The sequence below is a fragment of the Diadema antillarum genome, unplaced genomic scaffold, assembly GCF_040938485.1.
Source record: "Diadema antillarum isolate AM-2024a unplaced genomic scaffold, OU_Dant_1.0 seq00002006_RagTag, whole genome shotgun sequence".
Classification (NCBI taxonomy): domain Eukaryota; kingdom Metazoa; phylum Echinodermata; class Echinoidea; order Diadematoida; family Diadematidae; genus Diadema; species Diadema antillarum.
In genome coordinates, this window is record NW_027272662.1 from 158,152 (window position 1) to 283,114 (window position 124,963).

General features: G+C 39.0%; 1 protein-coding gene across 2 annotated transcripts; it reads right to left on the reverse strand.

Annotated features, from left to right (window-relative positions):
* Positions 1-10,071: 10,071 nt before the first annotated feature.
* Positions 10,072-82,402, reverse strand: LOC139713575 (cAMP-dependent protein kinase catalytic subunit beta-like). Of its 2 annotated transcripts, XM_071625289.1 has the most exons (11): positions 82,237-82,402; positions 75,419-75,436; positions 63,520-63,581; positions 62,812-62,940; positions 54,729-54,827; positions 49,026-49,108; positions 32,036-32,162; positions 30,633-30,728; positions 28,152-28,274; positions 13,082-13,246; positions 10,072-10,980 (listed from the first exon to the last, which is right to left on the reverse strand). In XM_071625289.1, exons 1-11 carry the CDS (start codon positions 82,283-82,285, stop codon positions 10,855-10,857), a joined length of 1,077 nt encoding a protein of 358 aa, XP_071481390.1. In that variant the 5' UTR covers positions 82,286-82,402; the 3' UTR covers positions 10,072-10,854. The 2 variants fall into 2 exon arrangements, with proteins under 2 accessions (XP_071481390.1, XP_071481391.1); XM_071625290.1 differs by lacking the exon at positions 75,419-75,436 and having other exon boundaries at positions 10,073-10,980.
* Positions 82,403-124,963: the final 42,561 nt, after the last annotated feature.

A 124,963-nucleotide genomic window follows, 5' to 3' on the forward strand; every position in this document is an offset into this window, starting at 1 on the left:
GGCATCCCCGATGCAACGTTGCCATGGCAACGGTAGCCGCGGACGACATGAAGCGTGGAGGGACAGAGGACAGGAGAAATGAAACTTGGCAAAGTGGCTTCTCACTCTACCGCCAATTTTGTCATCCGCGATACAAATATTTCATGCTACAGTATTCTGATGAAGCGTACCATCGTATGATATTTTGTTGCCAATTACTATGTTCATTTAGCATTGAGCCGTTTAATATTTGAACATGCCTTACTATAGAGAGAGCCTTGTGGCTTGACACATGCATGTGGTGTTTTGTTTTGTTTTGTTTTTTTCTGCCTTGGCCGTAAGTTGTGCTCGACAAGGATAAAGTGATCGATGTCTGATTACCCGTCGGTTAGATTGACATTACGAGATTATTCCTTACACACAGCAGCACTGCACTTGCCAGCCGTGGCAATGGCATCAGAATTAGAGTCAGCATGTGATGAATTTGCTGGTAAGTCCAGCGGTATGGGTGCCCTGGTTTAGCCAAAAAAAGGCCGGGGAATTGAAATGACATTTGGAAGTTTTATCATGATACTAGTTTACGATTGCTAAATACGCTAAAACAGATGTACAAACCAAAAAGCAGACTCTTCATGCTTTTAATTAGTGTTTAACAGGCTCAAAGAAGATCTTTGGCTTAATCTGCATAACAATATTGATTAAAATTAGCAATTGATAATTTCGAAAATCATAAGACAAAATCTTGTAGATTACAACGTAGGGGTCGCGTGTGCTATCGCGATCGCGCCTCTGATGGCCGAAAGGCGGGGGGGGGGGGGGGGGGGGAGTACGCCCTCCTCCGGATTTAGCATAGCCAAAAAAGCACGGCCTGATTAGGATTAAACGTTTGCGTAGATAATAACCACGACCGCTCTCACTCTGACATGGCAGACGTTCAGTTTGCTGTATGGAATTGAATTGTCAAAGTATTACTGCTGTTTGCGAAACTTCCCTTACATATTCTAATTCGCACAATGTGCCTGTGTTGTCAAAAGAAACCTGTAATCCATGCCTTATAAACTACAAGCCCTGGATTTGAATACTGAGGAAAGACAAGGTCTAGAACAAAGGATGACTTTAGTTAAGAAGTGTTTTCTCTTTCTATGAATAGATTCATCGATGTGTCATTGAAATAAGACAAGATATGGATTATTCAAATTCATGACGTCAATGTAGGGCAATTTGTCAATCAGTTGCAACGAAGATATGGATTATTGTAAACAGACGTGGAAAGGTGAAAAAGTTTTAATTTCTCTGTCGAAACTCCCGATCGTATTCATTGTGTACCTATGCAACAACATTTTTAAAGTTCGAGATGTGCCTTAAAGCGGTGTGAAGATTTTAAGGTTAAGCGGCTTTAGATAATTAATTCATGTGCAAGACAACCTATAAGCAGAAAATATGTCAGTTATCTAGCTATAGCAAACTAGAATTCATAGAAGAATTAGGGTTGCTTAGTTGATAAGAACAGTTACCATGGTTACGGTATAGATGATATCGACATATTATCAACGAATGATTTTGCATATAGAGTTGCTATATGTCTTCCTGTATTCGTGAAACCACTGTAGTCGTGTTCTCCTATATGTTTTGCTGTGTTGTGTTAAATCGCTTCTTGTTATTCATCCCTCTCTGAAAAAAAGGGAAGTTTGAAATTATTTCAACTCGCTCTTTATGATCCTTATGAAAGAAGTTTACTCTTTGTTTTCAAACATTATTGCAGAAGACTAGTGTGTCATATTCTATCGGCTCTCATTTGGGCGAGTGTGGACCCATGTGAAGTGTTATCAAGCTCAGCACTTCAAAACTTTTCTTCTTCTTTTCTTCTGGTTAAGCCCACATCCTTCATTTCTGAAGGTTATAGAAGATAAACTTGCCGTATCTTTTATAATCTTGTTGTTCTTGTTGCCAATTATTATATGAAAGAACAGACACACTGCACTAAATGTGTTACAATATTTACAATAAATGCGTGTTACGAGTATTCTTGTTTCACATTGCTTGTGGTTTTAGGCCAGATTCGTTTCTATATCGTTCATTCCATACTGTTTAGGCCTTTGTTGTTGATGTTGTTCTTAATGTCCTTCAATTGATTAATGATTCCCTCCATATATACAACACCAAATTGTTTTATTTTGGAGTCAAACCAATTTCACTAAAGCGAATAAAAGTGATAGGAAGCAGATCAATTTATGCCACGCTCATATGAGACAGTAGGCGCGATCAGACTGGCAAAAGATGGAGAAGTTTGAGATCGCGAAGTCTTCGCGATCTTTTGTTGTCTGGTCACACTGGTAAAACTTTGAGATCTTTAAAGATCGCGATCTTTAACTTCTCGATCTTTTGCCAGTCTGACCGCGCATTTTGAGATCTTTAAAGATCGCGATCTTTAACTTCTCGATCTTTTGCCAGTCTGACCGCGCCTATAGAGTGACGAGTACCCAGGCCCTTTCACGAATTAAAACTTACAAAAAAATGTTGTCAGTTGGCCGTACAAAACGGGCATTGACTTCCTTTGCACTAATACATAAATGACAACGCAAGCTTCCCGTACCTTTTGTGTTACACGAGTAAGATTTTGTGTGATTATGAATACGATGATTATAAACTGTTTGCTCTTAACTCAGTCAATTCTTTTGTTCTCCGTGTGAATTATCTTGTGTAAAATACTACAGCTATTGTTATTAAATTATGACCAGCAAGAATTACTTTTAGTTTTTATTGTACTTCCTTAAGTATTTTGCTGCATAATGGGAATAAAGGGATAGAGAAAGAGAGAGAGAGAGAGAGAGAGAGGGAGAGAGAGAGAGAGAGGGAGAGAGAGGGAGGGAGAAGATAGTATAATCTTATGCACGGCCTACTCGGTATCTTGTTCACGGCCTACTCAGTATTTCTTGAATTCCAAATCACACTTCTGTTAATTTTCATCAAATTCTTACATCAAACTGCTATTTCAATCTCTCAATTTATGCGGTACACAAACGAGTCTCAGAATTACATTTTTCTTTTCTGTATTCTATGGCTTCACATACATATTTTTCAGCTGCTCTATACGATTGAATTCTCTTATATACAACTTTAACTGTAAAAGTATGAAAGAAATATCATCCACAAAGCAGTTGTTGCTAAGTTTCATGCAGCATTGAATACTTGTTGGAATGTGGTCACTTTTTTTATACGAGACACCTATTGTGCGTTCCACACGAGGGTTACCACCTATTATACAAATATCGACTGACCTAGCATGCACTATACTGGATTATGTGCATGACAAATGCATAATTAGCCCAAGCTCAGTCTCTATCACACCCAGACAAAAGGCCGAGTTGAACACGAGGGTTCATTATGCATTTAAAGTTTATACATTTAAAGTCCGGAATAAGCTACTTCATGTATTTAGCTCATGTGCACATTTGTAAAAATGACCCTTCCTTTTTCTCAGTTGGTTTGCTAGGCACTTCGCTCGTTTTTGAAAGCGGCATAATGTATTAAAGCTTCCACGATGTAACAGCTCATGGAATTCATGTCCAAACAAAGAATGAACTTGCTTACAGACCAGGGGGCATCTTATCAAGCTTTTTGTCAGATTTTTTTTTCTGACAAACTGTCACTAAAGTCCTTGCATCTGATTGGCTAAGAGCAAATCTAACATTTAAAAAAAATCAGACAAAAAGCTTGATGAAATGACCCTCCATGTGACCAGAATGGTCCATCAATTGACACTTTGGCAGGCATCCGTTTCATTATTTTGTACTGAATGCATTGACAACCTATTCTAGAGAATATTAATATTGACAAATACCAGGCTTGCTGTCAGGTGGATGTGCTGAGCAAGCACCATTTATAAGGATTACCTGAATAATCTTTACATCACCGATGCTACCTCAGTGAATTTAAAAACCCAACATGCCTACAATTTGTACAAGTGACCCTTTTCTGTTCATGGGCAACTGTGAACTGGATTATAGGATATGAAGTAGGACAATACCAATGAATTCCCATACAAAGAATTATGGGTAAAATAAGGCTGTCAACATTCGCACATTGAAACCAGTGAGGTGCCAAGGGGTAATTGGGAAGATATTAAATAATGATTTACGATTAAATTATAATAATGATAATTGTTATAAAATAATTACATTAATATTTATGTGCACTTCCATGGACAAAAGCAATTCCCTAAGCAGGGAGGCTCTTACATATACTGTAAAATGAGGACTGTTCGCATGCATTTTAATACAGCAAATTTTGTTAGAGCCAAGATTCGCAAAATCAAAATGCACATGAAATTTCTTGTCTAGTGGCAATTTGCGAAAATTTCATGCCGCGTAAAAGGTCATTGGCTCCAATTCGCGAAAACTTTATGTCGCGAATATATCATGTTTTATAGTATATTTATATATATATATTATCATTTTTTTAAATAATACTAATAAATCTATGAAGAGAGATATTTAAGCATAAAGTGAGCCCCCTAAGGAATCAGGCGTACTTGGCAGCTCTGGTATACTAGTAGTGTACAATAGTTTGATATGACAAACCATATTAGAGTTCACCAGTTCAGTCTGACTCACATCCAATATGTATCACTCTCTACATTTATTCTCCCATCATGCACACTCACAAAACAACGACAACGACAAAGAAAAAGATAATGGTTCTCTTTGAGCGTTTTGTTACAGGAATCCAGTCGGAACTGCCCTGTTTATTTGATGTCATTTTTCGTGTGTCCATGACGGACTACAGGCGGAGAAATGCCTCTGTTCAGATTAAAAATCTTCTGGTGCTACATGCCAACAATTGAACAAAGACCGTAATATAAATTATAACCATCCGTGCTGGCAAGGTATAACAAGTACCTACAAACCACATGCATTTTTTTTCTCTCAATAATACAAACACTTGGGACATACTCTAGTGAACACCAAATTTACAATTTCATTAACATCACAAATAATTTTCTTTTTTTTTCTTAAAACTCTTTTCTGATCAATGCTAAATAAATTTCCAACAACCATTCCCTGTTTCATTACATATACATCACTGTTGTATCAATACAATGAAGAAAACAGAAAAAAAAAAGTCATAATAAACATCAAAGTATTTTTCCTCATAATATTCACACTTTACAATAATTGTGGCTATAGTGCAACAAAGTGTTTGCTAGAAATATAATACAGTGTTGATTAAAAACTTCTTCAAAAAGACCACTTGCTTTTTTTTTAATCTCCCTTCCCGTCACTCTACACCAAAGTCTGTTGAATGTCGTAACATCCAATGATGAACGCTGGTCACGCCGAATTTCGGCTAGAAAGAGAGCACACAATTCATGGACAACGCCATCATAAAGTTTATTTTTTTCGTTTATTTCTTCCTCGTCTAAATGCATGAGAATACAAGGTCAAAGCATCGTCTATCTACATACCACGTGATTCAACAATGAGAGAAATAAACCAATGTAGGTGACGACAAAGAAGCGATGAGGCAACGCGCACAAACATACCACCACAAGTGTGAGATATATATATACGTTCATGGCATGACAGCCATAGATGGATGTGTATCAAGGGTTTGAGGTTTAACATACGAACATGACAGACCTGTTTGGGTAGCCATAATTCTAGCACCTATCAACAGCTCATATCTGTCGACGGTAAATTTCCACATGAATATTTGCCCACTTCAGACACAGAATCGTGGGTTAGCACACAATTTCAGGGTACTAGTAATTGTCATTTTTGTTTTTTCAGAAGCTGAACAGATGGAGGATGAAGATTCATAAAGCTGCTAGAGAAGGGCAAACATCTTGAATTGCTGGCTACAGTACAATCGTTTTGTGATGAGGGTGCTAGTTATATGATACACTGAACACTGAGTCATGCTAAACAACTTGATGACCAACACGAATACCATCGAGTCATCACATGTGAACGGAAGAGCAGAAAAGTTGAAACAAACGGGGAAAAAAAAAAGAAACATAGGAGAGTAAAACGAGTGCAGGTTACGTCTTGCCAGCAAGATGATAGGGGAAGATGGGTTTCATTGGCCACCCTTTGCTTGCGCACATGAAAGTTTGTACAATCCATTGCTTTCCAGTGCTTCATGTAACTTGTCTGCCCTTTGGACATACATCACAATCTACCGTCGGTGGTCAAACTGCCCACAATCTTCACCCATCTGAATACACCATCATCAACACATGTGACTGCAGAATAATACTACCCTCCCACTGCGACTTATCGACAGCTGTAGCAGTTTGTGAGCTGTGTGTTGACTGCGCACTGTGAGGTCCTACGAAGGCAAGCAATAATCAATTTTCTAAGCAGCTAAGTCAAATTGAGGAAAGGAGAGATGTTCACGCCCCGTCTTCCAACTTGTCAGATTCCACACCTAGTGGAGGAGTCCCTTGGACAAAATCTGCTTACGGCTAATACTTCGAGGGATGTGACAAGATGAGGTTCCGTACCTGCACCTGCTCTCTACACTGAAAGAGGGGACGCCGCCCAATCCTGCACCCCTGTGTGCTGGGAGGGAGGGGGGAAATCACCCCTCAAGAGATCAAACCAAAACCAAATACTGTCAGTCACCAACTAGAGTGCTTAACCCTATCAGCAAAGTGGCCTCCAGCCAAAAGATCTACCTGGGCAAAACCACATTACAGCTACCCAATAATCAGCGACAAACTGCCACTATACACACAGTACCTAGAGTACACAATGAAAGAATAAATGTGCAGCCTGGCTATGTAACAGCACCACATCTTAAACCTCTCCCATAGCCAAATGTATCCTTTTTGCGCAAACCATAGCGCCATCTCCAGCAGTCTCAAAAGCAGCTTACGTGACAATCAAATTTCCATGTGTCACTCTACTTTCTTTTTTTCGTTTTTTTGGTTTTGTTTACTACGAAATAGTGTCAGATGGAGTGACCTTTTTTTTTTTCTCATTGGAAGAATTTCATATATACAAAAGATAACATTTCCACAGCGAGAGAGATAAAAACAACAAAAATACAAACGCCAGCAAAATATATAGCATACATTCCCTGCTATTTTACAACATTGTGAAAATTGATACGTCTTGGGACAATTCAAGAGAAATGGTTACGATGAACGTGACCACACTAGTCCCCATTCTGCATCGGGATTCTCATGCTTTTGGACCCCTCTTCGACAGAACTACAGCGATGCTAATTTGGCAAAGGTCAGATTGCAAAGGTGTACGTACTCGGGCGAGAAAAACAAAACCAAATACCTCGCAGTTAATCTGGAGCTGCAGTCCTGCACAAGATATCAAACAGATCAAAATTTCTTGACATCATCCTTCCCCTCCCCCCCCCCCCCATCTCCTGCAAAATTTTGTGAAACAGTTCCATTCTTTCTATGAGCCAAGTGTTTTGTAATGCCACTGTGTGTTGTGAAACTTGTTTGTAAAGATATCCAGCAAGAGAAACAGCAGGGACCAATAGAAAGAATATTTCTGGATTTCAACTGGATATGAACGTGGGACAAGATTGCACCATTTAAAAGTCTTTGCCAGTTTTGTCTTACACTCGCCTAAATCTGATGACTGGAGGTAATAAAAAGTACAGCATGTTAGGAAGGCTTCTGTCTGGCTGATTGCACAAAACATTACCTGTTTTAGGGATGCTGGATGGGAAGGGGTGGGGAGGAGGGGGTATACGTTGTCATCATTAGTAAGTTTGGACTGCCTGTTGCATGCCACAAGCAAAGTTGAACTCTTTCATCCACACTGGATACATGTTTCCAAGAAATATGTTTGCTGCTGCTCTGTGCAGTTATGACAGGAAGTGAACTTAGATTAGGTGGAATGATCGGAGCTGTTTTGCGATCTGAAGTGACAGTGAAAAAATCTGTTACGGAGATAAATTTGCAGAGGACACCCGCTATCCATTTTGGCCACTATCTTTCCAATGAGAGAGAGCACCTCTCTACTTTCACAGGGGTTTCAACTCTTGTAAATTGAACCAATAATGGCACTCATAAAAGGTGTCTTGTGCTGTCCAAGATTCATCCTATCATATATGTGAACACATTTTATCCGCTGTTACAAAATCACACATCAAGGATTGACAAGACAGGTCAAATGGCTTTGTTTTAGTCTCTCTTTCATCTACATCTGAGGTCCATCTATACAGTATTTTGTCTTCACATGTTTATCACTTAAATCCCCTCTGAATCCTATAATACAGAGTTAGATTCTATTCATAATGTCTAGTTTTGTGAAGATGATAAACATCAATTTACTTTAAATTTACAGTGGCACCAGTATCTATCAGTCTACTTTATTTTCAACCTTTGTCTTTTAAACTGTGATCCATCATTTGGTTCAAAGATTTTGAAGCATTGGACGCACTTCTCTTTACATTTTTGTTACGTCTGCATTCGCAAAGATGTGTGACATTTCAAATTCAATCCGGCATGTGCAACTAAATAACTTCCGGCGAAGAGTAAGCGGGTAGAAAATGAAAAGCAAACTGAATGTGATTGGGGAATGAAAAAACCACTAGACTACATGTATTCTTGGACCATGACACAAAATGGACATACAGCATATAGCACAATCCTACCTCAGTCTTCACCATTCTACAATGAAACACAAATCATTCTTTAAGGTCTGTCAATATCTAACGAGTGTCTAAAAACATTCTTCGTGCTTCACTTTTGCGTAACCTACTACTAGAAACTGCTAGCAAATCTCTTCCAGCTTGCTGTAATGCCACTGTGACCTGCTCAGTGGGCGCATAAAATACCCAACCCACACGCTCATGCAAACACGGCAATAATAACACGCACATGGCTGGGAAGGTACATACACGACCCCATTTTCAGAACAACCTGGCCCTATTTCTTTCTTTTTTTCTTCCTCTCTGTGCACCGCAAAAGACCAAATCCAGTGGGGAAGGTCATTTTTTACTATTTGAACTGATATTCTGCGCACTCTGGACAGGCAAAAAAATGTCCCCAAAAGAGTTGGCGGCAGACTACTGACTGACTGAAGGCGACCAGTATGGTAGGCTCACAGAGCCAGAAGCTACTGAAAATTGTGTGATGCTCTTTTAACATTAATGCAGACGAGTACAAACTAGGCACCCTGTAAAGCAATGCGAGGGGGAAAATAGCTACCTTCTCAGAAGTATTGATCGTGGCTTACTACTCAAAGATTGCACATGTTCCTCCCTCATTTTATGCGAGATGACTGAACAATGTTATGCAAATGCACCAGCTGGGTAGGTTCATAATATCACTCACACTGTGCCTACTAGAGGAAGCAGACACAGGGCCCTTACTTCATTACTCACACAACTTTAAACTCGGGTAAATACTGAATGATGCAGTCCCCAGCCACTTGACACACCAATAGATAAATCTATGACGCACCTTTCACCATCAGCCACTATCAGTGGCATATACAAAATCATACTTACACGGGGAATTATATCATGCTCAAATTACAGCCCAATGCCGCCCAAATATAATGCCGTTCCCAAACAAGATTACATTCTTAAGTACACTGTTACCGTACATGATATTTGGAGAAAAAAAAAAGAACAAAACAAAAACATGACAAATCGAAACAAAAATATGATAAAACAAAATGACTGCTCCCAAGCATTCCGAAACACGTAGTGGAGTAATATTGAATATTCTCAGCTCTTGTTACCTGCAAGTCTGAGACACCCCTTTTGAACAGCAGTAATGTCAGACCATGGGAGTGTCAAAAGGGCACATATGCAGGAGAGAGGAAAGTGAGTCTTTAATACTGTACACACACAAGAATGGTGCAATGCATAAAAGTAATGTACAGTCACACAAGCGAGGTATATACAGAAAGAGAATTGAACAGAGCACACATACCCATTATGGCTTCAGAAAGAGGGTTGATTTGAATTTTGTGGAGAGTATAAAGGGCACTTGAATGTGGATCTCTGCTCTGCAGCATAACCAAGATCACAGCCCCGTCTGTGCTTAACCGCCCCCCTTCCCCCGCCGAAAAAAATATGCAATGCCGCTGAGGAGGTGGACCGTAAACCACGAAGGCTCACATCATGTGAGACTACACATATGCAGAATGAAACCAGTCCACAAGACAGGCGTCTTTTTTTTTTCCATCAATCTCTGACTTTCTTGCTTTGTTTTCGTTTTCAAAACGTGCCTCTGCGTGCCTGCATTTGGCTCGCTCTCTCCTTTCCATGGTCTGACGCGAGGTGAAAGTGGATGTGAGCGTACTTCACAACATATTTCAATTTGAGACAAGAAAAAGCGAAACGCGCGATGCAGACATAGTACCCAGAAGAAAGAGGTCAGATATGTCATTTCCCACAGACGTGGGTATTTCTACAAGTAATCTTTATTATTTTCTCTAAGTTCTGGCTGTTATATGCATACACATAAGTCTTTCCTACATCGATGCACAGGCCAGTGATATGCACCAATCTAACACTGGCAGCTTGAACTCCACATTTAACTATTCTCACAACTTATTATTTTTTTCACCCCTTTTTTTTTTGGTTGTTTCCATAAAATCTCTTCTTTTTTTTCAGTCATTTTGTTTTTAATCTCTCATATAGAGTAACATCTCTGTACATGGCAATCTGTGCATCATTTCAACTTTGATTGTTTTTCCTTTTTTTTTCTTCTCGTCTTTTAGAAGTTTGTTTTGTACATACAATAGTAATCACCAAGAAAATAGAGAGAATCCAACGATGGAAACAAAGAATCATCCCTGCCCCCTGCACAAGACTGGTTAAGGGGGAAGATGGATAGATAGAGAGAGGAAACGGCACCCCCATACTCCTGGAGGCGGGGTCAGAGACTCAAAAGTCGGCAAACTCCTTCACACACTTTTCCGTGAGTGAGATCTTCAGCACCTCCTCCTCGTACTCGTCGAACTGCGAGGCGTCGCCGGGACCCTTGATGCGCGGCACGAATGGAGCGTCCACCTGAAGCGAGAATAAGCAAATCAAAAACACGAAATCGTAGGAGTAAAAGTTTAACCGACAAATCAAACAAACAAACAAACAGACGTATGTGTTTCATAACAGGAATGTAGAGTTCTGTGCATCAATGTAAGCTTTGTTGTAGGAGATTGTGGCATCAGTATTAAACTTTAATGACATGTTTTGCATTCTGAAGGTGGTATATCAATGCCCTACTAATATTAAGCAAGAAAGTTGCTAAATACACAAAGAATACACAAAGACCACATAGGCAAGCAAAAGGCAATAAAATTCTTCAAATGGAATATTCTGACAGGCTGGGCCTTGAAGGCATTTTTGACGTTAGCCACACAAGATCATGCTAAAATCTTGCCCAAGTAAAGAAAGAGAGTCGGCCATCTCAATGTCAACAAAACCAATATTGTCCACATTGAGGGTTCCCTGTCAAGACTAGATAACAGTTCAAGAGTTGCTCATTATCAGTGCATGCTTGAAGCAAACTCTGCTGCAAAGAAAGAATTATGCATTATACCTCACACACAAGGGGCAGATTGAACAAATGGGATAAACACAGTAATGACCATAAATCTCACATTGCAATGTCCTGTGGTCACAGAGAAAAATGCTGTGTTGGTTGTGATGTCACTCATCACTTTGTTTTTATTTGCACTCTTAAAGATTGAAATAAGTCATGTCTCTAGAGTAGACTTAATGTGGGCTTTATGTTCTTACACAGCCTATGTGACAACAGCATTCAATTCCTTCTCAAAAAGGTCAATGAAAGTCCCTTTAATTTTGTTATTTTTTTCTGTATACACAGGAGGTATCATCATGCAAGTGATGTAACAGTCACATAATCAATGCAGTAACTGTATACTCCATATGTGACCCTGCACCACAAAACCAACAAAAAGTCGCCAGACATGAATTTTTAGTTAAGGACAGATTTTGAAAGAGCAGATTCTAAGCTTTAAAATGATGTACAACTCAATTCAAATGGACTATCCTAACCTATCTGAATATTAGAAAGAAAGTACACACTCTAGAAAGGTGTAAACTGAGAAAAGAGGCTCTGAAGTAAAGGGTCTATTCAAGCGCGTAATTTTCCAAACCATGCTGTCTGTGTGACGAATGGGACAAAAAACAGGATATAAACCACTGTAGCAACAACAATGATGGGATTATCAGATTAAGCTGAAATTAAGCATGCTCATGTTACACATTCTGTCCATAATAAATGCCAACTTTCAAGGCGGTAGCACTATCTATTCAAACGTTATAAGAGTTGAAAGTGAAGGATGTGCAAAGACTTTTAAAGAAAAGAAATGGGACCTCTAAAGACATACCTAATTGCACTACTCTACAAAAAAGGGGTTGTAGGAAAACTGCTGAAAACACACTTTCCAATTCATTTTAGGAACCCAAACTTACAAATAATGTAGACGAAGAATAGCTCTTTCAGAAAGTATGAAAAACTCGAGATTGACTTTGTTGACCTGTTTCACTTTTTTGAGGTCCTCACGCAAAATCAAGGGCTGCGACTTTTTGTTCATTTTGTGATGCACGGTCACATATATCCAACAAGTTTACTGTTTCGTGAAGTGGGATCATGGGGTACCAGTACATGTAGGCCCTATGCATGCATGTCACATTCATGTTGGGATCAAAGTTAATATTTTCGCATGTTATCAAATTCTTGAGAATAACACCCTACTCGCAAAGCTCATGAAAAAAAAAAAACCTTTGAAATACATGGTGCATACAGTAATCGGTAAACCATGTTCTAAGAATATTTGTCATTCAAATAGTTGTGATTTTACTTCTATAAGAATTTAGAAAAAATTGCCATCTGAAAAGGTGCTGGCTCTGCTTCTTGAAAAAGGAGAACACATATTTCTCATGTCCTTACTGTCGCTCTTGACAATAACATCACACAAAATCTTCTTACAAGTTGCAACTCCCAAACATTCTGCCAAAATGTGTGGCACATACAGTGAATATATATCCCTCATCTTTTATGTTGAGTCGTTGTTAAGTACGATAACGTGAAACAGGATTTTGAATTTCTGCAGAGAGTCTCATTCGGCTCTTGCGACGACCTCACCTTCTGCTGGTAGATGGCAATCCAGTCCGTGGAGCTGAACCACTTGTGGGCCTTGATGTCCGTGATCCCGTTCTTGAGGTTGCCGTAGCGCTTCGTCAGGTCCACCTGGAGCAGGTTGCGAAGCACGTCCTTCAGGTCAGCACTGAAGTGGGATGGAAAGCGTACCTGAGGGGAGAAGAGGGGAAGGTGAGGTGGGGTGGGGTAGAGATGAGTGAAGTTATTTCCACTGCAATTCATTTCATCATTTTATACTTCTTTACCGGAAATGAAAAATACAAGGTTTGTAGATAAATAGGGGTGCTGTAGCATAGTGGATGAGACTCCCACCCCAAATCAGAAGACCCGAGTTCGATTCCCGCCCAGTGCTTACATCCTTGGACACGATGTTTTTACCCACCATGTCCCTCTCGACCCAGGTGTATAAATGGGTACCTGGTAACGATAGGGTAATAAATAACAGCAGGGTCCTCTGGTAAAGCAATGGCAACACTGAAGAGGCTACCCTGGATAAATAAGATATTATCAAATTATTATCATTCCCCTCTCCAACTGTTGTCAGTTTTAATGATGTCAGTCAAAGTTTAATATGCAAAATTCTTATGAAACAGAAAATTGGATTTCGTGCAGTTCTTCAAATCTTTCGGAAAGAAAAATCATCACACTCTGTGAAGCTTCAAGAGGGGACAATCTGAAAAGTAGTGATAGCAAAAGAAGGATCCCTTAAAGAAAATCTGTGGAACCATCGAAAATGCACTGATAGACAAGATGGAAATAGTGAATATTCTTTAATGTAGACAGATCTGTGTTGCACGGACTGAAATCGCAGATTCAGAAGATACCTTTTTTCCCTCTTTCACAGTAAGAGTTTTAGGTGGCTGCACAACTGAAATAGCCAATGATTAAAAGTCAGGCTGACCTTGGCAAAGAGCACTTCCTTTATTTACGTTCTTCATGACACACGACCTATTTACACGCAAGAATATCACACAGCTGCAGGGTGGTCCACAACTTGAAATTTTAGCATGTTGCAGGGGGGAAAAGTGATCTTGCGCGTGAAAGTATGTGCGCGAAGCGCACATCACGAGCGCGAAGCGCGAAGTCCCTTGCGGCCGGGGTCCAGGGCCCGCTTAAGGGCCCTGGAAGCTCTGGGGTTCTAGATGCTCTCTGGTGCTATCTTCGCCTTATTTTGAACACTTTGATCACCATGATCACTCTGCAATGCCAGGATAAAAATCATTAATATCTGAAAAATTATTATGTTAATTGTTTGATTATGACATAAGATTTTAAATTTTTCTTGAAATGTTAATATATCATCCTTACTCATAAGACGTTAGACCTTTTGAATATATTTTTAAATAGATATACTCCTCAATGGGGATGCTATGATAAATGACAAGGACATCTTGAACTTGTACTCCAGCAGTACAGCACACTGACTGTTTTTATTTACTTTCAGTTAACCGAGTTTCACATTGAAATGCCAAGATAACTGTGTACTGACTCACAAAGTAAATGAGATAAGTGTAGAAAAGTGAGAACTGCACTTTTGCAGCCTACTGGTAAACAGACATTAGTTAACTTGAATGACATTTAACAAAACTCATATCTGGGTAATTCTATCCACAATAAGCCTTTCATCAATATTTCACTTAATTTTCTTTCTTGAAAGGTGTACATTGTGTTAGAGAGAAATTAAATTTCCTAAGTAGCAGTATTAGTAAATTTCATTTCTCTCTGACACAATTTTAATCTTTGATAGTGTTGAAAAGGTAAACCTTAGGCTTATACTATTTTCACAAACGTATTGTATTGTACATTGTGCTAACAACTCTACAAGACTACGAAATGTTGATGCTTACTTCCAATGTTTCGGCCATGAATGGACTGATTACAGGACAGAAAATTGCACAAAGAATGGAGAATTCAAGATGAGATTCTGATGAAGGTGGTCACACAGATATTTCATGATCATACTATTACCAGAGTGCTGAGTGGATCATGACAAACATATCCTGAAAGGAGACAATACAACATTTTTTAAATGATAAACAGAAGTCTTGGTAATACTAATGGTATGTGTATTTTGAGTAAGTACATGTACAGTAGCAGCTCCATGCATAAAATGTAGGATCATCATCTGTTCAAACTTCAATATGAAGAGATCCATCTGCATGCCGCTAATTTGTACCAGTCCAGCTGCTCATAAGTCAATTCTCCTGTTCCTAATGCTGGCCCAGTCTTCCGCAGCCTTGTCGAAGGGGAAGTCATTGGCAGGAAGTGGGGAGCCCTCCACACTGACAATCATGAGGGAGTTGAGGGTGTCCTGGATCAGCCGGGAACGGTTGTCTGTTTTGATCCTTTTCATTGCGGAGAAGCCTCTCTCACAATCTGAAAAAAAAATGGTAATTTAGATAAGCAAGTTAGTCTTACATTCAATTGAAACAAAGAATTGAGTAAACTAAAAACTTAAAACTAATAATAACAAAGAAAGTATCAACTGAATCTTGAATATATTACTACTTATTGCCAATCAGATTTGATTATCATTGACGCGACAGGGTTATCTCACCTGCCGTGCTCATTGGGATAACTAGAGCCAACTGGGCAAGGGATGATAGTACAGGCATTGCATCAGCATGCACCGTACACATGTCCCGAAGGACATCACTGAAGCTCTGCCTTTGGCCACTGTCCCTCAGCAGAGCTTTTAGTGCAGAGTGCTCCCGCCTTGCAGCATCTGCACTTACTATGGGGACATCCTTGTAGTGGTCTGTCAAGAGCTGAACAAAAATATATATGTATAATATGTTGGATGATATTATATACTCAGGAGTATTTTTCTTTATCTTCTTTTAATAAGATGGTTTTATGTTGTTTGATATTTTCCCAACTTGGCTGTAGCTATTACAAACACCTTGAGTCAGCGGTATTGCAATTTAATATATACACATGTATGGAATGTAGTGACTTCAGAGACTCTAAGTATGCGGTATCTATACAACTTACTACAGATTATATGATTACTGGTATGAACATAAAAAGAAACTAAAACATATTAAATTCAAAAAGAAGAAAACTCACATCAAGTTCTTCCTCCCCATAGTATAGGGCGTTCTGATCATCTAATCCACGATAGTTGCTTGGGTCAAAGATGACAGAGAAGGCATTCAAGAGGTCTGTGTGTGGGAATCTCACCTGCAGCTGGTTGATCAAGGCTTGTATGTAAGGTGTGTGGACCTGGTTATGGTTACAGGGAAGATATATATATATATATATATATATATATTTTTTTTTTTTATAGAGTAAGACAACATTGACAATGTGTATTAAATTAGCAATACATAAAACGAATAACTTATTTTTCGAAAATGAACAACTCTGATATCTTATTACTATTAGATTTTGCTTTATAATTACGGTTCTCTGGAAGTCCTGCAGATCTTGCTCACTGGCCTTCATCTTGAAGCCGGCATCAGTGAGGTCTTGTAGCCGCATCCTCAGTTCTGATGTGTACTTGCCTGGGACAACGAGTAGACCTTCCAGAGCTGTTATGGCTGCTTGGATATATGACTTGATGCCACACATATCAAGTGACTGAGTCTGGATCATGAAAGGAACGTAAACAAGATTTAGTATGTCAAATTAGTGTCATATGATGTTCATTGTTACTTAAGCATGTCAAGTCTACAAACATGTGAACACAGCAACTTGTAAAATATATGAATTTGTGTTCCTATATAATAAGGAAGAATGATCTTTGAAGGCTAAAACAACTGTTGACAACATAAACCTATTTTAGAACAATCATAGAATTTTAGTAAAGTAAAAATTAGAAAGTGATTTTAAAATGTTACTCATGTATACAATTGTGTAGCTAATTAAATGTAAGTCTGTATCAGTATACCCGCCATACCTGAAACCTTTTGGACAGGACAGACAGCAGAGGGAGAACGTCAGACATCATGTGTAGCATTGCAGTGAAATCCCATTTGTTCACCTTCCTCAGGAGACCTACAGCCTTGTCCTCGTCATTGACTTCAGCTTCATGTTCGAGTGCCATGATTACGCAAGGTAGGATCTGCCGCATTGTGTCTACTGCAGCATCATGTGACAACCATCGAACTGCTTTCGGCTGTTTGGGCTTTAGACGAGGCTGATCCATGGTCAGCTTTAAAGATATAAATTGAACATTATGCTAATACGAATAACTAACAATGAAGTGAGACCACATTACTTTTTGTAGTACAGCGACTAGACAATATTGAAAGATACTGATTTGAGTGATTAGATGCAAAAATGTACTGTAGTGTACATCATGATAAATGAGTGTAGATTCTGCATTACCATTATTCATAAAAGTATAAGAAAAACTGATTTATCCTTTTTATATATATATGTATATATAAACAAGTACCTGGATGTTTCGGAGAACTGCTGTCCTGTTCGGAGACTTTTCAAAAAACCAGAAAATGGACTCCAGGGTATCATGGAAACGCTTCACCCGTGGCAAGGCCTCGCATGCAGACTTGGCAGCCAGTGCTTCTCGATGGGCAACACAGTGGTTTCCAACGACGAAACTACACTCCTAGTATATACATTGAACATGAGATAAATGACAAAGGAATAAAGATACAATAAATTTCTGTTTCAAGATTTCTAAAGTCTTATTTTCAAACTGTGATGTGTGTTAGTGTGGTGTGGTGATGTAGTACTAGTGGTTGACTTTTGGCTTGTAATCAGCAGGTCTTGGGTTTCAAACAAAAATAGAAATTCATTGTGACTACATGTGTATATATCAAACTTTGATTTAAATTTTAATTTGAATTAAACTTTCTGGAAATTTTCTTTCAGGATGATAAGTAATTTGGAATATTGGATTTTAGTATATGTGACTTACTGCTTTCAGAAGGACAGCAACCCCTCCCCTGCGACCAACCATGACACTGGAACCATCCGACCCGAATCCTCCAAGACGACCAGCAAGCTGAATGTCGTGTTTCTCGGCAAATGATTTGACTGCCTGTAATATTGTCTGTGCTTTGCCATCATCCAACTGAAGAAAAAAAAATCAGTTGCAATTTAATGTTCCTGAACCGTGAACTGTCTACAAATAAATACAGAATATGATTTGAATTGGGTCAGACAATAACAATTGAGCTAACCTTATAATATGTGTGAATGTCAAAGTGAAATTGAATTAATACAAGTTAAAAGGTAAGATGGCAAACCTTTTCCATTCCTAGGAAGTACACATGCGTCTTTCCGTCTTCTACTGTCTTGGCATATAAGATCAGCTGCTTCTCCACACTAACATCAGTGGTCTCGTCAATGAGAAGAGCTATGAACTTGCTGGACCTCACATGCTCCAGGACCTGTTGGCGCACTACATCACCTGTATGTAAAATTGGTTATTGTAAATATGTTATCAAAAGGGAATAAAGACTGATAAAAAGAGCAAGACTTTACGCCCATGTTATGCATGCGTCTTACAATGTGACATCATACTTAACAAACAGTTGGTACAATACCATGCCACATCTCTCCCTTTCATTTTGTGACTACACTTCCACTTTCCTTTCATTTTTGTTTTGTGACTAAGAGTAAGACTAAGTGTACTTATATTTTCCTTTGTTTCAATCTGCAATTTTAATCACAGACATTATTTTCATTTCATGTGATGTCTTAATTTTGAAATTTATTTATATTTATATTATTAGACAGGACAATTAACTTGCCTAAAACAGTCACCATCTCTTGCATGGTGCGTTTCGAGGTGTATCCTTTTGAACCCTGAACATGAAGAGAGTTCAAATACGAGCAGCCGTTGATGATACTGAGTTCAATCAGGTCTGCAAAGTGTGAGGTATAGGGTTGCTCCTTCTTCATTAGAAAGTACATTATTCGGAGAGCTGCAATGAATGCTTGCCGCTCGACTGACACGACGGTTTCCAGCGCTTCCTTGATTCCACCTCTCTTGGCAGCATCGTCTGCCTGGGTCTTCATCTGCAAAGCAACTTGATGGGCTGTAGAATTTTGATGCTGTTTCAGTGAGGCTTCGCGATAGCTTGTGCACGGCACAGATACCCACACGTGCACTCCCCTTACTTTGGCGATGTCATATTTTGTACACCATGTGCAGTACATCCCTTTAGAGTCAGAGATAATGAGGAAAAATAAAAGAGAATATGAACAAAAATTGCACCAAGACTTGATGCTGCACAATATAGAGCTACCTGGAGCTAAATTGAATATAAAATCATTTTATCCAAACTACTTTTCTTTATTACTTTTATTTTTATACAACTACCAATTAATTTATTACATTCATCATGAATGTAATTGATAGTTGTATGAATAAAATACCGGTAGATTAATGCTAAAATTTAAGATAAAGATTACAAAAATCTGGGATAATTGATATTACTTCGGTACTATAAGCTGGCAATCACCTGCAGAATGTGTTTTACCTATAATTGCAACTTGCCTAAAAACTTGAAATTGGGTTTCATTCCAAAAGTATGTTGACCCCTGTCTATGACTTTTCACCTGGTTGTGACCTTCACCTCCGAAAGGGCTATCTATACCACCCAGCTTAGTCATGAACCATAACCGAATGTGCTACATACATCACCAGCTAAATCACTTTGGGAAAGGCACCCAAAACAAGGACTGAAGTGTATACAATCGTTCTGACAACTTCAAATGGGGAAAATCCATTTGGAACATTTCAGATTTTCATACCTTTAATACTTATCACCACTGAAATTGATACCCTTTGGACAACCTGCCTTCTGAAGATAATGCCATCGATCAAAAGCTGCCAAGCACAACGCGATGGCTGCTAGTCTCTTGCCGACAGATGAAGTTTATTGGCCCCGAGAGACCTCGCCGACCTCGTCTCGGCGGTCAGCCCAAACACGCTAATCCATGTAACATTAATCATTAGTTGTCTTGTCCAGGGAATAAATTGTTCTAACTTTCCCCATTTCCAATGTATTCTACGCTAAAAACCTGTTATGTAGACTTCCCCCAATCTTGATAGTCAGATACCATGAACCCCATAGCGCCTAACCCCTGTAGTGCTGTAAAAGCGGCTTTCTACAAGTTTTTTTTTTTGTACGTGGGTAATGTACAGGTCTTACATAAATACCCCCACACCCTAACGGCTACCTACCGGGCCCATCAGCTAAATCTGATTTTTGTTTTCTACTCTTGTCTTCATAGCTTGAATTATACGTATAGTCAGGTATCCTATTACCGAACGGTATCCTATTACCGAACGCGTACTTTGTCAATGGAGCGCGTACAACAGCTCGAATAAGCATTTATTGCACTACGCGCTGTTATCTCACAGGGGAAGCCAGTGCCGAAAATTGCTAAGCTGCAGCAAAACACAAAACAAAACGTAATTTACCTCAAATTTACGTAATAATTGCTAAAATTTCGATGTTCATTGTCCTGCGTTAATAAACATTGACCGAAAATACAACGTACGAATTTCCCCATACAGAGGGCGCACGTTCGGTAAATACAATACGATTTGCGTCGGTAAAAAGAGACAACTTTTGTGGAAGGGTTATTTGAAATACGGATTTTTTCTAGAAGTTGGCTTATTTTTCAAGTATTTTCGTTACAGCTAAAGTCATCAGCATTTCAATTATCTATAGAACTAAGGATATTTTTGGCTGAATTATTGCATAATGTTGTCCGTTTGGAGCAATAAAACAAAAATCGTTCGGTAATAGGATACACCTCCATACCGGTACTACATGTATCTGCATCACGTTTTATTTATTTTTTAGAACAACTTTCGTATTATTTCCATTATACAGTAAACTTGAAAACTCCGATTAAATTTGCAAGTAATTATGTAAATTAACCAACTAATACAAGCTTACCTTTGTCTTCCTCATAGTCTAGCCACGGGTACGTCTTGAGCCATGGGTGATAGAATTCGTTTCTTTGACCTGGTCTTTTACTTGTGTTCTTCAGCCTTTTAGAAGGGACAGGACAATGCGCAGGATCATCACCGCCTGTGGCCGTGGTCTCTTGCACCTCAACAGCGGTATCGTCATTAGATGTAGAACTACTACTAGTACTGGGCCTGCTACTAGTAGAAGAGGCACTGCCAGAGGCAGCAGTGAAAAACCTGCTTATTTTTGACTGCTGCATCATGAAATCAAAGTTATTGAGTACTCGTCGAATTCAGTTGAACATTGTATGTCTCACTTCCCAGTGCTGGCGACTGCTTGCTCCCCAAAATTCTGATATTAGCCTAGCGCCTACTAGCTAGGTACTCGACTCGTCAGGACAAACTTTCGCCCTCATATCACGCAGAAAATTCGACACGCTGGCGAAAGTGAGTGCGTGTTGGGCGCGTGGCTAGTCGACACGTTAATGGGGGTGGCCTGCAGCACTGTGCGTAGAGAGACATCATGTTCACATAATTTCACTATGACAGCATACAATTGTGACTGGGTAGTTTAGCTTTACTGCTTATTTGCGTCAGGACTGCTAAACCAATGAACAAGATTCTTACTTCACAAAAATGTGCAGAATCTCTACTTTCTGAAACCGTCCGCCCCAAGTTCGTGTGACCTTCCGTTCACGAGATATCCCATGTGGAAGAATTGCAAGACAAAAGAATATGCTCAAATTCGTCAAATTTGGACTGGACATTATAAGTCATAGACAAATCTGCTCATAAGGTACTTTTCTGATCAAATTTGCGTCACTGCTCCAAATGTTACAATAATGATATATACACATAACTAATCCCTAAAGTGTCCACTTTCAGAATCCGGGCGCCCCAAGTTTGCTTCTTAAATAGTTTGAAAGTTATGGCAGATTTTGTGGAAATTGATGCGTCGATTTTTGACCCGTTTTACGTCTTGTAGCGTTCGCGCGGAAGCGCGTTTCGTAGATGACCGAAAGTTTTCTATTACTGTGTTACTAAGTACAATTTTTTTTTTGTATTCTTTCATCCCCTCAATCACCCTCAAGAACACGAGACACATTTGTTTAGCACTCTTTTTTTTTGTCTTCTTCTTCATTTTTATTTTCTTTTTATTTCATTTTTTACCACACCACACAGCATGCATTCGATCACCCCATCACATACTCGCTGAACAACACAACCAGGAGGTCACTCTCAATCATAGATTTCTTCGGACACCCCCGTTATTCCAGGACTATGATTAAAACAAACAAACAAACAAACAAAACCCACACTTAATAGGGCGGGTGGCCTTGGATGTTAAAATATGGCACATTCTTGAGTTCCTGCTGCGATCGATTTCATTCGTTAGAAATTCAACTTCGGCGCTCGAGTAAAATCCAACTTACTAAGGTTCAAATGGAACGCATGGCTTTTTAGATAAAAAATAACCAGCTGAATCTACAAAAAAAAAAGATTAAACAATTTGCATTTGCTTACTCCATCGTTCGTTTTTGTTTTTGATTTTTTTTTTTAAACGAAAGATGGAGGTAATTTTCTCTCTGCGGCAATGCTTCGAACGCATCTAATTTTGCGTAACTGCTATGCCGATGGCAAGCTTCCTAAAGAATTGACACGAATCCTTTCAAATATACGAAACAAAGTCTGAGAAAAAATCCTGGATATCCTGACGGTGAATTCCAGTGGTATCAATATCCTTCTCACTACCAAAATTTAATCATCTGTTCCTTGCGCCATTTTACCAACCAGCTGTTCCTGAAAATTTCATCCTAATCTATTCCCAACTTTTGAATATTTTGCGAATAGAGAGACAGACAGGCAGACAAACGAACAAGTACGAACAAACCAAAGCAGCAAATATATATTACTGTATATACAAGCTTTGGCGGAGGGGGTGTGCATTTCATATCGTTTATTTTTGCGTAACCCGACAACAAGCGTGACAACAATACAAGCGAGCACGTGTCAGCCTTCCTCGGCCTCCGACCCTCTCTTTCCGTCCTCTCTCTCCCTCTCACATACAGTATACAGTATTACATACAGACGGCTGTCTCAACGTGCCGCTGCACGGGCTAGGTGTAACTTCACACAAATTGCTGTGTGTGTGGATCCCGAATCAGAGCGCAATCCCATGGCATGTACATGTGAGCAGCAGGGAGATGAGACGTGAGTGAGCAAGTGTGTGATGTGGTGTTGTGCGAGTACTGCAGCTTGTTTGAGCCGCGTTGTGTCGTGATCGGTGCGGTGACTGTGGATAAACTTTTGGCTCTTGTAAACTGCTGCTCCTTTCAACAAGGAACACCCTATAAGTCATTTCCTTGTAAGTTAAGAGTTAGTTACTTTAGCATGTCGCAGTTTTTTTACCATGGCGCTTAGAATGTCGCACGTTTTAAAGGATGTCGCGCAAAAATTTTAGCATGTCGCAGCGACATGCTAAAACCCCTCGTGGACCTCCCTGCAGCTGTATAGACACAAAATAACATTCATGCATATTCTCCAACACCAGTACAGGATCTCACACACACACCGCATGAATATATATACATACACACATATCGTTGCTGGGGTGACAAGACCTCGCATCTGAAATTTTGGTGAAAATGATTTTTCTTTTTTTGATAAATGGTCAGATAATCAGTTAAGTGATGTCCTGTCCAAATCTTAGCTGTCTTACCCCAAAAATGAAGCCACCATGGCATGTCAAAGGAAGGGCTCTCCCATTTGATATAGTGCTTTGGCAGCCACGTTTTTTTTGCTCTCCTGGACATTTGACATTTTGTAGATACGAGGTGTATCACCCCAGCGACGATATGCTGTATTTACACAGATTCACAATAATCTACACTCTGTGGTGATCATAAAACATAAGGACTTCTAACAGAACCTCAGTTCTTGCTTCGTTTGTTTCTGTTTTCTTTTTTTTTTTCCTTTTTTTTAAAGCATCTGTCTTTCAGGGATCTTCTATTGCATGCCGAGATCTAATTATAGTGATGGGAGTTAACGAGGTAAGCAATTGCCCTTCAAGAACGCCTTCCTTGCCCTTTCACAACGGCTCTCCTCTGGTCCATAGAGACTTGATAAAGCACCGAACCAGTCCCTAGCTCCCTATCAGTATCATCATATGCTCATGTTGTAGCCTCACTGTAAGTGCGCCCATTATTTGCTCATCTGTTTGACACATGACCGCTCGCTAGCATGCAACATTTGCCCGGCTGTGCACATGTGTCTGCGGGGCGTGGCATTTTGGAGTGTAGCTGCGGGGTTGGAGGATTCACCTTTGCGGCAGTCAGTCAATCATACTTCATGATGCAGTGCTCACTAATTTGTTGATTTGTTGAGAAAGCACAAATGCTACTGCACTTGCATGCGACCCAGCCTACATTTCATCTAAAAAAGAAAAGTTGCTATGATAGCAATTCTTGCTAGCAAGCGTCATGGTATTGACAAGAATTCTGCTTCCTAATTGGCTGTTGCTACGAAAAGTTACCATTCTAGCAAGAATTGCTATCATCACACCTTTTGTATAGAAAGACCCAGTAATACGTTATAAAAAAGAAAGAAAAAGTTTTGAGAATGGTAGTGGCATATCAATTTTTGGTTCAAATGGCATGGACTGAAGTCAAGTCTACGTTCGGCAACCTCTGCACGTCCTTAAATAATTCTTTATTGTTGACATCTTTGTGTTTAAGAAATTCCCTATAGGACATGGTAATAATGACTGCACAATCCATGGCCAAGATTTCAAGAAAATTAGCGCATGCATATATCATAGAAACAATGAAAGCTTGCCCTTACAAATTCACATGCATTCATAATCAAATGGTGAAGTCATATCATAACTTATGCTTCAAGTAATGATATGGATTAAGCTATGTGGGCAAAGCATAACAGGTACTATGCAACTGAGGGTTAACAGCTTTTCTCCTTTTTTAAAATTTTTTATTGATAATCACAAATTGAAACTTTCAATATTTCTGTTGAGTCAAGGTTTGGCTACACATGTCATATCTTCTTTGACTATGACAAAGTGGAGTTTAATGAAATTAAACCATGGATAGGCACATCACTCTACATGCCCCAAAATTGAGATTGTGTTCCATTTCAAACTTCTGCTGAAATCAGCCGTTCCTTGGCTATCAAAGGCACCGTTTACTATTGGGAGCAGCGATTTAAAAATGTTTGAGTTATCATATTTGACGCATATTTGTAGGTCAGTTGTATCACAAAACATCCTACTAAATAAACAATTTTGCAATAAAGGCTAAAATATATAAAGGAGATATCACTAATTTTCTTAAGAAACCATAACTGCAGATGGTTTATTCTAGAATTAATTTCATTATAACTGTTGTTCACTTAATAACGCTTAACATTGATTATACTGATTAACATTTTTACATTGGTTGTTTCTATCCCTAACTCACATTTTAGAACTATTTTGAAGCACTAAAGTTGTTTTTTTTATTGTTTTATCTGCAACTGGTAAATAATGCCGTTAAGGATAAAATAAATTAGAGGGGTACTTCACTTTTATCATTTAGATTCAGAATTTAATGTAGCATCCTCCACGTTTCTTTAATGAAAACTGCACTACATAGTGCTATGAATTCTTAACAAAGAACGTAATCAGCCAAAGTACTATTCTAGGTAATCTTTACTGTGGGTGAACTTAACAACCTTTGATTTCACGGCATATGAGATTTCTTCATAAGTGCCTTTTTGAGCATATCAAGGCACAGTGCCATTTGCAATAAATGTATATATGCATGACAGCTTCAGATATAAATACCAGTGTTATCCAGGCAGCAAATGCTCAGAGGGATGCAATAAGTAGAGTGTTTGACACACTTGGCTACACACTAAAACACACACACACATAAACACACACTAAAACACACACATGGACACACACACACACACACACACACCCCTCGTTACATAATATTCTCAGCAAATCAAATATGCATAGTCTGCATCAAACATACTAATCTCTCCCTCTCTCTCTCACAATCTGAATGGGCACACTCGAGTAATACTCCCGATACTGTCCCTGCATCCCATCAGGATGTCTAAGCCAGACATGCTGTCTAGAAAGGGGGCGCCGCTGATTGATGATTAGCATAAAGGACAAAACTTCAAAGGTAATACTCCTCATTTGCAGAGCATCGGGGGCATGTCCAAACGAAATAGGCTAATTGTGCCTTCAAATAGCCTAATTTGTCCCGAATACGTTGTGACATCCTGGTAAAATACAACTTTATATTCCCTAATATCATGAATTGGCAGATACGTTTGGCAGAGAAAAAAAAACATAAGAGAAAAATAATAAACATTACAGTTCCATGCATGACAGGTCCTCATTAGCAAGAGAAGCAGCATTTTGATTGTATACGTATCATTCTTAAATTCCCATCCAAATTACAATTTGCACTGACAAATTCTGGGTTAAATGAGGAAGACTGGCATGAAAGGGTGACAACTCTTCAGGAGGGGAAAAGGGTATACACCATGACACCCCAGTCTATCTCAATTGAGAAATTAAAGACAAAATTAATGAAAACATGTCCATAAACCCACATACATCTAAAATGTATCATCCATTTATCTGTCTTTATATCCTGACTACTTGAGGAGGAAGGGTCAAGAAACTATTTGTGTGTGTGGGGGGGGGGGGTGTGGGGAAGACTCAAGAGAGTCCTTAATCATTGTCACTAGGCAAATTTTTGTCCTGGCTGTGTCCTTTTTCTTTCTTTCTTTTTTCCACCTACCCAGTGACTGAAAGTAAAATGGTCCAACTTGCTATTTGAACTCTAAACCTCATTATTCATTACCTAAAATATTATTGACAAATCATCTGTTACTGTTATACCCTTGTTGCTTATCTCATCAATTTCTTCACATGAGTTGCCAGCAATTCTACAGGATGGATGAATCCCATTTAACTTGACCTTTGACCTGGGAAAACTACCCCAAGCTTAAGATAACCCTATATAAATATCTCAGTTGATCTGTATTCTTATTTGGCTCTGTTAACATATTATCTTTAAAAACAAAATCATACATTCCACAGTATGACCTCTATCCATTACCTCTACAGATCCCAAATTTATATCAGCAAAATGCATTGTCACAGTTATCATAAATTGCATACAGTTTGATCTAGATGAATCATCAGTCATTTCTTGGCTGACCCTAAAAACATGCTAGGACTTCACAGCCTTGCAGCCCCAGGCATTTAATAGGAAAGATAACGTAGTACAGCAACAAACACTGTATGTCTCTGTACATATGCTATCACAAAGTGGTTGGACCATTGAAGTATCAAAGGCTTCACCCACACTAATGAGCCTCAATTCAAAAGATGTTGGTATTCTACATGGTCATAAACCCTGTGGCAAACTATTTAATCGACTAAGTACAGAATATCACTGGGGTAACTCCAGAACATCTCCTGGGTCACAAGGACAATGTGCCAGGCAGTATTCAGTACTGCGCATGACTCATCTGCAGTTCAACGTGCTCACCACAGCAACACAAACACATTAGGGCACAGATAACTAAACCCTCCTCGAAACTCCTGGAGTACAAACATGGCAAATGAGCTCTACAGGATGCTGTGAAACCGGATCCTTTTTATGATTATTTAATGAAAGACAATTTTTAATTCAATTTTGTTTTCAAGGAACTGTCATTAACTTCTTGTAATAATGATGGATAATGCAGCCACTGTAAACAAACGGTACAGGATTTCGTAGAAGAGCCTTGAAGTAAACAGAACCATGGAAGACTGTTGAACTCAAACACTGTACTCTTGACAGCTACTCATAGAGAGAAAAATATGTAGGGCAATGCAATGCTTGTGCGATAGTAAAGGTTTAAAGATGAATACCTAAGTTGATTAATTCCCAGCATTTTGGCAGTAAAGCAGGTTTTGTCGGTACCTACTCTGCACACCTGCATGTCAGCTTTCTTTCATTCATTCCTCTCACGCGCAAGCCTCGTCAGGCTTTTCTAGCAACCAAGGGGAGCCCGATCATGGACACGGCTGGAAAGCTTCCGGTCAAATCACGCGAGGGATGGGAACAACTACGGCATGGAGTGCATACGTACCTTTCCTGAGACGATCTTCTCGTAGATCTGGATGGGCTGGTCAGCGAAGAAGGGCGGGTAGCCTGCCGCCATCTCGTAGATGAGTACGCCCAAGGCCCACCAGTCAACTGCCTTGTTGTAGCCCTGGAAATGGTGTAAATGCGAGCAGACAAAATAGAAGAAGAAAACAGTTAAGAAATTCAATATTGTACACTAGGAACAACACAGCAAAAACAGGAACAAAAGAAAGAAAAAATAACTAGAAATGTCGCTATGGCGACTGGTATGCCTCCGCCATAATGCATGGTTCTCCTAATAGGTCTATAGTACATGTGGACAATGTGTGATTACATTTTCACAAAATTGGCAAAATATTAAAATGACATGTTTGTCACAAATGTATTGAATGTTTACCTTCCTTGACCTATGTTTAATTGGATGAATAAGAGAGCATGTATTTGGGGATTTAAGAACTTTAACTTGACTTTGACCATTTCATAAGTTTATGCACTGAGTAATTTTCAAGGTATGGAGAAAAAGTGCAATTTCTGTATTGAACAGTAAATTGTTATCATTTTCATCTGGCCTTTGATTCATAAGAGAATCACTGTCAGGCAGAACATACATAAATTCAGCATGTACTAAGTTTCAAGATAACTTGAGCCATTTCCGAGATATGGAGAAAGAAGTAAGTTCAGCACTTTCACTTGATCTTTGACCTTTTGACCTTTGACCTTCTTGGCAAAAAAAAAAAATCCCAGAGAATCTCTATTGGGTTATACATGCATACATCAAGTTTTAAAACAAAAAATCCTGCTGGCATTGCATAAATATAAGGAAAATAATAAAATTTTGAAGTATTACCCTTGACCTTTGACCCCTGACCTTTGACCCCATGAACCCTAATTTCCCTAGATAACCACTGCCAGTCAGTAGATGCATATATACTATGTTCCATGAAGATACCTTGAACAATTTCCAAGATACAGAGAAAAAAGTGAAATTTTAACATTTTACTTGACCTTTTGACCTTTGACTTTTTGACCTCATGACCCCAAACTTTCACCAGAGAATCTTAATTGGGTAGTACATGTATACACTAAGTTTCAAGAAAATATCTTCAGGCATTGCATAGATATGGGGGAAATAGTAAAATTTTAAGCATTTGACCTTGACCTTTTGACCTTTGACCTTGAGCATGTGCACCCAAAAGTTGATAGGCACAACTTCACCCCCTAATACACATACATGCCAAGTTTCATTAGGATACCTCAAAAGGATTTGGTAGTTACCCTGTCCACAAAATTCATTACGGACGGACGGACGGACGGAAGGACGGACGGACGGATGGACGGACGGACGGACAACCCGAAAACATAATGCCTCCGGCACCACTTCGTGGCGGAGGCATAAAAAGGAACAAAACAGACCATTAGCCACAAAGGCTGCAAGCTCTGTTTATCACATTTTGCATACTTCCATGACTGTTACTCTTGTAACATGTCCTGAAACCTGGCCATTAATCTTCTACAAAATCAAGATTATGGTTTACAAGGCAATTGGTTATTAAAGTAAACTGTCCTGATTATGCAAGACCTCAGTGTTAAATTTAGTTTGAGTTTATATATTTTTGGCATGGTCGCTAACTTCAGCTGAAGGCTGTTCTTCAGTGAGTCTGTAAAAACTTAAGTTTTGAAGTCTTGTATTTGTTTTTTAATGTATGCTCTTCCATCCCGTCATTTTATCTGATTGATAATACATGATTTCATGATATGTCCACTTTTGAATGATTTATTTATTTTTTTCTATACAACACATGGCTATTTAACTCTTTTTTCTATTTCGATCAAAAGACAAATAGCAAAAGCAGTACATCAAATGGTCAGTTTTACACTTTGGTGGACCCAATACAAAACTTGTTATGAATCAGATCATATGTGATGCGTTCTTTGCAATAATCACCACAGAATAACATCTAAAAAGAAATGTACCTGAAAAATATTCTATTCTTTCCTTCTATCACTGTGTTGATGTGTTGCTGTTTGCACTCATTTTCATTTTGTGAAATGCTCGACATGATGAAATGGTACAAAACTGTTGGAACTTTGCTGGAACGGTACATCCATGAATCAGTGGAGTCACACCTTTTATTAAAAGTCTTTCAGTCTTCACAGTCATTATACTAGCCAATTAAGTCACTGAAATACAGCCTATGTTCTCACCAAATTGTCTTATTTGGGTTGTTGGTGCAACGCCCACATAAGGTTTTGCATATCAGACTACTTCTTCATGGTGTGAAAGATGTACTGACAATGATAGAGTTGGGTTAATTACGATTTCTCCCATGGCAACTGGGGAATTTCCCAATACGCAACACAAGCAAATACATACACATACAAACACACACACACACACACACACACACACACACACACACACACACACACTCACACACACTCACACACACACACACACACACACACACACACACAAAGTTCTTACCTTGCTGAGGATGATCTCGGGGGCTAGGTACTCAGGTGTGCCACACAGGGTCCATGTTCTGCCCTTCACTCTCTTGGCAAATCCGAAGTCCGTTACCTGCAGCATGATCAGAAATTTATGGGCCAATGAGGGAGGTGCCGGGACTTGGGTCAAGGGGGTATATGTAGCACTCTTTGAAGGGGGACAACATTTGGCCAATTAGAGTTGACTCAATGAGCACGTAAATGCCAATTTTTCTACATGTCAGTAATCCAAGACAAAGAAACTTAATCACCTTAACATTGTAAAATACATCAATCTTTCCTTCCATCACTATGTGGATGTGTTGCTGTTTGCATTCATTTTCATTTTGTGACATCTATGCTTGACAGGAAGAAATGGTACAAAACTGTTGGAACTTTACTGGAACTGTGCATTCATGAATCAGTGGAGTTACACCTTTTATAGTCTTTTTTACAATCTTTATAGCCATGATACTAGCCAATTATAGTAAAAAAAGTACAGCTTTTATATTTCACCAAATTGTCTTATTTAGGTTTTAATAATAACTTGAACTCAACAAACATGTTAATAGCAGATTAGACTTGATGGCTAACTGATGATATAAGTATAGTTTTAAGAATCACATACAAAAGATTGAATATCACATATTAAAAACAAACAAACAAACAAAACCTTCCTTATTCTGCAGAATCACTAGAAAATTCTATGTAGTATGTGAACTCTAGCATGACTATAGCTCAAAATTTGTTTCAGGTGCAGATCTTTTAATTATCATGTTTTAACTGTACTCCTCCCATGGTATTAAGATGATATCAACTGCTTACCTCAACTGAATAATTAGAGCCTCCACTTGAAATCGTTGCAACATTGATTTCCCATTAATAGACACTGAACATTGCTGGGCATTTTAGCCGCTTCTGCATTATCACGTCAACACAGTAGACCGGAGAGGCCCTGGCTGTTTTCAGTGGGGGGGCATTTGGGTGATTGTCTTATGTACTCTATTCCACACTTGTCTGGGTTGGCATGCCTAATTCATCATGATTCTCAACACCCTTGCACCCGAACATATAACACTTGGGCCACATGCTCTGTTTATTTTAGGGTGGCAGACAGTATGTTGGCCTTTACAGACAGCAAATTCACTGCTGACATTCATGCCTGCTATCAAATTGCTGGGAATACACTAAAAATTGGGATCTCACTGGGTATACAAATTGCACCCTAGCTACGGGGAGAAAAAAAAAAGGGGGGGGGGGGAGGCAAGAAAAATCCAGGGTGGATAAAATTTTGTGGGACGTCACTTGATGACGACTTTCCTCAGAATGACCCTCCCAAGATACCACCGTATAGTCGTCATGGAATGAGGAAGACAACAAGGAATGCGAGGTGTAACTCACTGCAATGTAACCGTTATCTTGGATTAGGATGTTCTCTGGTTTCAAATCTCTGTATATAAGGTCCAAATGGTGGAGGTACTCGAAGGCAAGGACTATCTGTGCTGCATAGAATCTGGAGTGCGGTTCACTGCAGGAGGAGAGAGAATGAAGAATGACAGAGGAAGACAGAGAGGAGAAAAAAACACACACACTTTAATACCTGGGACATAGACATTAAAAATACACCAGAGAATGAAATTCCACTTGTCAAAGTCCTCTATGCATGGTGAGAGGAGGGGCATTGAGTGGCATATGATTTTTTTTTTTAAATGTCCTGTACAAATGCTGGTAGCCTTTGATTGCTACATTAAACAACGATGGGCACTGAATCACACACAAAATGAAATCATCTTAAGACAGTGAAGCATCATGGTTTTCACAAATATTTAGAAATATCAACTTGCTTTAGGAATTTTAAAAAAATAAAGTTTTTGTTCACATTTTCCTATGAGAAGAGGGAGGCAGCAATGGGGGAACAGTATTCAATTTGGATTCTATCATGATCATGTTTAAATACACCAGTTTGTAATTCCACTTTGCGCATGAGGAGACAAAGGTCATTTGTACCAACAGGCATTTTGGTTTGTAAATTCACTGAGATAAGCATCTGTGATGCGATGAATATTCATGCGATCCTTTAAATATCTAAATGGTGCTTGCCAACACATTCACCTGACAGCAAGAATGGTATTTAGCAATATAAAACAAAATAGGCTGTTATTGCATTCAGTACAAAACAATGAAATGGATGCCTGCTAAATTGTCAACTGATGGAGTATTCTGATCACCTGCTTTAAACGCGAGCTCATTCTTTGTTTGAACATGAATTCCATACATTGTTACGTCGGGCAAGCTTAATGCATTATGCCGCTTTGAAACAAGTGAAGTGCCTAACCAACTGAGAAGAAAGAAAGGTCATTTGTACCAATGTGTACATGAGCTAATTACGAACTGGCTTATTCCACAAGGTATGTGATCCTCTTTTACTTGAAGGTAAAACAAACAAACAAACAAAAAACAAACAAACAAACAAAAAACAACAAACAACAAATAAAAACTTGGTTCATACTGTAAATAATACAGGAATGCACCTCTCTGCTGCAGACTGCAATTCCCAATGAATTGGCTAAAAGGCAATTTAAGGATATTTTACTCATTACCCCATGACGCATCACTACATTAGTACAATATCAGGTACAGTGTGAGAAAATCCTTCCATTTAAAGGGTCTTTCTATCAAAATCATGGCAAGCTTGGCCAAAACATGTATTATTTATTCTCATTTCCTACGCAACTTGATGACAGTGCATATGTGCGCTCATCTCTATTTCTCTTTCTCTGTCTCTCTTTGTTGGTGCATGTGTAGGTGGGCATACAAACCTACCACAGCAACAACCAAAAAAATAGAATGCTTTACGGTTTACAATGAAAACAAAAGGAAGTGGGTAAACAATCATGTAGTATGCAGTAATGGGCTTTTACAATCAATGGTATTAAAGTCATTTGTTTCATGATTATCACTTGACATGATTGCTACCAATTTTCAATAATCATCTTCATTCCACATTTAGAAATGCATCATTTCTTTCTCTTCTTAATGTCAGTATTTTGTCTTTAAATAGTCTAATCACACCCATAAAAGTCCAGACATGAAAATGATTAAAATCATGCCAAGTGTGAGGGGATTTTCCCCCCTTCAGAAAATTGAGACCATTGTATGCTCCGCTGCCACAAGATGCAGCGGGGGTGTCCGTTCACGGGCAATTTCATCACGGTTGCGGCTAATGAGATGAACTAGCTGCGCTTCGGCAGGAGACTGTGGGTGGGAATTGAGCGGACTGGATTGCACTGTGTTGGAACACCCTTCAGCCATGGCGCGATGCCCCACTTTCTGGGGCATCAAATCATGCTGCATCCAGTCTGCATTCATTTCTCAACTCTGCTCTCATCTTAAAGCTCCGCCGTAGCTTTGTTAACAAACACACGCTTTTCATGTGACCGCGTCAAAAAGTGTATTCTGAACAATTCTCTGCGTTGGAGGCGCAGTACATCCTGATTACAGTGTCAAGATCTCTTGGATGAGCCTTTTTAACAGAGCTAAATGTGATGCAGGAAAAAAAAAATTGAGATCACATGCCACACATCTGGCAAACAGAGGTATAGATATGCAATATGATTAAGTAGGACCATGCATTGGCACTCTCTCAGTTTTGTGCATTTATGAAACAAATCATACCAATTCAGATCTAGACTTACGTTTTTCTGGCAACATCTATCAAAATCTCATTCTGAAAAGCACGTTACAGCCCTCCCATGCATGACTGTCACACAATAATATGCATAATTTGTGTGTGTCTGTGTCTGTGTCCTGTTAGGTATCAGCCAATGAGAACTGAGTATTCTGAGACTTATGTTTGATTTTCTGACTTACATTTGACCTCAACTTTCATGCAAACAGGGTCCTGGTAAAACCATTTTCAGAATTTAAGTAGCTACTCTGTCTCGCTTGAGGCCCCCTTCAGCATTTATGTTGTAAAGACTGATAATAGGTTTCTAATGTGCATGCTCATTTTATCCACCATAGACCTCTCTAACTGATGCATTACTAATCAATATCCAACCTCAAATTTTTTTGAGATTCCAGGCAGCAGTTTATATTTCAGCCACAAAGTTTTACCTTGCCCCTTTTGTCTGAAGACTGCACTTAAAGGATATAACTAAAAATATTAGCATAATATTGATTGTCATGGCAACCAGCAAAGATCCTGAGAGCTGATGGACAGTTGTGACTTTAATAACTTTAGTTTCCTCCTGCCGTTATCATATGTTATGTGGTTTGAAGGTGGGATCCTGCACAGACAAATGTTATGATTATGCATAATTCATGGAGCACTGTGTGTGGTGGCTGCCATGTAGACAGACAAGTTCCTTTATGTCTGTTGTGTGTTCTCCATAGAAAAGGGATGTTGCTCTCAATTCTTCCGCATAATTGCGTCAGAAAATTAACATCACAGCAGTTCAGTCTTTTTAATATGGACCAGACCTCTGAGACTACATGTAGGGTTCCTTACATTAATCAAGAGACCACACAAGCCTTTGTCATAGCAATGCAAAGAAAACGATTACAAAAAAAAAAAAAAAAAAAAATCTGTGCAGGTGTAATTTAAACTCATTCTATATAATTATGTCTGTAATTTCCACATGTAGAAGTGTTTCAACCTCCACGTAGCCAACAATTCATCTTCTCACAATCTTTACTGCTGTATGGTTCACTTTATGTGTAAAAGATGATCATTTTCTGAGACATCCAACCTTTAAAGTTAAAAGCAAGAAACATGCTCCTATGCTACCACGAAATAGTATGCCCCAAAGCACACATCAAAACTGCTGTTTAAATTTCCCTTAGACTTTTTTTTTCTTTACCATAATTTTAGACATGCCACAACAAAGATTTTCTATGCACATCACGCAAAACATAAAGCGCCTTTAATGTTCGTCTTACAGAGATGTCTAGTGATGGATTATATACTGAGCAGAAAGAGGGAGAGATGGAGAGGAGGAGGAGGAAGGGGGGAGACGAGAGGGAGGGGAGGGGATGGGAGGGGAGGGGATGGGAGGGGAGGGAGAAAGAGAGAAACACAAACATAACTGCAGGAGAGAGACATGGCACAACTCATTTTGTAATGATTTTCACTTTTGAAATTTCGAATGATGAGAAAGCTTAGGTAGGATTTCTAGAACTGGGGCACACTAGCGAGTGCATGATAACTTCAGGTTCTGTTTTTTCCCAGGTGAGAAATCTGCCGACCAATCCCAGTTCGTTTGTTTGAATAGATCACCTTGTACGCTGCTGCCAGGCACAAGCGCAGGCTGTTATCATGGCTGCCATGGGCAACGGGAGCTCGGCTAACCGGTCAATCGCAACACCCAAGTCAGATGCATTTATGAATGGCATGTGTGCACCGTTCCAGCCCTGCTATCACTCACAACAACCAGCAACTTTGAGTTCATCATATCCACACTGTATGCCCCTTTACCAGAGTAAGGCATCAACTATCGCTATGTGTGATATCTGATTCTAACACGAGGAATACTAATCAATCTTGTGATACATGTACCAGCATTAAAAAGCGAAGTATACTCATGGCCTCTCTAAAGTAAAGATTTTATATGCCCTCAAATTTCAAATCCTGTTGGCAGAGAGAGGTAAAACGGGCAATGAAGTGCACTGAAGGAATTATTCATGCCATCATCACAGTAACATCTACAGTGTTTGTATTTTGATTGTGGTTGGTGTTTTTTTTCCCTGCTGCATATGCCATAGGAGAGCTTTATGCGATGAAAAAGATTTTCATGTGTAGCTGACTAACATTTTTGGATGAATGACTGTGCATACAGCATACAAATCTCTGCACTGCACAGGACTTGGTGAGCCAGAATTAAGTAAACTTGAACTTTATAGGCCTACTGTCTGGAGACATTGTAATCTAAACATGAATAGAATGGAGTTAAACTGCTCACAAGTGGAACATAATATACATGTCCCCCCCCCCCCCCCCTTCATGGTCTCCTACAATGTAGATCCTCAGCACCCTTTGTTATCAATGGATGTCTACAAGAATGGAATGATACAAGCTGCTATTTTCACGTACAGATATTTTTGTGAATGAGGAGCTCACAGAAATTTTGTTTTCGCGATTTGACATCTAGAGGCTATTCTAAGTGCATTAATGCCTATCCATTTGCAATATTTTTGAGTGTTGCTAAATTTGCGGCCCAATAGTGCTTTGTGAAATTCATGGAAAATAACAGCTTTTACAGTAGTTGTCACATAGAACATCCCCTCCCCTGAAAGGAAAGGGTTCTTCAATGAATGTGCTATAAACACGTATTAAAGCAATCACATCATCTCATATTTGAGTCAAATCAGAATGAAGATATCAAACTAAATGGCAAGCTAGAGAACAAGTAAATGATCTGAACTGATTCTTGGGGATAACAGTAGAGTACAAAATCTGGGTCACAAGAAAATGAATGGATTATCTTGGGATCAACTCAACATTTGCTTTGTGCAAGAAAGCAAGAAAAAACCTAAAATCTTCATAAAGGCTTTTGCCTTGAGAAGTTTTGGCTAGTGTGTAAATGACAATGCTTTTGGCACATTGCATTGTATGCTTTGTCAGAATTACAAGAGTATTAAAATATTTCATTGAAGGTACATAAAACGATTGACACCTACATTGTATTCTAGAGCATACAATGTGTCCAGCTCAAGATAAAACACTCATACATGTAATCTATACGTCTGAGACAGCTTTTTTCAGCCACAAAAGTCGCCACTGCAGATGACTCATTTCTATCAAATGGATATGAGATATTATTCAATTTTCGTAGTTCTCTGTGGCTTCTAAAATCTCTTTGAATTTATCATTTTCCTTCCTATGGTATATCCTCCTCATTACAGATGAGAATAAATTCAGATGCCTGCGAACTACTGGGATTATTCTACTAATTCTGAAAAGCTGTTCAAACAAACATACTGTAAAAGTGGACATTTTCGCGGTGTTGAAATTTTTGCGCAACCAGAAACTAGCGCGAAAATAAAAGCACGCGAATATTTTTGCTTGCCATACGTTCCTGTGCATGATGTCTTGATTCCGCGGAATTAAAAACACGCGAAACTCTTCTGACCCGGCCAACCGTGAAAAATTAGTCGCGCGAAAATATCCACTTTTACAGTAACTACTAAAGTCTCAGCTTTGCTAATTCCAAAACGCGATTTGCAGAGACTCCAACCCCAAGCACCTTCTGATCTGGAGATTCTCCCGCCCGAAACCCCTAGCAAAAGGAAGACTCCAAGTTGATGTGTGCAAAGCGCGAAGTTCCTAGGGTTCTAGATGTTCTCTGGTGCTATCTACGGCTTATTTTTTTCAACATACGATAACAATAAGTAAGAAATCCTTTCCACCGGGAGACACAGAGCCAGGGCGGGAGAAATCAAATCTCAAGCGGGAGAACGGGAGATTTTGCAAAAATGGGTTTTCGGCGGGAGATCTCCCGTCGAAAACGGGAGAGTTGGAGTCTCTGAATTTGGTATTCTATCTTGAAAGGTTTCTTCATCAGTAACAATGAAAACAACTAGGGCAGTACTGTATATCATGATCTGATTGGCATAGACATGTAAAACTGAAATGGAAGAAAAAGGAGAGAAAAGTACAAGAAAAAGAAAATCTGGCATGCTAGTGAAACCTGCCTGAAATAATCATGACAAATTTGATTTTAACAGCACCAATGTGGGCAGATGGACGTCAAATATATTTAAGTTAAAGGCTATGCTACTTGTTATCGAACCCTTCCACAGTTTAGCTTTGCCAGCAAACTCGCCCATGGCCATTACGACCATATCGATTTTGTATGAATAACAAAATGCTCTGAATACAAAAATACCGAACATGGAGTGTTATACACATTTATTTGTTTTATGGCCAGTCTGCTTTAAAGCAGGAGTTGATTTCTGGCCGAGCAAATTCTGTATGAATTTTAATCATGCATTCCTACTTTAAATTTTACTGTGTAGTCGACATATTGACAGGAAAATTAATACAGTGACCACTTTTGAATAGAGAAAAGGTAAAAAAACAAACAAACAAACAATGGAGAGGAAAGTCTCATAGATATTTACAGTGATTATTAAAGTCTGTGTGTTCCTTTTGCAACCCTGAAAACTAGATTCCTTTATAGGCTGGTATATGGTATGGGTAGGTATAAATTCAGACCTTTTCCCAGAAAAATAAAACTGAAACCTTCTTTATGATGGAGGGGAATAAATACTACAGATTTCCAATGAATTTATTCTAACCCCGAAAATACATTTGTATTCCAACAGCTATTCTCAGTAGAAAAGAGGAGCGTATTTTCAAGTGACATGGGGGTTAGTTTTTCATTTCTTCTTAAAAACACTGAGATGTATTACTGTATAAGATTAAATACGTAATGTTGGGAGGTAATATTCTTCAACTACTGGTTTGCTAAATTTTGTGACATTTCCAAAAGGGGTACACAAACTATCAAAAAAGGCAATGAACCTGCGAAGCATTTCAACAGAGATGTTACAGTTGGGACAACTTTTTTGATGGCTTGTAAATCTAAGTCCAAGGAAATGATCCAAGTAATATGCACCGCAGTCAGAGCCTCTTCATCATTATGATGAATTCTGTTCAGATTTTCATTTAATATCTGCTCATCTAATATTTGCTCACCTTTAATGACAGCTTTTGTTAAAAAAATAAAACTTTCTCTACTGGGACAAAATCTAACATTATGGGAATAACCCTGGTTAGTGCACCCTCTCCATCTAGTTATGTACAGAATTTTAGCTCATATCAACCAACAAGTGTAGCACAGGGGACATTCCTTAAATCTCCTTTTTTTTTTTTTACTTTGCTGAATGCCACAACCCTCTTCTATTTGACGTCATCATCAAATTCCATGGCAATGGGTGTTATGTATTAAAGACCATGAACAGAATGAGAAGAGCCATTACCTGTATTTCTAATGTAATTTTACAATACAATACCTGTGTACCCCTAACCGACCAATACATTTCTTTTAATCATCAGCTGCACACAGTCTATGCAGTGAGTACCAATCTTTGTCCATCCCATTCTCTGGCGGATCAGGCATTCTCTCCGAAGTTTTGATTTCAGAGGTATGAAAAGGGAGAGGGTAAAAGATATGAAAATCAATTGCTCTATAGGGACTTTCCTAATACATGCTGGGCTAATATCCTGAGCGTACTTCCTTTTCATCCAATACAAGAGGCAAAATATGCACCGAGTTCATTGCGACTATGATGTCCCAGACATTGCATTACAGGCATTGTATTGTCCTGCATAAATGCCTACGTGTACATTATAAAAGACGAATTAATAAAACTATGTATTGCATTATCTAACTAAACAAACACAATAAAAATATCTGAATGGACGCTCAGGGATACTTTATATCTACTCCATCTATTTTTAAATAACTTTTACATATCCAATTTGTTTATATCTATTGAATGGGAGGGTGGCCATTGCTTGAAGCATCCTCTGCTTCTTGCACTGTCACATAAACATTTCAATGCCTTAAAATTCTAACCTTATAGATTTTTTAACTGGTGCCTATTAAAGGGGAATGGTATCCTATTTCAAATATTTTAAAATATACTCATATGTAATACAAACGAGAATTTCTTACAGCCGTGATAATCAGGGCTTCTGGTATTTCATGAAAAGCATGCACATATCAATATGACCCACTCGTATATCAAGAGGTACACTTGATTTCAATGTTCTGCCCTTCGAGTCGTCATTCACGACAAACCCCCACTACAAGCCCCTTCCCAAAATATGCCTGATCGTAATAACGAATGACAGCGCGTACTGGATGTATCATCCTAATGCACTGACCATCTGTTGATCACATTTGCATGCATGCACAGTTACCCTTGACTGCACACTAAATGCCTACATTTTCAGCCGCACGCAGCACTGGCATTGAGTTTGCATAAACCTGCACTCGCATCCCATACATTCAAAGGACACAAGGCTGTGGCAAGACCTGTGAATGGTGCAAGAGGTGTGTGAAGAAGTACATTATTCAACCTGCTTGTCTTTGTAAAACAAAATTGTCACTCTGAACTGGAATTTTTAATCCAAACAAAGTGCTTCTCTTTTTCTGCTCATTTTGAGTTCACATTCTTATGAGTGACCGGGGATTAGTTACCTCTTGGAGACAAAAGTATGACTTGCACGATGAGTCTGTCATATTTTTGTATTACAATTTGTATGCTTGTACAACTTATAAAACAGAATATTGAGCAGAGAGGCCATCTAATCAACTGGAAAATAAAATTTCAAAATAATAAGCCATTAGAAAAAAAAAATTATAGCACACAGCTGGTATGTATGCAAACACACATACACACATGTATACACAAACACACAATACATAACTACACACACACATTCACCATAATTAACATACTATGTACAGTTTTCATTGCTGTATTGCTTTGCGCTTACTAAAGATTTTGCAAGGCCATCAGCTACCACAACAAATGCTGCACAATCAGCCCACTGGGATTAATCTCTAGGTATTGACTATAACAAATGATTGGTCCTATCGTCAGATCACCAATGACGTGCTATGCGCACATGTCTTTCTCAACTTCAACTGACATGCTACATATGCCTCCTCATCAATGTCTTTTTTTCCCCCTGTAGCAATGATGTAAGCATATGGTTGAACACCTTTTCCAGAGTCAGTGCCCAAGTGTTTGGAGGGGGTTGCAAATTCCAGGCTTACGGCACATAACCACAACCGCTTCACGTAGGAGGGAAAGGCAAGGGGGAGAGAAATAGCGCACGTCCTGACGAGGAATGTTTTCCCTTTTTCTACACAAAGGATGCACTGCTCGGAAGAGCACTATGAAATAGTAATATCACAACCATTGTATTGGTTTCATTGTCAAAATGACCTTATTCATGATGATGCACCCATTCAGCTCCCATTCCCTTATTACTATATTTAGCCAGGCACTGAAAGACTCGGCTGTTATGTCCCATGTCCTGTCAACTCATTCAATATCTGATGTACCTTAAAGGGTGTGTACAGTTCTGGTTGAGGTGAGGATTTAGCTTTTAACTTTTTGCAAGATATTCAGAAACCACTCTATGAGATGTCAAAGAGCATGCAATTCTAAGGGGTATCGAAAGTTTATTTGTGAAAATCCGTTTGGAAATGGCTGAGATATTCTAAAACAAGGTGAAACAAAGAGATCCTAATAAAAGGTGTGGCTTGTCGCCTTTTATTATTAGCACTTTTTTTGGATATCTCAGTCATTTGAATACCAATTTTTGTCAAATAAACATTGAATCCTTCTTAAAATTACATGCTCTTTCATATTTCATAAGAGGTTTCTCATTATCTCACTTTAATAAATGTTCAAAACATGAATACCCACCTCAAAGGTATGGTACAGTCCCTTTAACCCCAAAACAACTCCCTCTATACTTTCCTTGAACTTCAGTCAAGGGTCAAGGTCCACACAGAATTTGACAAATGATTTGTATTGTTACAGTAGTCCATAGATATTAGTCCCTCATAGAGCTGACTGGATCTACGGAAGGGTATAATAAATCACCAACAATCAAAATCATCAATATTTTGTTAATTGCACAGCTCTTCCTTTGTTTGGTATTGTGTTCTTTGGATTAACAGTGGGCCTGAAAGCGGTTAGTTATGCTACCACCTATAAAACACTTCATCATCACGGGACATTCCCAGACCCACAGAAACAGCTGCTGACCACCTCTCAGATATATAGCAACACATATGCATGCTCTGCACTATCATGTCATTGCAGTCATCCTTGTTGCTGGAAAAGACAACATGGTGAGTGAATGCATACCAGTCACAGTACCTGTGCTTGCTGAATATTCCACATAAGCAATACAAATGTTTTTCCCTCAACGCCTTAACCAATCTACCCCCCCCTCCCCCAAACACACACACACACATACACACACACAACATACCATCCATGAACCCACATCTATTTTTGATTCAGCGTGTCGCAATTAGAATATCACTCACTAGCCTGTTCAGTCAACTGAGTGCTGCCCTTGGATCAGTGTGCGATAACATTCCATCATCATCCACCATGATTTGGTGTACAGTGTGCATCAGGAGACCCCGCGAGTCCCATCCCATTGGGAGGCGAGATGGCTTAAAGGAATGCATCCGCTTGTCTGGTCTCTCCTCTGCTCCTCTGGCTGGGTTGAGGCACAAGGAGGAGCGAGATGGGCTGACATGCCAGGCAGGGAATGCCTCACATGAGTTTGGAAGGGCAAGGGCAAGGGCAAACCACTTATGACAGAGCCAGGGGAGAATTCACAAATCTTGCACTGGCTATCAGGACAATGAAACAGGAATACAATCCCTACCCTCCCCCCCCCCCAAAAAAAAAAAAAAAAAAAAACAACAACATGCACTCTGGCAGACATGAGAGGAATTTGGAAGCTGGGAATTGATTTACACAGCAAAAGAAGATGGGGAAGCAGCGGAGAATCTTTTCCTAGTCCAAAGGAAGAAGCTACGCATACCTTGAAAAGGCACAACCTTCACTTAGAAACTAGATCAAAACTTTTGCTCACAATGATCTGCACTTGACATCAAGCTTTTATACTGCTAATGTGACTGACATTTTTACAACAAAGGATGCTCTTCCATCTCATCTGATGTGTTGCTGCATTGACGTTAACAATTTGCTCAATAATGACAAGACCTGTTGGTCACTCTGTTTCTCTATCAATAACCATTTCATACCCAGCTTTAAACAAAGTGAGGTGTTCAACAAATCACTTGCTGTGCACAGTGCTTTGCACACGTCTGTGAAAGAGACAGACATTCCAAAGTGTGAACTCTATTTGGTACTATTCATGGTATCACACAGGGTCACAGGTTACCACATTTACAAATGTGCGAATGACAGGGAGCCTAATCCCACTCAGAGCAGCGATATGAATGCCCGTCTGAAACTACACAGGCTGCCAAAAAGCAGCAACATCATCATGTGTTGCACAAAGGGATGGAAGAAATGTATCCAGCAGGTGTGTTTTGATGCAATGCCATGACAGCTCCACTACAACACTCAAATCCTCTCCTGTGCTACAGCCTACGGCACAAACCATTATGGCAGAATGTTGGCAAGACAACACTGGCATAACTATTAAGATGCATGAAGTGAACTTGAATTTCACATCAAAATGTACCTCCTTGTACAAGAAGAGCAATTTTCATTAAGAATCAAGCTTTTAGAATACTGTAAACAGAGTGAATATTTCATCCACTAGATCTGCAGCCTTGAAAACCCTGACATGATGGCACATCAGAGCTAGAATACATTGGCATGAATTCACGATGTGCTGCTTTTCCCAGCCTGCATTATATAGTTTACTGACATAGGCAGACATACTGGTAAATCGATCTTGTGCATTAGTGGTGAAGGGAAATAGACAATTTCAGTCACACCTCGGCTCAAAAGATGTTCCAAACCCATATCATGCTATACACTTTGTGGACGAGAAAATATGTGACTTTTATGCAACATGACCACTCTGCCTCATTTGCCTCATCCAATGAGTCGGTGGATGATACATGCACCGTATTACGGATGCACTTCCATAGACAATGGACTCACATTTCGGTTCTAATGAGTAACCGGGAAGTCTTAAACGAGCAGTGAGATGGGGAAGTTCTACAAATCCGCTCTCATCAGGCGGGCAGTGCATGTCTGCTGCCCTCGTGGTGGCGGGCCAGTGTGGAATGTTGGCTGGAGAACACGCGATGACAGTTGGCAAGTTCCTGAAGGTCATCGCAGATCGCCATCTATCACTGGCGCTCCTTTGTGCCGTCGTGTACATGCAGTCTTCAGACACACCAGATACACACCTAACAGACTTTATTTATGGCTGCAATCCTATATTGGGACTAAAGGTTAAGTGTAGTATCAGCAAATAGTAACTCCTATGAGCTGCAACCACACACCTCCATCCCCCCCCCCCCCCCAACCAAAAAGAGGAAAGCAACACCATCACTCTGAAGGCAATGACTGTGGCACAGACTACACTACATTCTACAACACTCTGCAACACTCTGTTTTGCTGCCAGATAACACCTTCATATCTCAGTATCTTCGCATTACTGCTATGAATTTTTTGTTTGTCTTTGTTGTATCAGAAATACTCAAAGTTGTACAACAAAGATGAGAATTACTTCATGTTTCAGAAATTATTCAATTTGGGTAGATTGAAAGACAGGAAGAGTTCTACTTCAGCAAAGAGTGCAATTGGCAAGTTTAAATGACAATCACTTATTAAGCAAGGCGACTGTTGTCTTGAGAGACATCAAAATTTTAGCAACTGAGAATATCTAATCCTGATTCACAACAAGTGTGTACCATATAGCACAGATCGCTTTCTTTCAATTAAAAGAAAAAGAGAGATAAAGATTACAGAAATCCTAACACGATTTGTTCACTAATGGAGACTGAAAGAAATACAGAATGTGTTCCTGAAGGACTGTAATTCGTGCTTTTATCAAGGGCTAACACATTTCATTCTTATTTTCTTCCCCTCTTGTGTTTTACACCACTTTCTATTTTTAACAAGATCTCTATATATGTAAGTATGCAAACTGGCTGCAGAGCAATATCTTGAAAGTGCAGCGTATTGCTATGACTTTGAATACACTGTAGGTCTCTCTCCCGTGCACAGAGGAATGGGTACTCCTTGAAATCCCCATCTATTGGGTCCCTATGGTAGAATCACAGCGAACATCATATATAAACTTGTTAACCACAAGGTGGGTGTAAAATTCATTAAATCAGTGAAGCTTCGAACACTACTATTGTGAAGGCACATATCCACATTGTGACTGACTTCATACAGTAGGAGTTCTGGGATCCGTGAACAGTGTACCTTTGAATGCTTCTTCCTAGATGAATAAATACAAAGCATTCCAGAAATGTCAATACAACCAACAACATTATGATAGTATTTAGGTCTCATAAATGCTCTGAGTTGACAATACATGAATGGTACAAGAAGATATAATGCCAAAGAAATTCCTCAAGAGAAGGCAGAAACCCATAACGGCTATACCCCCTCCAAAGCTTTCAAATAGTCTGTACAAAACACTGTGTGCTGAACTCCTTTTGATGCAGTGTATTGTCCATAATTGGCGATTCATCTATCCTTCTAGCATTACACCCGTTAGAATTTACTCACACAATATGCAAAGTTACCACAACCATATCATGTATGCAAAGTTACCACAACCATATCATGTAGGCAACTGATGATTCAGACATATGTCACATATTCTCACATACAGAGTATATGTCACATACACACAACACACACACACACACACACACACACATACTAATAAAAACCAAAACCAAACAAAAGGTGGGTTGACTTGAAATAAAACCCACCACCATAGACAATAGACCAAGCCAATAATTGCATTGGCTCCTTTTCCCATACAATGGCACATATTTTGGGAGTACAAAATTTCACGAACCATAAGGTCAGAATGACAAATAAGTATCATCCTTTTTTTGTTTTCACAAGAAAACTTTGTGATTGCAAACCTCCAAAAATGATATCTAGCACATCTGTGTTAACAGGAAGGAATATTTTTGCAAATTCTGTGAATATAGGTCAGCTTGCGAAAGTGCCGAAAAATAAAACACTGTAGAACAAACTGAGAATACAGTATATTCCAACCAGTGTGTTACTTTATAGTCCCATAGAATTTCTGAGAGTAATGCGAAAGTTGGTAGTCACACATTAATACACTAAAACATGTAAACCAACTACGGTACTCAACACTGTAATTTGTGCTCTGGGTAATCATTCTACAAGTGTATTGCAAAGTCTGGGAATATGTGTGCTTGGCATAATTCACAAGCCAGAGGATGATTGGAGAGCAGCAGAGGAAGTATGAAGTGTGAGTGATAAGATAAGTTGAGGGAAAGGAAGAGGAAGACAAAAGAAATACCCCCCCCCCAAAAAAAAAAAGAAAAAGAAAAAAAAAAGAGATGAGAATAGAGAAGAAACTTGGTGTCTTCGTAAGATATGGACATACTGTATGATGACAGCATGTGGGATATTAAACTGATCTATATTATGCTACTTGGGGAAGGGGGGATTTCCAATCTCTGTTGCTTTCATCAATGAATCAAATAGGATCTTATCTGTAGAGTCTGACCTGAGAAGCAGCAGTCATCTGCATGAAGTCCATGATAATGTTATCCACTATTCACAAATTCACACACACACACACACACAAATGTTTACATACATGCAAACATGTCAAGTAGGAGTTTAGATTCTATTACAATTGGTAAGCATTATGATGACCTACAAGGCCTATATAGATAAGTGACATCAGTTCATTGCATGAGTCATTTTGTTTCTTTTTTTTCTCATTTTAAACAGCAGTCTGTTCTTTAATCAAACTGCAGATACAGTACCTAGATTTTGAAAAAAAAGGCAATATTTGTCATTACCTGCTACATCTCTACAGGCATCTGAAAAAACAAAACATACCAAAAAAAAAAAACCACCCTAAACACTGAAGCAGCAAATTTTGGTGCAACCTGTAGTCTCAATAATTCTTGTCACAGGCGAATGAACAGAGCGACTATGTTTAGAGACCGACTTTGAAATCTTTCTGCCCAATTATGGCATAACACTAATTGTGTTATCAGTTGGTGGTGGGCGTCCCGTTCAATACCGATGCAAGTCAGTGCACACTAACAATCGAAGTAAAGGTAACAACAGGCTACCACATTTCTTTGGGAATGCATTGGGAAAAAAAAAAACCCACACAAATATAATATCAGTCTACTTTTCTCACACAGGTACAGTGTGTGTACAAGTGTGCTTGTTTGCCATTTCTTTAAAAATGGTAATTTTTCCCTTAATTTCCAAACATACAACAAATACCTAGTTTCACATGCATTTTCAAATCCATGGCTATTGCCCAGTATGATATTTCTTAAGAATCCATAAAAATGAATAACAAACTTTGAGATATCACGGACTACAAATGAGAAACAAACAGAGAGAGATTGTGTAGTATGTGACAATCCTGAGGTTGGATGGCATTGGCCACATCTAAATGTAACATCTATGGCAGCCTCAGTCTGATCCAATCTAAAGACCTTTAAGACAAGCATATTCTTACAATTTTTTTTTACTGCATTATGGTGACCACTGCAATGGACAATGAAGTTCATTTTCATTTTTTTTTTTTTGGAGCCATGATGACCCGCATCAACCCCTACTACCTAGTACGCTGGTGACATCAAATCCTCAGAGACAAAAACACATCCATCACACGATCACACGCTAAATGATGTTTACAAGCTCACGCCCGCGATGCAGTGCCCTGCCTCATTGGGTCTGGTTAGGCTGATGTCTATATGGCACATGACATAATTCATGCTGACGACTGAGGCAGACTTTGCAGGTGAATGTGACATGAACACTCTCATCAGTTTGGCGGCACACCACGCAGTCTCGCAGCCACATTTTCATACAAGGAAATTGGGAAATGGAGGCAATGGTATGGTACTGAATTTCTCTGTAGGCATGCATGTACAGGCACCCCCCCCCCAAAAAAAAAAAAAAAAAAAAAGAAGAAGAAAAAAAGAGAGAACAAAACCAAGAACAAGATGCAAAAACATTCTCAAATTGTGCAATATCACAACAAACTATAGTCTTCATACAATGTCAACACAGCGACTTTACTAATACTTTTAGTTTTGGTTCCCTTATGTATGAACTCACATACACACACTCATACATGTACATTGTACATTGTAGACACTTCACCTTTATTCTAAAATACATAATATGCGTACAAAATGACCAGTCACATATGAATTTGAAAATCCTAATTCATCATTACATATTAGGTTCTTGACTCGTGTTCCTTCACAACGCTACATCACACAAGGATATGCTTATAATCCATCTGGATAGACTTTTGTTTTCTTTGTTCATGACTTGAATGAGAACTCGGTACAAAAAGGAGTGCCCTATGCAGTTTTCACGCAAGTCAATGTTAAACCAATGCCAATCCAAATGATGATTCCGCACACACTAGACAATTACCAAGGCAGGAGGCGAAACGCTGTATGCTCCAAAACGCGTATGGTTGATTTGTGCCCGTTTCTTGGTGGGTCATGCATAATGCAGGGGGCTGTCTTTTAGCATGCCTCCCTCGCCATAACATCTACGCAGCCTGCTAGTCAAGCTACACAGCCAAACCAGATGCCTGTCAAATATCATGACGCACTGGCCGGGGTGAGCGCCCATAGAATGTCTTACCTGAATCTACCGATTCTCCGTAAGTGAGAGAACATTTCGCCACCGGGAATATAATCCAGTACCATGTACAGGTTGGAGTTATCCTGTATGGGAGACAAAAATGTGGCACAGAAAAATGGGGAGTAAAAGGCAGAAGATGAAAACAAAGGAAGGGGTACTGCCTCAAAATATCATATAATACCACTTCATATGATTATAAAACTGACAAGGCCTTTAATTTAATCACTGTGCTTACAAACCAATGATGAAAGGATTATTAAAGCTAAATCTGAACAGGTGATTGATATTCTGTTTATACTACTGGACCCCCCCCCCTCCATTTTCCTACCAACCTGGAAAGGGGGTGGCGATACAAGATGTACAGTTCTTTACCCAAGAGTACACTATGCAATAGGTTACACATAGAAACATTAATCTCCAAGTTTACAGATATATGGCAGAACAAAATATATTAAAATCTGAAATCTGAATTGATGAAAAACCAGTGTTATGAAAGCAAGTATTCCATCATGAAATCATGTAGAATTAATGCACATTTCTGGGACATTTTGGGAAAAAGTGAATGGTGACCTTTCACAAAATGAAGATCTGGTTACCTCGGCAACACTCTGGGGATTGAACACATGCATTTCAGAGGAAAGGAGTGCACTCTTATAGACTTGGCGACACAACACAAGAAAGGAACAGAGAAATTATTTGACACAGGATTCAGCCTGGGACATCCTGCTTGACGCCGAAGACATGATCACTTCTGGATGTCTACTGAATGCAGGTTCATCTCATTGGTGAGTGAATACATAATGCCTTGGTATCATTTTACATTGCACAGTGCATTCCCTTCTTGATAACGGTGTCAACAATATTGCAATGCTTTGGCTTCGGGGTAGGTCTTTGCCAGTATGGTAATATCAAATGTTCCTTAACACGGCAAGTAGAGGAGGGAAGACTGACAAGTGTACTGAGAAATGGAGGGTCTCTTGAAGTCACAAGCGTCGGTCATACAGAACACAAACATGACAAAGAGTTAGACACATATTCATCAAGAGCTAAAGATATGCTTTGGTTATTACGCTCTGATCATCTTCTGCTGGTTCTTTTCTCTTTCTCTCTCTCTGAGGAACAATGTAAATTTTACATATCTATGTATGGTAATGATACTAGAGACAAGCATTAACAGTGTAAATGCCTTTTTCTGCTCTGAAGTCCTAGCAAACAAGCACAGCATGGATTGACTTGAATGAAATAAATGACAAAATACTTCACAAGCAAATCTATTAACAATATAGCATATTATGCGGCATAATATGCAATGAGTCCTCTGTAATTAGTGGTAAATGCGGGATATTTGCACACTGGTTGTATTGACAATGCTACCAGCATTGTCAAGGAGGTTCTAAAAGAAAGATCAGATAGATGTTATACATGCATCTCTACAGGTTAAAATAATGTCCAAATCAAGGAAATTTTTATATTCTCTTGTCAAGATATGAAGAGATATTTTAGTACTCTGGGCAGCTCCTGCAGAATTGGGGTGACTTGGGAGCTCTGTTTGAGGGTACAGTATGTATATTAGTATTCAGAAATTGTCAAGCTCATCTGCTACATTGTCTTTTACTGCTTCTGTGAATACCAAGGGGCAGAGCCATTTGTTGACGTTCGTACATACACAAATATGGAATGCACACATTCTTCAGCTTTTCAATTCTTGTCAGTGCGTTTGAATTGCGACAAGGACAGATGCTAAGGGATTGGGTTGCCGGAGAGTTTCTGTACAAATTCATTCCCTCCCATGTTGTAGGGGTACTCAGAGAGGGGAAACGTGATTTCATACGCTCCGCTTGACTTGTAAGGGGGCAGGTGGACCGCAACTTCATGGCGAAGTCATACACAGTGTAGAAGTATGCATAATCCCCGAAATATCTCTCCTGTGCATTTACAAATGCATTGCTTTTAGTCATTAATATGGATGCACACATGCAGTGCTTTCTACCAATAAGATACATGTGTCTGCTTCTATACCAAAACAAGTTACAGTACCTTATTTTGGAATTTCCTACAAGATGCAATTTTAACCACAATGAAGCAGATTATCTATATATTGGATTTATATAAACATTTGATGAAATATTGGCAGATCAATTGATCTTGCACAGCAAGAATCTTATCTATTTATGCCCATTCTCTATATCTGTGCAAAAGTATTACATTTATGAAGGATCCAACAGAGTGTTTTATCTTATTTTAATTTATGATATGTAGGAATTCAACAGAGAGACAAAAATGGATTCCTGATATTGCATCAACAGTGACAAATGTTAGGTTCACAAGACATTTCTAATCTTTAAGATTAACTCAAACTTTTAAACTTTGATGATGAGCTTGTGGCTTGAAACTACAATGCACGTCCACACGATACCTAATCTTTCAGATTAAACTTTCAAGCGAGAGTCCCACTCGATGATGAAACATCACAACTGGAAGAAATACATTTAAAATGCAGCAGCAGTCACAGAGAGGTCACATTAATTTTAAGAGTTTGTTAATTATTACATCTACACAATGCTGAACTACGAGTGGCAACCCCCTACAGCTCGTGGATGGAACATAAACCCTCTGTTTTTTGTGTGTGTTTTTTTGGAAGTTTCTAATCATCTACTCAATTTTTAAAGCTAAATAACGTTCAAGTGTGTCTACAGGGTGCTAAACTGCGGGCAAATCATTGGAGTTAAAACTTTGTATTAATCTAGGTAAGACTAGAAATATTTCGTGAACCTACCTAAATATAGTACTCCCAAGAAAACAATACAGTCCCTGTTCATAAGAAGAGACACTGTACATCCAATACAAACTAGCCATATTCCTCAGTGTATTTGACAAGCAGGCAATTATTTACACATTGTGCATGCAGGGGCTGACTGCATGGAAAAGACATTCATTAGCTCTCTGGCACGCCATGCTGATCTGTCACATGTGAGAGAAAAACACAGCCATATGACTGGCATTGCTGGGATTGGGGTTGCAGCGCGAATGCGGCACTTGCCACTCCGCATTCATTTCATTTTCGTGTGCACGTTTCATTAACGGGCCACATTTGGCAGCTATAATGAAATAACTGTCTAGATTCACGTCTTTTAATCCCCCACCCACCTCCCTCAGTCACAATGCTATTGCCCCAGTGACCTGGAAATCAAACAAAGTTGTCACATATTGAAGCACAATGGTTTTCTAGTATACATAAACTGATACTGCGGTGTCAAGATTTAGGATCTCACAAGAAAAGAAATTAAACCATATGTATAATTTGTATGTATGCATGCCCTATGTATTCAATGGTAAACAAGTATTCTTCCCCTCCCCCGTCTTGCTGGGAATTACTCATTGTAGATTCTGTAATCCTATCTAGGCATAATGTTATTTTGAGTGTTTTGCTTTTGTTTTGTCAGGTGACTAACTCAATTCTTTGTTTTTCTCCGTTTCATTCAGACAATATCACTTACTTTTGAAAATTGATCTTTATAACATCTTGCTGGAAAGAAACCAAAATCTATTCTTGACCCACCCGCCCACCTACTCCCCCCCCCCCCAAAAAAAAAAAAAAAAAAAAAAAAATAGGTACTGAAAACTACAGCTTGTAAGACTGCTCTCAACTTCCAGATTCCATATTCTTTTTACCACATTCAGGGTTAAAAAAAAGTGATGACGTACAAATCTTTCAATGTAACAAATCCTCCTAATGACTTTGTGGTACTGTAGGCTGTATTTGAGGAAAGAGACCAAATCCGAGGCTAATCACTGCACTTCATTTTAGCAGTCTCTCAAAATCAACAGTTTTCTTTTTCTTTTTCTTTTTTTATAAATGAGCAACAAAGGACAAAAGATAGCAAAGGCAGCCCCCTACCCCAACCCCAGAAAAATAGAAAATTGCTTTCATCTCATCAAACTCAGAAAGGGAGGGGGGGGGGTAGAAAAACAATACCTATATGGTACTAAGAAGTGTTTATTTTCCATTGCCTTATACATTGATTTAATTAAATTACACACAAGCAAGCACAAGGTTGTGCCATGATCATGCATGGTCTATTAAAAACTGCTTTTCATGCCAGTGAAATAACTAAAGTCCAGTGTAAAAAGGACAGTTGAAATTGCATTTCTACACTCAGCAGCGCGTCAGACTGCACAGTGGCAACTAAACACGAGGTCAGGGGCATGAGGGCATAGGGGGCAACCCCGCTGTTTGTCAGCATGCTGCTGAAAGCATCCCATGCCTTCTCCCAATGCTAAAAATAGATGCACGTTCGATCCCCTGAATAAGTGGGTTAACTTTGCACACTGACAAAATATGACTCTATAATCATCTATTTGTGTGCACTCCCTCTCGCAGAAGTGCAGTAGTATTACTGAAGTGTAATGTCTTCCTTTTGGAACAATTGTGCATTTGCATTGGTTGGTATGTGTGGGTGCACATGTGCGTGTGTGTGTATGCACATGATTACTCCTTTTCTATACCTGCCTGAGGCTGTTTGTTCAGAGAAACATCCCTGTGGGTTTGGACAAAAGGGATCCTTGATTGGACTTTGATGGTATGTGATTGACCTTATATACCTTTTACGTTTGCTCTAGAGCACCAATGGGATGACAACCACGCACACTGTAACCCATTTTTTTTTTCCTTCCTTCTGTTCTTCCTAAAATTTCACTGCCTAAAAAACAGAGTACTGGCATGGGATATCTACTGCTCATAGAAATACTGTTTTCTGTTTCTGACGAATTTTAATTGGCAATATTGACATGACAAATGCACATTGCAAATCATGCAAGACTATGAATTTAGTGTCTATATGAAGTAGCGGTCAAACATTAATGGGCCGGCCTACAAACTGGGTTTCTTTTGGCATTCGGGTGAAGTATATGGATCCACATGGGCTGCAGTTAAAGCAAAAGCGTTGTTTATACAGGAGAAAAGTGAGTTCACTGACCTCATCCAATTATGAAGGGGCCATTACAATGATTGACACACAAAAAAAATGCAATATAATGATGTCAAATGATGACTGTTCAATAATACATACACTGTGGAATTCTTTTTCACAGAGACTCAAAATGAGTAAGTTCTAGCTGTGCAGCATCACATTGTTATTTTCACATTTTGTCAGCATATCTTGAGCATTTCCAGGAAATGAATCCTAGCGACAGGCCGAGGTAAAAGAATAAATGACCTATCGACCCTAAATGATGCCATCTAATTGCCATTAGGCATCCACTTGCCTTTTAACAGCCTTTGTATACAACTCCTGATTGAAACTGCTTCTACCCATCATGAAGGTGCTAATTTAAAATCAATCACGATTCACCCCTCTGGATTCTTGCCTGCTTCAAGACGTACAATCACAACCACAATTTTCTGCCATAGTGTCAAATGCTGTGCCGCATCTTTCCTGCTGAATATGTATGGGAGACGTCCATGCAATTGAGTAAGACAGTCACACACTGCGAGCAAACCGCTTACTACACACGGTACTACCGTACTACGCTTCAGCTGCAAGATCCACAGACAATGTGTGTACGGTGCTCGCGTACAAAAGCAGACATGGCTAATGAAGCTTGGGATGTTGTGGGGAGTTTGTGTGGAGATGATCCAACATAGACAGCTACTGTGGAGATGAGATATGAGCAAATCTATGCAAGACAGGAAGAGAAACTTACCTTGAAATGGTATGCTAAGCTGACAATGAATGGGAAGGAGATGGCCTGAAGAATCTTCTTCTCATTTAGCGTGTGTTCAACTTGCTTCAATTTTACAACCTGTAGAAGATGAATGGGAAAGTGAAAGTACATCGTTAATTCATTGCATCAAAATCAGCGCTAAGCTAATTCTGCCTCTGAATCAAGAAACATGTATTCTCCAGAAATATTGATATAAAAGACATACACATACCATATATGCATGATAGTTTATGTATAATGGACTATTTTTATAATGATCACTTCTGCTCTCCTAGATAGTAAAGATCATCAAAGGATGGGTAATCAAAATGGAGAGGGAGTCTCACACAGATAAACATCAGTATCATCTCTATCCGAGACTTATTCATAAGAAACACCAAATATCACTGATAAAAGATACATGTAAGTGATACATCATTTACAGAAGCATTAAAAAAAAAATGCTGCAGGGCTATTGACAAGGTTGCCTTGAGAAATTAAAGAGAAACTAAAAGTTTGAATTGAAAACAAAGACCAAAAGTTAAGATATCCTGTTGTCCACATAGTCAATGCTTGTATATTATCTGGTAGTAGCGGTTAAAACTTTAACTGCTTTATAGATATGACATGCTTTATACCAGCTATATTATGTGGCCACCTGCATGACATGCTCAGTGACCACTGACTGTGATCTAGTGGTCAATGTCCACACAGCTCAGCAGCTGCATGTGAAAAGTCCTGTGCAGAGGCTAAAAAAGAGTTGTTATCTAAATGCAACAGGGCTGCTGACATTCACAAATCAAAATCAGGAAGACTCCACAGAGCAATTATGGAGGTACATTGTACATACTTGTGTATCAAATACTGTAAGAGTGGAAATTTTTGCTCAGTTTGCATGACATGAAGCTTGAACACAAAGACAAAAGTATGCATTTTTTTTATTTTGCTTTAATTTGGGTTCTTCTTTTTTTGTAACTTAAAGTTTTCTTCACTTTCGCTAATACTGTAGTGTGAGTGAATTCGCTGGCATAATGTGGACCAGTTACAGCCCTTTCACCATAATATGTGCTGCTGCCATGGCAGAGCAGTGTGCTGTTTAGAGTGCTTGCTCGATTGTCTTGACTGTCCACAAAACTGAAATTTTATCAAGCGAAATTCATTTAACCCTACTGAGCACAAAAACTTAATCACACAAATACTGTGCCTCCACCTTTACAGAATATGCACCTACACTGGCATAAATAATTCCTAAGTCAGGTAGATTTGTTAATTCGCTTTTACACCTTCTACACATGAAGAGTTATTGAAGTTCTCAAGAAGCCTCTCACAGAATCAGGGAGACTTGGCAGCTCTGATATAACCCAAATGGGTACAGGATTTGTTTAATATATATTCTCTGGAATATGGACAATTATATTGGCATATGTCACAAACTACAAGCATGGTATCAATCAAAACGGCTTGAAGAAAAACAGACATGGTCCACTGTGTATGTGTGTTATCTGTTGCTTTTCACAAGAATGTCTGTCAATTCTTTGAATAGCATCACATCCTGCTTTATTCCTTGGATCCTGCAAACACTAACCTCACTGCATTAAAACATAAACAAAGGCAGTTTATCAAATTTTCATCTAATTAAAAAAAAAAAGATAGATACAGTTGCAATATTCAACTGTAGGCCATCTTTAGATCTGTGTTGTTTTATTTCAAGCTGATGTAAAAGGACAACTAAAAACACAGTTTTAATTTTGGCAGTACATCAAATACAGTATGTCAATAAATACCATTCTAAATAGTGATTTCAACAGCTGCTACATATAGGTTTGACTGCACATTCAGATTCATCAAATGTTTCGATACCGGTTTTTAAAACAGTCTGAACTGAAATTTGACACCTGGCTAAATCTCTGATGACAAGCTGCCATCTGCCCACAAAATCTTATTGTGCATGCATTGTACAATCTGTATGGGTTGCCTAAAAGCTACAAATAATACCTTTTTTTACACACATAATATTCCATTGTGAAATGTTGAAACATGTTGAGTGCCAAATCTAACCTTTCTCTTGATTTAGAATAATCCACACACATTTCACATTTTACACTACATACTTGCAAACATATTGTATGATTCAAGCTTTGAGATCTTACACTTTATGTGCCCATGTTACGTTCTTCCGGAACTACAAATGTACCTAGTATTTGGGTATCTGTACTTACAAAGTATTTCACAAATATGAATTACTATCAAACATCCTACACAGCATGATCAATTTGCTTTTCAAGAGGTCAATACAGACTGTACAGCCACAGGATTCTGAGAATTCTGCTTCTTGAATTGAATTAGTCCTACTCCCTCTGTCTCTACCCCAAAGGGTCTATTTTTACCAATTTATCAAAATTTCTTGTTTGGTTGTAGGCCCTATGTGTTTTTTCTTAAACTGCTCTATGCAGACACCACTGACAGTGTAGACACAAGAGCATGAAATATACATACACATTGTATAGGCTACAAGTTCTATTGTGTGATTATAGTCATCAGGATAACATTATCAGGGAGAAAGAACCAGGCATAGTTTACACTTTAAAATGTAGAGAACTACTTCTGCTTGTGCTGCTTTTCAAAAACAAGATCAGCATAGGTTGGACTGCAACAACTCTTGTGCTCTTATTGTAATTTTCATCTACATTTGTACCAATGCAAATCAAGATTTTTTCCTCACAGCATTTCGAAGAATTTGTTACTTCTTTACAATCTAGGCCAACAGCACTAAGCTCACTGTAAAAATGGATATTTTCGCGTGATTAATTTTTCGCGCTTGGCCGGGTGAGAAGAGTTTCGCGTGTTTTTAATTCCGCGGAATCAAGACACCAAGTACAGGAACATACGGCAAGCAAAAATATTCGCGTGCTTTTATTTCGCCCTGGTTTCTGGTTGCACGAAATGTGCGAAAATTTCAACACCACTAAAATTTCCTCTTTTACAGTAGTTGTCATCCAACATAAAGATAAAAAGAAACAAAAACAAAAAGACTGTATTAAAAAACAATGCTATTGAGAAGCTTATACACAACTTCACATATGTGTGACTTGTGCTCACTAACATGTACTATACATTGTACAGCATGGGGCTGGCCTGCTGTTTGTCGTTATCAGACAATTGCCATTATGGAATGTATCGTCATAGAAAAACAGAGAAAACTGAGAGCATCTAGTGGTCCTTTCATTCTTTTTATCGGACTAAAGACTGCTCCACATTCTTTTGTTCAACTTGAAAATGATGACCTTGCACAATTCTCTCAACATTTCCTATCACAGCATGAGCATTACTGGCAGTCTCAACTGGTGATTCTCAGATTATTCACATAGGGACCTACAAGTTTATCAATTTTATGATGTTCCCTGTTAACAATGCTACTGAGAGAGGGAAATTATGAATGGCAGGGAAAGTAACAATCCAGCTCTGGGTCCTGCTCTGGGCCAGGATTTTGTTTCCACATGACATACAGCTGTACACGTACACGTACAGCACAACACTCCCCGGCATAATTATTATCAATTAAAAAAAAAAAGATCAATTCAACTGTACATCTGACTCATCTTTATCACCAAGGACGATGAGATGTGGTTATTTAACTATTAAACTACACATCATATTGTAGGTCCTGAAACTAATATGTTACAGCTTGGAATACCATGGATATTTACAATTATATTATATCATAATATTTTGCTTCCAGATGATCACAGAGTTTCTGTAAGTCAGATCAAGTGCATGCTTCATACCCTAACATATAAATTTTAACATGTTCCCATAAAAGCAGAAAAATAATCCCAAGATTTAAACTTCTACAAAACTCCACAGTTCCTGAAAAGATTCTAAAGGGTTCAGCTATGGACCATATAGGCCTACATGTACATGTAATAATTTGTCTCTCAACTCTGCCATCCTATTCAAAATGAAATGTAAGCTCCTCAACTTGAGTCTTCAGCTACATTATTTAATTAATAAACATAAGCTACAAGGACTCTATTATAGGATATACAAAAGCTTTACCATAAAAAAAATAATAATAATAATTTTACAACATGAATAGAGGACTTTTTTTTTCCTGTTCTTTTCTCAAATTCATGCAAGTCCATCTTACCAATAATGTTCACACAATATCACATAAGTTTACAGGCATTCCTCACAAATCTATTCAGTGCCATGGCTATCGCCAGCCAATGTCTTCCTTATCCCATTCAATATGTGCTTTATACAAATTGATCTGTGCAGGGAAGAGGGTAAGATCTTCTTCCAATAGCGACCTGGGAACACATATTACCCCTCAAATTGAACAATGAGACAGGTGCGCCCACTCTGGGCTCATCCACTTGACACAAGTCAATATGGCTCAACCCACTCGAAGGGATTCAAAAGAAAACTGCAAAACAGCCAGTACAAAGCTTCTAACCAGTTTATATCAAGGGCATGGCACGAGCAACCATCATCCAAGAAGGCGTCTTCGGGTGCTCAGGGAAGGAGGGGCAGAAGACAAGATGCTCTTGTCACACATTTTGTTTGTGAACTCTGTGCTATGGATTTGCCTTTCCTTTTTGTCCTCTGGTTACAGACATCAACACATCGACAGAGTTTGCAGATGATTTTAGACCCTCTGCTCTGGACTCAGATGACAGGTTGCTCATGGTAACCCAAATATTTTGTAATGATGAGAAGATGCATTAAATGCATTGAACACTGATGCAAGCACCAGTTTGGGCAAGGGGGAAACTGTCATCCCTACCCCCTTACCCCTTGGACCCTGTACATACATTGTACATTGTACCTCTGCTGTTCAATGTCATGCTTTATCATGAGAGAGGGAAGACAGAGACTCTGCCATGGTTGGCATAGGAAGGCTTCTGCCCTACACCCAAGACAATGGGATGGCTTTGCCATTATACATCATTTGCTTCTTTCCCTGTAGGTGACTTTCCTGCCAATGTGCGGTTTATCTCACCTTCTCCTACTCTTGGGAAAATGCTGCAACAGGAGATCTGAGGGGGATAATTAACTCTTCAATACCCACTCACACCCACTTAACAACACTCTGGATTAGCACAGCTACAATACAAAAGCACTGCACAATCCACTCAGTCAGTGAAAGAAGGCTATCTGTGGAGTTTAGAGTTTACTCTGTACTGTCACAGTACTATGGGGGGAGCTTTTTCCAGGAACAATGCCAGCGAGTATAGATGGCATCGGAGATGACATCAACTCCTTCCTCAGAAGCACTTGAAAGATAAACCCTGCAACAACTGCCCTTTTATTTTGACAGACGTTGCATACCACACCATGGTCCCATTGCTTTAAATGCCACTAAAATGTGCCCAGAAAATCTCCCAAAAAGAAACAATTTTGCCTAATCCAAACATTAAGAAAAACTGCATCGATGAAGTTAGAATCTGCAAAGGATAACATTCACTATATACACGTCTGTATAGCAGTAGAGAGTCTTTAATAGCTTCTTCCTGAAATAATGTGCACTATACAGCATGTACTGTACATTCCAATGTTTGTTTCGTCACATTGACTATGCTAATTTGTATTCTGGAAACATGAACTTGGTCCTGGACACATTAAATTGATGTGCAACTATCAGAATTGAATAAGAAAGCATTACCACAATAAAATAACTCTTATGCGCCATGGTGGAAACCCCCCTGTGTGCCACGTCTTTCTGAGACAGCAACATAATATGCTATGAGAAATCATTCTGTTTTTCAAATCTATGTAACATTTATAGATTTTTGTTACCCAGGACACATAATGAGCAAAGTTGTAGAGAAAATGCTAAGCTTTGCTTTGATGTGAACTGTATGACAAATCTATAATTGTTTTTCTTTCAAATGACCAGTAGGTACATAATTGTACAGGCATGACTTTTGCACACAGAACAGGGATAGAGACTTTCATAGAATTTACTCGCAAATTCAGTACCTAGGGAGCATCGCTTGATAGTCAATCAGCCACATAAAATGCAAGCTCCATGTGACAGGAATGGAATTGCGAGAAAGGTTTTCATTGTACTGTGGCATTTGGCGATTTATTGATCAGTTTGGGCTGGTTTGTGCATTTGAGCAGAATATCGAGTGAACTTGGCATGCCGTCAAATGAGTCGGGTGTGCAAACATGGCACATAAGAGTTCATCACATTTTATAAGGAACACAAGTGTCAGGATAAAAGCATAATAAAGTGCAATGATCTTCTCTGACCAAATACACTGAACCCATTGACTCACAAGATACAATGCCTTTATCCTATGACAAGAAAAACTCTTTCCTGCTCTCATTGACAATACTTCAGGGGTACGGGAGTACACTGATTGGAAGCAATAATGTGGGAGTTTGACTTTCAGGTTTTAGTTTCAGGCAACATTCTAAGCTAAGTATTAAAAGTGTACAGACATTTGGTTCGGTTACAGATGGTAATGAACCTTATTTTAATAAATTCTTTTCTTTTTTATGACACTATCAACAGAAAAGAAAAGATGCCTGTAAAAGAGAAGACACAGTAGAGATATCGAACTTACTTTTGTATACATTTTTATGACCTTTCATCATTTTGAATGTCATTGATATCAAGGAAATCTAAAAGCCCCGTTTTAACAGAGCCTTTCAAACTAGAGTTACAGCGACAACATCCGGGTAGCGTCCAGGTAATCTTTTTTTACCCTGCCTATTAAAACAGTCCCCACAAAATATTGCTCAGACTTTGTCGTGGTTAACTTTTGCCAAATTCTGCCATAGCCAGTCAGGGTAATTACCCTGACATTACCCAGACAACCCTTCTATTACAGCACTCCCGCAGTAACATTCCTTTGATACACTCAACACGCATGCGCAATCGTCCAAACAGAATGACACATTGATCACGTGCATGAATTGTAACGACACCCCTTCACGCATGAATGGGTACGTTGCTATGGAAACCTACCTGGAGAAGGTTTTTGGTGTGCGTCTGCTAAAACAGTATCCCTCACGCGTTGTTGGTTTTTTTTTACCGAAGGCGATGAACTTTGTTCTCATGACAATGCTGCAACATTGTCGGGGTAAGGTCTGTTTAAAACCGCGTTTAAGTGACAGGTAGGAGCTATACACAGAATGTAACCTATCAGGAAAATACCCTTCTACCAAATTAGACTTTGTCACTTCAGAATTATGAGGAGTTTTTAATTGCAGAGTGTCTTTGGGGCCAAATCATAATGGTATTTTTGAAAAGTTTTGTTTTCTATTTATTTGTCATTCATTCTCCAGATATATTATTCTGACAAAAGGATGTGCACACTTTATCATCACAACACCATGTAAAATGACAGAGCTTGTGAAAGAGACACTTCCTCTTCAGCTCCAGCACAGTTTACAGAATGTTACACATTTCTGGACATACTGTCAAGAAAGTACTAAATTATGCAGTGAGATTGGGCACATCACTCTTGGGTACATATGGCAATGAAATCATGATGAAGACCATGTACTCAGACCATACATGTATAGGTTATACACAATTTTACTTGTGTGTATGAAACTCTGCTTTGCAAGTACAAGTGTATACAGTATTCATTTCTTTGTTTACAGATCCAGGTCAAGTGTTTCAGCAGATTTCAAAAGCCATACATCATCAGATGTGGCCTCATTTGACAGCTTGGCATTCAAAAAATCATATACTCACATTTACACAGCAAATCATTCACATACATTGCATTATTCCTCATACAATTTCATAAAGTGCCATCACTGTATACACCATAAACTCTAATAGTAAGTCTAATTTTTTCCGAATCAGGACTTCCTAACAATTCATGATATGGCAAAATTTGCAATTGCGGAGTACAGTACTGAATGGAGAAATGTATGCGTGCATGTTACATTTATGTCGGGATCAGAGTTAGTATTTTCGCTTGTTTTTAAATTTGCGAAAAGCACCCGACTCGTGAAATTTGTGGAAAAAAAAACCCTCACAAAATATTTTGCATATGGTTCCCTTCTATTTTTTTTCTTCACATAATCTACTCTTTGGATACGTGTTGTTTTTTCTTACCTTTTGTTTGTCGAGAATTTTCATTGCGTAGTATCTTTGTGTAGCTTTATGCCTGACGAGCATAACCCGACCAAACGAGCCTGTACCCAGTGTTCGTATTCTCTCGAAGTCATCAAGGGCAGCTGTGTTCTGTCACAAAAAGAAGGTATAGTTCCAGTCAATATTATGTGCATTGACAGCACGGTTTCATTCCATCATGACTTCCAATGCGCAGACAATTTAGTATATTTTCCCCCTAAAGTTAAAACTACAACCACAAAGTTTTGTATTGCCTATGAATAGTTAATCATGAACTACATTTGTATCATTTTAGATGCCACATCACATAAATTTTGAGTTCTATCAACATTACAAAAATGCAATAATAATCTGACCTTTATCATATATGGTCCAATGTCAGATCTATCACTGAAATTCTACAACTATGGTAACAAAGGTTGTTTTAGCACAGGAAGATAGTCCACCCAAAAATATAATCGACGAAAACCTAAGGGCTGGCTTGAGCTTCAGCCAGCTGACATGAAAACTGATATTAAACAGAAGTCATTTCATGCTACACATGATTTGCATAATTCATAGATGACATCAAGAACCAGTAAATATCCATTCAACATTTTCTAACTTATCTTGATGTACAAAGAAATCAAAGAGCAGGACATAATTCATATCAATCCAAGATAACATAAGAACATAATGAAGAGCACTTACTCGGTTGTCGCAATCCCATTGCTTTGTAAAGCTCTCTTTTGCTTCAGTTAGAAAATCCCTCACTGCAAAAGGAACAGAAGAAACAAACAGATATTGGATAAACATCATTCAGAGAAGAAAGAAAACAAAATTTAATCTGAAATTATTTGAAGATTGGAATTAGGCAGCACAGGAAAGAAACATATTTTCTTAGTTCCTCAAAATGCTAAAGATTGCATGCATGCACACATATTGGTGGTACCATATGACAGTACTTTAACTGAAGCTACAAATTTTATTTGTAGCAATACCTTCAAGACAAAAATTATATTTCAGTTTTATCTTCGTCTTTTTTGCTTCAAACATGTACACATATCACTTACCTTATCAACATCTAGACAATAGCAAAATGGCAAACAAAACTTCAGGTCAATTTTGAAATGTGTGCGCAAAAATTCTTGGTACATAACTTGTATAAAGAATGTGTGCTTTACCAAATATATTAAATGTGTTTTGCCTTTAACAAGTCTCACATTTTTGCATTAATGAAAGCAAGTGGAAATGAATGGTAGACAATCTTGGCAGAATTTATTGAGCTCTATACTCAACATATAAATTCATGACTGTAGCAAAGGGTGACTCAATATATAGATAGATCATATGAAAATGGAAAGAAATGGTAGTGCAAACAGATTTGTAAAAAACAAATCAATTTTCTAAAGGCAAGTGGATATAGTTGAGGGAACAATAGGTCTTTTTCTTTTTGAAATTCATAGGATGCATACTATTATGACGATTCCCCACATTACTATCAAAGCATGGATGGACATTGGGAACAGGGTAAAAGAGTCATTTACTAACAAATTAATCAACAATATCAAACATAGTTGGAAATTAACTATATGTGTGTGGAGAGAAGGCCAGTCTGGAAAATATTTGCAGGAGAATAACAGATACTGTTGTGATGGGGAATGTGTCGAATACAAAATATACATGCAGGGGTGCAATAGTATGATCTCTTACACCCTCTTAACCAGGTGATTAAAAAACAGAAATTACCCATAGCCTACCTGGCTGTTTAAACAATTTGAAAAATATGTTTCAGGATGTTTCAACACATGTCTATCTATTACGAGACTTTCAAAGGTGTAACATTGGTTTCTTCACAATGTACATATGGAGAAAATTGTCACATTACATTTTCCTTTTAGAATGCCACAGAAGTATTTGTACCATATTTTTCATTCACATTCCAGAGTACAACTGTAGGACTTATACAGTTGGCAGCAAAATTATTCGACCCCCCATGCATTTTTTACATTTTGGCGAAAAGAATACTGTAAAACGAGGAATTTTCGCGTGCATTTTAATTTCGCGAATTTTGCGAGCGCCAAAATTCGCGAAATTAAAATGCACGCGAAAGCTTTTGTCTACACTACATGCATTGAATGCCAGTAGCAATTCGCGAAAATTTCATGCCACAAAAAAGGCTGTCGGCTCCAATTCGCGAAAATTTCATGCCGCGAATATATCATGTTTTACAGTAACATTGCCACTGCAGACTGTTACTAAATCATTCACGTAGTCAACAGATAGTTTATCGCAATTGAATACCGAAAACAAAAGTCAAAATTTACTTCATAGTCCATCCAAAATTGCAATTTTCACACAAAAACCATGTTGCAAAATTATTTAACCCCCTGTATAAATACACATGGATGAATACACTAATAATGACAAATTAAAAGCCACATGCACATGTTCTGAGGTGAATGCCAGATATTATTTATCGTCCATCCAAAATTGGAACGTTTACATGCACAAAAAACAGGTTGTAACGTTACAGCAGGTAGACCTACTGTACAAGCATTGCTGACCTGGAGACCATTGCCCATGAGGAATGGGCCAAAATCCCCACAGAGCGCTGCCAGAAGCTTGTGAGAGACTATACCTCTCGTCTATAGCAGGTCATTGCAGCAAATGGGTGCTGCACTAAGTACTAAAGACACACCCTAGTGGGTGGAGTAACGTTACAACCTTTTTTTTTTTTTTGCATGTAAACGTTCAAACTTTGAATGGATGATACATGTAGATAATATCTGGCATTCACCTCAGAACATGTGCATGTGGCTTTTAATTTGTCATTATTTGTGTATTCATCCATGTGTATTTATAGGGGGTTGAATAATTTTGCAACGTGGTTTTAGTGTGAAAATTTGAATTTTGGATGGACTATGAAGTAAATCTTGACTTTTGTTACGGTATTCAATTGTGATAAACTATCTGTTGACTATGTGAATGATTTAGTAACAGTCTGCTGTTGCAATGTTATTCTTTTCGCCAAAATGTCGAAAATGCGTGGGGGGTTGAATAATTTTGCTGCCAACTGTAATGTGCCTACATAATCTGGTATCAAAATGAGATGAAGTAAAAAAAAAAATAGTAATAATAACACTTAAACCACCATCAGTTATCACATCTTGATTAATTATACCATTTGAACAAATCTCACTTCTTTCTTTTTTACCAATACTCTATATCAACTGTAATATGTGCTAACATACAATTGGCATCTAATGTATTGAATAGATCATGTCCACTATAATCCTTCCTCCTCTTGTGGCAATCTAGGATGAGGTTCATCAGTTGATAAATACAGAACTTACTATTCTACTTTAGCAACTGTAATTTCATAAAAATTACAGAAGGTTTCACAAATGTTTTCATAACCTTTTTTTTTGTTTTGTTTTGTTAATAATTTCAACAGCCCTGGATCCTATAAAGATTTTAAGTGGTAAAAGAGTGACTGACATTCAATTTCATGAGAACTCATACTGTTTTACAAACAGGACTTTATGTATCTCTGGCATATTTGGCCGACAGGTTATATTCAATTGAGCCTCATTTCTTCTTTAGACTTTGATACAGCTCTGAAGTAGGCATAGGTAATCAATTAGTATTTGAAATGTTTGTCATACAAGCTCATATTCTATGTACAGTACATGTACATCTCTTCTGCCCAAAGCATTGATACCTTCAATGTCTTTCCAACATTTTTCTCTGACAAGTTATAGATTTATTTTCATGACCTTCAAATCATCCCTGAACTTGTTTCATTGGCAAATAAAACACAGAATATTCATGACATTCAACAAGCTTTTTTGTTTTCATTTTCAAGGTGATGATAATGCAGGCATACAAAATGAGTATTAAATAGGTATAAAGAATATGCATCCCTTCGTCAAGTCTACACAATGCTAAATGCAGTGTTCTACAATGTAAGTGTAGGAGTTTGATTACATGCATAATAGACAAGCAGTGCTGATGCACCACGGCCCGAGTGGGCAATAATATGTACATGCCAGTCATGATGTGGTTGTGCTCAAAGCTTCAAGCAGCTGAGAAATGCAGGGATGTTTGAAAAAGCACTGCACGATCCCGTGAAAATTCCCCACTCCTGCTGCCTGCCGCCATGTGCACAGTGCATGATTACATAAACATGTTGGAGAAAGTCAATGGAGACATGCATCGTCTCTGGCAGCCTTGATAGCCAGCATGCCTTATCAAGGCAGGGGAAGATGACTAAGTGCTCCAGAAACCATACCATTGCGAAAGTTGTATGCATATTACCCATAATTAACCCACTATACCACTGTCCCATAGAAACGAACACTCACAAAAACACTGCCACAACACACACACACACACACACACACACACACATGTACACAAACAGGCATACACAGAAACCATACACACTAGGACTGTATGCGTGGAGAAACACATTTTGCTGCATTATTGTGCCCGCTACCTCAAGAATATACAAAAGACAGCCAACGTTCATCAGGTGGGATTCTGTTGAAATTCAAGTCACGATTGACAGAGAAAGTACTGTAGGTTGGGATGGGTAAGGAACGAACTGCGCATCACTACGGCTACATCCTACATGGAAACATGGAAATGCTGATGCATGAATAGGTCATATGTATATTATTCAATGCCTGATGGAAAGTATCCAAAGGGTGAAAAAGGCACACTAACTTGGTTGTGGACATTTGTCTTGTTTGTCTGAAATAAGGCCGGACTGAAACAATTTTTAACTGTTAGAAAATTTCACATTTAACTTTAACAATAAAGGTTGAAGTTTATAAATGCTCCAGTGGAAAGCAATAGGTCAACAGTTGTGAAAAAGTAGAAAAATTACTTGATATGTAAATTGTGAATGTCATTAGCACTTCACGATGCCTTAAAATAGGTGCATGCAGTGAAGAGGTAATTAATTGGTCCATGCAATAAATCTATACACAGATTCACAGTCATGGTTGGTTGAGAAGAAAAAAAGAAAAGAAAAGAAAATGCCTTGATGATGCTCCTCAATGAAATATACCATTTTGTAAAACTTATCATCACAGTCTGTGACAGCTCACATAACCACAGACCCTGTGTTCCACTGCGCATTAACAATGAAAACTTCCTATCACCCAAATACACAGACTGTGCAAATATGCAGTATTCACATTATCCTACTGTCTTTAATAATAATGGTTAGGGAGCTCTCCTAGGGAAAAGAAAAGAAAAATAAGGCCATATATACACAAAGCTGTACCATTACATCTATGTGTCCCACACAATGGACGGAATCCACCACTTTATACACAACTGGGGGGGGGGGGGGGGTATGATGTTACTTTTTGCTGTCTGTTCAATTCAACATAGTTAAAATGTACCAATACCCTGAGTATTACGTTTGCTACCTTTGTAAAAATATACTTGAGATAACCTCTGCAAAATTTGGGATTTTTTTCACTCTGGTTATTTATTGGGATTTAAATGCAAATTTTAAAAGAGTTTACAAAAACAAAAACTTCAAATAGACTAGTCAATCATCCGATTCTTTCAATCAAACGATCGCGCTATCAATATTTTTTTTTCTAAATACGTCCTGAATGAGTGATGATATGCAATGCGTGCGAGTGATCAGCTAACCGATCAACATGGAATTTCAATATTATTTGTTAAAACGAACACCTACATAGCTAGAGCACACGTACATCAGTACCGGCGCTAACGGAGCAGAACATGAATGCACGGAGCAAAAGTGCCAATTTGTAATAGAGATATGATCTGATTTATCGAAATATGTACATATTTTCAGGGGCTATCACAGTGAATTATGGCTGTTTTTTGTGCATTCTAGCCATACACAAATTTGATTTCCAGGATATCGGTACACTTTAATAAGCTACAAGAAATAACACATTTAGAAGACTGCAAAGAAGAAAGACAGAAAGACAGGTAAACCAAGATTTATTCCTTGAATAGCACAGGGAAAGACTAGAGTACAGTCTCCACAACTAAAATCTTCAGTATTTTTGTGAAATATCACGCAATTGAAAGAAATGACTACTATTTACACAAATTTACAAGTCAACAGGGGAAGGGAAGGGCATACACTGTATCATCCTGAAGCATACAATTATCACAGTCCATAGCTTCAGGGTAATTAGTCTCTTCACAAAAGGAATAGTTCATGCTTCTGACACCCTCTCCAGACTTATAACCACCCACAGGGAGACTAAGCAGTGCACACTCTCTGATGTTGAGCTCCAATATGGCCGACATTATCATCTGGAATCAACGACAGCTGATGTCCGCTGTAGCATCACCATCATGAGAAGAATACACAGAAGGCATTTGTATACTCATCTAAACTCACTGTGCCTTTTATACAACATTGATCAAAACAGTTGCTAGAGTCACAGGAGTATTTACACTTCCTTCCCAGCAGAGATACAAAATTGTATCTCAATAGGACAAAATGCAGATAATCTTGGAGCATTAGCCTGTGTTCTGTCACTCATTTGTATCACTCCTACTCAGGGCAATTCATACAGACAGGTAAAAAACAGCACAATTAGACAATAATCTGCAACAAAGCACATTTAAATCTACAGGTACAAGGCAACAATGTGAAGCCATTCAAAACATCAGCTGAAAATCAACATCTGAGTGTGATTTTTCAGTTATAAAAGGGAAATCTCCATTTACTATCTACAATGAGAATCCTCACCATAGCACATCAAATTTTTGCTGGATGGCGTCTACTCTTTGCAATCACAAGCAAAATGTGGCACTTGCCAGCCAGGTTACTGAAATATCAGCTGCATACAGCACACTGCCGAGCCAACCGTGTGTGCACATTTCAGTAGTCAAACTTGTTACTCTTTGCAAGTGCTACAATATCATCATTTTACACTGCAGTGTAAATGGAAAGGTTGAACATAAAGGCCTGAATTCACGAAGGTGGTACATACAGTATCAAACCATGGTTTAAACCATGGACAAAAACTACGGAGCGCCAAGTGTCGCACGGAATATTTCATTGCGAAATTGGTCATTTCGTCGACAAAATGACCGTTTCGTTAACGAAATTATAATTTCGTGGACAAAATGTTCATTTAGTTACAAAATCTTGTCATTTCATTACAATATAATGATTTCATTGCCGAAATGACTGATTTCGTAATGAAATATTCCATGCGACACTTGGCGCTCCATGGTTTTTGTCCATGGTTTAAACCATGGTTTCATTTGTACCATCTTTGTGAATTCGGGCCAAAAAGTTTAATGTTGTGATACTCCCTAAAGACGATGTGCCAAATGTGAGAAATGCTTTTGTTTTAAGAAAAAGTGTGCCATTCTATTAAGGACTCCCACTTCCCCTTATGAGGGCTTTGATTTATTTGGGCTGCAGAGCACTTCCACCAAAAAAAACAAAACAAATTAAATAAAATGGGGGTATCTTATGTGTAGAATCCCATACAGCCCAGCAAACAAACATATACACACACATACATGCACACGCACACACACACACACACACACGTGTATCTGATCTGTCATAATTCAATTTACAAAATCACATGTGGAATGATTTACATCCACATACCTTGCAGAATTGCGATTTAGACACATGCCCATTTGTTTAAATGGCCTATTAAAATGCAACTTTCACCTATTGATCTAGACACACCAACTTTACTGCCCAAACAAACCACATAATAACCAATTCACATTATCGACTCACATTGAAAAACAACATTTAACCTAGAAATACTAGTAGATTATATCTACAAAGCAGAATACTGCAAAATATGAACAAAGGCAATTAGAATAGACATGTGATTCTTTTAACTAATCATTAGCCTCAATGTAAAGCTAATCCCCAACCCTTGTCATTCCCCTTAAAAAGGCAACTTTACAATGTTAATGCAACGTCCAACAATGAAAATCCATGATTGTTAAAAAACTGCTATCAAAAAAGGGCTAATCTACAAGTGTAGAAATTGCTTACAAACTTATAATAGCAGAATGATGATTTTACTTCATCGCATTGGGTCAGCAAATTGAAGTCCTTCTGACTATAATTACTTCATAACAAGCTTATTCCATGTGCTCCTACAATATTGTAAAGTCTTTCTTTGCAAACTTTGTCTACACTTATTCAATGAGAATCACGTAGTCATAAATGTCAAATTTCACCTCAAAGCACAGATGTGTTTACCCTTTAAAAAAAAAGTGCCCATGACCAAGCACATACTACATGTATATATTACCATCATGTATCCTTATTGTCACTGTGTACATTTCAGAGTTTTTTTTCTTTTTCCTTGTGGTTGACACGAGGGGCTTGTATCTAAACCAACACAGCGTATATCCTATTTACATGTATAGAAACATTCCATCCGGGTAAATGTATCTGTATTGCAAACCTTATCTACAGCTGCAACGAACTACAAGTAAGGTATATCACCTTCATTTAGATAGCAAGTCATATGAAAATGATTGAAGCATTTTGAGTACGTTACATTAACTCCTAGCTCTGCAGTTTCTAAATTGAACATTCCACAAACATAACTTTTCAATGAGACTGCCCTTCTTTTGCGTCTACTTTCCACAATTATGAATAGTTATGTGGCAAAGGCAGTCACTGTCAAATCAAAGATTCATACAAGACACTGGCTCTTTCTTTTTCTTTTTTTCTTTTTTTTAAACTTCTGCAGAGAGTATCTACAGTATTCAAAATTGATTTTTTTTTTTCCCCCAACTAATTCAAATGAATTGCATCAAAGAACTATTATGTCTCAATGTTACAGTGCCCAAAGGAGACAAGCCAAAAGAAATGAGTAAAGAAGATACAATAGGGCACTGAAAGAGCTCGAGAAAGAGATAGATGGAGGAATGTACATGGTTCACACATAAAATGTATGTGTAGGAAGACAGCTTGTATCACAATGGTATTGCAGAGCACAGTCGGTATTGCTAACTGCACAAGTAGCTGAAATCTACACAAGATTTTGCAAATGATGCACTCCATATCAAACGTTTCAGAACAGTTGCAGAAAATGAAAGTGCATTTGCCTATCAATCAGAAAGTCTGCAAGAAAAGAAAGAGTAACCGAATACATTGAAAGGAACAATGATGATACAGGCATGTTATTTCAGAGGGTGATGCATAAAGTCAGAGGAGCAATGTCACAATACACTGTACTACTTCAAATGCCCATGGAAAAAAAAAAAAAAAAAAAAACATTTCAAAAGTACATACTCATGACAAACCCAAAGATAACTTGCATGAAAGAGGCAATATAGAATGTATATACACAAATATTGCAACTATTTCAACTTCAGAGGGATTTCATTTCAGGGTACGTCGAGCTGCGCATTGAACTTCACATGTACTTGAAGCTGTGTTTCTTTTGTGTGTGCATGTACATTGTATGTGTGTGTGTGTGTGTGTGTCTTAGTCTTACAGAATTGCAGCATCAGTATGCACCGTACTTACAATTCATTGTAGGTCGTCCCTTGTGAAATACTTGTGGTATGAATGCAGGGAACAAGATGGCTTAAAGAGTGTAGTGAGGGGAGGATTCAGAGGATCTGTGAGGAGGTTCACTTGTCTTTGGAGATGGAGATGGGATAGAGGAGTACAATGTATGAATGCAATGACAAGCAAATGGATTGAACAGGATTCACTTGCAGTCTGAATTGCAGGTGCATGTGTACATTATAATCACAGGGCTCTGCATACATTGGTTGTTGTTTTTTGTCACTTCTTATACCTGCCAATTCAGGTTAATTACAAATCTTCACAATATATCGATTCAGGCTCACAATTTCCAGTAAACAATTACAGGGTCACAATACACATAAAAGCTAGTGATTTTTCAGCATTGTTTATATGTTTCACATCATTTTTAAACCTGCATTAATGCGCACTTCACATAAGAAGTTTTTATGTTTCAAATTACACTTGTAAAAGCAGATTGTCTATGGCCAATGGGCAGGTACCATAGTATACTTTATAAATGTAGAGCCCTGATCACAGTAATGACCGAATGGCCAAAATTATATCTATATCCACAGTGGAAATATTTGACGAGGTTATGCGAATTGTTTCATGAATGAAAACAGCTCCAGACCAAGGCATAGAAGAGCATACTGCAAGGCAATCGAAGAGCTGTGTGCTACGACAAATTCAGAATGAGTGCACAAATGTAGATTACGCTATGATTTGCTTCGGATAAAAGTGGAAAATACGCTCTTGTGGTTGACAGATATTTACCCTGTGGCACAATTTGGTAGTTGATGTCTGAATTTTGTTTTGTTTTGTTTGCTATCTATAAAGAGTTTTGCATGTGTGTTTCCCTCCGAGATCTATTATGGGTAAAAGCACAATAGAATCATTTACTGCAATCTTAATACATGCAACTGTTTATATTGTGAACAGCTTTATCAGCATCTTTTATGCAGTCATTTCATAGATTTCCTCATATCACACAGATGATAATCAGTATATATTTCTAAATAAAATTAGAATTGTTTGCTGTCTGTAGCTTAGACAGATGAGCATACAAAAGAGAATGTACACAGACACTGAGTGTACCTGGGCAGTCTGCTAGCTCAAAACAATTTCTGTGAGTGTCTTTTTATATTGCCACAAATCAATTTTAAAGATAAATACTGCCACAATTCCACATGTAATGTGAAACCTGACATCTTCAGATCTTCAACATTTATTTTACAATACTCTCCAGCTATCAAAATATCACCAAGTGGCCAGCAAGTGCTTTGTATAAAATGCAAGTGCCATCTAAATATAAACTAGTTTTCACTGCTTAAATGTCATTGCCAGCACTTGAAAACTGAGCAAAGCAAAGGTCAGCCCTTTTGGGTATTAAGAACAAATGTTCAAAATACATAAAAAGAGAACAAACATCAAGTATTTACCCCCAAACAAATGGAATTTATCATAGACATACTCCTGTAACAGATGTGGAACCTCATGATATTCACAATAATTATCAAATTTTCCCATGGGGTGTACTTCTAAAGAGCTGAATACCAATTGTAAAGTGCCAACCAATTGTAAAGTGCCTACATGTAAGTCATGTACTACAATTGTACAATCTGTATATCATATACAATCCTTAATGTTTCTTTCAGCACTTTAGCATTTCTTTGGAAGGGACAGGGTGTTGGAGTGACTTGCAGAGGATGAAATGTGATAAGTTTGTAAAAATCAAAGGCGGATAACTCTTCCAGACATTACACACTCAAATGAAAGTAGAAAACGAAGCAATAGATCAGGAAATATTGAGCAAATCGGATGAATACCATGCAAGTTAACCATCTGACTGTTGGTAAGACAGTCTGAATAGTGAATAACAGGCACCTCTATAGAATCTTCTTGGTCATGGTAACACGAGGACACTTGTGTAACTGAATTTGCTTGTTTTGTGCATGAAATATCAGTTGTTTTATTTTTTACCATAAGACAAATGTTCTCGACAACTATGCTCAAAACATGTTACGGATACTTATTGAATATTTCATTTCATCTAGGAAAATGGGACATTCATACAGATACAATGAGAGAGTTTCATGTAGATAGCAATACTGAGAATTTTTTTGCAACTCATGTGATCAAAATTCTTCACTGGAGGTTTGAACAATGTTACATTACACTGTTGCAATGTCTTTGATATCCCCATTCTACAAAGATATACATTGTATCTCATTGGTCACTCGTCGGGAGCAAAGTTGGTTGTTTCTGGCCACCCACCGAAGTTTATTGGATCGCAGTACATCTGATGATTCCGTCTTGTGTTGGTCGACTATCAGGTCAGTGTCAGGAAAGTTGCATGTGCTCCTAATCGGACGATCTTGTCTCATCGGATCATGCCCAACATGTCCCACACTATTACCTGATAGTTGAACAACACAAGTCGGATTCATCCGACTGTGATCCACCGGAAGCAAAAAACTTTGCTTGCGACAAGTGACCGATGACAAAAAATCTCTTTGGAATGGGGGTATAAGGCAACTTTTGTTCAACTTTTGCCAGACATATCTATTGCTGCAATTTAAAATACTATTTCAACAACTTTCTCTTTGAGATAAATTTCCCTTGACCAATGTCATGACATGACTTTATTTGATGGCAGGTTAGTACATTGAGTACACTTGGAACGATATACTATGCTGCATTAGAAATGAATTTTTCAAATGCTTGCATGTGTTTGTAATTGTGAGGTAGGACAATGCTTGATTAGTTCTATCCCAAGAGGCCTGCAGGCTCATGAACTAGGCGCAAGAAAGCATAACATGGTCAAAAAGATGAATGCATTTATATTGTACAGTGCAATTGGTTCAATTCTATTTTTTCCAAGCATTATCTTTTGTTTATTGTGCATCTGTCCACAGATGCATGCATCCCGTGTTAGTCTTTTGCCTTCAGAGGCTATTAAGATTATTCGTTCATAACATAGAAAAGGTAAGCACTTCACTGCCATTCACTATGAAACTTCGGCTACATACAATTTACTAGAAACAGTTTGAAGATGTCGACCAAACCTACATTGTATTCTTGTAGCACCTGTGTTCACCATGAAAGAGGCGTGGAAAGAGGAAAATGAGTGAAAACAATGTGTACCATGTTAAAATATATTCCAAACACATGTATACTAGTGAAAGAAGTTTTTTTTTCTCTCTCTCTCTAAATCTGATACAGTGCAGCATGAAACTATATGTACCACAGCGTACAATTTACAGTGTATGTACCACAAAACAAATGTAGTTGATACTCGCTACTCTAAATTTTATTCCAAGACTTAAACAATTTTTGCCTGTAAGTGTGGGATAATACAACCACTAAAAGATTGCACAATGCTCAACCATGTAATCTTTTGATAAACACTCAGCAGACTCGTACATGTCACAAACGATTTCTCTCCTGCAAGAATTGACAATTTGCATCAAAGTCAAATGTTTCCTCGTAAGACCTAGCTGTATAGATTATGAATAGCAACCTGAAATTGGGGCTTCACAGATTTTCAATGTTTCACTAAGCATACATTAATTTGTCTTGTTTTGAACACTATAAAGAAAAAAAAAACCCTAGCTAAGGCTCATAGAAATACATACATGTACATGTATGTGACACAAACTCAAATGGTTACATCTGTATGTACCACTGCCTTTTCAACCGCGTACAAAGTGGATACAATATTCTGTAATCAAAGAAAATATGGATATTTTATATACACATTGTATCACATAAAGATGAAGTAGCTATTATGACTGTGGGCCCATGTTCTAGTACTGGGTATGTTTATTTTGTTTGGGATTTTTTGTTTGTTTTCAATTAACTTTGCACCTTGTCACATCACGCATCAATATTTAACATACGCTTACACCCAGCATACAAGAATTCAGTCTTCTGCATACATCTTCACTGGTTGTTAGTGGAGAAAGACATACTGTGCATGCAACCATACTTTTTCTCTCCAAAGTAATCATGTATTTTACATGAATGTGCTGAAGGTATAGTCTAAAACAATTACTCGTACACTTATACACAATAGAAATTATGAAGAATGTCTGATTGTAAGGTACAAGTGTAAGCAGAGGACAAATCAGTTAAGAATTTTAGTACTGATATTGTATGAAAATATATTAAACTTCACTTCATTCCTCTACCAAAAGAAATGTAAGTTACTGACAATACTGATGTACCACCATACATTTGTATGGAAATATGCATTGCTGTTTTCCTTTTTCTACTGGCTTCACACACTGGACACCAAATATACATGCTACTAGCATGTACACCATTGAACACAGTGATGCATGTGTGAAATTCCATACAGTTCTTGCATGACATGATAGCGCTGGATAACTAATGTGTTTATTTGGAGCTGTATAATTTTTTTTTTCAAATGTTTACAGTTGTAAACAACAGAAGTTACAGGCTTGAATGTCAAAAGCCAGACTGCACAGTGTGTTGTACACGAGAAACACTGGTGATGAGGGGACAGCAAGGCTTCAAGCGGACCTAGAATCTGTGACAAACTTGTACATTGTACAATGTACACAGTATACAATCCACAAGTGTTTGCATACTATCATTATATACTAGCTATTCAACATGGATAAGGATGCAATAATACAAACAAAAATGCTTTGAGTATGAGACTACGCCAATGAGTCAAAATAACAAAAATGTCTTTTTCATTTAATAATGAAAACAATAATCCACGGGCTCTAATTCCTACCTACATGTTGTACATGTAGCTTCTAAACCATTTTATATCACTACTGCCAAGGAAAGTTTCATAAAGTAATCAGACAAAGTTTGCATGATGGGCAGGGGTTACAATTTGATGATCATGTATGGTTGTACATGTAGTTCATGACTTGGAGTGGGGGAAAATATCGTCTCTTAATCATAAAGCACTTGTAATGAACATGCAACATAAATCCAAAATGAACTATGTGTACAGAATATAAAATTTCCTATATTCCTCGGATATGCAACTATCTAGTAGAGTGAATATACCAGTACATTGTACATTATATCCCTAACATTTCTAGCTGACAACATGGTAGAATGGGGAGGCAAGGTTGGCCCGATTGAATTGATCTCCATTTGCTGTCCATCATGGTACAAACAAAAACCATGGCTAGCACAGGCCTGCTAAAATGGAACTGCTCATCAGCGCAGACATGTATGTGCACTGACACATACGTTCATCAATAAAGTTCACCTCCAACTGATATTCTCTGGCTGCATGCATGCTGTGTATAAAGCTGGACACAACTCACCAGGGATTAAATGATATATCCGAGTCCAACAACTTCCCATTGCATGGTCTCCCCAAGCTACTGGGACTTTTATAATTCATATCACGGCCTTACAATTAAGTAACACTTAACATACTTAACCAGGTTAAAGTTTGCACATTTTCAAGGAGAGACCCGTTCACCCTGTTAATACCTTGCCATGCAACCCCCTCCCTCCCCCCCCCCCCCCCAATAAGAAGTTGAATAATTTACACAGCCTGAACCCCTTCTTGTACATATACCAAACCCCTTTTATTATGAAATCCATACAAACTTTAATTGGGGTTATGGCCACTGTATCCTGAATTACCCTGAGAATTACATTGTACCCTGACAGCACATTCAGTAAATACAATTTACCAATAACATCATATGAACCTAAAGTAGAATTGTGCATACACACTGTACCATTATATCACAAACATTTAAAATGGTGGTGGCCACTGTCATGTCAGTATCAGCTACCATGGCAATAAGTGGGTTCCATCAATTTAAATACTCATCGTCATGACAATGCCGTCCCTAAGTAAGATTCTAGTACTGCATGAAGTTTATGCACAAACTGCCAGTAAAATGTTATGTATTTAACATTCCAGTCCATGTATTTCTTAACACAAAATGTAACAACACACTGAGATATACATATCCTAAACTGTTTAAAATGCAAAGACATGAAAGGCAAAGATAGACAAAATAATGATTTTATTGATACATTTTATATTTCAATGACCTCAAATAAATAGATTGTGAAATACAACAGCTCTACACTATCACTTACCTTCCTATCTTATTTGATAAGAACATCATCCCTGCATTAGGTTTTGATGAAATTGTGTTGGTCTAAATCATTACTTGATTTCATAAGGATAGTAGGCAGGCTAGGTCATTACATGTCAACTTCACCAACATGCAATTGGCTAGCTGCCTTTACAAATATACTGCTGCTGTGTTATTTCCTGGAGAATCTACATTGGCATGACGCTAGGCAGAGTATATGATGTCATTTTCGCACAACTTACAAGATTAAGAAGATAATACACCCGTTCAACCTTCAAATTAATTATTTTCAGAGAAAAAAATCTTCAATGTTCTGCAGTTTCATAATAAATGTAAAGAAGGAGTAAACCACACACACTCCCATTTTGGTTTGAACATGCAGAAGTTGTATCTGTTTCTTTTTTCCTTTCTTTTCTTGAAGAGCATGTATTCATTCTAGTGTATATCTTGTTTTGGGGGGTTTGTCTTTGCCTGCTGTGTCACAAGAAAGCAGTTGCCACACAGATTACAACTGATTTATAATTTAGACTCTATGTACATTGTAGAGTCTAGATGTTCTACACTGGTACATCAATCCCATGCATACAGTACTATACTCCTTTATTTACATGCACTTAACCCAGGCAAGGCCACAAATTGTGCCAATACAGAATGTCAAAACACTGAAGACAGGGTGCAGCTCACAAATGAATAGTAAGTTATGATGCATTAAACTAATGTGTCCAACTTGAATAATCTAGATCATTACGATGACTCTGGTGGCATTGACATTTTATAGTGGTTGAGCCATCCAGAAGAGTGCTAGGTTCTAAAAACCTAGCGAGGCCTTAGAAAAATCTGCCTGTCCTCCCAAGTGTTTTAATAATTTTTTGACATTTACAGCTCTCCTCCGTATCAGAGGGAATTCCGTGAAGCCAGATGTAGCGTCCGCGGAACATATCCCTAATGACAAGATACAGACCGATATTTCGGTCAAGCAAGTCCTAGACTCTAGAGTCTATTCCTAGTTACCTCCACCAAGGCGGTTATGTTTTTGCCAGTGTTTGGTTGTTTGTTTGCCTGTTTGCAAAATATCTCAACTAGATGGGAACGGATTTGAATGAAACTTGATACATGGAAAGTTGATAATGACACATGTAACAGATGATTAAATTTTTGTTGTGATCCGGGGATATTTATTATAAATTTTTGAAGGACTTTTTGCCTTTTTGCAAATAGGGTAAATGAACTTCAGAATTCAAGCTGCGCCTATTTGAGGTTTGCATCATGTGCACTAAGGCCTGTGCTCTGCTTAGGGCACTGCACAGCAGGAAGTAAACACAAAGGCTTATCAATATCTTCTTTATCAGTGGGGAATTGAGTGATTTTCAGCATGCATGCATGGGTAGACATGAGCTGCTTGGCAGAGGTCTGCACTCTCCAAGTGCTTTTCTAGTTATAGATCTGCCCTAATAGTTCACGCATGATTCTTGGTCACACAACTAACCAACACACACTGCACTGGGTTGTAGCCTCTGAAGGGTCTATTAAATGCAAAGCAACTACCCTATGGTAGTCTAGATCTAGTAGAGATCTAGAGGCAGTAGGGTAAGGTTACCAGTATTCGGTCATGTATCAGAATTTGGTCACTTATCTCTAATCATAAGCCAACAAACTCTATTGTCACAACACACGCAAATCACATCATTTCAAATGTACTATCGTTCACAACAGGAAAGTCCTTAGTCACCTCCAAAAATCCATCCCAAATCCCAAATGTCGCCATCAAAAATGCAGAATTGGAGCAACTTTTCCAAAGCATGCGCAAATTAAGTCCAGTGTTTAAGACTCAGGGTCGCCGAAAAAGCACTAAAAATCAAGAAATACACTGTTTTCTTGCAAGATTTTTTGCTTAAATGTAAATTATGCAAGCTCAGTGTGTGATGGTATCCGCAAAAATGCAAAAGAAAAGCAAAATCTCCTTATGTGCTGATGCAGTGACTTAATGTACAGGGGTTGAATGCAAGTGCCGAATAGCCAGAATCAATTCACCAACGGGTGCCGCAACGTCTTCGGATGCAACTTTGCGCCAACAAGGTAGGGTGCAGCACATTTTTCAGCAGCCTTGAATGCGCATTGACATTGAACACGCATATTGCCTGACCGAATTCTGATCGCGATGACAGGATTCTGGTGAATCATCAAGGTGATACACTTTTGGATTTTCTGAAATTCTATAATGTATTTCACAAAAATCAAAATTTATACAAAAGAAGTTTGATATATTTTACATAGATAATCTACATTATTGTACTTTGTAATATTGTATGTAACTTATTTTAGTTTTAAAAAAAATATTGCAGAAAAGCTTAGATGACCAAATTCTGGTAGTTTTACCCTAAAGCCATCTACTAATGTAATAGTAATGTTACACAACATCTAGCCTAGGCCTAGATCTATTGCTTTTTATATATGCCACAGCCCATTAACTGTGTTGCCAAGTTGTATCATCATGATCTAGACTCGAAAGTTGTCTAGGGATTCAACCTGATTACTTTGGGTCCTACTTCAAAGGTCCTGATTATCGTCGATTACCATTAGGTCGCCACTACCTAAAGTCTCCAGACATTCACATCCCATGTAACGCACGCGCGATCGGAGATCAGCTGGGGCAACGGATTTTCATCGCACTTCAAAAAACATTCCTATTTCACCTTTTTCCTCCATAAAGATACAAATTATACATGTAATCCAAATGTATTTTACCATATGTAACAGGTGAAAAAAAAAACATTTTTAATGCGAGAATGTTTCTGATTTCTAATGGATCTCAGGTGGCAGATTAACAAAGTTTTTCAAATGCGATGATGCACAAATACCACAATGCATCCTACATTGAAGTGTGTCTATCAATGCGCTAATAATAAGTGGCGCGCTATGGATGGCGAACTAAATAGAGTGCCTATCATTAGTTCGCCAACCCGGCAGTGCATAGGAAATACACGCAAGTGGCGACTCAGCGGTAGATTTCTAATTGACGTTGTTAGTCTAACGTTAGAACTAACGGTTAGGCTTAGAACTATTTTAGTATTTAAGCAGATGGAGACCTCTCACTCAATGTCTCTGTCTTACATTTTGCTGTTAAGAGTGTTAGTGTTAAATGCATTGATCTACACGATATCGAGTGAGTATGACGGGTAACACAAGTTCTATCTACTAGTTTCTAGACAAACATAGTCTTGTTAGTCTATTACAATTTACATGTTAGTGAGCTACAACTTGTTCTAACCAGTTAGAGTTCTATCTAACACACACAGTAACTATTAACATTAGACTTAGCGGTTAGCAGTGGTGAGCAAATTTCCAAAACAACACACACGAGATAACATTTAGAACCGACAATATTTACATCATGAATCAATCGCTCAAGCCTAAATCAACTACAGAACCCCTTCTTCTTCTTCTTCCTAAAACTTTACTGTGCAGAACCTCCTAAGAGTATACTCGCACCTTAAAAGTCTATGTTTTCGTATATTAAACTACCACTAACGTTAGTAGGCCTACCAGGGACTCCTTTGTGGCTTCACTATTGAGCAGTCTACCTGGCCCGAGACACAAAAATACGTGTGCAGCTGTGTGTAAAACATTGCCATTCACGGTATGGGCTGATCACTACTCGCCAGCGTACAGCGCTCCACATGCATTGACAGTGTGTCGTTCGGAGCTAGACTGCCTATGATGCAGACGTTTTTCGTTCTATTTGCACATACAGAGCACAAATCTCCGTCAAAAGCTTACCGTAACTCTCAGGTTTGTCCCCTTGTTTTGATGCTGGGTTATTCCCCATTTCTGCTACAAGCTACTCTACACAATTCTTGATAAAACATTCACGAGCTAGGGTTAACACTCGGAATTTCCACGGAATCGACTCAGGCCCCTTTGCCCCTGTGATATCATTCAGATCCGGTTCACGACGAGAGCGATATCTGACTCTGACGTGCTGGACTATCGCTCGACGCATCTACGTATACAGTCTACGAGTTGATATATCGCAGCGGCTTGTTATTTCACGCAAATATCGAACAAACAACTATCGATACGTAGAGTTTCCTAGGATCGCAGGCAGTACACTCCTCTCTTTCTGAAATCCAGCATGTGTGAGTGAGGTCGATATTCATAGTAATTATGATATCCAAGTCAGAGACAACTTTTGACAGAATGAAGTTAATAAATTCATCTGACAGTCGCAGAAAAATTAACATTGCGCATTTGTTTCAACAAATTTGGTATGTAATGTCATCGCCGGAAACAGAATCTGGTAGGTCTTGAGATGCATTTAGAACTTGCCATTGTGTCAGAGTACCACTCAAAACTATTATCATATGAGAAAATATATAAATCTTATAATATGTCCCGAACTCAAATGCTGATTATCATGAACGAAATTAAGACACTGTCACCCAAGCAACACATTCACGAGTGAAAAAAAAGAAAAAAAAATCCTCACAGAAATAAAGATAAAGTAGGAAACATCGAAGGGACTTTTTTTCCCTCTCTCTCAATACTTTCTCAACTTGTATAATCACATATAGAGTTAATTGACAAAAAGAAATAATAATTCAGTTTAATGTCTTTAGAATCAACACCATAACATCATAGTGCACCATAACCATTCTCAAGACTAACTTTGCTCAAGACAAGTGAGCGCAACTTGTATAGGTTACACTGCGCTATACCCGCCCGACAATATACCTACTAAGCAATAATGGAAGGACCCTCGAGTCAAATTTGCCACTAAAAATAATAGATTAATAGATATGACAATATCAATCAAACATCACTTTCATCGTCAATTACTTTTTCGACGTCATAATACCGGTAATCATTGTTGCTCTGGTATCTCACTGTTCTTTGATTCATTGAGTCATGTTAAGTTATGAAAATAAAATGGTTCTCCAAGAATAATGAGGCATTATATAAAAGCATGAGGAAGTTGAAAGCCCGACAAAATAATATCATTATCTTTTAGAACTTATTCTTTAAACATTTCCCTAAGTATGAATCGGAAATAAGAGTTGTGTTTCATCTACTGTCAGACACACATAGGCCCTACACAAAAGAAGAAGGGGTAAAGGTCCCTCCCTGCTCATTAAAAATCCTTTCGCCTGAATTGTGTGCCTTCCAGCAGTCGACCTGATGAACTCGTCCAACATAGATGGCGCTATGCAGTTTTCGGTTTCAGATTATATGGATGAACGCAAGGGAAGATACTAACAGTATCGCGCAACCAGGGAAGTTTTGTTTTGTTTCGCTTTGTTTTGTCTTGTATGACAATGTCGTGGTTGTGGTTGAGTACTTTCATCTGCGAAACTACTTGATACACGTGTATATCACAACCATACATTATGTAGGGTAAAGTAAAATGCACAGTTATTTCTAAAGCAATCAGAAAAAATATTTTGCCTGGCATAGAGTGACGTTAAGTACATTTGTACTGAAAAACAAAAAAACATTTCCCCCTTTTGATTCTTAACATACATGTAGTTAAAAAACAATTTTATATCAGATAATACTGACATTAATATGAGCAATAGCTGAATAGTGAAAACTTTTGTTGAAGGTGATTTAAAAATGAAAGCATAAATCAGTTTCATTAAATTTAAGATCTATTTTTTAAAGTTAGGTTTCAGGTTTTGCTCTATTTTCAACCCTCTGTACAAAACTTTGATTTTGCACAGGGATCAATAATTGGTCTGTATGGGAGTGTGTGGTTAATACCCAGACAATGGTCCTGGACAATGACCAGGGTTTGAATGCTCTATTACATATTTATGAGAAATTCCACTATCACAGCTAGTCTTTATTCATCCTGAAATGTAGTCACAGTGTATGTAAGCACTTGAAAACTTATGCTTACTTCTTTTTTCTTTTCTTTTTCATGTGCACGCATTTTACCTTTACCATGAATTCAGACTAGCAGTGCCCAGGGCAATCCATCATGAATTACTAATAAAAGCATTCACGTGCCTTGGAGCAAGAGACCAGAAGCCTAGTCAGCAGAGCTCTGAAAAGGTGGTATTCGTGGTATTCATGTCTATTGTTCAGGGGCATTGTAAGCAGGGAGGTTGTAAGCACTCACTCACATACCCATCATTGGTTCCTGTGTAAAGTTAAATTTTGTATATAGAGGGTTAAAATTTGACCAAAATCTGAAACTTAACTTTAAAACTAATCATGGATTTAACGAAATTGATTCATGCTCTCATATTCAAATTACCTCCAACTAAATTGTACACTACTCAGCTAGTACTCATATTAATGACAGTGTTATCTATTGTATATTTTTCGAACTATTAAGGATCAAAAGTGGGAAATGTTTTTTGTAACACCTAGTACGATTGCTCATATCTATGCCGATCAACAATTTTTAATGTGATGTACTCACCAAACACATTAATGCGCCCTAAACCTGCATATTATGAGTACAATAAATCATGGGCTTGCTTTGATGTTCAGATATATCCTGAAACGGACATACTGTAGGTACCCGTTAGTTTTTTCAATCTATATACACTATGGTAATTGCGGCAAATGATTATTATAGCCAGTGTTAGCTGCCACTTGCGGGAATATAACATGCCTATATCATCACCGCTGCACATGCGTCGACTGTTGAGTCTTGAAATACCGCACGATAACAATCATTATCATACTCATAGTAATAATGTATTCCATTTTCCATCCTCTACCGGCTGCCTACCTAGTATAATCCTCATAAAGCTTATGCACGCTTTATACATAAATGCGAAAGATCATCGTCATGTTTTAAGATTCGTGTTGAGGCGAGCTGACAAATGACATTTCAAAGATGCATTGTCAGTATAATAATAATAATAATGGTAAACAGCTCCGTAAGACAGGTTGTGTGAAGCACAAACAAAATCCACAGGTTAGAATGCATAGAGGGGACTGATTTGTCTCAACGGACTTTCCATGTCGTCAATGAACAGAATTCCATGTGTCTGTTCCTGTCAGGTATAGGCTGGCATACTATTTTATATTATTCTCAAATATTTGATAGATTACAAGCTTTGAAATGTTAAAATTTGAATAATATGTATTCAAATCCCCCGGAATTAGGAATAAACTTATTTAGCTCCACTTTGCCTACTCAACGCAATTAAGTAAGTATACATGGAATCGAGTTACCAAGATGGTTGTTGCTATGTCGGGCGAACCTCGTACAAGATTTCTGTTTGGTCAGGAACTATACGTCAATTGAAAAGGGAATGAATGGTCGTTGAATAACATTGATGAAAATGATGAAACCGTTTTTTATGTATAGTTTCATAATATTCTCATTGGTTGCCTGTAAAGCAGAGAATCATATTTAAAACTCTGCTAATTATAGAGCTATTCATGGTACAGCACCAGTGAACATACAGGAACTTGTAGAGTTAAAAACATCATTTCAAACATTTTATATCATCTTCGAAGTTCACGGGATCAAACATTATTGAAATATCCGTCGGGGAAATCAAAAGTTGGTGACAGGGCATTTTTGTACGCTGCACCAAAATTATGGAATAATCTCCCTTTGTTTGAAAGACAAGCAGCTATACAATTAATGAGTTTAAGGTCAGGTTAAAAAGTAATCTCTTGAAGTAATGTGATTTTTTGTTTAAATATCTTGTATGCATGTCATTTTGTAATGCGCAGTAGAGTATATTATCATAGTAGCTGCGCAATATAAAATTAATGTCCTTTTATTATTGTTATTATTATTATTATTATTATCATTATTATTATTATTATTATTATTATTATTATTATTATTATTATTATTAATAATATTATTATTATTATTATTATTATTATTATTATTATTATTATTATTATTATTATTATTATTATATTTTGTCAGGGTATATAGACTGTTTCCTGACACCACGAAATCACATTGATGACAGTGCTCCGCAAACTGTAGGCATACACACAACATGCAATACCACGCACGAAACTGACTCCACGAAGAGAATTGTGTCTAGTTTTATGAAAATCTGAATTGTACTGGTCGTTACAAGGTCACGGGGGGGGGTGGTATTGTCGATGATTTGAATAATGTCATATAAATCTGTACATTGGGCAATGTAGTCTTATTGTGATGTTCATTGAGGTTTGATTGAAATTCAGTTTCAGCGACAGGTAAATTCAATAAACTCATCACGAGCAATTGCTGTATCTTTACCAAAGCCAGTCTCAAAATGAATACAATATTGTAGTACAGTACAGTTGCAACCGCTGCGCAGGAAACCACGCATTTATGATCATCAATATCATTATTATTATCATGCAGTGAAATTGGGAGAAGCGAGCGGGAACTTAAATGGTCCCACATCTCCAGTCATTTTGAGCTAGCAAACATTCATGAGTCGGAATGCTCTATGAATCCGGACCTAATCAGATTATTTTCACAGACTGATCTAATTTCGAACAAGCCATGGGCGAAACCAGCACACTGTAAATCCCTTATAGCTGCGGAATATCTGAGAGTGGAGTAAATAGGAACTGACATATTATTCATAACAAAAATTTACCGCACTACTTAGTCTTTGCCTCCGGAGAAAAAAACAAACAAACAAAGAAATTTAAGAAAAAACCTGGGATGGCCGTTTTAGTTGTCATATGAATGTATCATGAGATTAACTCCAATACCGGAGTGTTTAACTCTTTGGAGATCGTTGCTTTAAAATGGCTTTGATTTTTACATTAAATAATGTGGTATTTACTAAATAACATTCGAAAATCTGTTTGTAAGAAAGTAACGATAATCATGCCTCATGTTTCTACAAGGGTATCAACGCGCATTGGAGAAGATGCTTAATACCGCCACCTACAGTCAGACAGTTGTATTGCGTGTAAGAAAGAGTAAACTTGGCATGACAGCTGTGGTAATGATTACACCAACGTCTAAGCTAAATTCCAGATCAGAATAGAAGATCAAAGTATAAAAATAACTCGGTGTTCTACCAATAATCGTTCTTCCGTGACTCAAACCTTCTCGAGCTGGAAAAAAAAAGGTATGGCAGGGTAATCGTGCAGAGGACTTACACGAATACTATATTAACGTAGCTCATGTCCTTGGAAATATTCGTTCAGTGGCTTGTGTGTCTCATCGTACACTATCACACAGCAATTGTCCCACAATAGGCCGACTAATAATAATCATCGATAGCTCACGTTTAGCGTCACGTCACTCAAAATGACAACTATTATGTTGCACCACTCATTGGAAATTATGCCATTTTGTTTTCGGCGTCATTCACGAATTCGTAATGTGAAAATACGCTCCGAAATTGTAAGATACATTAAAATCACACATGTTTACAGGCAGAACAGCGACTTTTGAACATTTTTACGCCAAAGCGATAAATGATAACCCTCCATGCAAGGAAGATCACTGTTTGAACGCGTTGAATGTTTTATCTGGCAGGTCGAAGCTACTAGGGGTGCATTAAAACGGCACATTGGTAGAAATCAATGCCTATAAAAACAATGCAATGCTATTTGAACACATGGACCAAATTTCATGATGAACGCAACAAAAAAACAAAACAAAAAAGAGAATAGATTTCACTTTTCTCCGCTGCTTGAGCTGTCTAGGGTTTTGTTTTTGCACCCCGTGTACCAACTTTAGGACTGCCCTAACAAAAAAGTCCTGTGGTACTCCCTGTGGTACTTGTCGGTACCACACAATGTACCACACACTTGTAATGTTACCACAGGAATTGTGTGGTACTGTACCACAGGCTTGTAGGGTACTCCCTGTAGTACTTGTCAGTACCACACAATGTACCACATAAATAAATGTTACCACAGGAACTGTGTGGTACTGTTTTACAGGCTCATGTGGTACTCCCTGTGGTACTGGTTGGTACCACACAATGTACCACACAAATATATGTTAACACAGGAACTGTGTGGTACTGTGTCACAGGCTTGTGTGGTACTCTGGGATGTACCACAGGGCAGTACCACAGGACATTACCCCAGGAAAGTTCCACAGGACAGTACCACAAGACAGTATACACACAAATTGTCCTGTGGTATTTTGGGACGTATACCACACAACAGTACCACAGGACAGTACCACATGAATTGTCATTTGGGACGTACCACAGGAGAGTACAACAGGAATTCCACAGGATAGTACCACAGGACAGTACCACACGACTTTTTTTGTGGTATTTTAGGACGTACCACAGGACAGTACCACAGGGCAGTTCCACAGGACAGTACCACAGGAAAGTACCACAGGACAGTACCACAGGAAAGTACCACAGGACAGTACCACAGGAATTGTCCTGTGGTATTTTGGGATGTACCACAGGACAGTACCACAGGATAGTACCACAGGACAGTACCTCACGACTTGTCCTGTGGTATTTTGGGACGTACCACAGGACAGTACCACAGGGCAGTACCACAGGACAGTACCACAGGACAGTACCACAGAAAAGTACCACAGGATAGTACCACAGGACAGTACCACACGACTTGTCCTGTGGTAGTTTGGGACGTACCACAGGACAGTACCACAGGGCAGTACCACAGGACAGTACCACAGGACAGTACCACAGGACAGTACCACAGGACAGTACCACAGAAAAGTACCACAGGATAGTACCACAGGGCAGTACCACAGGACAGTACCACAGGAAAGTACCAAAGGATAGTACCACAGGAGAGTACCACACGACTCGTCCTGTGGTATTTTGGGACGTACCACAGGACAGTACCACAGGGCAGTACCACAGGAAAGTACCACAGGACAGTACCACACGACTTGTCCTGTGATATTTTGGGACATACCACAGGACAGTACCACAGGAATTGTCCTGTGGTATTTTGGGACATACCACAGGACAGTACCACAGGACAGTACCACATGATATTACCACAGGACAGTACCTCACGACTTGTCCTGTGGTATTTTGGGACGTACCACAGGACAGTACCACAGGGCAGTACCACAGGAAAGTACCACAGGACAGTACCACACGACTTGTCCTGTGGTATTTTGGGACATACCACAGGACAGTACCACAGGAATTGTCCTGTGGTATTTTGGGACATACCACAGGACAGTACCACAGGACAGTACCACAGGATATTACCACAGGACAGTACCTCACGACTTGTCCTGTGGTATTTTGGGACGTACCACAGGACAGTACCACAGGGCAGTACCACAGGGCAGTACCACAGGAAAGTACCACAGGATAGTACCACAGGACAGTACCACACGACTTGTCCTGTGGTATTTTGGGACGTACTACAGGGCAGTACCACAGGACAGTACCACAGGACAGTACCACACGACTTGTCCTGTGGTATTTTGGGACGTACCACAGGACAGTACCACAGAATAGTACCACAGGACAGTACCACACGACTTGTCCTGTGGTATTTTGGGACGTACCACAGGACAGTACCACAGGGCAGTACCACAGGACAATACCACAGGAAAGTACCACAGGATAGTACCACAGGACAGTACCACATGACTTGTCCTGTGGTATTTTGGGACGTACCACAGGACAGTACCACACGAATTGTCCTGTGGAATTTTGGAACGTACCACAGGACAGTACGACAGGAATTCCTGTGGTAATTTTCGATGTATACCACAGGAGAGTACCACAGGAACTGTCCAAAATCCCACAGGAAAATCATAATATGGTGCTATTCCACACAGAAGTACCACACAGCAAATTAAATTCGTAAGTACCACAGAAAAATGCTACAGCATATTCTTTTTTTTTCTTAACATTTTATACCAGAGGACTATCACATCAGGAGAATATCAAACAGCAGTACCACACAGGAGTACCACACAGGAAAATTGTAAGGCAGAATCAACTGAAATTTATAACAAAAATACAAACAAAAAAGCACATATTAATATTCCTCAATTAATTGATAGATGAGTTATGCTGTGAATTATAACAATTGATTTGCCATTACTTATCCTGTCCTATACTCCTACAGTATTACCTATTTAGTGAAAGTGCTGATGTAAAGCATGAGAAATTTCATAAGGACTTCTGTGGTACTCCTGTGGTACTCCTGTGGTACTCCTGTGGTACAAATTTTTACATAGCACATGAATATTCATAAAAAGCACTCTAGATTTTAGAAAATACATATATGTCTTCAAAAATCAAAGTATTAATGATGGAAGTTACTTTGAACTTTATGAAAGATTGTCTAATTATGTTATGTTATTCCCAATATCATAGATATTGTTATGAAAGTGTAATTTCATATCTTGATAATAAAGTATAATCGAGTTAGTAACCATGCCTTAATGCTTTACGGATAGACGGCCATATATATATGTACTGATAGGGTCGATGGCTACCTAGGAATAGAATATGACTATATAGATCTATTATAGGACTAGATTGGCACTTGGCCATTAGACTCTCGTTTGTGGTTATATGTTAGGAGTAGGACAGGTTATTAAGTAGGGCCATGTTTGTCCTGAAATCCATCACTCACCTATCAGGAATATTCCGTGAAATGTGGCTAAAAGTCTCCCAGATTTTTTTTTTCGATCTGTCCTGTGTGGTACTCTCCTGTGGTACCATGGAAATGCTGTGTGGTACTGCCCCGTGGTAATGCTGTGTGGTAATGATCGACCTGTGGTACTGTCCTGTGGTACTGTCCCAAAATACCACAGGACAGTTCCTGTGGTACTGTTCTGTGGTACTAGTCCTGTGGTACTGCCCTGTGGTACGTCCCAAAATACCACAGGAATTCATGTGGTACTGCCCTGTGGTACGTCCCAAAATACCACAGGAATTCCTGTGGTACTGTCCTGTGGTACTGTTCTGTGGTACCGGTCCTGTGGTACTTTCCTGTGGTACTGCCCTGTGGTACGTCCCAAAATACCACAGGAATTCCTGTGGTACTGTCCTGTGGTATGTCCCAAAATACCACAGGACAATTCCTGTGGTACTGTCCTGTGGTACTGTCCTGTGGTACTGTCCTGTGGTACCGTCCTGTGGTAATTACCACAGGAGTACCACAGGACTTTTTCGTAAGGGTGTGGTAACAATTATATTGAATTTATGTTACAACATGGACGTTGTAAGACATAAGATGTGTATAATATGTTTGGCATTCTAGGCATACGCATACGAAATCTTGTATGGGCAATATGTGTAAAGACTTTGTTGAAAGTAGATTGATTATACATATCAATTTGTGCACTATACTCTCTCTCTCGTCTATTCCTCTTTTTTGTCCTTGAAATTAAATTGCTCACAGCAAAAGTTGATGGACTCTGAGCAAATTTACCTATACAATACTAGAAGTAATGGTAGTACTACCAACAACAAAACATCTTTTGTAATCATACTGAATCATCAATCTCATAATATTATTTCCAATATGTCAATGAGCTAATGTTTACGCAATGTGCATAAGAGGATAATCAACTGTTTCAAAACACTATATCGTATGAATCACACCGAGTAGAATCATTACAGAGATTTTAAAACATATACTGTGCACAGCAGACAAAAAACAAAAAACAAAAAACGAACAGCAGCATCACATAATTAAGGCGAACACATTCATCTACATTTGGTATGGTCCGCATGTTCCTGTAAAATATAAGTTGTGGCTGTGTGTTGCCCATCAAGTTTGCTGGCTAGGATACTAAGAGCCGTCGGCAATAGATAGCGCAGAGAGAGAAAGAGAGACAGAGAGACGGACGGACAGACCGACAGAAAAAGAAAGAGGTGGAAAGAGCAGACGAAAGAATGAGAGAAAAGAGACTGGTGGCTGGCTAACTCGAGAGCTTAGCTCGCCGCGCGTTCAAGATCTGAGCTCGTCTATTTTCATTTCCAACCATAGTTTTTGTTCTGTCTTACATTTCACATGACAGCGCCAGAGATTAAGAACGTCGCTTTACATACATCTCCCGCTGGAGGAAAATGGGTCAGCACCTCTCTCTCTCACAAAAATAATGTTCAAAGCGTCAATTTACCGAAAGATTCGGAGCGAAGGAAGAAGAAGAAGAAGAAGGGGGAAAAAAGAGAAAGCAAGCAAGCAAACAAACGCGGGTAGAAGAATTGTTTCGGGGAGGAACAAAAATGAATAATTATTCACAGGTTGACGTTTTGATGGATAAATTGAATAAATGGACTGAGAGATCGATAGATGGATGAATGGATAGACGGACGTATGAAAGAGAGAGAAGGGGGGGGGGGGCAAGGTATTTGTTTGTTGTGTATAGTGTGTGTTGGGAAAGTGTGGTGTATATATGCGTTGTACAGTAGCAGAGAAAATGTTAATGTAAAACAGGTCATCCTATGTATCCAGATAAATTGCATGGGCAAACCGTCTGTTCTCATGCCGTATAGCTATCTATCTACATGCTCATTATTTTCACATTTATATTGAACTAATGGAAGTCTTCGATAGATTATAGCGACTAATGCGTAGCTTGTCTTTCACGAATTTGTGTTCGAAAGGAAATAACGTCGTTAACTCCTTTATGCATCGTCATTTAAGCTCCAGGGTGTTGATGACGTCTCGATCAGCCTCAAGAAAAGTGCGATAACCAGTGCATCTGCTGCCCACTTCATGTCACGATGAATTATACACAAAAACGTAACACGTCCGCGAGGGCGCGCGCGGGAAAGCATGCCGACTCTGAGCAAATTAATGTCACGTGGACGAATGGTACAGGTGTCGACTTGCAAATCGAGGGTAACAACTTTACGAAAGTACCTATATTTTACGCACGCATCGCGGCAGAATTTTTCTTTTCTTTGAGTGGAAGGGTCTGAAGATTACTGCTCTACCCCACCCCCACCCCCCCGCGCGCGCGCACACACACACACACACACACACACACACACACACACACACACTTCTTGCAGCTATGGAAAGCATAATAATAGAACACAAGGAATGATTACGTCGGCGGCGTCGGCTAAATAGAGACCAATCAAGGGATCTGGAAGAACGTATACATGTATTTTGGTCGCATGGTAGCAATGAGTCGAATTAGATCGCCAACGAGGCGAAATAAGGAAGGGGTCTCGAAGGGTCATTTCGGAAGAGTGTACTTTGTTGAGTAATCATTTGAGTTAGTATGGATGGTGTTGGTGTGTGTATTGTGGGGGGGGGGGTCGCATTACTGGATAAGATCACGGATATCATTTTCATTAAACCAAGTGAAAAAATTAATACTTCTCACGTTATGCTTTCAAAAATGCGAGAGAAAATACTTCATGGCGATAAGGTAAAAATGATAACATTACCCATATTGTGTATTTAAGATACACTTTGTTGCACGAGTTTATAATCCTTATACCCAATTCAAGCTCTTCTACGTTAAATGGAGACTGCATCAAATCTGGGCATGAATTACAATTTATACTTATGAGTAACTTAAAATAAAGCTTCACTTCATGTTCACGTCTTTGTGAGATATCGAATTAGTCCCCCCCCCCCCCCCGAAAAAAAAGATAAAAAATAGAAAACAAAAAAATAAAAAAATAAAATAAGATATGGACGTTGTGTATAAATATCAGAGCAAGGCGCATAAAGTTGAAGATATGTTAAATATTTTCATGTTTTGCACGGAGGGAATTGGTTCCATTTTGCTCTTCAAGAAGATGAGATGATGATGGCCTTACACGTCAAACAATGACATGGCATGGATCTAAAAGAATCAATGGTAGCCTTCACATGTCACACTGTCGATGTTAGTTTGTGACGACTTTTTGACAATGACAAATATCAACAAGTTGACATGGTTGATAGGAAGGGGGTAGTTGCATCAGGCACACTTATATACATACATACACACACGCACACACACGCACCATCACACACACACATTATATATGTGTTATATCATCAGTATGTGTATATCTGTGTGTATGTGTGTGTGTGCGTGTGCGGGTATCTTTCTCTCCCAACCTCACCCCTATCCGTTACACGTATATCTTTCTTCTTTCGTACTATATGCTTCCTCTTCCCTGAATTCGTTCACCCCCTTTTGCGTGGAGACGGTGGTAGGATTTTGGCGTGCTGTAGTCGTCGTGTGATAAAGCACCTACACCCTCTTCAAGTCTCACATATGCGTCGCTCTTAGAAAGTCGTATTCCGCGCGTTCGGGTGAAATCGTACACCGCTCCTCCTACATCCCTGCAATTGCATCGTGAATACCGGCACGCGTGACGCCGTCCCCTCTATCCACGAGACAAGATGGAAAGGAGTACCGGTATGCGTTAAGGGTACGAGTAAAACGGTCGTTGTTCAAGCGAAAGTCTGATTGCTCGAGCGAACAGCTGATGGCCGACAACTAGAAGGAGAAAAACGTAGTAGAAGGATCCGGAAGAGACAGAGAGGAAAAAACAACGACAACCGACGGATTTTCTGAGCAACGGAAAGATTACTGTCTCTGCCAATATCGAGAAACGCTGCTTCGTCGATGCCTCTGTTTGAATTTGGGTCAGGTTTCCGTTGAGCGTAATCAAGGGGTTGTCGAGGGCAGAACGCTTCAGAAGTTCTGCTGCTTCCCTCGTTAAATCGCTTATGGGTCAACGAATAGTGTGAAGACGTGACTTGCAGAGGGAAAATCGCACCATTAACAATATACGCTTGTCCTTTGTAAATGTACACACATTATTATTGATGGTAATAATTTGCCCAATCACACTCTTGAATTCTTAACGTACAAAAGGTGTCTTGCAAAGCACTGTCCTGTGCAGGTTTATTTTTTTAATGAATATTCAGCAGTGCCTATAACAAAAGCTCATTCTATACTGCGAACTTCTACACTAATGGGTATCTATACTATCACCATATTCTTTATGTTCAAGTTTTAAAAAAAAATATATATATACATAATATATACACACACAATTATTATACAGAAAGAAAATAGCTGCTCATCGAATATAGTTGAAGTTAAAGATAGTTATACAAGAGTAAAACAGAACATAATATCATTTCTGGGATTTTCTGGGTCGGTCTGATGGGGCATACCAGTCTTGAAATCGCTGCACGATAATGATTGAACGAAATCTATTTTATGTCCAATTTTGGGAACTAGTTCTCTCAAATCTACAAGTAAAGCATTCTCAGTCATGTTATAAGTGAAGGCAGGGCACACAGAAATGAAGCGATGAAATAGCACAGAGTCGACGGTTATTGGGTGTATCCTTCGTTATATACAACCTCTCCAAGACGCAGTCCCACCCGATCACATCTTCATCACTCTTCCTATAATATCTCCGTGGCAATTCTTTCTCTCTCTTCACCAATGCTAAAAGGCGGACCTGTGAAATGACTCCGTATGCCCCCCCCTCTCCTCTTGACTGAATTTTAGCGATTTTAGAGTTTTGATTAAGAAGGGAGACAGAGAAAGAGAAAGGGAGAAAAGGGGAAGATCACGAGAGAAAAAGGATGAGCATCACCAGCGATGCGTTACCAAGGAAACGTTATCATTAAGGCTTCCGACTGCCATATGCTGTTCATAATATTTTGCCGGGACCATCGAAGATGAAAAAACCCCAGATAGAGATGAGAACTGGAGCATAAATAGCGTGCTTTCTTCTGAGACTCGAATGACAAATGTGAATGCGAATGATTCGAAACGAAATGGCGAAATTGAATAATCATGACTAATGTATTATGAGAGACATGAACTCGTAAACTATTAATGATCCAAAAGTAAAAGCTATCTGCCGAAGATATCAAAATACAGATCTTAGATTCAGCAATGAAACGTCAGTTTTAAACTATCGAGCGATTTTCTATCATTCCAAGAAGGATGCATATTTCTTTCTGTTTGAGGCGTATTGCGAGATAAAATGCATTTAAAATATCCTACGCTGAGAATGCAGACATACTGAGTGTTAAAAATGATCCAACCATGCAGTGCTGATAATAAGACTAAAAAACAGTCTGTATGCTGTACCACATTCTTGCATCATTGTTTAATCCCTTAAATTTTACTATACCAGATGAGCCTAACTTGAGATTCGGGTCTGGTAGTCTTTTTACATTGCTATGTTACGACGGCGAGTTATCGTGAAGTCTCAGGACAACGTATGACACCTCTGATTTCAGTTTTACATCAATGATGACGTTAATCTTTCGCGCATCCCATATAAACCTCTTCCTTTACTCAGACCCTGCGAAGAGATCGCCCCTTCACTGATGCTGCGAAATCTCCGGAAGCCCGCGGAGTGAGAAGTATAATGATACGCGTGGGATGGGTTAAACAAAATGACCTATACAATTTGCACCTGTCTTCATTCTCGCCATCACATTTCCATGAAAGAAATTCATACCTCTTTTTTTTTCCCACACAGGTTTAATATCGATAGTGCATGGTGTCTCAAGGGACGGACTTAATGGCTCGCGATGAATTTAGAGACTATAATGACCGTTCGTGAAAGTGAAGGCGAAGCTGTCGAAGGCAGAGGTCACAAGGTCACTGCTCTTCATCTGATTATCATAATACTAATGCATGCTGGGAAAAAGTCTGGATGAGAGGGGTAAGCTTTGATGATACAGTGTTGCATCTCGTGGAAACACACACACACACACACACACACACACACACACACACACACAGGCACTGGGCCAAAATGCGGCAAGGGACGACTTCTCCAAAAATGACACTTACGACGACAAAATATATACAGAGTATATTCACTCTTGAAGACACGGTGTTGATTTTACTGAAATTCTCAACTCTATAACCCCATATGTTAAAGGCAATGTGGTCTTTTCAGAAGAGTTGTGTTTACTAGTACAACTCGTTTTTATAAACGCGCAATAAACTCGAGATGCATGATGCGTCTATGTTTGATATGAACTAACATGAACAATACAGAATGGGTAATTTCAACTGAACTAGGGATGTCAACTCTTGTAATACTTGGTAATGCGAGACCTGGCTGTACGGTATAACTCAAGCAACAGTTTCTGGTATGTGGAGAAGGGAATGCTCCGCGATGGGTGTTTATGTTTGCGTGCACGGAGCAGACGGCACGAATAAAAAGGACGAACCTTTATCGGGAAGCGAAGAGGGAAATAGGGGATAGATGGATGGGTGGGGTAGGATGGGAGGATGGGGGGGGGGTGAGACGGGTAATATGAGTTATGACTTGAAATAGATTCGCCTATCAAAGTCATACTGAGAGCCCATTCTCCACGATACGGAAGACTGCGTACGGAACGCCACACGAGGTCTATCATACCAGGTCAGTCGGTTGAATGCACGCCAAAATTGCTACCCACCCGATCTGACATAAGTCCATTGAGTTGCGCGGTGCCGTGTCGGACACATGCCAAATCTGATAGAGTGAGTGCGTATACGAAGCTTCAACTGTCCTGACGATTCCTTTATTGTTACCTTAATTTGAAGATTTGAGAGCTTTAAGTCCTGTCTTTTTCTTTTCATTAAAAACATGAAACAAAGACTTTTAAAGAAAATTAGGCAATGTCATGGAAGTTTCCAGGAGACTAAAAGACAAAAACAAACAAGACCTTTCTTTTATAGAGGTGGGATGAAGAAAATTGATGGAATGCCAACCGAAAAGTTGCATAGCAATCACATACAAAATTCTGTTGAATAAATTCGAATTGCACTGTACAGTGCCATGTGCATGTTCGTCTATCTATGTGGTAATAAATCATGTGTAGGACCTATACAATGCTCGAATTTCTTTATGCAGCACGAATTGAACATTAATTTCATTTCAACACAAGACACCTACTCAATTCTGAGCTCCGTATGTTTCGTATCAAGATACATCATGAGTATTGTAACTTGTGCTGCAGTGTGTATCATGTTATACCAGCGCGTTTCTCTTTTTCGGGCCCGTTGTAGCCAGAATTGGACATATGAGCTTGAAATCTGCCTCTTGGAAAATGTGCATTATCTAAGGAAATTTTGTCCTTCATGTTAAGGGAATTGAAATTTGATTTACGGAAGCCCTGGAGTATGTGTAGAAAGAGACTCTCGTACTCGAGAGAGCAGGTATGGATATGAAGAAGAAAAATGTGAAAGTGAAGAGAAGAAGAAGGGAGCAAGAGTGGTAGCGTGTGGATGTAATGGGAAATGGAGACCCATAGAAGAGGAAGAAATAAACGGTAGTGAAGGGGGTATGGTTCGCTATTCCGAAGGTTCGTTATTCCGAAGGTTCGTTAATCCGAAACACACACATTCCCTATGTTATACCTATAGAGGTTCGTTAATCCGAGAATGAAAAAGGGTTCGTTAATCCGAACATTTGTGGCGTTATTCCGAAGGTTCGTTATTCCGAAGATTTGTGAATCCGAAAATGAAATTCGGAATAACGAATCTTCGGACTGAAGAGCCTTCGGAATAACGAACCTCCGGAATGACGAGCTGTTATAACCATACTGTATATATAAGCTGAGAAGACTGTCAAGTGAGTTTCACAACAGGGCGCCAGCGAGTGGCAGAAAATAAAAACGAGGGGGGCAAGAATGGCAATGGAACAACAAAATGCGCATGGATCATCATTCTATAGCCTCAAAAACATAATTGTAATAACTACAAGTGGACGAATCGTCCAGTTTGCCGTGTTATGTTAACGATGTACGCAATGATGTAGACCGACTATACATAGGTGTGCCCACATCAACCAAAAAGTTCGACTGAGGTTTTACCCGAGGCCTTGCCTGGCTTAGAAACAGCAGTTACTAACATATGCAAATCGAGCATCCTCTAACCAATTTGAATCAAGCAGAAGCTGATAGCATGGTGCAAAATTGTTTAACCATATAGCCCAGAAGGATCAATGTATTTGGGTAGGCCTTATACATTAAGGGGAAAAACCCCGACATCCCCTTGTAGGACGACGGTGAGGCAATGGTTTTGAAACGGACGTGATCAAATCAGACAGAAGAAAATAAAACAAAACGACAGTACAAAAACTGAAAGAATGAAAAATAAATGAAAATGGGCACTCCTCGGACTTAAAAAACACACCCAAATTAACATGATTAACAAACAAACTGGGGAAAGTCGAGGGGCGGGGGGGGGGGGGGTGAAATTAACCACTGTGTCCGTATCATCGGCGAACATGATTATACATCGTCAATGACATTTTGAGTATAATGGGTGAGCTCACGAGAATTAGAAGAGAGGGGCCAAGATCCTTAGACTTACAACAACTCACAGAGTTGGTTGCCGACATGGATTCGAAAACTCTATACAAAAAGAATTACAAACTTACAAAAGGCAACTTATAGAAACAAACCAGACTGCGAAATTCCATAAATATGGGAAGGAGAAAAATTAAAGCAGTATGAGCGCTTCATGTTAAGGAGTTAGTAATGATTATCAGCAACTATTAAGTGACGGATATCCTTCATCGGGCCTGTTACGAATTAGATGCGATTTTACTATCTATGTCACGTTTTTCGACACTATGGAAACTTAAATCTCACCCTATTAACACTCGCCAGTCGCCACTGACACAGTTTAAGAGAAAAAGTCGCTACACTCGACGCTGATCGCGGGATGGTTTAAAATTCGAAAAGCCCGAAAAGGATGCTTTAATGACCTGAAATACCAAAGCACCGAGATGGAAATCAGAGTACATTTATTCCCATCTGATGCTGTATACATCGACATTATGATCTGAAAGATTGAGCGAACAGCTCCTAGGTTGCTATGACAACAGCCGCGGATCCTTCAAAATAATGGATAGTATGGATTTGTATCACGTTGTGAGAAGACTTTACGTGAAGTATTTGCTAAAAGCCCCTCCTAATCATACGAGTGAGAAGACTAGTCAGGCTTTTTAAAAGAGCACTTCATTATTTGAAAGCCTAAATTAGAAAGGCAGACGACAGGGGGAAAAAAAGAGAACGAATTCCCCGCATTCATATATTTATTATATGCATAGACCCCACTTCCAAGGAGCGCAAAACGGTGCCAAAGTTTTAAGCCTTGAACTCGCGTATGAGACTGCATTGACGTTTCGTTGCACACTTCCTACTGTGTATGGTGGGTGGTCTGTCTGTGAGCTCAGATGACGATACGCAAGTTGGAAGAGACGAACAGTATTGCGTTTACCCGACACAGTTCACTCTCCCCAATGCCTATACACCATTTCATATTTTTCTCCCACCTAGACACATACCTATCTCTATAAGTGAGCAAGAATACTATACATATAACTACAATAACAATGACAACATAGTGATGATGGTGATGATAATAATACATGTAGCAGCAATAGTAGTAGTAGTAGTAGTAGTAGTAGTAGTAGTAGTAGTAGTAGTAGTAGTAGTAGTAACAGTGATAGCATAACAACAATAACAATGATAATAATGATAGAAATAATAACAGCAGTAGTAATAATTCTATAATAATGATAATACCGGTAATAATAATGTTAAGATAAGCCATGACAACAAAAATAACAATAATATAGTTTTGATTAACATAAAATCTATCATATTCATCATCACTATCACCTTTACTTATCCATAACATTATTGTCACAATCATGATATCGCGTATTATCATACAAGACACGTTGAGTCACATTATCATGTCGTGCGTATTGACTCGAATGTTGAAAACAGTCCAACTGCAAACATTACACGTCTTCGAATTTTTGTATTTTCATTTTTTTTGTCTCTCTCTCTCTTTTGGTTAGGCGACATCGACAGCCGAGAATGACAGCTTATTCCAATCTTGCATAAAGTAGGGTAAAACCGTGAGTTAATGCTGAAAACTCAAGCGAGGGACGGGGAAAAAAAAACGTATGGGCGAGCTAAAAATAAATTCCTGAACGTGGAAATGTGAGCAACGGAGAAAAAGAAAGCCGAGGAAGAGAGGAAGGCGTCCCCCAGGGCCAGATAAGACGTTCTGACACCGAGCCCAGTCACGTGATTACCCTGGCAACATCTCTTCCTCTCTTACATTTTTCTCTCTTCTTCCTCTTCATTCTTTATACATCCCTCTCTCCCTCTACCATTCTCCCTCTCCCTCCCCCCATCACCCACCCCTCCACCCCACCCTCATCCCCCTCTTTCTTTCCTTCTTTTTCTCCAGCTAAAGTTCTGCATCCAAATTGCTCGGATACCGTGTGAATTTATACCCTCAAAAACCAGACAAGGAACGTGATGCTTGGATGGAGATTAGAACTCATTCTACTATTACATAGGAGAGATTGGGAACTCGCACGCTCGCGGATCCACATGAACACGAACATACACACATACACATACACACACACACACATTCACACAAACAAGGTTTGTGTTTAAATCTCTATCTCTATTTATGTATGTATGTATATATGATATTACACATACACAGTACACACACAGCTATAGAAGCATTACCCTCTAATTATTTCAGATCTCACTAAGATAGTCGGCCAATTTAGACACTTTCCAAATTGATGCTGAAAATGTAAAAAATAGATGAATAAATCATGCATACTATGTGATAAGATAAAATATATGCGGTGGAGACCCTACATACCATGCTACGTTCACCACAATAAACGATCCCCTCAAACACCAAAACATCAATACTAGTGACATACAGTTTCTCAACTCTAACATTATCTAGACTTTTTTTTTTTGCAGTGAAAAACATTGCATGAAAAAGCCAATCTAATGAATATCAATATCAATAGCTTACATTATCTCTACCGTTATTGAATGAACATCAGTGAAACAGACGTGACTGAAATAGAATGTCCCCTACTCATTTTATTCCTTGGAGTCTTAGTATATTCATTTTCCCTCTCTTCTTCTCTCTATTCCATAATATGTGTATATACACACACATATATTTAGTATATGAATATACATGTACATTTATGTTTATCTACACACACACGCGCATATAAATATGTATATATATATATATATACACATATATATAAACATATATATATATATATATATATATATATATATATATATATATATATATATTATATGGGGCGTCATGTGTGAACTAATATTGCTGATACATTATTATCATATGGGGATATTTTGAAAGGAAAATTCTCAGGAGCCCATTACAGCGAGCTGAGGAGCGCGTCTGAGGGCAAGCGAAATGCTGACGACAGACTTCAGAACAACTCGCCCGGGGCAACACTCTGCTGAGTCCACGGAAGACGTCATCGGAAAAAGAAAAAAAAACACACCAAAAAACCAAAAAAGAAAACAAAAACAGAGCAATATGACAACAAGATATGCTTGTGACTGAGAATAGAAAGTGAACTAAAATCGACCACACCGTCAGAATGCCGCGGAATTTGGGACATGGTGTAATAATAATGTAACAGCTAAAATGTCGTTCGAAATTGTGAGGAGGGTGCGAAGCAGCAAAATGTTGCGTGCAGGAGATCACGCAGAGAAAGAAACATTATCTTAAAGGTACTGTTTACAATTGGGGGCAGTGATTTGAAAAATGTTCGAGGTATCACATTGATGCATAATTGTGTGTAGGATAGTATCAGAAAACAATCCTGCCATATAAAGATTTCGCAATAGAGCCTAAAATATAAGGAGATATCACTATTTTTCTCAATAAACCATCACTGTAGACGATTAATTGTAGATACAATTTTATCATAACTGTTGTTCTCATTTTGCATATTTAACAATACTTAAGATTGATTATACTGATTCAAATTTTGACATTGGTTGTTTCTATCCGTAACTAACACTTGAGAACTATTTTGTATTTTGAAGCACTAATGCTGGGTTTTTGTTTCATCTGCAAATGTAACCTGTGGCTTTTGAAGTATGAGCGGTTGCCTCGAATCAAATCTTTAAAATGAATTACTCGTCAAAATATTTTGAATGCAAGCTTGCTTGCATAGACGGGAAACCACTCTAAGTTTTCAGGGAAAAAAAAACCAAAAACAATTCGCTGATGTATCCAGATGAATGACTACTGGACAGGGAAGATTTTTTTTCGATATCATTCGCACGCCTTTCAAAGGATGCTAAGAAAGCATCTTTCTTTCTCTCCCCCCCCCCCCCCCTTCTTCTTCTGGATTATCATCGCTATACACAATGGCGTGTGCATTGAGCACGGTTTGGTTGCATTACCGACGCCTCTTAAAGATTTGACTCAGGTTACTTGGAGGCCTTGTAGGAGTCGGCTCATACACAATTCACGTATTCTCTCTTCTTCTCTCCCTCTTCTCCTTATTTTTAATTTTTTTCTCTCCCTTCCTCCCTTCCCCTCTACCTATCTATCTCTCTCCGTGTCCAAATCGCACATGCCCGAAGATATGCGACCGTTTCTAATTTGGTTGATGACATTCACCTTTTTGTTCTGACGGTCCAATCAAGCGATGGACGAACGAAATTCGGTTTACAAATAAGGCTTGGATACCGACGCATACTGTAGAGTCTTACCTCGCATGGAACGCCATTACGAGAATGATAGTGAGAGGATTTGTTTCCTTTTGCGATTTATTTTTAGTAGAAGTACCCGGGTATCGTGGCTAAGATTTCTAACCTCTCTCATTATTGTCACGATTCTCTTCAATGGTTTAGTATATCATTAAGTAACATCATGAACTGTTGCGGCGTAATAGATATAAGACCAGCCTTGTCTATCATCACTCGCAAGGTACATGGTTCGATTGGATCCCCGTCAGCAGCGGTTTGTGCCCACCGCGTTTGTGCCTCTATCATTGGCACATTGAGCTGTTGTGGCTCTGTGGTTAGGACCATGGACTGTCAATCACGAGGTCAGTGGTTCGAGTCCCCCTTGGCGTCAGCGGTAGTGCCTCTAAGACTCAATGAGCCGTTGGGGCTCATTGCAGTGGCGGATCCAGGGAGGACCGCAACCGGCGCACGCCCCCCCCCCTTTATTTTTTGTTGAAACAAAAGAAATAAAAAGAAAAAAATGGGGAGGGGTGCGTGCGCCCCCGTTTAATTTTGTAAACGCGCCCCCTCTTTACGGAATTCCTGGATCCGCCCCTGCATTGTATTGATAAAAGACCACGGATGACTCTCCTAGCTGCAGCGGTTGTGCCCATAGGCCGGAGCTGTGCCCCTAGGCTATGTTTGTGCCCCTGGACTATAGGGTTGTGCCCCTGGACTTAAAGCCGTGGTCCCGTGGTTGCTTAATATTGTTTACAAACATTCAACGCTTTATCATAGTGGTGACGTAAAGGCAATTCAATTCAAATCAAATCAAATCAAACGTTCTCATCGTCGGTGTCATTTTACGATCACTGCATTATCTCAATTTTATTTTAGAAGGAAAACTGTTTTTATAAGGAGCAAGTTTGGTGAACAAGCGTACTCTATCGGGCTTTTTTTTTTCTTTCACGATGAACACTCTGCAGGGCTAATTGATATATCTCGCGCGATAATGAAATGCACTGCATAAGAGTTGAAGAAATATCTCTTATTGCTATCATCGAAGTATTGGACCCTCATTTGACAATCCTTTTATCACAACATTGGCTACTAAAATCGTTTATACTCATCACAGTCAAATATGAGTTGTAGAGATAATTCCTTGGTAAACTCAATTACAACTCTCTACTGTATCTCCTTATTTCTCTCTGCAGGGTACTATTAAGCAGGTAAATGTCATAATAAATACCAGTAAACAGGCGTGTACCGGAATTTCGTATTAGACATAACTGGAGAAGACACTTCACTCAACAAAGCAATCTGTTTCGCTGATATACATTATAGGGAAAATAACCATCTATCAACCCATCTTTATCTCTTCGTCCGTCACTACTCATATCTTTCTGTTTGCATAATCATAGTATACTTACATACCTCCCTCCCTACCTATATACCTCCCTACATACATACACACATACATAGGGTCTACTTATATGTACACACACACATACTTACATACACACACACATGCATTCATATATACAAACATACACATAAACAAACATATACATACACCTAAGCATACATGATATACACACATACATTATACATACATGCATAATTCTGTACACAATATATCACACATCAAAACGTCTCCCCCCCCCCCATATCACAACACGTATGTAAAAAGAAACGCTCTTCTAAAAACCAATTTCCTGTCATTTTGCGTTTGCGAAGAAAAACAAATAAAAAACCCTTTGAAATAAAACGCCTTTAAGGTTGATTAGCCTGCAAGCACTTTTCCAGACTGCATCGCAACGAAACTGATGGCATTTCCAGCACTTTATACCGAGTCCAAAGCCAACATCTCAACGCCAGAATGGATAAAGAAATGCATGTAATACACACGACCTCCAGTATGGTACAGCCATACAAACCCCTACACCTCTCCTAGTATACCCGCCTCAAACGTTAGAAGGTAACCAGTTCATGTTGTATATGTTTTGTTGCGTACTGATTGTCGGGCAAAGTGATATGAGTTGTTGAGGGTTGAATTATGAGTTATAGTGGTTGTCTAAATATTTAACGGTGGGGCATAAATCCACCGGGCGCAAACTGACATTGCAATCTAGACGATGTCAAAGAACGTATAAGTTGTCGGCGGCGATTTCGAGAACAAAAGAAAAAAACAATCAACTTAAAAATATTGATCATTAAGCAGATGAGAGCACTTCGTTGCTGACAAATAGATATTGATTTGTCATGATCGTTGATAAGCCATGTCCTATTTGTTGATGCTGTTGATATCGCAACCTATGTCGTTAACGATATACTCGCAATCAATTTCACCACTTGAAGAGACAGCTTTGAGCTTTGCGAAAATGACTAGGACAATTTAAGGTGAGAATATCCTATTCGCAGTTGGCAATAATTATGCAGTCACAAATACGCCATTCTTCAACAGGATGTTGTGAAGGACTGCAAAAGGATTACTTCTTTCCCCCCCCCCCCTCTCTCTCTATCTCCCTTGCTCACTTTACAATTTGTCAAGCTCACAATTTGCAAGGGGAACTTTAAAAGAAATGCTGAATCATCGAGCGATTGCGATGCTTGAGAAAAGGGTATAGCAACAAGTGGATGAATGACGTAATTTATGATTGGTTGAAGTGGTACCACGTGACGTTCATGGTTTGCGTTAAAGGAGAACTCTGGATGATTTTCAGACTTTTACATTTGAACACTATAATGGTTATACTGGGTACCAAGTTTCGAAATTTATAGTGATTGGGATGAGGAATAAGAATGTTTTCAAAATCTATAACAAATCACAAAGAACAAGGATGATGACATGGCAGCTTCACAATAAGAATGCATGAGTGGGGGCTCAGGGAGCAGAACAAACGAAGAAAGAACGCCTAAATTCTAAATACAGATGAACTTGTTAAGCAAGCGGTATTGCAAAGGAATTACCTTGCTACATTTCTGAAATATGTATGCCTCATATTACGTCATTATCCTTGTTCACTGTAATCTGGTTTGGGTTTTTCGGAGTATTGGTTTCTCTGTTCAAGGACCACAATAAATTCCACAAATCTACACATGGAGCTGTAGTATACTATACGTGATGGGAAATTATAAATACCGTCTGGACATCCCCTTTAAGGTGTACAATCGTGCATTTAAGCATTCATATACATGAACGGGAAATCCCATCAAGTGCCCGTGTTAAACGAAAAGGGCCGAGTCATTCTACGTACGACGGAATGGATACATTTCATCCACTGTAACATTTTTTTTTTTTTGCAAGGAAATCTCGGTATGCATTTTTGTCATGTTTAATATTTATAATCCAGAATATAGCATTCGAGATCACACAATATCAAACATATAAAGAGTATACTCTAATCGCTGATACTGCAAAGTGCTCAGCTCAGCGATGAGGGGTTATTACAAATTTACCGCATTTTCGATTAGCTTTTAATCATTTCAAACATCATATATTGTGTATGTGACTTATAATCTAACTACATCTACATGATCTAATTGATTTTCTCAATTTTTATGAATTTTACCATGGTAGGGTCCGAACAGACTTTTCTCCCAAAATGCACGCAAAGTAACATTGAGTGCGTAATGCAAAAATAACGACTGGTGCACTGAGTCCCCATTTTTTCCTCCTCAATTCTTGCAATCATATTGCTCATCATCTAACTGCTGCCAAGACAAAATCCTCTCCACCCCCCCCCCCCCCCCCCCCCGTCTCTCTCTTTCTCAGACTCTGTCTCAATGTGCGCATGCGATACGTACTTTGTGGATGTGGCAGTCTGGAATCAAACAGTCGGTGAATGACTTGTGTTAGACCGAGACGCCATTTTTTCGGTGATTTTGATTAATGCTTGGTGCCATCTCTCTTTAGATTGTAAAATGATGGAGCCAGCAAGAACAACAACAACAACAAAAAGAAACATATGAGCGGAGTGATGTATTTTTATTTCCCATAACTGAGTCATAGGGACGTTTAGTCATCACTCCATTCCTCACTGTGTATTATGCGCTGTTGTATTTATCTGATTCACACCGAATTCTGCCATTTATAGATACAACATGGTATGAGAGAAAAGATGCGACATGGAAGTCTTATGAAAAATAGACTATGGGTGTTTCTTCTTTCTTCAAATCTTGATCGAGAAATATAGTTTATGAAAAAAAAAATGTCTTCACAGAAAGGCATTCGATAGGAGTCATAATACCTATATGCGAGTGAACAGACGTAATTATCATTTCTTTTATACGACCTCAAAGAGATTTGAAGTGACAAACAAATATGGTCTTAATCGAGATTAGAGCATTTTGATATGAACGAAAAAAGATAATTCTGAATCTTCCCATAATACACATACTAAGAAGAAACACCCTGACATTCATCCAATATATCATATATATTTATATAAAGAGAGAGAGGGAAAGAGAGAGAGATGGAGGGAGAGATATTATGACATTATTTTGATTTCAACTGGAGGATCTGCAAATACATGCAGGCGCTTACACGTGGACGTGTGTGTTTTATGGAAGGGGGGGCAGGGGTAGTTGGGGAGGGAAAGGGTGCTTGTGGTCAGGTGGTGGGGGGGGGGAGGGAGTAGGAAGTGTTATTTGGATATCCAAACAAACGCTTTTTGCTTTCTTCATTCGACGTCCTGCAACGAGTCGTGGTGCAGCGTATTGCTATATAGCCGACGAAGAGAAACTGGAGTATAATACTTTCTCAAGGAATGCTGTTTGACTAGCCGAAAGAAAAAATAGTTTCAAGAACGGGTCGATTATTTACGCCCCTCTCCAAACCCATCGGCTCTATCTCTGTCATGTTTTGTCCTATTTTTGTTTCCTATTTCTACGAAATGGGGTGGAAGTGGGGTGGTGGTGATCACTATGTGTCTTCTCCCCCTCCTCCTCCTCCTCCTCTTTCCTCGGGAGTGGGAGTGAGGAAGGAATATTACGGTATACGGGACATTTTTCTTGAAATGAAAACTTTAAAAAGCTGTTTGAATTTGCAATCTCAGGAACATCTGACACTACATTCCAATACTATTTGCTGTTATACTATATCTTTGAAAAAAATCGCGGGTCATTTCAAAACAAAATATGCAAAGGAAAAATAACGAAGGATGAAAAACAAGACATTCTTTAGTCACTGCCATTTTGAAATATAGAATCGTATAGCGTCCGCGACATCTGCGAGCACAAAATGAGTTTTAACCACACAAGTTCATTAGTATGACGTTCAGCATCAGTGCGTACGTAGTTACGTGCAGGTATGGCAGTTCACGATGGTTTGTTGTATATAAAGAAGCTGCGACTCGTAATAGAAATTCGAACTTGGACTATAGAGGAGCGCATATTCGATTAGCGTCGGCGCATTTCGCATTCCCGCGGGCAGACGACACGCAATTGCATCGCGCCCATTTCGGACCCCGTCACGTGACCCCCACGCGACGCTACACACAACACGAGCCGGTTATTTTCACAGAAACTCCATACTTACTACGCCGAAGCGCCTACGCCTTTCAGCCAACCTTCCCACCCCCCCCCCTCCACTACTACCACTACTAAATCGTCGCTGCATCATGCATTTTCTGAATCACCATTCATCCTATATGTAAAGATCTTGCATTTTGCATGCGTGAAGCTCCAGCACCATTTACTGAGATTATGAGCCATTGAATGAGTGTTACATGCATTTAACGCACACGGCTTCCTTTCACAGAGTTGAAGGATGGTATCGTACTGATAACCTAAGCAAGACAATTTAATGATTTATCAATTCGTGGTAATATTACATTTTGCCTTCCCTCGTTCTTTCTCTCCCTTTATTTCGTAAAATATTCCCTACCTGCGCTTCTCTCTCTCGAGTAGAGACATAAAATAGACCACTATTAAGCTGTAATAACGATTTCAATGTTATTCCTACAAATTGCTTTTATTTTAGCTGATGTATGAAATAGCCACACTTATTTCCGCATTCATTTTTTTTCAGTAGTTTTGTCCTTAGAGCATTAAAGTTAATCAATATTCGTACTTTGTTGAGTAAGTTACGATCGTGAGGTATAAAAAAAAAGTTGCTTTTTAACTTGAATAAAAAAAGTGATCTCACATTGACACACATGCAGAAACACATACGCATTATAAAAACAGCACTCAAAACAAAAATGTGCGTAAACTTGAACTTAATATTTATCCTAGTTCACTTCTTGTGGTTGCAAAGTTGTGAACGCATGACCACACACACACACACACACACACACACACACACACACTAACTCACACACACACACAAATGAACTCACGCTCAAGCATTACGTGAGTAGAAGAGTCTTAATGAATTATTCATGACTACTAGTATACTCATTTTCACCCCTCACTTCCCTGTTTCGTTTGCCATCAGGAAGTGAAAAAAAATCCCCTACTCACGGAGGAATGCATTCCTCGCACTTAAAAACCTCATCTTTCCTTGATAGTCTGACAAATGCAGACACTCAAGTTCAGTCAGCTCTGAGTAACACTTGACGCTACCATTGAGATCATGGAGAAATATTATTGAGTTGAGCAGTAAGATGTCTGGTAATGGAGACTACTGGTCTCTTTGGTATGTATGTGTAGGGTGAGTGTTTTTTCTCCAGGTCCCTATAACGTCCCTTGTATTGATGTATTCTGAATAGGCCTACTTTGAGTCAATGTCGGTGAGACTATCTCGACGCGGTCGTGAAATTCTATTTATAGACGCTGATGACAGCTCCGTGTCAAAAAGTTTACATAAAACGACCCGTGACACGAGCGTGCAGTCATAAACATGCTTAAAGGACCAAGTCCGGTCGCAACTCCTGGTCGAACGCCTGGCGACCTTGGAGAACATCGCAGAGAGACACCCGGGGAAGATAAAGACCGTGTTCCGAAATCACTCCGACCTCTCAGACTGTTGATTTTCACATGTAGCTTTAAGCCCTTTTCTTCTTCCAAATTGTATCACATGCTGAAATAATGTACGCATGGCTCAAAATCCAGTTACAATAATAATTCATTTTACAGAATAATCCACTGAGGGACACTAAGTGCTAAATACGCACACATACACACACACCATGGCACAGGGACTGTTATAGTTTGGTGCGTGCGTGGCTATCTATATATAAATCTTTCAAAATATCACTCAAGACGCCCGCAATACATCAAAACGATGTCGGCTCCTTCTGATGAGCCACGCTCATACTGCGCAGAAAAGTTCGGCTCCGTGAGATTGGTTTATGGAAGATGATTTTCAATGTCTTAAACATACGTCGTTAGGAATCCTCGCAGTCTCAACGACATCCTATAGCGTGTCAGCGAAGGCGTACACTAACTCCACATCTTAGGTAGATCAACGGGTGGATTAAAATTCCGGACATTCAGTGTCAAGAACGATGTTATTAGGCGAATTCTGGTGAAGGTCATGAAACTATGATTGGTAGGCAGCGATAAATGAAAAGCGAAAAGAAGTGATAAACCATTTCAGATTTGAAAACTAAATCTGTAAGAAAATTTTCGATATTCGGCCATGAATGTGAACTAGAAAGAGGAAGTTGTTATTACCAGGTACAGTGTATAACTTTTAAGCGAGAGAGGGAGTGTGTGTGTGTATATGTGTGTGTATGGGAGTGAGGGAGAGATGGGTATGTGTTTGTGTTTGTGTGCGTGTGTGTGTGTCGTGTGTGCGGTGTGTGAGGGAGAGATTGGAGGGTGTGTGTGTGTGTGTGTGTGTGTTTGTGTCAGAGAGAAGGAGAAGGGGACGGGGAGGGGGGAGGGGGGAGGGGGAGTGTGACTGTGTTTGGGGTGCACGTCACGAGACCAATACCACGAGTCATGCAGCCTACGAGTTATACAGCCCACGAGTCATACAGCCAGTGAGTTCGACACTAAGAAAACACGAGACCGACACATTAAACAACGTTACACCCCGTGTTGTATCTGTCGAACTCGTGGGCTGTTTTTACCTATAGTGTCGGTCTCATGGGCTTTTTTTGCCTAGTGTCGAACTCGTGGGCTGTAGGACTCATGGGCTGTATGACTCATGGGTGTCGGTCTTGTGGAATGACCCCTGTGTTTGTGCGCTCGTTCGTTCGAGTGACTGACTGTATCCTCGGGGGGGGGGGGGGGGTTCATAAAGCTGTTCGTAACTTCAAGAACAGCTTTGTGAAACACCCCCAGGTAGGTTAAAAACAAAACCGGGAGAGAAAGGGAACCGAGAGAAGAAAGTCATCAGAAAAAAAGGGCATCGCCCAAATAAGATACGGCACAGTTTTTGAAATACCCTATCATAGGCCCTGCAATGAAGGACGGAGAGAGAAAATGGATGAGAAATGGTCTTTGTACAAAGAAGAGATAATAAGTATGAAGACGCGGTGAGTTGGCTCAGTCGGTAGCGCGTCTGCCTCACGATCACGCGGCCCGATTTCAAACCCGAGTCTGGACTGAGCAATGTTGTGTGTAATCATACCGTCCCCTCTAACAAGAGGTAAAACACTCTGTCCCTCGGATAGGACATAAAATGGAGGTCCCGTGTATGAGAGAGTCACAACTCATGCACGTAAAAGATCCCACTTCATTCATCCATCGCAAAGAGCAGGGTGTTTAACCCGGTGAAGTGGTCCCACCTCACATCCAACTGGACCCCATGGAAGACCAGCTTAACGTAGCTGAATATGGGCTATTCAGCTATCTTCTTAGATGGAAATGAACAAACAAACGCCCTCAATGGTAACTTCTTTGTATCTTTGAAAATTACGTAATTTATGTCAAGGTTTGGGTTGAGAATGAAGATCATAAAACCATTCTGGTTTTGGATAAGAGAAAGGAATATTGTATCAACTGCCTTACGTAACATTCACTGCACTTAAACATAGGCATTTTCTTTTTGTTCCATCAAATTGTTAAGAACGAAGAGGTAATTCAAATGCCACTCATCATCGAAGTGATTGCATTATGTCATAAGTTGACCAGTGAAAAGCGGGAAGGGGGGGGGGAGGTTATGTAACGGAATGTATCATTCGACATTTACGCATGAGTGGCAATGTCGAGGGACTACTTTGGCATTCGCAAATGAGCATTTCACACACGGAAGTGAAAACATTCTGTGACATGTCTATCCAGTTCTATGACAGACGCGAAAACGATCACGTACTTTGTCGAGAGAAATTTCTGTTCGGTGTTTAGAAGAAAAAAAAACCAACAACACCCAAAGGACAAAATGATAGAAAGGCAGTGGTTACTTCCAGCAAATTTATGAATGGGGAAGACTACTAACGGACGACACCAACAAAACCAAAACCAAAAAATGGGGTCCATGTACAAGGGAGGGGGAAACACTGGTGAATAGAATCAGGACGCAACATAATTTTATGTGGTTGGATGTAAGTGTGGTCACCGAATATTCTCAATACGTGAATGTACACACCGCACACAACGCATCAGCATCGTGCTCGGAACCTATGCTATAATAACGTTATCAAAGTGTAACAAGCGCGTTGGTGAGGCAAGCGTAATTTGATCAGACAACCCGCAAAGCGGGTCAGGGGGATGCGCCGCAGTTCCTCCCGGCCAAAGTCGAGGGTACAGCAGGGGCCGACCAGGGTACCGTCATCCGAAAGGCAAGCTAGTAGCCAAAGGGGGTGGAGAGAGAAAATGGCGAGGAGTGTAGTCAGGGAGTATGGGGGGGGGGGGGTAAATAGGTGGAAAAAGAAGTAGTGGGTATGAGTTGAGAGATGAAAGGGAGAAAGGGGTCAATTCGAACTGAAGAAAGGAGTCTGTTCGACCAGATGACAATATTAATGTCCTTGTTAACTTTGGTTAAGAATTCTAGCTCTTGGCGTCACGTTTGGCATGTTGTCTTGCATTGCAAGGTTAATGTGGTGGAAATAGATCTCCTTAAATCAATTATTAACATTTTTGTTGCCAGAACAATATTTGCCTACTGGTTTCAATAAATTTTAATTAGTTGAAATTATCCTCAGTCACTTCGAGTCACATTTCTTCTTCTTTACTGTTTTTTTTTTCAGTCATGTTATGCACAAAGTCGGAATTCCTTTTTACTCACGCTATACCTGTTTTCAGTGAGTTACAGTATAACGCAGAAATAGCTCATTATCAAAGCTAAACAAGCACTACCCAAAATGTCAGGAAAAGCTTAAAGCTCTTTACTGCAGTTTTTTACGTAACCATACATATATTTTTCGAAGAGCTACAGCTTGAACTTATTCTTAATGGTACGCCACGTCATGCCTACGTCACAAAGCGGAGTAAAAATGACGAGTTTTGTCGTAGAGATAACAACGACGAAGGCTGTTAACGCTTAGGAAGAAACTTCGAACAAATTCTTTGTCCTTTTTTTTCACAAAGATATCGCATTTCTGATTTCATTCTGAAATACTAGTGTGAAAGTTCAGTTCTTATATACTTGCGCTCTAAAAACGACAACGTTTCTGTGTAATCACTCTTAGCAAATCACATTAGTTTCTTAAGAGTGAAACAAGGCTTATATTCACTCTGTCTAATTCTGATGAGTTTGCGTGACTTGCACTCTACATCAAAGTTGACTTTTCTTCCATTTCTACCTGCAACAGATGAAAAACATCTTTAATCACAGGCATACATAACAAAATTAGAATACAAACGACACCCCAAATATAGTATGTAATATATACATCTAAAACTGGTTTCTATATCTTGACATCAAAAGTTTCGTATTCACAAGGTGGGGGCTTACAATATAGATTCTTCGTTGCCACAACCTCAAGAGTCAGGACAGTTTTTACAATGTTTACATTCTCCTTAAGGATGTAAAGTGATAGGAGCTGAGAGAATGCTATTTCTATCACACCAAAACTTGAAATGTTGGTTGGTGAAACCAAGCCTCATCAGAACAAACACACAGGCACACACACACGTACAGACACTCAGAAGTAAAGGATAATAATAGCAAAGTGTGTATAGTTAACAATGCTATTAGCACTTGTAAAGCGCTGGTTTTGGCGTGACCGATAAACATGGCCCCCATAATCTGTTTGTTTTGTCATCTCGTCCAAATTACGGAATGCTATTAGGAAGCCATTGACTTCGCAAAGGGGATCCCAAAACGAAGATTGCCGTTTATCGCCAAGGTGTCAATACGTGTATCGGGAGTTCACACACAATAAAGGGACAAAAATAAAGCTTTTGGTGACCTCTGGACTATATTGTATTGGTTCAGAATTTACCCTTATATGCATTATGCACGCGTTTATGAGAGCCAGGAAACAAGTAGAAGATAAAAACGATAAATCTGAAATAACGCTATGAGTCTTTTTACGATCACGATGGGAGTGGGAATACTTTGTACTCGCTACACTCTTGGTCACTTACAAAAACTACTGTTTTTGCTTTTTTAACGTCTTGATCACACTAGTTAATATTGTTCATTGTTGAAAGATTATGCGCGATTCTGTGATGAAATGTTATGACCTCAACCCAAAATTATTCAAACAATACGATCGGAGTTAAAACATTTCTGAAGAGTATTTGTCAGTGGGATTTTAATCAGTTTTATTTGCGACTACAAAAGCTATCACGTCGATGCACTGCAAAACGTCCGATGTTGAATATGAAACACCGAGCTGGTGTTGAATTTTCAGTGCTCATTTATGGTGTTAGATTAACACCTCCGGGCGTCATTTCAAAATATAAAATTGCTTTTTGAAGAGTATCTTAGTAACTGCACTTCTTGTTGATTTTGAACTTTAACAAAACGATCAAGAATTTTCCGATAAAGTATACCTGATTTTTGAAAAAATGTGTAAACACATTTACACCACAGTAACACCAGTTGGTGTGGTCTCCTATTGAAGCTGGACGGGTGTTATACCATTGACATGAACACCAGCAATACCAAATCAAAACCATGCGGTGTCATCATTGAATTAACACCAGCCCAGTGTCAAAAATATCACCAGATATAGTGTCAATTAACACAACGACGTGCCAGGTGAACACTTTTCAACACCATCACAATACATTTTCTACACCAGTCCTGTGGGTGTGATCCTCTATTAACACTTGATCGGTGTTGAATTTAACACCCATGGTGTTAAATCTAACACCGATGTTTTTACAGTGTGTGTTGAGCTTGCATTTCTCGTATTACTTCTCTCCTCATTCCATGCTCTGGTGCTGAGAAGAAGTAAAAAGAAAACCTTATAGCAGTAAAATTCCCTACTCCTAGATTTTACAAGAGACACGGCTACCTGGGGTGACGAAAGGCAGGTTACTCTGAACATTTAGTTTACGTGAAGCTGAGGTATATAAGGCGAGATGCGGAAGACAGATATAATCAAACTACACATCAGCCTGAAACATTACAACGTTGATGGTTTTCCGGGGGTGGTGGGATTTACATTGTCATCCACTTTAAAGGAAGGCATTATTGAGGAGACTATTTATAGACCCATTGAAACGCAGAGACATACTTAATGCCCGGTTTTACGGTTTTGGTTTCAGCAGCGGCTGGCGGTTATTTTCAGAATCCTTCCTCTTCACGTATAGTATATACCTGGGAAAGGAGAGCAGTGCGGTACTTGGCAAAACCTCCTCGATTTAACACATCAATATTTTATGTGCATGGGCAAAGATATATGGACTGGTAATGCGAATCGTCCATGAACCTATCCGTGTCGTTTTCTCCAGCGGCAAACACAAACGCATATATATATGTAAGCTTTAATGGAATATATTATATTCACCCCTATAGTTTACTGTGCGCTATACCTGCATTCGATCTATTACGCACAAGACGGTGACAATTCACAATGAGGAAGGGGCAATCTGTACATAATGTGAAATGTTATAACATTTCAGCTGCAACAAGTCAGATTATCATCTCCTACACACTGAGTTGAACTTTTGAACACTGAAGAAAACCATGAAAGACATCTAGAATTAGATTGTACAGATAAGAATTCTTCGTGATCTTGACATAACGTACACTTGAGGATCTGCATATATAAAATATTATATACATACATACATACATACACACACACACACACACACACACACACACACACACATATATATATATATATATATATATATATATATATATATATATATATATATATATGTAATATAAACCGGAAAAAAAAAAACAAGGGTGGATGAAAACTCTACATCTGCCAGGGAAGCACATTTTACGAAACAAAACAACGAACATGTAATATTATTCGCATTTTTCATCAGCAACCCGAATGCGACATTGATGTTAAACAAATCTGTTTCTGAAGCAGATATATGCGTGTGTGTCCGTGCGTGTGTGAGTGATTGAGTGTGTGTGTGTGTGTGTGCGTGATATGAAAGCACAACCCGAAGAATTCATATTCATAACGATCGTGATTACATCCTAGTCCCTAGTCGAAGAGAAGCGATTTTCTTTGTTCCCCTCTCAACATTCACTGATAATCATTTTCAAGACTGTAAGCACGTTTCTTGTTCATTTTTTTTCTCTGCAGTACAAAGTGAGGTAAGTTTGGCAAGGGGGTTTGCCATCGGGCTCCATACTCGAGCGACAAAGAGGACTTGTCGGATGATTCTTCATTCTCCGAAGAAACTAATTCGTAAATTCTCTCGGTAATTAATTACCATTAAGCCAAGTTAGAGAGTGAGAGAGGCCATCTGAGTGAGTTTCCGGGACTGGCCGCGACTCGGGGGTACTGGCCCCGTTCTTTCATTAAAGCATCGCTGATGGAATGATAATAACGCCCCCGGTGTGTTCACTAGCTTTCCACTCTTCGCTATCCCATCCATTGCTTCTTCGTCTTCCCGAGTTGCCCTTCCTTCTGTCTGTCCTGCTATGTATAATGGCGCTCGCATCGTGTTACGATTTACATCCACTGTGCACTGCGCATCGCTCCGCGTATAATGTACGCCATTTTCTCGGTTCTCTGCATCTGAAATGAAGAATAGTTTGTGACTATGAAGAAACGATCGGGCTAGAATTGCAAGCGCATAACGATGTGCGTTTATACACTCGACAGTATCACAGTCTAATTAACTATGTCCAAATCTATTTCCACTCAGGCTGTGCTGGCATAACGAAAAGTTTCGTAATAGGCTTAATTGACAATTCAAGGCACAGAAAATTATTTACAACTGAACATTATCAAAATACGGCGCATATTAATACAAGTCATGAACAAGATGTCTCAAAGCACGATATTCCTTTTAGAGGATCCTTCGCAAACAGCACCACCTGTTTTATGGTTATTTTGTGGAGTAAACCTCGGAGTGTTTGAATGCTGTAGTTCAGTAAATCTTGGCGTATATAGTTGGTGTGTATAAGGATGCCGTACAAGTAGACCTTAAATTGACGGTCTATATATTAGTTAATAAGTCCTTCCCCCACCCCCATGCACCCCCATCCCCTTCCGGAAAGCACCCCTCCTTTTGGTCCTGTCCTGTAGAAACTATGTAAGATTTAATTTATCCTGAATTCTTTCTCGGAGAACTTTCATTCAATAAAATCAAGATGGTTCAGTTTAAATTTCAATTTCATAATTGCACTGCAACAATCAAACAAACTCACTTTTTTTTCAGCCGCTAATACAGTCCAGACGAGATCCATTCTCTTACATGATTATATTCTTGGAAATCGCAGCTCTGCGAGATCCATTCTCAAACAAAAACATTTTCTGCTCCAAAATTTCTGGTACCTGTGTACCTAATTCAGAAATTCTGTACAATTAAAACGTTCAAAATAGTTCATGCAGCTAACATGTGATGATCCCTGAGCGCCTGAAAGCTATCTCATTGAATGATAAATCATATCAACATATATCTATTTGCTATAAGACTCCTGTGCGCTTAGACGTTACCAAATTGATTGAGCTATTTTCGTTCGTTCTTAATTCAGTGGGATCGCGAAATAGAAATATCCTATAAGGATAAGAAATAAGAAACGTGATAAAAAGTACGAACTATTCAATATCTAAATATTCAAACTGAAATGTACCAGGAAGAAGTCAGTGAGATTTTGTATTTGGTTTTTTCGTCAGAGAACCATCTGTCGAAATTTCACGGTCGGTGCAATTTTTTGATCTATTGGGCCTACTTGAACTTATTGTCTCCACGCAAGTATCTATCACAAGGAAACGTTTGAAGAACAATTACCAGCACAAAATATCCAACTTCAATTTCGATACAGCAGCCATAAATCCATCTGACATGACCCTTTTTAAATACACACAGTCTGACCAGCATAATGCAGCAACTGGAACAAGAGCCACGCATATCTCGTGACAAGTTCTCGGAGAACATCCCTGCCGATAAGTCATAAAAGATGTAAAATGCTGTCAACACGGACGTTGAGGATATAATAGGCGTCTGTGTACGTTCTTCTCCGTTAATGTTCTTCCTATCTTGACGTCATCAAAACTTTCAAACTTGTGTCTAGTTCGACCAGTATTCACTTCGAGGATTTCCAATGCGTGATAGGTGAATCAATCCCCATCCCCTCACCCTATACAACATTTCTGCATGGTGAAAGATTGTGATTCGTAGTAAGCATCATTTTCAGGAAATATCATCATATTAATTTCGCATAAATTATATTCATGCCACGTTCTACAAAAGTAAGAAAAAAAAATGTAAAATGGAATCACAGTTATCTCTCTTTTTATCACTTAAAAGGAGATATACTTTTTCTTCCTGACAGTGCCATCAGAAAGACGAAAGTGGAACTTATGATATATCAAAAGAGTCATATCAATCACCACAGCCACCACTAGCAACACAACAGCTGCGACTATGCCTCTGCGAATACCACATGACTGTAACAATACTTCGACCGTCATCATACAACATCAGCCAGCTACTATAGAACTTATGTTGTATATATACAGCGCTTTGATCGCCACGACATCGTGATATATAAATAAATCAATGGATAAAAAAATAGATACATGATTATACAGTATATCTGTATATGCATAAATAAATAAATAAATAAAAACATATATTTATATATATAATTGTGACATAAGGGAGCTTAAACTCAACATTGCGGGATTGGTTCTTAACTTTATGTACGTGACAACTGGTGTCACATCTATTCGGTTGTCATTATATATATATATATATATATATATATATATATATATATATATATATATATATATATATATAGATATATATTGACAGACAGACAGACAGACAAATAGATAGATAGATCATGGAGCTGCTCCATGGACTAATAGATAGAATAATAGATATGTTTGTAATAAGATCTGTTAATGGACGTTGGACGTATTGATACCACATGACATTCGTTGAGTTTATATTCTAGTTTAAGGTCGTCGGATTTTCAGTTTTTGATTCTTGCAGGGGGAAACACTAGTTGAGCAAATAGGAATGTGTATTCATCACAGAGTATTACAAAGTCATGTGGAGGACATCTGCATATATGTATATAATTATACTCGTTTTGGAGTTAGCACAAGCTAAATTCTCTGTTGACGTTGCAGTGAAATGGTATAAGAGAACCACTAAGTTATTGTTTGTGAGCTTCGTTTGTTTGTTTGTTTGTTTGTATGTATGTATGTTTGTTTGTTTGTTTGTTTGTTTGTGCAGAATCTAATGGTCCCAGGCCACGCAGGCTGGGCTATATCTAACCCAGATAAATCAATGTCATAAGTACATTGTTTGTCTATAACGAATGGTACATGATTTTTGATGCACTATTCTAGCCAACATACACTACAAATGCATAATTTGTTCTTGTTCATTTCCCTTTCATCGAGGCCAAAGGCCGTTGTGACATAAAACTGCGCTTGGGCTATAATGCATTGTCGGGGATACAACATAGTACAAAATATCTAGTATTGCACATTTGGATCATGTACTATTTCACAATATATCAAAATAAGATAACTTTACTTATGACTAATGGTACTTCTTCTTTTGTCGCTATATTCCGTTACTGCACATCGTCTCAATCTTTTATGCTCTTGTCAATGGTTGTGTCTGATGATAATAATAAATGCTATTTATGCAGTTATGAAGCTATTTCGCGTCTATGGAGGAATTTTTGTATGTATTCATACAATCTAAGAGTTTTATGCATCTCAGTGCATCAGGCGTTATATGAGTATAAAGTGATTATGACAGCTTGGTAGCAATTTTCGGGACGGGCGCCCGCAGTCCCGATCAATTTCCCCTAATCGAATAGAATATCACCCGGCGGGATATAGGATCGTATTAAGACACCAAGCTTGTGTGGATTACAGTATAGTTGGAGAAACTGTGCTGTCGGCCATATTGTAATGCCACCAACGGGATGATAACTCGTAGATATGAGTGGGCGAAATCAACAAAAGGTCCCGATTAGCAATAGGCACGGGGAAAGCAGAATCCAAGCTTTTTCTCCGCTTTAATGGTCTAAAAAAAAAGGTCATATCGATCATCAGTAAACTATAAGTAGACGCCGAACTGACAATTATTCCAGTTGCCTTCATTTGTTTTCCTCTCTTTACTATTGAGGGGAGAGATATGAATTCATACACAGCTAGAATCATAAGCTACTGTCATTGCTCTTTAAACAACGAAATTCATTTGCTTTTTGACTGCCACAAGTATCTAGCACTGTACATCTCTGTATAGCAGCTGTTATATACGAGAAGAAATTGTGGCTCTGCACGGCGGCCACCTAATGTTCTTGACAAGATTAGCGGTCGGTTTACCGCCACATTGGGCGGGTAAACGAACACCAACGAGTAGAAAGGAGCGCGTATCCATTTCTATCTCTTTAACACAAATGCATACACGTATTTACATTATACACAAGCAAACACACACACAGTCACGCCAAAAGGTGTGCCTCCCGTATCGCTTTCGTGGCCCAGTTACCCAACGGTTACGGCCAATGACCCAAGTGGGCGGCTGCAGGCAATTTTGGAAAGCCGACCCTGGTGGTTGTCTTTTGCGCATGCGCTCCACCGAACGATTAAACCTTTCTTTTTTTTTCTCTCTCTCTCTTTCTCTCTCTCTCCATCTCTTTCTCTCTTGTTCATTCAGATCAGAGATGCGAAATCAAATTGGTTGGTTTGAACAACCAGAATGACTATGAATAAGCAATGTGTGTCCTTGCTATCAATATGGGGATTGTATTTTGTTTCGTTTTATCATATAGTGCAAAGTATGTGCTCTCTGTTTTTTTTTGTCTTCATCACATTAAACATAATGTACAACTTCAAACTGGTGTGATGATGAAGTGAGTACAAGTAACAACGAGTCAGTGATGGGGGTGGGGTGGAAGGGGGCACTGCTTATCGAGACGCACGCGTAATTCTTTTTCATGAATGCTTCTATATGGTGAAGCAGATAGTAGACGTCTAATGGCGCTTCAATAATATCAATCGGCGAATGACTATACCGCCATACCATGTACTCAGTACATTACGCAGCTTTCAAGAAACCACAGTCGCCCTAGCAGTGCCTATAACTTCCCGCCCGCTGATTTTTGGCTTTGTCCGGTCACTTCGTTCATATACTCAATGATAATCAGTATAACAAGATCAGATGGAAGGTGAAGTTGTATCGTGTTTCTGGGAGGACAAATTCCACAACTTTTATCTTTTTCTTCTTCACTTAGTAATAGTGCAAAAGTAGTTACAGCTGGAATATTTGTATCCTGTAATTTATGTGACGTATGTAGAGTTCATGGCGTTTCATCAAAAGAACCTTTTTTAAACTAGTAAATCGAGAGGCAAGTGTAGTAATACCAAAAGCACACACATAATTATGATACATGCATATATTCAAGATGGTTTATTGTGCAAACATAAAATAACAATCCAGCAGCTCGAAGGCTGATTCGGTTGCTTTACATCAGACTCATAAATGAAATTAAAATACCATTGATAATATAGACCTACATAAGAATGAAATACTTGATATTGATATTGATACACATCAGAGCTGAGCATGAATAATGGGATAAATGAGAGTATTGCACAACAGGAAATTAGATTTGTACGTGAAGGATTGAGCATTGCAAGATGGAGAAGAGCGGGTAAGGAAGTAAAAATGCAGCAGTGGGGAAGTAGATTCTGTGCCCAAAAGCATGAAAACTATACACTATACACAATATGTAACTGTATTGTTTTTGTTCAATTACATATGGAACTCCTTAAATGAGAGAATGCAAGCTTGGTATTGATCCAAGACTGTGATCCAAGATTGCAAGGAAACAACTCTGCTGGATCAAGAGCATTCCGCCGTGCCACATACATATTTTAAATTTCCTGTAATTCAATATCTAATCTCCGCTGGCATTCTTGGGGTGCATCTTCATAAATTGAACGACTGCCATCGCAAGAAGCCATCGCAAGAAGCATCTTCGTTCTCGTCCTGTTCCTCCTCCGCCTTAATAATTCCTTCCTTCTATTCCTCATGAACCATCCCCCTCCCTTCGCTATAATACATCATCCTTCAACCTCTGTAACAATGTAGTGCATTTTCGTATCTTTATAGTCCCTCTCCATAGCATCTACTCCCTCTTCCGTCTTTCCGTCTTTTCTCTTCATTATCTTCTTTTCTTCTTCTTCTTCTTCTTCTTCTTCCTCCTCCTCCTCTTCCTCCTCCTCCTCCTGCTCCTCCTCCACCTCCTCCTCTTCTTCCTCCTCCTCCTCTTCTTCCTCCTTCTCCTCCTCTTCCTCCTCCTCCTTCTCCTCCTCTTCCTCCTCCTCTTCTTCCTCCTCCTCCTCCTCTTCTTCTTCCTCCTCCTCCTCCTCCTCCTCCTCTTCCTCCTCCTTCTCCTCCTCCTTCTCCTCCTCTTCTTCCTCCTCCTCCTCCTCCTCTTCTCCTCCTCTTCCTCCTCCTTCTCCTCCTCCTTCTCCTCCTCTTCTTCTTCCTCCTCCTCCTCCTCTTCTTCTTCCTCCTCCTTCTCCTCCTCTTCCTCCTCCTCCTCTTCCTCCTCCTCGTCATCATCATCATTGCCTCCCTCATCATTCTCCTCTGCGTCTCCTCATCCTTCTACTCCCAAACTTCTTCCTCTTCCGCATTACCCACTTCTCCTTTTCCCTCACTCTTCACTATTTCTTTCTCCAAATTTATTATCTTCCTTTTCTTCTCCTCCACCACCATCCTTTCCTCCTCACCAACCTCTCTATTTTTGTCCCTTATCATACCCTTCCCTCCACTGTCTTTCTCCTATCCTTCCCTCTAGCAGTCGTCATCCGAAACTCGTCTTCCCCCAAACGGTCGTCGAGCCTCGGCTGCTGTATCGCCAACGGCTGACGGAATCTGAAGGCTCACTCGCCTATAAGCAGTTCTCAGATTTACTCCGACAGTCGCATCGGAAACTGTACCCTTCTCCCTCCCCTCCCCTCCCCATCACCATCCACCACCCCTCCCCTCTCCTCCCCCCCCCCCCCAACCCATCTCCGCATCCTCATCCCTCGATGCATATCCAGGAACAGTCATCCATCATGGCCTACTTCGGAGAAGTCGCGAGAATTGGGTCCGATCTCGCGGTTTGAGTTTTGGCTTTTATACACAACATTTACTCCTAATGAAATGAAGTGAAATGAGCCCTGTGGTGCGATGGCTCCGATCCAGGCACGCAACCCAACCCGCGTGGAGTGATGCGTCTTTGAGGGTTATGGCGCCTCAGAGAAAGGATTGTATAGTTTCTGTGCGTGCTTACGTTTCGTACTTGGATTGCACACTCACAGCTAACCCTGTCGATGCTGTGTTTTGACATCTATGTCGCATCTCTTGTCAGTGGTATCCTTTAATAGCTGTTCTGCGAAGATTAAACCAAAATTCTTGGGTTCGTCATCTCCGATAAGCTCGATAAGCTATTAAGGACGTTCTGCGTTTGTTCACTCTCATTTGCACCCCTGCTTCGTTTTCTGGTCGTGCTCCAAGAAGACTCATTATCCTGTACCCTGTACAACTGTTAGTGCTTTCTTTGAGGACGTTTCAGTGCATGCATGACCCACAGCAACGATGCACCTTAAGAGGGGACTGGTGTCATTAGCTGTTC

Coding starts and splice junctions, on each gene's coding strand:
- LOC139713575 (XM_071625289.1), bottom strand. CDS start 82,285: ATGGGGAATAACCCAGCATCAAAACAAGGGGACAAACCTGAGAGTTAC. Junction 32,163..49,025: donor CGGAGAATCGGTAGATTCAG/GTAAGACATTCT, acceptor CTCCTCCTGCAG/TGAACCGCACTCCAGATTCT. Junction 28,275..30,632: donor CCGAGATCATCCTCAGCAAG/GTAAGAACTTTG, acceptor CACCATTTCCAG/GGCTACAACAAGGCAGTTGA.